The sequence below is a fragment of the Xenopus laevis genome, chromosome 8L (genome assembly GCF_017654675.1).
Source record: "Xenopus laevis strain J_2021 chromosome 8L, Xenopus_laevis_v10.1, whole genome shotgun sequence".
Taxonomy (NCBI): Eukaryota; Metazoa; Chordata; class Amphibia; order Anura; family Pipidae; genus Xenopus; species Xenopus laevis.
Window position 1 is genome coordinate 25,873,417 of NC_054385.1, and position 114,971 is coordinate 25,988,387.

The 114,971-nt window shown below is 41.3% G+C and overlaps 4 protein-coding genes across 13 annotated transcripts; 3 read left to right on the forward strand and 1 right to left on the reverse strand.

Annotated features, from left to right (window-relative positions):
- Positions 1-7,990: 7,990 nt before the first annotated feature.
- Positions 7,991-33,350, reverse strand: aifm1.L (apoptosis inducing factor, mitochondria associated 1 L homeolog). 5 transcript variants are annotated; one of them, XM_018229642.2, is made up of 18 exons: positions 33,190-33,350; positions 30,631-30,770; positions 29,907-29,985; positions 25,434-25,475; positions 24,853-24,897; positions 24,609-24,736; positions 23,748-23,878; positions 23,495-23,585; positions 22,657-22,741; positions 20,969-21,045; positions 20,774-20,882; positions 17,846-17,953; positions 17,566-17,654; positions 16,111-16,251; positions 15,878-16,020; positions 14,923-15,047; positions 13,946-14,145; positions 7,991-8,557 (listed from the first exon to the last, which is right to left on the reverse strand). In XM_018229642.2, the coding sequence occupies exons 1-18, from the start codon at positions 33,293-33,295 to the stop codon at positions 8,486-8,488; spliced, it is 1,911 nt and encodes a 636-aa protein (XP_018085131.1). In that variant the 5' UTR covers positions 33,296-33,350; the 3' UTR covers positions 7,991-8,485. The 5 variants fall into 5 exon arrangements, with proteins under 5 accessions (XP_018085131.1, XP_018085130.1, XP_018085132.1 ...); XM_018229641.2 differs by having other exon boundaries at positions 24,853-24,900; XM_018229643.2 differs by lacking the exon at positions 25,434-25,475 and having other exon boundaries at positions 24,853-24,900.
- mars2.L (methionyl-tRNA synthetase 2, mitochondrial L homeolog) lies at positions 33,344-38,354 on the forward strand. Of its 3 annotated transcripts, none has more exons than XM_018228606.2 (3): positions 33,344-33,420; positions 35,952-36,286; positions 36,990-38,354. In XM_018228606.2, exons 2-3 carry the CDS (start codon positions 35,969-35,971, stop codon positions 38,106-38,108), a joined length of 1,437 nt encoding a protein of 478 aa, XP_018084095.1. In that variant the 5' UTR covers positions 33,344-33,420; positions 35,952-35,968; the 3' UTR covers positions 38,109-38,354.
- A 6,833-nt stretch (positions 38,355-45,187) lies between these two features.
- rab33a.L (RAB33A, member RAS oncogene family L homeolog) lies at positions 45,188-60,097 on the forward strand. Of its 3 annotated transcripts, none has more exon segments than NM_001092926.1 (3): positions 45,188-45,256; positions 56,042-56,285; positions 58,217-60,006. In NM_001092926.1, coding segments are annotated over 2 exon segments (648 nt in total). In that variant the 5' UTR covers positions 45,188-45,256; positions 56,042-56,084; the 3' UTR covers positions 58,664-60,006.
- A 6,187-nt stretch (positions 60,098-66,284) lies between these two features.
- Positions 66,285-111,516, forward strand: drp2.L (dystrophin related protein 2 L homeolog). Of its 2 annotated transcripts, XM_041572551.1 has the most exons (24): positions 66,285-66,392; positions 74,394-74,602; positions 79,568-79,659; positions 80,430-80,586; positions 80,759-80,879; positions 81,565-81,833; positions 81,910-82,056; positions 82,935-83,013; positions 86,821-86,881; positions 87,049-87,110; positions 87,870-87,944; positions 88,864-89,065; positions 92,368-92,453; positions 99,424-99,581; positions 99,740-99,906; positions 101,397-101,508; positions 102,173-102,309; positions 102,504-102,569; positions 103,069-103,134; positions 103,266-103,412; positions 108,524-108,773; positions 110,478-110,583; positions 110,787-110,873; positions 111,143-111,516. In XM_041572551.1, the coding sequence occupies exons 2-24, from the start codon at positions 74,540-74,542 to the stop codon at positions 111,184-111,186; spliced, it is 2,754 nt and encodes a 917-aa protein (XP_041428485.1). In that variant the 5' UTR covers positions 66,285-66,392; positions 74,394-74,539; the 3' UTR covers positions 111,187-111,516. The 2 variants fall into 2 exon arrangements, with proteins under 2 accessions (XP_041428485.1, XP_018085129.1); XM_018229640.2 differs by lacking the exons at positions 66,285-66,392; positions 74,394-74,602 and adding an exon at positions 75,243-75,500.
- Positions 111,517-114,971: the final 3,455 nt, after the last annotated feature.

Sequence of the window (114,971 nt, forward strand, 5' to 3'; positions counted from 1 at the left end):
ACTCCCGGGGTGTATGCATACTTATACGAAAAAATCTCTTCGATTTCATTTGAAGGCCTCACATCGGATGGGTAGATATTTGATCCTTCAAGCTAAAATCTGGCGAACATCCTACCTTATAGTAAATATCTACCACCAACCCCAGCAGACATACAACTGCTAAATGAAATTGTACAAAAGATAGCTCTGTATGGTAACTTACCTACAATATGGGCAGGGGACTTTAATATTGTCATGAATCCAGTAACGTATAGGTTAAAAAGCTTAAAACACCAACGTCCACTATGGAGGCTACCTCCCAAATGGATACAACACCCCAAAATAGTAGATGAAATTCTCCATACCTTAAATCAACATTGGGAGGACAACGAGGGCTCAGCATCAGACTTTATCGTATGGGATGCTATCACTAACTGCCAAACCACGGTCACTACTGCACTCACAACTACCTTCAGAGCCAAAATTGAGGAGGTGAAAATTGGCATCTTTATGCTCCGCCAAGACCTGCAGAATATATGGGCCAGAGTTACTGAGGTGGAGAACAGGCTGAGCGCTGCAGAGGATGTATTGGGCCCATTACAAACAACGGTATGCCAACTTGAAACCAAACTCACAGCATTGCAAGCCGATGACCGGATGCGACCCAGCAATATTTGCGTGCAGAGGGAGACCATCCGGAGATGTTCCTGGAAAAATTTCTGATCAACAACTTTGGCAGAGAGGCCTTTTCCATGGCTTTCACAGTGGAATGCGCACACCGGATCACAGCCAAACCACCCATACCCGGGGGCCTTCCCAGAACCTTTATAGCCAAAATGCTCAACTACCGCGACTCTGTTCTCCGCCTGGCTAGGGAGAAGGGGCCCATCAAGTTTGAAAACGCCAGCATATCCTTCTTCCCGGATTTCTCCATAGAGCTGTAGAAAAAGAGAGCCAAATTCTTCCAAGCCAAGAAACGGCTTCAGGAGCTCAATGTGTCCTATGCTATGCAAGTTGTGGATCACTCACAATGGGAAAGCTGCATTCTTCACAGCACCGGAAGAAGTCCACAACTGGCTGGAGACCACCTATAACTCCGCAAAATCTCCAAGGGGCCCGTGAATATGCATTGCCATAATGGATAAATACCAACTTAGCCTGGACTCAGTACAGCTGCACTAGACGCTACTGAGAGATGTACCTACCTAGACTCTACCCAACATTTAATATCACCTATCACATCTTTTTGGTAATTAAAGGGAAGATACCCCCCAACTGATAATTTTATTGGTTGACAGTTACTTCTGTTCGGGTATAAGGCTGCACTAGTCTTGGATGCGCAGCAGGGTGGGAAACGGGAATGGAAACCACCAGTTGGAAACTGCTCGGCAGCCTGTTGCGCCAGCACCCCTACCCCCCACATATTGTTATCGTTAAACGGCTATGCTGAGATGGCAACACACAGATACCAACAATGAGACATACAAGTAAATAGACTTCCTTACTGGCACATGAAATAAAGAAGGTAACTCCGCAACAATTGTGTATTATCGGATGGAATGTCAGAGGTGTATGAATGACAGGATTAAAAGAGCTGCAGTATTTAAATTTATCAAACAACACTCTCCAGACATATTATGTCTTCAAGAGACGCATGTTACAGGTGATTAGAGTCTTGCCCTTAAACACCCCTGGGTGGGATGGGCGTACAGTGCTACCTTTTCGCAGTATTCAAGGAGAGTCACGATTCTAGTCTGAAGGATGGTACAATTTCATTTGTCCTCAATACAACAGGACCCACAAGGTAGAAATGTATTTCTTGATTGTGTAGTAATTAGTAGTTATTCAAAAAGGGGCGCATGTCTCAGGGTCCAAACATCCCTGCTATCTGGCTTGGGGACTTTAATAATACCTGGGACTAGACACTAGATAAGTTATCTCTCAATGTACTGGCACAAACTGGACAATCTCCATCAGGTAACACACCATTTGCCAGGTTGATGACCGAACTGGGCCTTATTGACCCGTGGTGACATAACCCCACAAAACGCGTATTTACCTGTCATTCTGCCACACACAGAACTTTATCCAGGCTGGACTATGTGTTTGTGAATAGACTGGCACACCCACTTATCCTCAATATTGAGCATTTGCCAAGAGGCATTTCTGATCACTCCCCTCTGTTGGCCTGGTTACAATGGTATGATATCAAACCCCAACCGGAAATATTGGAACAACATGTGAAATGTTTTTTTAAAGATAACAACTTCAATGTTAACTGTCGATTGATATGGGACACATTTAAAGTATACCTCAGGGGATCACAGATTGCACAGTTCATTGCCATTAAACGTGAGAGTAAAGCCATCGAACTTTGTGACAATGTCACACAGGCCGAGGCCGTGCACACTTTGACCCCCTCAGGTCCTAATTATGACCTAATTATGATCTGTAACTGTGTGAAAGAGAGCTAAGTAATTATTTACTTATTTATGTCAAGGCTAAGCGTAAGTTATTCTTTACAAAACAAAATTACTAAGAGCATGGAGAACGTACTAGTAAGCTCAAACCAGTGATAACTCAGATCAGAGATAAAACTGGGACTATCCTAACAGATCCCTTACAAATAAATGAATGCTTTTTTCGTTTTTATCGTTTTGTATTCCACCACTTCCCCCTTTTCCCAAACAGATGCTCCAATATACCTGAATGAGATATGCCTAAATTCTGAACATAGAGATATTCTGAACTCCACCATAACCCTGGAGGAAATTAAGATAGCAATCTCCACACTCCCCAACCATAAGGCCCCTGGTCTAGATGGACTCGCCTGAAATTTATAAACGACATACAGACTATTTGGCTCCTAAATTACTAATGCTATATAAAGATGCAAAGTCACAGGGCTCTTTGTCACCCACCATGGCGGAAGCGTCAATAGTGCTTATCCCCAAGCCTGGGAAGGACAGGTTTGACTGTAGCTCCTACCGCCCTATATCTCTGCTCACAACAGGCAAAATACTGGCAACCAGGCTCTCCTCTGTAATACTGCGTATCATACATCCGGACCAAACCGGGTTTATGCCAGGGAAATCAACTGCTCTAAATATACGCAGAGTCTACTAAGGTTATACAAGCCCAATACGAAGAGGCGGAGGACAGGGCCTTGGTTGCACTAGATGCGGCCAAGGCCTTTGACTCTGTTGAGTGGCCCTTTCTATGGGCAGTTATGGAGCGAATAGGTTGTGGAGCGGAATTTATAGCCTGCGTGCAACTGCAATATTCCCTTCCCCAGGCCAGAGTGATAAACGGCTGGACATCTAAACCCTTCTCACTTTGCAGAGGAACAAGGCAAGGGTGCCCACCGTCCCCCTTGCTATACGCCCTCGCTATTGAACCCCTAGCAGCTAAAATATAACAAGATATACTTATTGAAGGGCTCTCAATTGCTGACTGTAATGATAAAGTAGGTCTGTATTCTGACAATATGATACTATTTTTAAGAGATACCGACAAATCCCTAGACCAGCAATTATGATAATTGAGGAAATGGGCCAATACTCAGGGCTCCGTATAAATTGGGCAAAATTGAATGTTTTTTACATTAAAGAAAGTAGAGAAAATAGACTTCCCTTGAGAAACCCGCTAATCATAACTAACAACTTCAAATACCTAGGCATTTGTATTACTAGAGACCCACTAGGCTATCTACAAGAAAATTTATATCCTTTATTGAAATACACAAGAGAGAAAACAAGGGCATGGGGGAAGCTACCACTTACAATCGCTGGTAGAATTAACCTGGCAAAGATGGTACTCCTCCCTAAAATACTATATATGGTAATGCCTCCCCTGATATTCTTGGCACAGCGGTTCTTCAGAACCTTTACATCCCATGTACTTACGCTTTTGTGGAAAGGCTCAAGACCTAGACTTAGATTAACAAAACTCAACTGCTAATGGAGGCCTAGCGCTTCCCCCTTTTATCTATATTATATCTCTTCACAATTAATGCAACTTTCACACTGGTTCCACTTACAAAGCCAAGACAGCGCTAGGAGAATGGGACATACAAGCCCCATACCCACTAGAGATGAAGTGTACCAATTACTTAAAGGATATCGGGCATACCCCAACCCAAAACCCAACAACACACTTGGTACAAGCTCTACATGTTTGGGACAAAGCAGACAAATTAGTGCCCTTGCCAGCAGGGATAATCGAACACTATACACCATTATGGGAAAACAATGTACTGCCTGAATGTTGTAAGATGCAAGAGACCACGCTTTGGAAGGAGAAAAGTATATGGTGCTTAGGACAGGTTCTAGACAATGGCAATATCAAGTCCTTTGAACAACTTAAACTAGAATACAACCTCCCCAATCATTTCTTCTTTAGATACCTACAACTTCCTCACGCCCTAGCTACACAATACCCCCAAGGGCACCCCACCCTGGAAACTAACACATACATTCGCTGTATCCAAGCTGAATACTCTAAGGGCTTGATATCCAAACTATATGGTATTCTGTTAACCACCCACATCCAAAACGCACACCCAACCTTCTAGATCTGCATGGCAAGATAATGTAGGCCAGTTGGACCAAGAGGAGTGAGAAGAGGCCAGTGAGGCCCCCAAACACACCTCCCCATATGTACGTGAATGCATGATACAAACCTATATTTTACACATAGCATACCTTACCCCAGTGATCCCCAACCAGTAGCTCGTGAGCAACATGTTGCTCTCCAACCCCTTGGATGTTGCTCCCAGTGGCCTCAAAGCAGGAGCTTATTTTTGAATTTCAGGCTTGGAGGCAAGTTTTGTTTGCATAAAAACCAGATGTACTGCCAACCAGACCCTCCTAGAGGCTGCAAGTCCACATAGGGGCTACCAATAGTCAATCACTACCCTTTTTTGGCACCACCCAGGAACATTTTCCGTGCTTGTGTTGCTCCCCAACTCTTTTTAAATCTGAATGTTGCTCACAGGTGAAAAAGGTTGGGGACCCCTGCCTTACACCCTTAAGTCACTTTCGCAGAAGCACGAATCCAAACTGCCCCAAATGTGGCTCCAACCGGCCTAACTTTTTTCACTTGATATGGGCCTGCCCAGTGATTGCCAGATACTGGGTACAAATAACCAAGTTTATACATGACATCATGGGATCCCCAGTTCCCCTGGACCCTAAAATCTGCCTACTGGCAATTATAGAAGATCTATACCATAGCATCTACCCGAGAACAGCAATGGCAGAATTACTATACTGTGCAAGGAAGCACATAACCAGCAAGTGGCTATCACCTCAGTGCCCAACACTAAGTGGTTGGATCGCCCTAGTAAACCAGGCACTCCCATACAGAGCAGTAACCTACAAAAACAGAGGGTGTCCTGATAAATAAGAAAAGATATGGAACCCCTGGCTAGAAAGCCCCCAAACTATACTACGCCCAGGTTGAACGATCTCAGGATATAAAACAATCAACAAGTACATCTCTGTGCAAGTGTGGTGTCCTTCTTCTAGTTTTGGATATTATAATATATAAAATATAACTGTGTTAATTTAACCTAAATTGGAAAATGGTGTTTCGCAATCACTTAAAAATTGTATGAAAATATGTAAACAAAGAGGATGTCTTTGAATCAATGTATGTATATGCCATCTCAGTGTTAAACCTTGTAAATAATAAAAGCGTTTGAAACAAAAAAAAAAGTTCTATCTAACAGACTCAAAGAGGTTATAGAAGAACTGGTACACCTAGACCAGACAGGATTTATGCCATATAAATCCACACTTTGCTCTGGTAATTGAGCCGTTAGCAATACTGATTAGAGCAGACCCACAGGTTGAAGGGCTTGTATTGGGAACAATCACTGAAAAACTATGACTATATGCAGATGACATGTTAATATACTTGGCAAACCCCAACAGTGCATTATCAGCACTTCTGCAACTAGTAACCAGATTTGGGGAATTTTCAGGTTTTAGGGTTGTGACACACGGGCAGATTGTCGCCTGGCGACTAATCACCTCTTCTTCTGGGTCACAATCTCCCTGAACTGCCTTCGTCTTCCCGTCTGCTATAATGAAAAGTCACCTGCGGTAAAGCACACGCGGCACTTCGTTTTCCGAAGTTGCCTCACGAGAAAACGAAGCGCCACGTGTGCTTCTGCTACCCTCAATCTCTTCTATTCAGATAACAAAAATATTTTTTAACTATGTTAAGTTCAACTATGAAAAGTGTGATACCTCAATATAGTTAATAGTTAATAGTTAAATCGGGTTGAAAAAAGACCATCAAGTCCAACTCCTCCAAATGAAAACCCAGCATCCATACACACACCCCCCTCCCTACTTTCACACAAATTATATATACCTATACTAACTATAGAGTTTAGTATAACAATAGTCTTTGATATTATGTCCGCCTAAAAAATCATCAAAGCCATTCTTAAGGGCATTAACTGAATCAGCCATCACAACATCATCCGGCAGTGCATTCTACAACCTCACTGTCCTCACCTTGAAGAACCCCCTACGTTGCTTCAAATGAAAGTTCTTTTCTTCTAGTCTAAAGGGGTGGCCTCTGGTATGGTGATCCTCTTTATGGGTAAAAAGGTCCCCTGCTATTTGTCTATAATGTCATCTAATGTACTTGTAAAGTGTAATCATGTCCCCTCGCAAGCGCCTTTTTTCCAGAGAAAACAACCCCAACCGTGACAGTCTACCCTCATAATTTAAGTCTTCCACACCCCTAACCAGTTTAGTTGCACGTCTCTGCACTCTCTCTATCCCTCTAATGGGCTGGAGTCCAAAACTGCACTGCATACTCCAGATGAGGCCTTACCAGGGACCTATAAAGAGGCATCATTATGTTTTCATCCCTTGAGTTAATGCCCATTTTTTATGCAAGACAGAACTTTATTTGCTTTAGTAGCCACAGAATGACACTGCCCAGAATTGGACAACTTGTTATCTACAAAAACCCCTAGATCCTTCTCATTTAAGGAAACTCCCAACACACTGCCATTTAGTGTATAACTTGCATTTATATTATTTTTGCCAAAGTGCATAACCTTGCATTTATCAACATTGAACCTCATTTTCCAGTTTGCTGCCCAGTTTTCCAACTTAGACAAATCAATCTGCAAAGTGGCAGCATCCTGCATGGAACCTATAGTTCTGCACACTTTAGTCAAAATCATCTGCAAAAATCGAAACAGTACTTTCGATGCCCACCTCCAGGTTGAAAACAAGTTGAAAAGCAAGGGACCCAGTACAGAGCCCTGTGGTACTCCACTAACAACACTGGTCCAATTAGAAAATGTTCCATTTACCACCACTCTTTGTAGTCTATCTTTTAGCCAGTTCTCTATCCAGGTACAAATACTATGTTCCAGGCCACCATTCCTTAATTTAACCAGTAACCTTTTGTGTGGAACTATATCAAATGCTTTAGCAAAGTCTAAGTAAATCACATCCACTGCCATCCCAGAATCGAGGTCCCTGCTTACCTTCTCATAAAAAGAAATTAAGTTAGTCTGGCGAGATCTATTACTCATAAAACCATGCTGGCATACACTCATAGTATTATGATTTGCTATAAAGTCCAGTATCTTATCCTTTAATAATCCTTCAAAAAGCTTTCCTACTACTGACGTCAGACTAACTGGCCTATAATTTTGAGGCTGAGAACGGGATCCTTTTTTTGAATAGAGGCACCACATTAGCAATTCGCCAGTCTCTCAGTACTATGCCAGACTTAAATGAGCTAATCTCGCTAAGTACCCTGGGATGAATACCATCTGGCCCGGACCTTTGTTTATCTTAACATGTTCTAGTCTCTTTTGAATTTCCTCATGTGTGAACCATGCATCATTAGTTGTATTACTAGTACTATTACTGTTCTTTATGATGGCACTTTACATGAGTTAGTCCTTATTCAGTAGAAGGGAACCAGTAATCTTGGTTCCCTGAAAGAAAAAAAAAGACCAATAACATCTGTATTAGAGATTTGCATTTTAATTTAGACATTAAAATGTACATATGTAGGCCACAAACACACACAGCTCTTCATTGTGTGTATATCAATAGTAAATCAGATCAGAAAGATCAGTCATTCTCACTTCATTATAAAAAAGTGACTACAGTTTGGGAAACAGGATATTTTTTTGAATGATGCCAGTGCACCCCCCAATGAGGCAGCAGCAGCAAAGCGGTTGTGTTATTCACACAGCAGAGATTTATGGTGAATTCTTCCTCAGTAGCAATGCCAGCTTGGGGAGTTGGGGTGCCATTTCTAATTACATTTCAGTTTGAATTGTTTTTTAGTTAAACAATTTAAGCAGAGACCTACTTGAACAATTTAAGCAGAGATCTACTTGCAGGTCTTGTGGCATGAAAGGACTGAGGTACAGAATCAGGGAGAAAATGTACAGCTGGTAACTTCTATGAGGATGATCCTCTTTAGGCTAAAGGTCATAATCTCCTTTTTGGTGGATTTATTCCTCATGAATGTTGAAGAGCTTGGCCACCTCATTCAAGTCAGAGTGTTGTTCTCCATCTTTTATTATCTGAGAGAAAAAGAAAATATTTGGCTTGTCAGAAATGTTAGTGAGATTATTGCAGAAATGGGTTACTTTCCTTAAATCACCAACATCAGCTAAATTGCTGAAGGAATGATGGAATATGTGATCCTGCAATGTCTGTTTTACCAAAGGCTGCTTATCTTTGTAATGTTCACATGCAGATGTTATCTAGCATTATAGGTGCAGCTCAATGCCAAGATGCTTGTGAGTCACATTTATAGAGCAGAACACAGCAATTCCAACAGCTTCAAAGCTGAGCACACTGGACTCTGCTGGTGCTGCAATGGATTTGGATGTTGGGGGGGGGGGGCACTTGGATACATTTTTAAACAGAAAAAAAGTTGATACCCAAACTCCTCCCAATAATACTGACTTGTTCCTATTGATGTTATAAGAAGGTACTAAAACTTAAAGTAATACTGATATAAAAGACATGTAAAGGGTATCAACACAAACAGTAAAGCACATACCCCATGACAGATCATTCAAGTTGGTGGATTCCTGGCCTCCGTATAAAAGCAGGGAAAGAATCAGCCTATCTGCTGGCCTACATTTGCTTTGTGTCTGCACCCGACAGGAACTGCATGGGCTTGGGTGAAGACACAATGACCGAATTTTGTAGTGACAATGCATACTTATGCATTTCCATGCTGAAATTCACTCCATGTGCCTGCACCAAGGCCAATGCAGTGCCTCTCTGTGCACACAGGAGTGAATAGAGGACAGTGATGAATGGATTCTCAGGCTGATAACCAGATCCATCTGGCACAGGCCTAATAAGTGACAACACATTTATAGTAAATATTAAGGGATATAGATCTTTGTCGAGTGTGCTCGAACATTCTCTGGCGGCGACTTGCCCTTAGATAGGAAGGCCTGACGGATTGTCTCTTTGATCCATCATGCAATAGATGTCTTGGAGGCTGCCATGCCTCTTCGAGGCCCAGTTTGAACAACGAATAGGGCTAAAGAACTATGGAATGGTTTGGATCGTTCAAGATACCAGCGAAGTGCCCTAACCACGTCCAGACTGTGTAGTTGCCTTTACTTCTCGTTCTTGGGTTCCGGACAAAGGGATGATACCACAATCTCTTGGTTCATACGGAATGAAGACACAACCTTTGGAAGAAAGTATGGTACAGTATGTAGTAATGCTTTGTCCTTGAAGCCCAGGAGTGAAGGGTCACATGATAAGGCGCTGATCTCTGACACACCTTCCAGGTGAGCCACTTCTCAGAGACTACCCCAAGAGGTTCAAAGGGGGAATGTAATAGAGCCTCCAAAACTACGTTAAGATCCCACCCTGGAATTGTTGGTCGGAATGGTGGAACAACGCATTCTACTGGAGTTGTCAAACACCAGGCGTGATTGAAATAAGACTGGGAGAGCCGACACTTGGACTTTCAAGGAACTCCATTTCAGTCCCAACTGAAGTTCTCACTGAAGAAAGGACAAAATTCTTGGTATGTTGTAGTCCAGAAAGGCGACACCCACATCCCTGCACCAGTTACAATAGCTCTGCCAGACTCTGTGGTAAGTGCTGGATGATGTGGGTTTGCGTGACTTTAAGCATTGTGACAATGAATTCTTCCGCTGTGACTTGTCGTGTCCAAATGGCTGCTTCAACAACCATCCCATCAAGGCAAACAGCCCCAGGGTCGTGGTGAACTATGGGGCCCTGCTGCAGTAGATGGTTCCTGGGTGTGAGTCTAATTGGCTGTGTTATGGCCATCTCCTGAAGTTCCGAGAACCAGGTTCTCCTGGGCCAATAGGGGGCTATCACGATCACTGTGATTTGCGACTGATTTTCTTCAGGACCCGAGGTAGCATGGGAAGAGGTTGAAAAACATAGACTAGTCTGAACTGCCATCATTGCATCATGGCGTTCACTCCCATCGCCATCAGGTCCTGATTACGAGCAAAGAAGCCGGTCACTTTGCGGTTGTTTCTAGGGTTGTCCCCATAGTTTCACTAACGCCTTCTGGGTGAAGTTTCCATTCTCCTGGGCCCAGCTGGTTCTGGCTGAGAAAATCTGCTTTTGTGTTGGATACTTTTGTGGATGGTCTTACTGAGCTGAGCTCTCCCCAACTTAAAATCTGCTGTACCTCCACTAGAGCTGCCTTGCTGTGGGTTCCTCCTTGTCTGTTTATGTAAGCAACTGCGGTGGAGTTGTTGCTTTGTACTTGGACTGACCTTGTTTGGAGATGGCAAACCCAGGGATTTAGCGATAATCTTACTGCCCGAAATAACTTTGACTTGTTAGGAGACCATGGAGCTTGTATAGATAAGTTGTTCCAAGTTGCTCCCCAATCTAGTAGACTTGCGTCTGTCTTTATTACGTTCCAGTCCGGTATTACCCAGGATTGTCCCGCGGCTAGGTTTTCATGATGTTGCCACCATGAGAGTGATTATCTTGTTGCGTTTAGTAGGGTAAAGGTTTGAGAGAGGCCCTCCTTTCCACCCGGAAAGGATGCTGGCTTGTAGTGGTCGTAGGTGTATCTGTGCAAAGGGCACTGCCTCGATGGCTGAGACCATCAGTCCTAGCACCCTCATTGCCAGGTGGACAGTGGGTCATTGGCTGAAGAGTAGGAGACTGACTTGATCTCATATTTATTTTGCTTGTCCTGGGGTAAGCTTACCGTTGTCATCTGGTGACTGGGCTGCAGACTGTCCCAGTTGATAGTCCAGCTGAAGCTCTGAAGCAGCAATATCACCTGCTGGAGGTCTTGTCTCCTCTTCCGTCCTGGCCTTGAGGAGAAGGTGGTACATATAAGGTGTCACCAAAATTCCTTGGAGTCTCAACGTTGCTGCGGTTACTGCCATCAGTTTGGTGAAAACTCTGGGGGTTGAAGACAGTCCGAACCGGAGTGCTACAAATTGGTGGTGGTGAACTTTGAAGGCGAACCTCAGAAAACGATGATGGGTAGGCCATATCGGTATATGAAGATATGCATCCTTGATGTCTAGGGACATCATTAGAAGCCCGGTTCCATCCTCCGGGTAACTGATAGCAATGTCTACATTGGATCCTTGAAAGCCGTAGCGTCTGTGACCAGCAGGGCTGTGGATTTGGACAGTCTTGACAATGAAGCATCGACTGTAGGGGCAACGACAAATTGTCCACTAACTCTTTGGAAAAGGGATAGGATTTGGAAAATTTCCAAGTGGCCTGAAACTTTCGTTTAGGTGAATTGTACACTCCTCTTGTATGATGTTTAGCAATTGTTCATGTGAGGGGAAGCATACTGTGGATTTGTGTTGCCTCTTGAACAAGCACACGGTTGAGGACTGTTGTTCCGCAGTTTGCGTAATTTTCTAATACCTTCGTCACTCCCTTGATAAAATTATCAGACGTGATGAACATCTCTGCCTTTGGACTCATCCTTATTTTCCTCTTCTGCATCTGAGGAAAAGTCAGATGGGGGACGTCCACCTTCCGAGTGAGAATCTTCTCCTGCCATGCATCAGAGGGCATGTGACCAGCAGTGTCGCCTTTGGGGCTGGATGGTCTTTTTCTCGACCCAAATTGTCCGCAATAGAGGGAAGACTCTGTAGTGAAGCCAGTGACTGTGAAAGCTGGATTACCCATAGGGGAGCTGGTGGGTCCGTTGAGGTGCCAGCCACTCTGTCCTGATCCATGCTGTCCTGAGGTGGGTTCCCAGACGGAAGTGCTGTGGGAGGGTTAGCCCCTGGGGCGGGAGCAGGCCCTTGCTCCTTCAAGCAAGATCTGCAGATTGGCTCTCCCTGGCCTCCTTGCATTTTTGAGTCACAGTTTTGCAAGAGAAGTTACCTGCGCTACTGTGCGCCCTGGGTAAAAGTCCCCCTGACTTACCTTCTGCCGTGCTTACTCCCTGTGTTGCAGTGTCTGAGGCATTAATGGCCTAGAGGGAGGAACATGCTATTGAGTGCCTGCTCTCTCCGTTTGTGCCCGTGCCCATGTCCCTGGAGCTGCCGTTTGGGGAGAAGTCCAGTATGGTTATTCCCCCCCCCTCACGCTGCTATGCGTACGCAGGGAGAAGGCAGGTGAATGTTTTTGTCTCCGGAGTGCCTGCGTTCCACTGCTGCGTGAGGGAGAGAGAAAATGTCACCTGGAACGCAGGCACCTCCTCCTAGTCTCGCGCCCAGGAAAGTTGTACTACCAATGCGTTCCATTGGCCGATAGTGGGACACTGGAGCATCAAGGGAAGCACAGTGCAGGGGCTGTATTTGGGCATATTCAGGCTGTAAGCTGGGTAGAGCGACCCGGGGCCTTTGTAAATGGATAGGTTATACTCACATGGATGCGCACCAGTGGGACAATCTGCCACCCCTATGGCTGGGGTGTAGGAATTGTCCAATGCGGTCAGTATAGCCCACGGGCTAGAGGGTGATCCCGGTGGCTGTTCCCTCGAGGGAGGTATACCCTGAAGGAAGCAGGTAGTCCTGCACCTGGGTACCCCATCTTCTGTCCATATTCCTTTTGTCTCAGGGGGACAAGGGTTGTCCCTCCTCCTAGTAAGTAGGACACTTAAAAACTGAGGGATTATTGCAGTGTGGGGTTGAGACGGAGTCCCAGACACGCCCTCCTTTAATTTAGTCCTAAGTGTCCTTCTTCCTAGAGGGTGGAGCTTAACCCCAAGAGATGACAAGACGAGAGAAAAGGCTATTTATGGCTCCCTACAGCATAAAAATCTCTCATATACAACAAGAGGATATTTGATGCCAAGAAATGTTTTATTTGTAGTTGCTGGATGAACTGCTGAAAACGTTAAATGTAAAAATATGTATTTTTAATTGGTTATTGGGTTATTGGTCCTTTAAGATTGGCTACACTGCTTCTTGGAGATTAAACATTAGAAGATTAAAGGGCCAGTAACATCAAAAAATGAAATTGTTTTAAAGTAATAAAAATATAATGCAGTGTTGCCCTGCACTAGTAAAACTGCTGTGTTTGCTTCAGAAACACTACTATTGTTTATATAAATAAGCTGCTGCGTAGCCATGTGGGCAGCTGTTCAAAGGAGAAAAGGCTCAAGTTACAGAGCAGATAAGCTCTGTAGAACATAATGCTATCTGTTATCCATTATTTATCCTGTGCCATTTAGCTGTTTTTCAATTTCCGCCATTGCTACTCAGCAGCTTGTTTATATGAACTATAGTAGTGTTTCTGAAGCAAACACATCAGTTTTACCAGTGCAGGGCAACACTACATGATATTTTCATTACTTTAAAACACTTAGTTTTTGGTGTTACTGTTCCTTTAAACAGTATGGAAGGAATGTGATAGAACACTTTTTGAACATTATTAAAAGTTGAGAAAATGTTGCCGACATTATAATAATGTGATGCCAATATCCCTTTATATCTCTCCTCTGGATATTTATTCTGGCTTACCTTTCTTGCAATGGGCATACGATTGAAGATGTTCCATAAGACAATGCCAACAACCACGTTGTCACGCAGATAAAACACCACTCCCTTCCCATAGTTGTCACCCTGTTGTGAGGGAGCAAAATCTAAGGAAGAAGCTGGAGGCTTCACATCATCCACTTGCCCGGTTTCCGTGACTTCACTCTCAGAGCGAATGCCTGTTCCTGTAGTAAAAAAGCATCCAGATATATTCACTCACCATTAAATATTGATAGTACAGTAAATGCTGCATTTATGTATAATTTTCCACATCTCATTCACAAGATTATCCCCTGTGCCAGTGTGAGTGGGCTGCTTGGAAGAGAATTCACTTGTGTCTTCTGTACTGTACATGCAAGGAGCTTAAATCATGAAGGGTATGCCTGGGAGCAAGTAAGAAGATGGCAGTGTCCAACAAATGGTCACCCATAGTGATTCTGGGTTTTATTCTCCATTAAGAATCTGCCTATACAGCCCACTTACATGGCAGCTTAGTGTCATGTTGCTGCTAGTACTGTCTGGCTGTTTTAACCCTTTTCAAATGCTACATAATTTGCTCTTCAGTTGATTCTAAATCAGAAGAGTCAGATGGTACCACAGCAAAGTTATTCCAGACCTTTATATTGTTCTTCTCCCATTAAGGATTAGTAGGAGCTTTGTGTTTTAAGGGAAAATTGAGTGCGTTACTCATTATATTGGGTACGGAAGGAACATACAGTCTACTCGGATAGCACTCTGTGCCCAGCACGTCACTTAACGTTGTCACTTAAAGTATCTCGATACCAGTATTTTTCGGTCTATACCTTAAACATGCTATGGAGTGCCTGCTCTCTCAATTTATACAGTTTATATTTAACTGTATCAGTACCTGAACATTTTGTTTATACATTTCCATAGGCAAGTTTTGTGCAATATTTGTCCCCTATTTATTCTAACTTTTCTTTTTATTCCCTACTTCTCACCGCTTTCCTCGGCTGCTCTTTTGGGTGTGTCTTTCTCTGTAGCTTTGGCAAACACTCCCACTGTTGGAAGGGCACTGTCCACGATTCCAATGGCTTCATAACCAACTTCCGGACCAAGGTCACTCCTTGTGGGGGGACAGGGAAACAAAGCAGAGATTAAAATTAAAAACTGTCAACATCTTGTCTCTATCCATACATATCTTTAAAAGCTGTGTTTAGCATGCAATTCTAGATCTTTGTGGACAACAGTGAAACCGAAATCTGACTGTTTAGCAGATGGTATTTGAATCACAGGAAAAAAGATATAGCAGATCTAGCCAGTCAGCCATGTGAGATTAATGATATGTATTGTAACATAGTAAGTTAGGTTGAAAAAAAGACACACATCCATCAAGTTCAACCTTTTAACTTCATTTAACCTGTCTAACTGCTAGTTGATACAGAGAAAGGCAAAAAAACCCATCTGAAGCCTCTCCAATTTGCCTCAGAGGTGGAAAAAGTCCTTCCTTATTCCAAAATGGCAGACCCTAGATCAAGTTGTACCATTAGCTATCTTCCATAACCATGTATTCCCTCACTTGCTAAAAAGCCATGCAACCCCTTTTTAAAGCTATCTAATGTATCAGCCTGTACAACCGATTTTGGGAGAGAATTCCACATCTTTACAGCTCTCGCTGTAAAAACAACCTTCCGATTATTTAGGCAGAACCTCTTATTCTCTGGGCCATAGGTCCCAATTGGAGTTGAGAGGGGAATGAGTGAGTGTAAACATAAAACTTTCACCTCTTTTGGCTCATGCATAAAATCTGATTGGTATCTTTGGGAACTTTAACCACAGTGTACTGAGATTTGGAGATTTCCAGTCTGACTTGCGTATATACATTAGGTTCAGAACTTTTAATTTATGTCATTTTAGTGCCTACAATATTGAAGTGGAATGGTGTGTGATAGTTACCAGAACATGGATTGGTGCCAGTATGGTTTGGCAGCTCCTGTCATGTTCTCTCCAACAAGTCTTCCACTGACAACTGCATGATCATGGTGTTCAACCCGCCGACGGCCCAGTTTAATATCATAAAAACATGCTGCATCTCCAGCCTTTCAGAAAGACAGATTGCTTGTTATGGTTACCCACTACAACAAAGGTGTAACCTTTTCATAAAGTCAAAAGGGCAATAGCTTACTCACCACCCACACATTATTGCGAGCTTGCAGCTCTGCATTGACTCTGTACCCGCCAAAGTCTCCATCTAGCTCTAGCCCGGCTGATTTTGCCAGTTCTGTGTTTGGTTCCAGACCAACTGCAGCAACAATATGATCTGTCTGCACCTGTATTGAATCAGAATAAAAAATCATGGCAACATTACAGGTATAGGAGCAGATCTTTCCGTAATTTGGATCTTAAGTCTACTAGCAAATCATTTAAACGTTAAAACCAATAGGCTGGTTTTGCTTCCAGCAAGGATAAATTATATCTTAAGGTGGCCATACACAGGGAGATACGCTTGTTTGGAGTTGTCACCAAATGAGCGGATCTCTCCCAGATATGCCCACATTGAGGTGGGCGTTATTTGGCTGATCAGAATGGAGACCATACGGGCTGTTGGATCGCGGGACTGCATCCACAAACAGATGCGGTCCGCTGGGATTTTTTACCCTGCCCGATCAACATCTGGCTGACTTTTGGCCAGATATCAATCGGGGACGCCCATCGGATGGCCCCACACATGGGCCAATAAGCTGCTGACTCGGTCTGTTGGCAGCTTTTATCGGCCCGTGTAGTTCAAGTTCAAGGTACTGTTTTAGTATTACAGAAAAAAAAGATTTTTAAATTTTTTTTAGATTATTTAGATAAAATGAAGTCTATGGAAAACTACCTTTCTGTAATTTGGAGCTTTCTGGATAATGGGTTTCCGGATAACGGATCACATATCTATACTAGCACAATAATTACAATGAGCATAGATTTATTAAAAAGAAGTCATAGCAAAATTATCTTGGTAGCTAGTTTAATTGCAAAATATGGGCTAAATGAGAAACTCTGTGTATGTACACATTCAGGACAAGGAGTTATTAGTAGGATATTTTAATATTAGGTTAATTTGCTAGCCTTATATGAAACTACACCATTAAATCAATAAATACTTTTCTGATGGGGTTTTCTGCAGCGAGGGACATTTAAATGCATGCGTAAGTATTTTGCATTTAAAACACATTACACCACACAGCAAGAAGCTGGCATACAACTGGAAAAGTAGGTAGGAAAAAGAGGAAAAATTAAATATTATTAAGGTTTGGTTAAATAAAGAAGCGCTGTTGGCTTACAGCTAACCCTGGGGGGTGCTGTGGTGTTTATGCCAAACTTTAGTTTCTATCCAAATTGTTTGTTATTTTCCTCTTGTAAAATGAAATATTTTCCATTTATATTTCATCACAGTCCCTGGACCTCGGTATAAGAGGTTGCAACACAAATTTGAGGCAGCACCCCACACATCAGTACCTTATGGGGGTGGATCCCTGGGAAAGGTGAGCACAACTTTTTATAGTGTATTATTATTCAGATCACCTAAACAGTTGAGCAGGATGAGCTGTCGTGACAAGGTAGCACAAAAAAATCCCCTGCAATCCCGCATTCTACAGTACCTGCCGTCCATCTTTTAAATGAATGTGAAGTTTTCCATTCTGATAGTTGACTGATTTTACTACTGCATCCAACAGAACATTAACACCCTCTGATAACAGAAAGAAAGTTTAAATGGAGAAAAAAAACAAGAACATAGTGAAGGCAAGCATGTGACATGATCTTGTGTATATAAATGGCACAGATATGCCCTTCTTTAATATTTATATGCCTTTGCTGACAATGATACATGTTCTGGCTGCAGTTACCTGGTTTGCATTGATAATAGATGTGGATAATTACCTCTTCCTACTTTCTCGGTTGTCCAGTGGCTGAGATATTCCGGAAGAACTTTCCCCATGTTGCCACTCTCAGGAAACATCTGGATTACTTCTAGGCCTGTCTGCCTTCCTGTAAAAATACATAAAAAGCATACATTACATTTTTCTAGTGCTTTCTACCTGATCTATATTTTTTCAAACATCTCTCTCTAAAATTGGGGGTGAGAGTGCAACTGGGCACATGTATGAAAGCAGGAGTTGGATATAATACTTTTTTATTATACAAATGCCTATATAAATAGGAATTAATGTACACCCTGAGTAAAAAGGAGATTGTATATTTACCGTTAAATTTCTCTCTTCAGTTGCTTGGGGGACACAGGGACAGTGGGGTATAGCCGATACCAGTAGGAGGACGACACAAAAATATAAAAAATAGAACTAGCACCACCTACGCTGGCTTTACCCCCCCCCCCCCAAGCAGGCAGAGCCCAGATCAGTTTTTTTGTTTTACTAAGTACTCAAACTAAACTGTGAACATAACAGAAGTAGTTTCCAGACCACGTCTGACTGGCAGAGATAGTCCCTATCCAGGGAGGGAAGCCCTACACCCCCCCAAGTTACTGGAGAGAAAGAGATTAAACAGTGAGTACACAAAATCTCCTTTTCTCCATTGTTGTCTTTGGGGACACAGGGACAGTGGGGACGTTCACTTTTGTAAAATGTTGCAAAGGAGTGAATTGATGTCCGCGTAGCTGCCTTGCACAGTTGCTCAAACGAGGCTTGGTTTCAGAAAGTCCAGGAAGTGCTCATGCCTCTAGTGGAGTGTGCCTCGAGACCGTGTGGGGTGTATGCCCATTGAATGGCCTGTTTGATGCAGCAGGAGATAGCAGCTTTTGAGGCCTGTGTGTCTTGTTGTGGCCCAGAAGGAAGAACGAACAGGGCATCAGATTTGTGTATGTCCTAAAACCTGTGAACTTTAGTGCCCTAACGGGGTCCCGAAAAGTGCCACATCCTTGGGGTTGGATGGTGACGGCAGAGGGTTGGGATGGTAATTTCTTGATTGATGTGATAAGCCAACACGACCTTGGGGAGAAAGGACGGCACAGTGCGAAGTTCAGCCCTATCCAGGTGGAAAAGGAAAGGTGTTCTGCATAATAGGATGCTTAGTTCAGAGACTCTCCTTGCTGATGCAATGGCTATTAGAAAAACGGTCTTCCAGGTAAGCCACTGCAAAGAGACCACGGTGGCCCTTGCAAAGCCTGTAGAACCACGGTGAGGTCCCATGTGGGAACTGGCTTTCGGATTGGAGGAGCTATGTGAGCCACAAAAAACTCCTTAAGTCTGCTACAAGAGTCAGTCGTTTCTGGAACAAGATGGACAAGGCCGAAATCTTTGACTTAAGCGTTCTCTGGGAGAGATCCATGGATAACCCATCCTCCAGGAAATCAAGGATACTGGGAATGGAGAACGTTTTGAATTTCTTTGCAGAGACAGGCTTGCAGGCAGCCCGCATTATCTTCACCTTGTCAGAGAAACCCTTGCGCTTAAAAATCTGGGTCTCCCGAGCCACTCCATCAAGTTGAGGTTTAGGGGCCTTGGGTGGTGAATGGGTCTTTGTGAGAGAAGGTCCGGCATGGGAGGAAGGGTCCATGGATCCTCTATGGTTGAGGAGCTCTGACAACCATGTTCGCTGAGGCCATCTGGGAGCTATGAGTATGAGCATTGTATCTTCCTGGTCGTTCTTGGAATGAGAATGAGGATCACTCCCCTTACTGTTCTGAGCCCCAACCTGCAAGTTGGGGAATGGCAGACAGCAGGGGGCGGAGGAGCGGTGTCTCGGTATAACTGCTGTATAGAGGTTGTGGCAACACCTTAAGCCCCCATGAGCTTGTCCCTCTGAGATGCAGGTGCGCAGTGTGAAAGGCAGCCGGGGCGTCTGGATGAACTGGATGTGCGCTGAAGAGTTGGCTGAAGCACTTCCAGTAGTGAGCAACTCAGCGAGGCTTGTAAAACGTTTTGGCGCCAGCCTTTAAATGTAGCGGAGGTGAGTTAGCCTTGCCTTCCCCACTTGTCTCCTATCCTGGGGTGTGTCTGGGAGATCATTCCTTTCTCCTGTTTTCACATCTCATGCCTGCTGCTCGTAGAGGAGTGGTGAGGGGAAATGAGCCGCTCACACTTGCCATTAATGCTAGAGGATCCTTCCCCTCCAATATCCCTGACATAGTATCGGTCAGGTTGGAGGGAGACCTAGAGAGGGAGTGAATTAGTATACTCACATACTGTAGGACTCCCTCCCAGTCTTCTGGCCTGTCATTTCTCCTCCTGTGTAGGGAATTGTTAGATGGACTGGATCGATCGGTGCTAAAAGAGCACACATTCCCCAGAGATATTCCCCAGAGACACTCCCATGTTGGGAGAAGTCGGATATAACCACCCACTAAGTGTAGAGGTGCCGATTATCTCCAGGTGTCAGGTTAACTGACTGTAAGTTACAGCATGTCCTCCTTGAGGACACAACAAAGAACTGATCTGGGCTCCGCCTGCTGGTGGGTATAGCCAACGGAGGAGGAGAGTTCTATTTTTTATATTACTGTGTCCTCCTCCTGCTGGTATCAGCTATACCCCACGGTTCCTGTGTCCCCCAAGACTACAATGGAGAAAACCATATTGAAAAACAAACGGCAAGTCCTTTTATACAGGTCATTGAACTATAAAAATATATAAAAACTACCTTTATAATTAAAAATATGAGTGTATTATTCCTTTAACTACACATGTCAAGTGACAAAAGACAATGTTTTTATTAATTTATGACATCATTAAGGATATATATGTCTATTTATGGCTTTTGAATACAATTAAAATATAATAAAGTAAAGATCACGTACAGAATGAACCAGGAAGGCATGTGAAGCTGCCCATGGCTGATTTGCCCCTAAGAAATTACCTTTTCTTCCCAGTGCACATGCCAACTCACTGCCAAGGAATCCACCACCAATGATTGTGATAGAACCAACTGAAGAAGAAATCTCCTCCAGAGAGCGAAAATCAGAAATCTAAAGCAGAAAATGGAAAAGATACGGAGTTAAAAAAAAAACCACAAGATGACCCCCCCCCAATACATTATTTTTATGATGGTTACCCGTCTGAATAAAGTTGTTCTTTTAGTTACTTCTTCCCCGGCTCTTTCTATTGCTGGAAGGCTTCTTGGAATACCCCCTTAAAAATAAATAAAATATAGTACCAGTAGTGATGAACTGTAGCAATATTTATTAAGTTCAATTTAGTCATGCAGTGCTGTGCCACTCTGGGAAAGAAACCATCCTATGTCAAAAACCACAGCATCCGCCAGTAAAAATTAACAACATGCATAGTAACTATTACAGGGAAAGCACCAAAACCCACCTAAAGAGAGACTAAATTCCACTAAATGTCATCTAATTATCCTAATATCAAAACCACTTAACACAGAAAAAATATACATTTATTAAGTCTACCAAAATGTTAAAAACACCCCTAATCCTTAAAAACTTGAACAAATAAAGGAGATATAGTATCTGCTCTTAAGGGAACAGCGTAGTGATCACGCTATACTTACGTACTAATAAATTAAATATTGTAATATCAATATTAGCAAATATCATTTCAATAAAATTTTTTACCTCTAATGCGTCCAAATGATAATAATGTCTTGGGGTATGTCATATATCCCAAGACTTTAAAATCAACAAAATTTAGCAGCAAACTCAACTTAAAGGAACAGTAACATCAACAAATGAAATTGTTTTCAAGTAGGGATGCACAGAATCCAGGATTCGGTTAGGATATGGGCTTTTTCAGTAGGATTCTGATTCGGCCGAACCCTAATTTGCATATGCAAATTAGGGAAGGGGGGAATCCATGACTTTTTGTCACAAAACAAGGAAGCAAAAAAATGTTTTCGGTTTGGTATTCGGCCGAATCCAAAATAGTAGATTCAGTGCATCCCTATTTTAAAGTAATAACAATAAAACATAGTGTTGCCCTGAACTGGTAAAAAAGCTGTGTTTACATCAGAAACACTAATATTGTTTATATAAATAAGCTGCTGTGTAGAAATGGGGGCAGCCATTCAAAGGAGCAGGTTACACAGCAGATAAGCTCTGTAGAACATAATATTATCTGTTATTCACTATATAACCTGTGCCATATAGCCTTTTTTTCAATTTCAGTCATTGTTACACAGAAGCTTGTTTATATGAGTTATAGTTTTTTTTTGTTGAAGCAAACAGATCAGTTATACCAGTGCACGGCAATTTTACATGGTATTTTCATTACTTTAAAAAAACAAATTTTTTTGGTTTTACTATTCCTTTAGGCAGATTACAAAAAACTTAATGGAAATGCAGTAAATACATGAAGCATAATCCTTAAGGGATGCGGAAGGGCCATGTGGTCCCGAAACGTTTCATCTTGTGTATAGTTTCTTAGCACCATGGATTTAATTTGGGATCACCCTGTTTGCTGCATAACCAGGTATTGGCTTTTTTTGTGGATTCACCACTGGCGTGTGGCTAGGCCAGTGCTAATACCTGCATCCCTCACCTTGACTTTGTTTTAATCCTTAAGGGATATAGCAGAGAGCTATTTTGCAGAAGACTCCCATACATCAAGTGACAGGCGCCAATTTTTGTGTGAAATGGCATTTCCATAAAGATCATTTCTGACCAACAGCAGCAGCAACACAATGCATATTTTGTTGGCAGGATGGCTCATTCTATCATATAGCATTTGACAATAGCAATATACAACTTGTCTCAAGCAACCCGGTTCTTGCAGTGTGATTCATACCTGTTGCAATCAAACACTTTTCATATGATATTTGGGTTCCATCATCCAGTTTCACTTTATTCTCTCGCACATCCATATGGACAACCTGCAGAGGCAGCAAAGTATCAGGTTATCACTTCACAGCAAACAATTGGTTTCTTTCCTTCTATGTATATTAAGGATGGACAGCCACCACGTCATGTTGAAACCTTAGTAATAGTTTAAAGGAACAGTATTACCAAAAATGAAATTGTTTGCTTCAGAAACAATACTATAATTTATATAACAAGCTGCTGTGTAGAAATGGTGTGAATTGGAAAAAAAGGTTATATGGCACAGGTTAAATAGTGGATAACAGATAGCATCGTTATGTTCTACAGAGCTTATCTGCTATCTGCTGTGTAACCTGAGGCTTTTCTCCTTTCAATAACTGCCCCCATTGCTACACATATAAGCAATAGTAGTGTTTCTGAAGTAAACACAGCAGATATACCAGTGCAGGGCAACACTGCATTATACAAAAAGCAAAATAGATGATGGATTGCGAAACCAGTATATTAAAAAAGTGTACAATTTATTACTTATATATAATCTCTAAAACGCTGGCCGGCCAGGAAACACAATGAATAATTTAAGAATAAATCTACATAAAATCAATTATAAATTCAATCCAGGCGGATAATCACTCTTCCTGTAGAGAAAAATCTAGTTACTGTTCCTTGGTAACTAGATTATAACTGCATTATATTTTTATTAATTTAAATTTTTTGATGTTACTGTTCCTTTAAGATTTGTGGACAGCAAATAGCCCATCTGGATCTATTTTACAGCAATTCTTACAGAAAGCATAGTCTCCCACCTTCTTTCCAGTCAGGACAGACACTCCGCCATTCTCCACGGACATTAACTGCTCCGGAGGCACATAGAAAGATGGTGGCTGAAAGAAGATACTGTGGGAGAAAGTAGGACAGTTTAGGATAATAAAAAAAAAAAAAAAAAAAAAAAAAAGGTTCACAAATTTCTGCCTAATGGTGACCTATTTTACCTATCCTGATTTTTCTGTTTTTCCATCGCCCACTGAATTTAATTAGATTTTATTTCATTTTCCCTACCTCCTTTCCTTGCCATTCCATTGCTTGAAACGTAGTGTTTCGGTTACATGGGCATCTTCAGAGAACCAGAGCTCTTTGGAGAGGGGTGGCCTCATGTAAGGGAGTTCAGACTCATCCGACACAATTAGAACCTACAAGAAACAGGTTCACATCTGATAAGCTTTAAAGGAGAACTAAACTGTAACAATGAATATGGCTAAAAATGCCATATTTGACATACTGAACCTATTGCAACAGCCTGAAGTTTCAGCTCCTCAATAGCAGCAATGATCCAGGATTTCAAACTTGTCACAGGGGGTCACCATCTTGGAAAGGGTCTGCGACACTCACATGCTCAGTGGGCTCTGAGCAGCTGTTGAGAAGCTAAGCTTAGGAGTCGTCAAAAATTTACAAGGTTTGTCTGTAATATAAGCTGATGCTACAAGGCTGATTATTAAATTATGATGCTAGTTGCACTGGTTTCTGTGCTGCCATGTAGTAATTATCTGTATTAATTACGAATCAGCCTTATACTGTGACATTTCTATCCTATGTATACTGTATATTCTGAGTGGGTCCCTAAGCTCAGTAAGTGATAGCAGCACAGAGCATTTGCAGCGAATGAACAGAAAATAAGATGGGGAGCTACTGGGGCATCTTTGGAAACACAGATCTTTACTGCTAAAGGGCTGTGGTTGTCTTTGGCTGGTACAGAAGCTTAAAACATAATGTACAAAATTTCTAGCAACTTCTTTAGGCTTTAGTTCTCTTTTAATGTTCTGATGCCATGATACAGATTTTGCCTTTTTTCAAACAAAGTAATAATCCCTCTCACTTTCTTTACCACCATCCACCTGGCTTCCAACCATGACATTCCCTTACCCTGGCCCCAGGATCTCTGGCACGAATGGATCGAGCAGCAGCAAATGAGGCAGTTCCTCCACCAATCAAAAGGAAGGGAACATGGGAGGGGAGCTGTTCAGGGAGTGCAGACTCTACTGTTTGGGGAGCTAAAGAAAATTAGAATAGAAAGTTTATACATAACACAGATTATACTCAGCTGTACAAACAAGAATTAACTGTATAAAAAGTGTATTATATTTTTCAGACCCAATTTCTCACTTGCCTGTTTTATCATCTACAATTCCAGTTGTTTTTACTTCTTCTTTTACTGCTGAGCAAAGAAATAAAAAAACATCCATATTAACTGTATTATTTTGGGACCAGACAGGTGGACTCTCCTGTAGCATTAAAATCTAGTCACAAAGTAGCTGCCCAGTGGTTCCAGACAGGCCATTGAACACTATTCATTGAAGGTAGCGAGAATATCTTCTGAGCAATGTTCTGCTGTTTCCAGAGATGCCTCTCTTCCACCCCCAGATCACGTGAACGCTGAGCTGCTTTAGTTTTAAATTACCTGTTCCTCACATGACCAGATGTGTCCTTATTTTCAATTCAGAATAAGGAACATGAATGGTCTGTATTAACTGAGAATAATCTATTTGCTCACCAGAAGCTGGATGAGAGAACTCACTCAGCACTTGCTGTCTTGGGTTTCAGTGCTGGCCGTCATTAGGCAGCCAACAAGACACACAATCAGCACATGCTATTGCAGATACCTCTTAGGATGTCATGGGGAACCCACTGCATCCCCTTATAAAATCACAAACACACGTTTTCAGAAACAAGCATAACATTTGTATTTACCTTTTTTCTCATCTACAGTTTCAGTTACTTTTACTTCTTTTACTGTTAAAACAAGGAAGATACATTGTCAGTGGTATATTTTTTACGTAAAAACAGGATTTTTGTACTCACCGTTAAATCCATTTCTCTGTAGTTAGACGGGGGACGCAGGGACTTATGAGGTTAAGCTCCACCTTCTAGGAGGCAGGACATTTATAATAATAATTGAGGGGCGTGCCACACTGGGCTTACCCCTATATACTGTACTAAACCACTCCGTTTGTGCCAACTAAGAACAAGAAATAACATGTATTCAACCATTAACGAGAAAAAACAGCCAGGTCAGTAGTCCAGGTATTCTGGACGCAACCAACAGGTCAATGGCTTGTCCTAAGGGTGGGAAGCCTTATGTCTCCCTTTTGACTACAGAGAAACAGATTTAACAGGGAGTACGAAAAACTTGTTTTCTCTGTCATCTTAGGGGGAAACAGGGACCTATGGGGACTCAAAGCAGACCCCAAAACAGCAGGGTGGGTAGGAGCCTGATTGATCAGTTATAATTTACACCAGGGATTGTAAGACCTTGCCCCTGAAAGAAGCCTCGGCAGAAGCAAGTGTGTCAATCCTGTAAAATTTGGTGAATGCTGAGGACCAGGTTGCCGCCTTGCAGATCTGGTCCAGCGAAGCCCCAACTGCCCTCGTGGAGTGGGCTCGGACGCCGTCTGGTGGTGATCATCCCTTGGCCAGGTAGGCTTGTGAGATCGTTTGTCTGATCCACCTCATACTGGTAGACTTGGAGGCTGTTTGGCCCTTATGAGGTCCAGATGGTAGAATGAAGAGCAATTGTGTTCGACAGAATGACTTAGATCTCTCCAAATACCACAGTACCACGATCTCCTGATTAATGTCAGAGGCTGAAACTACCTTTGGTAGAAATGATGAAACAGTTTGTAGAAGAGCCTTGTCTTTATGGAATACCAGAAAGGATTGTTCACAGGATAGCGCACTCAGTCCCGAGACTCTTCTGGTTGAAGAAATCACCGCTAGGAATACTACCTTTTAGGTGAGCCAGGTGTCAGATATTGAGCTCAGCGGTTCGAATTGTGACTCCAGTAAGGTTTCCAGTACTAGATTGAGATCTCAGTCTGCTACAGGTGGCGGAAGGGGGTTTCACATGTGCCACTCCTTGTAGAAATGTGCGAATCATGTCTTCTTCTGTCAATCGATGCTGGAGGAGGATGGAGAAGGATGGACAATGCAGATACTTGTGCCTTTAACGAGCTAAGCTTAAGTCCCAACTGCAAGCCCGTTGAAGAAAGGAGAGTACTCTAGGAATGTTGAGTTCCAGTAACGGGAAATTCGACTCTTCACACCAATTGAAATATGAGTGCCATACTCTGTGGTATGATTTGGATGATGAAGGCTTACATGCCCTTAGCATGGTATTGATTATGTCTTCGGCTTTCCCCTGCCTTCACCATATGGATGCCTCACCATCCCGTGAACAAGCCTGGGTTGGGTGAACTACTGGTCCTTGACTAAGAAGGTCTGGTCTGTATTATAGTCACTGACATCTCCTGGAGGTCTGAGAACAATGTTCTGCGAGACCAATAAGGAGCTATTACTGTGACTACTGAGTGTCTAATCTTCTTGAGGACTCGAGGCAGCATTGGAAGTGGTGGAAAGATGTATGCTAGGTCAAACATCCAGCACTGAGTCATGGCATCCACCGCTGCTGCTATTGGATCTTGGTAGTGAGCGAAGAATTCTGGAACCTTTTGATTTATGCGGGATGCCATCAGGTCTATCTGTGGCTGCCCCCAAAGGTTCACCAGCTCTGTGAACGTCTCTGGATGAAGCTCCCATTCACCCGGATCTAGCGGATTTCGGCTGATTGTCAGTTTGGTCCTGGGAGGACCAGAGTCCCTGAGCAGACAGATTGTTCCACGCCTCTCCCCAGCCCTGTAGGTTGGCATCTGTTGATATCACGTTCCAAACTGACATAGCCCAAGATTGTCCTGTGGAAAGGTCGTTTGATCGTAACCAACACTGGAGAGCCTGCCTCAATGTTTCAGAGAGAGTGAAGGCTTCAGATGTTGGTCCCTCCTTCCATGCCGATAGGATGTTAGATTGTAGACGACGTATGTGGATCTGTGCAAACGGAACAGACTCGATGGCCGAAACCATAAATCCCAGTACCTTCATTGCCATGAGAAATGTTGGTGTTCATAGGTAGAGGAGAGTGTTAATCTGATCTCCGATTTGGGACTCCTTGTCATGGGTAAGCCTTGCCATCTGGTAGTGTTAAACTCAAGGCCCAGAAATATCATGTGGTCACTGGGCCACAGATTGAATTTCTTCCAGTTGATAGACCAGCGGAATTGTAGAAGTAGGCTGTGAAGTCGAGGTGATATAATTCTGATACCATCTACCCAAACATCTGAAGAGACAACTCCACACCTTCCGAAATCACAGTAACTTGCCCCCTATCTGTCCGAACGATTCCGTAGGGAGTGCCCAGTCAGGCTGAGGCAGACTTATCCACAGTGGATATGTTGTGGGCCTTGTTGTTTTTCCAAAGAAAGGTGCTTTTTCCCCGTTACTTGGGTAATAATCTTTTCCAATTCTTAGCCAAACAACTTGTTCTCTTTGAATGGGAGTGAAGTTAAAGGAATTGTTCAGTGTAAAAATAAAAACTGGGTAAATAGATAGGCTGTGCAAAATAAAAAATGTTTCTAATATAGTTAGTTAGCCAAAAATGCAATGTATAAAGGCTAGAGTGATTTTATGTATAACAAGTCAGTCAGAACACTACTTCCTGCTTTTCAGCTCTCTTGGTTTACACTGACTGGTTACCCTGGCTACCAGGCAGTGACCAATCAGAGACTTGAGGGGTGGCCACATGGGTCATTTCTGTTGCTTTTGAATCTGAGCTGAATGCTGAGGATCAATTACAAACTCACTGAACAGAAATGTACCATGTGGCCCCCCCTTCAAGTCGCTGACTAGCTCAGGGTTACAGAGCTGAAAAGCAGGAAGTTGGATTCTGGCTGTTTTATTAGACATCTATTCACTCCAGCCTTTATATATTACATTTTTGGCTAACTAACTATATTAGAAACATTTTTTATTTTGCACAGCAGATCTATTTACCCAGTTTTTATTTTTACACTGAACTATTCCTTTAAGGATTTCTTTGAGCTAAGGTCTACTGACCAGCTCTTGAGCCATAGGCTTCTACATGCCACTACAGAGAGTGTGGAGGTGCGTGCAGTAATTTGCGCTGCGTCTATGCTCCTGCGGTGGGAAGCAAGCCATGAACTTGTGTTGTCTTTTGAACAACCCTGAACTATCACTTTGCTGAGCTGTCTGTGAGATATTGAGAATTCGAAGTACCCCTTTGATGATTCCGTCCACATCATGTTGAGTATCTTGATCTCTCCTCCTGATCCTCTTCTTTATCCCCCGAGGACCCCTCTGATGGAGGGAGTTTGCCTTCACATTGGGAGGAGGTTTTGTCAAGAGATGACCTGTCCGACGGGGTATGGATTGCCGCATCCTCTTTAGCATCAGCTGAACGTTTTCGCTGACCGAGTTTAGCCAAGGCTTTACCCAAATTGTCTGCTATAGCTGGTAGCCCTTGAAGAGAAGCTAAATATTGAGATAGCTGAATGGCCCATAGAGGAGCTTGAGGCTCTGCATTCACAGCTGTTGAGGCAGAGTTGCCCCCTGGGGTAGAAATAGTCTGCTGCTCTGCTGAACAGGACCTGAACAGCGGTTCCCCCTGGCCCCCAGGAATTTTTGCTTGCCACTTTGAACAGGCAAAGTAAGTCATCTGTGCTGCAGGAGTTGCCTGATCCTGGTCTCACCCAGGGTGTCAGCAATCTGAAATATTGTAGCTGTGAAAAAAAGAAAAGCTTTCTTGAGCCTATCCTCCTAGGATGCAGGACACTTAAAAACTGAGTGGTTAAGTACAGTGTACAGGGGTAAGCCCAGTGGGGCACAACCCTTAGTTATTATTATAAGTGGCCTGCCTCCTAGAGAGTGGAGCTTAACCCCATAGGTCCCTGTGTTCCCCTAAGACGACAGAGAAAAGAAAATATGCAACATAAATTGGTTTATATTCCATTCACAAGTGGGGCCGCACAGGCTTTTTCATTAGTTAATGGAAATTTGGCCTCACATGCTCATTACTAAAATGAATGGCCAGCTCACTTGTGAGTGGCAACAGCTATACAGTATGCACATAACACTCATTCTCAGCACAGCAGCTGTATGTGAGTAAGCCATTGGGGCTACAGGTAGTACAACTTTAAGGTGCCCTATCGTGCCAGGGACTTGAAAAACATTTCTGTAATTTGAATCTCCATACCTTAAGCCTACTTATAATTAAAGGGATACTGTCATGGGAAATTTTTAAGTGACCCATTTTTGAATCCTGGCCCAATGGTTAAGAATCCCTATTCTAAACGCATAACGCACTCCGACACTTACAGTCTGTTTCTCTTCTGGAGGAAAGATAGGAGGTCCGTTCGCAAAATCGTGCTTTATCTCTTTGAACGGTCCTGTACACCTAAGATTTAAATAGAAAAAGCAATAAAATATGGTTTCAGAAGAAAAAAATAAGGTATTGGACCGGTTATCCAGACGGGACTGGGGTTTTCCGGAATAAGGGGTCTATCTGAATTTGGATGTCCATAAGTCTATTGAAAAAAACATTTCAAAATTAATTCAACCTTGTTTTGCCTCCAATAAGGTTTCATTATATCTTAGTTAAGATCAAGTACAAGATACTGTTTTATTATAGAGATAAAGGAAATCACTTTAAAAAAAACTTCCTGAAATTAAGATATTTCTGGATAAAGGGTTTTCCCATTTACTAAACGTGGTCATACACTGAATGATCCGCTCATTCTCTAAATGAGCGTATCTATCCACGGCATGCCGTGAGATTGGAGTTTACCACAGATAAACTCACCCACTTTCTATTCATTCCTATGGCATTTTTAGGAGTGTATTTATCAGTGGGTTTAAGTCAACACCTTTAGATAAATATATTTCTGAAAAATCCCAAAGGAATGCATAAAAAGTGGGTACATTTATTCTGTGGTGAGCTCAATTCTCACATTATGATAAATATGTCCCTTAATGTGCGGGCTGAGCGCTATAAAAATGCAAGATAACATCAGTCATTTCCTTGACTCTTGCGCATACTCACATAGATTCCGGCCCCCAGAGCACTCACTCCCACTATAGCAGCATACAATGAGTGGTTAGTTCCTGGTCCTGGGGCCCCTGCTGGTCCCCCAGCATTTCTGAATGTTTGATGGGAAAATAAGGACTGCTGGTGAAGGAAATCTGTTGAAAGGAAGAAGAGCAAACTGAGTGAGACAAAGTACAGTAGGAATTGCAGAACAATGACACATTAAAGTCCATTATATTACACTGCTCAAAATAGCTTTTGCCTGTGAATCTCCAGTTGTTGCTGAAATTCAACACCTAAGTGAGTCGGTCATAGTTACAAAAGGCATTTTGTTCTAACCATGAGAATACACTACAAAATGACTCTGAGAAGAATGTATATGGGGGATCCATGACACCCAATTGGTAAATTACAGGAGCCAATCCAGTTTTTGCCATGAACCATAATGCAGGTGGCAGATCAGAGCTAATTAGTTGTAATGGGTTACTATTCGTGAATAAAGTTCTGTGACACCCCTCCATGGCACAGTGAGTTTGCAAAGCATAAAAGAAATTGTGAATGTGATACTGTCCAGCAAAATAGAGCTTTAACATATTCTGGGCAAACGTGAATGTGAACAGTAACAATAAAGCAATCATCTGATTGGTTGCCATGGTGCACATTATCTTTTTTGGGGGTTATTTCTTGCACTAAATGAGAAACTGAAAGTTCACTTTTGAACTTCCTGTAAAACAGAGTACCAGATAACTCCTCTGTAATAATGAGCTGCTTTTAAGTCTAACAAAGGATGCAGATTAGGGTTTATTAATACAGCTTTAATTTTCTCCATATAACAAGGACAGTATACCCCCTTTTTGAAGGCGAGAGCAATGAAAAGGGTTTGTGCTAAACATATTGGATTAGGAAATATGCATGGGTTTTATTATTTCTTGCACTAAAGTAAGTAAAATCTGAAGCTGAAAGGACTTATTGTTCAAGTCCAAACAAATCAGCAGTGCACCGAGATGCCCTCTGTTTAAACAAACCACTACGTTCCACTAGCTACAGAATGTTAGGCTTTGAGAAAAAGAGAAGCTCAGAATACAGAGGCGTCTCAATGAACCTCAGATTTGTTTTGATTGAATTCGTACAAGCACGACATAACTAGCTTTACTTTTAGTTTTACATTTTGCTCTGTTTACTGCAAGAAATATCATAAATCGAACATATAGTTCATAATGAAAACAAAAGTATGGTCAACGCATGCCCTAGCCATTAAACTAATGTTGAAAAAAGGGGCTATATTGCCTCTTTAAAGGGGTGGTTCACCTTTAATTTAACTTTTAGTATGTTATGGAACGGACAATTCTAAGCAACTTTTTAATTGGTCTTCATTATTCCTTTTTTATAGTTTTTTTAATGATTTGCCATTTTCTTCTGATTCTTTCCAGCTTTCAAACGGGGGTCACGGCCCCATCAAAAAATAAAAATAATGCTCTGTAAGGTTACACTTTTATTGTTATTGCTACTTTTTATTACTCATCAAGAACACTCCTATTCATATTCCTGTCCCTTATCCAAATCAGTGCATAGTTGCTAGGGTTATTTAGACCCTAGTAACCAGATTGCTGAAATTGCAAACTGGAGATCTTGCTTGATAAAAAAAACGAAATATCTTGAAAACCACAAATAAAAAATTATAACCAAACGCAAATTGTCTCAGCTTCTCTCTCTCTCTCTACATCATAAAGAAAGTAAACTCAAAGGTGAACAATCTCTTTAACCAATGTTATGGGGGAGCTCAGTGAAAAACAAAACAAATTGAAATTATAATGGCAAAAAAATAACGAATACCAGATTTTATTTTAGAAGAAAAGGTAGAATACATTTTCAGCACAGGTCATATATATTGTGATAAGATGCAGGAAGCAGAATTAGATAGGACTTTTCACCGAAGAGACTTGGCAGCAACGAAAGGTCCACATTATCTGTGGATTTACTAGGAATTAGTAGAAATGTATGTATGGACTTTGAATAAGAAACCCCCCTATTAACATTGAGGGAGTTAATGTATCAAAATCTGAATTAAAAAAAAAACTGGAAACCTCAATCTACCCTTATTTATCATTAAATAAACCACGGCTTTTACGTACTGTCGCACGAAAAAACCACATTTTTCCTATTTGACGTCCGAAAAGTCTGAATTTTACGTGAGGTGGGCAGGAAAAGCCCAAAATGTTCAGAATATGGTACAAAACCCAGTGCAGACAATAATGTCTTCCAAATGCAAATAGGTCCCCTGCCATTTACTTCTACAGGACCTCGACAGGTTGAGGATGTGAGTATTTTTTATTCTCCACTAAAAATTCGAGCCTTCAAGTTAAAAAAAAAACTCGAGTTTTTGTATTCGGACTTTAATAAATGTTATAGCCGCAGAGAGAGAGAGTGTTTGGGAAAAACCAATAGAAAGTTTAGATGGTGGGCACAGTAGAATCATGAAGGACTTCTGTTAGGAAGCACAGAGGGCAAAGCATGACAATTGGAGGGGGGACACGCGTTACTCCACATAATGTAAGAGAGTCTATAGGCACAGACCTCCAGCTAATTTCTTCTCGGTGCTTCTCAGCCGCAACCTCTGCCTTATTTGACTCCCCCCGCGGGCAGCCCGCAAGCCCAGGACGGACACTCTGCACAGCGCCATGACACACAACTCAACCAGCTAGAGCTTAAACTTACTTCCGGGGGAAGTTGTAAACATTACAGAGCCATCTTTGTTAAGGGAGCGGCAGCTATTTCCGGTTTTGTTTCTAATATTTGTTTGAGAATGTTAGTATTGGGAAGCAATTCTTTTCTAATAATTCAGCTGTATGCCTTTCACCATTGTTATATTTATACATTCTATGTGTTTTCGTTACAAAGATACAGGGGGCGCCATGTTAGAAATGGGCAAAATGGCGGAAGTTTGAGCATTTACGTTTCACGCGGGTGACTGAATCTGACATTGCCGTGTACTGTCCGTCATTGTAAATGCATGTGGTTATGAAATCGCATTAGCAACATGCTGCGCTCGCTGGCTTTGCGCACGTTCGCGAATATACTTGGATTGAGTAGCCGCAGCGGAAGCACAGCGGCAATGAGCAGGAATGCAGTCGCATCCCGACCCCATTTATACACAACTCCAATATTCTACGTGAACGCAGCCCCCCACCTTGGACATGTATACTCGGCCCTGCTGGCTGATGTGCAACATCGCTACTCCGCCATGTGCGGGATAGAGAGCAAACTTAGCACAGGTAGGCGGCGTGACACTTGCTCACATCTCTCCTGTCAAACCCCTTTCCTCTCAAGGAACATTGGTCTGCTTACAAATGGATGTTTACGAACGTTTAGTCGCTAAAAGTTAGATGTCATTGTTTCCAATTGGCGGTACAAATCTGTCGTCCGTGTGACTTATCCTATAGAAAATAGTAATACTTATTTAGAGTGCCTAAAGTTTTTAACCATCTCTTATTTGACACTTGCGTTTTTCAATGCTGGGGTCATTCAAACCTGTGCTTTTTTTGTCTACAGGGGCAGGTTTGGCCACTTTGTTTTTTTCTTATTGCTCCTTAGGCTGCAGTCAATACTTGGTACACAGTTAGAGGAGAGTGTACTCAAGTAACTTCTATATCTGTAGGCCACCTAAATTACATGTTTCACCTGCTCATATTGTGGCTGTGTCCATATTGTGGCCCCTGTGAATTATTTACACTTAAACTGATTGCCCTTACTATCAATTTGATCATACCATGTAGGTCAGTCCATTTGCCTGTCATCCACTGGCTTCTGCTGAAGTTGGATGTAAGTTTGGAGTGTGCAATCTCTCACATTATTAACAGATAACTGTCCCTTATTTCCAGAGACAGTTCCTTTCCATTGCTCTTTAGCTCAATTGTCATTGTTCTTATGCCTTTATGAGTTCTAGTTATCCACCAGGAGCTTGGGATGTTCAGTGTAGTCAGATCTATTTGATAGTGATGGCCTGACTTGTATAGAAACGCTGCACTGAAGGTGACTATTACATGATATTATTATAACAATCCAGGGTGCATGGAAGTGTGGAAAGAAACTGTTTTAAAAGTAAAATATAACCGAACATTTATTTCTCTGTAGAGTATACTGCCTTTGTCTATGAGTAAAGAATTGATTGACCAAAGGGCAAGGGTACCATACCTCCCAACATTTTGGAAGTAAAAAGAGGGACAAAAATGTTTTTTCCGCACACAGCGCAGCAATTTTTTTGACCACACCCCTTTCTGTGGCCACACCCCCAATTACCATGTTTGTTTTACAAAATTTGGCAGGTTATGAAAGTTTGAAAATATTTCTCCTTATCTAAACTGTGTTTTTGTGTCTGAAAATTGTTACAAAGTATCTTATTTGGTGTTTTGGGCTTTCTGCTAAAAGCCAATTAAGTGAGAAACTTTGTTTCTTTTTCTGGCTGTTTAGTGCAGAGAAAAGAGGGACTTTCCAGTACAAATGAGGGACTGCAGATTGAGCTGTCAAAAGAGGGACTGTCCCTCCGAAAAAGGGACAGTTGGGAGGTATGGGGTACATGGGAAAATTACAGGCACTTTGACACCTGTGGTTTTAGTATCTTGGAGGGGCATAAAATCAGACATCTGTACTGCTATGGCAGTATTAATGCAAGCAACTGTAATTTAGGTGCAGTGACTTTACTACCTATAAGCAGACCAAAGTTCCCTCAAAGCTGTGTGAGCACACACAAATTTTGAGACCATAGTACTCAACAAATTGTGGTGCGCACAAATAATATAGTGTGAAAACATAACATTTTACATTTATTCTGACCTGAGCACACAGTGTTCAAAAACTGTGCGCACATGTTTAAAAAAAAATGTTGTGCACACAGCCATGATGGAATTAGAGGGAACACTGCAGGAGACCTATCACAACCAGCTGGCACCCTCCTATCTGCCTGCATCATGCCATCCCACCCATGTAATCGCAGGGGTCTGCAGAGAGGGCCCCAGGAAAAATATATGTTTTATTGCATGGGGCCCAGCAAAGCCAATAGGGGACAGGCACTTGATATCGCTCACAGTTCCATTTCTCTTAGGGAGTGTTATTAATTCTAGATATAGTCTAGAATGAGAACAATGGTCATGCATGTCTTTTGGGACTATCAATATGTGTTCCCATCTCATTACCAATTCTGTTATCATCATGTAAGTCTGCTAAATATTGTGTTAAAAAATTAGGTCTGCCATGTCTGGATGATGTTTATTTCAAACATAAGTTCTTTAGAAACAATGGTTTGTGTAAGACTTTATAATATATATTTAACTCTCTTACAGGTACAGATGAGCATGGCATGAAGGTACAACAGGCTGCCTCGGCTCTTGGTTTAGACCCACAGACATTTTGTTCTACTGTGTCTCTTCAGTTCCGGACTATATTCGATGCTCTTGATATTTCTTACACAGATTTTGTGCGCACAACTGAACCCCGACATATAGAAGCTGTGAGAAGGTTTTGGATGACCTTAGAAGAACAAGGATATATTTACAAAGGGACTTATGAAGGATGGTATTGCACATCCGATGAGGCCTTCCTAAGCGAGGGGCAGACAGCAGAGCACACTGACTTTGAGGGCAACAAGATCCGAGTGTCTCTGGAGAGTGGTCATCAGGTATAAGGAAATTACCCAGTGGATACTCTTAAAGGATCAGTAACATCAACATTTTTTTAAAAAAAACACCAACACATATTAAACTTTAAAATCGCAAAGTCTTTATTTAGAAATAACTTATGGAATCTCCGCTTGTGCTCCTCTTCAGAAATGGCCATTGGGTGATCCATCGTGCGAAAGCAGAGATTTGGAAAGTTATTTCTAAATAAAGACTTTGCCATTTTAAAGTTTAATATGTGTTGGTGTTTTGTTTTTTTTTCTTCGTAGTTTAAAAAAATTTTTTTTTGATGTTACTGGCCCTTTAAAGGATATCTAAAACTTGAAACCAACCTTAATGTAAAATAACTCAGAGAACTCAAATTTGCATGCATTACTACTGATTATGCTGATTGGCAGACACTGATGCTAGTTAAGCATCTGCTAAACGCTAGAGTACATGCATTGTGCTACAGACACCAGGGAAAGTGTGACCGGGTGTCTTTGCAGGCAACTGTCCTTCATCGCTGCATAGTATGTATGAACTGTATTGATACTCAATAGGGCTGCTGTACCATAGATAAGGAATAGTAACATCTGTACCATAGGTAAGAAAAAGTAATATCTGTACCATAGGTAAGGAATAGTAACATCCTGTAGCCTCCTTTATTATTTAGCTGATTTAAATATTGCCAAACCTGTAACCACCTTCCTTCTAACTTTGCAGGTACACTGGGTGAGTGAGGAGAACTATATGTTCCGTCTGTCATCTCTTCGCCCTGCTCTGCTAAACTGGTTACAGACAGAACCTGTGCATCCCGCTCCATTCCTTAAATTAGTACACCACTGGCTGGAGGAAGAACTCCCAGACCTTTCAGTGTCTAGACAGCGCAGTCGTCTATCCTGGGGAATCCCTGTGCCTTCTGACTCCTCTCATGTTATATATGTTTGGTTAGATGCTCTAGTAAATTATCTTACTGCTGCTGGATATCCTAATCCACAGTTGGCACCATGGGGCCCTTCCACCCACCTCCTTGGTAAGGATATTTTGCGATTCCATGCTATTTACTGGCCTGCTTTCCTTATCGCAGCTGGTCTTCCGCCTCCCCAGAAGCTGCTTGTTCATTCTCATTGGACGTCAGAAGGTACAAAAATGTCTAAAAGCCTAAAAAATGTGGTGGATCCATCAGATTGCATTAGACGTTACACAACAGATGGGCTGCGCTACTATTTGTTGCGCCACGGTGCCCCGGAGAGAGATTGTGATTTCACACACCGTACTGCCCGCATGCTGCTGAACTCCGAGTTAGCCGACGCCCTTGGGGGCCTGCTAAACCGTTGCACTGCTCCAGCTATTAACCCAATGCAGCACTTTCCAAAATTCCAATATGAGAATTTTCCTGTTGCCTCCCGTGACCAGGTACATGATTTGCTTGGTGCTTTGCAGGAACTCCCTGTAGAGGTGGACCAGTGGATAAAGAAGTTTCAAGTTCACAAGGCTTTGGAGTGTATTGATGCCTGTGTACGACGCTCCAATGCCTTTTTCCAAAGCCAGGCTCCATGGAAACTCCAAAGAGGAGTTGAAAAAGAGGCTGCTCTGAGGGACTCTGTTATATACCTGACATTGGAAGCTCTTCGGCTGTATGCCACACTTCTTCATCCTGCAGTGCCTGGACTAGCTACAGTGGTACTGGACAGGCTTGGTGTCCCCCACAAGATGAGGACACTTAAGAAGAATACATTTTTAGCAGCTACAAGAGGAGAAATCTGTTACTTTCAGGCTCAAACTCTGGGTCCAGACAAAGGCCTCCTCTTTCCCAGGCTGGAAAAGAGTGAAGCTTTTTAGTAGGAAGACCGCTGGAGTTGGCCGTAAAAGGTCACATAAAGATATATTGTTATATTTGTTTCTCTCCCAGTCTCTTATTGATATTTTCTTTTTAGGCACCTCCTCCACATCTAATTTTTTTTAAAGCTGTCCCTAATAATTTATTTTGATAACTATTTGAAAAAGCATATTAGCCACAGTATACCAATTGTATTGTTTTTCTACTTGCATGACAATGCTGTTGAAAGGATAAGTAAACCTTTAAAATAAGTGAGTGTAAAAATTGATGCGTGCTATTCTTCTAAGCACTTTTGCAATTTACATTTTTCAATTTTCATTATTTATTTTTTAATTGGAAGATATTAAGGGTAATAATGTAATGTTAATGAATCCATTTTGTTAAAACAGCAGCCCCCACATAGATGAACACAGAGAGTCAGAAAGATAATGTAAAAGCTTTGAGCAAATACTTTATTGTAAAATTATAAGTAGTAAACAAAGCCAATATTATGATAGATGTAAAAACTGTTTAATTTCCGGTGTCGGTATCTCTTAAAGGTCACCAAGCTAGCTGATCATTCCCTGATATGCCCACCTAAGGTGGACAGTATTGGGATTTAACCCTTTCACTACCAGCTGATTTAGTACTTTATTTAGTACTTTATTGCCAGACCATTTTAGATAATTTTGTACTCTTTCTCTTTTGGGACCTTTCCTGGGAGGGTTTTTTTTTAGTTTACCCAGGAAAACGATAGTTTCTTTTTGAGGACAACCTAAGCTTTCAAAATATGCTAGAATTTTGGAGTAACAAAATTTTGGCAATGGACTGCACCGTTTTCAAGACTAAAAGCCTTTATTGCTTCATGGCTACGACCAAAGATACAGAATTTTGGAGTAATTCCACTTCTGTAATAAGATATGCAGTTCTAAGTGTCTACAGAATAAAAAAAAATCCCATAATACAAACACATATATCAAAAACAATTTATTTTATGCACGAGAACACAGCAGATTTTGAATGTTCCATGACTGAACGCACCATTACTAAATATATATGGTTTTGTTTTTGTTTTTTAAATACGTTTTATTAATGCACACTCTTAGGGGCAGATTTATTGATATTTGAATTTCGAAGTAATGAATGAGTTTTTTTGAACTCCCATAACTTCGAAATTCAAATAATAAATCGAAATTTATCAAGTTTTTTTTTTGGGTATATAGGTCGGTTTTTATCAAATTGTAGGAATCAAAGAAATATCTCATTCGATCGAATTTGATTAAAAGTTTTTTCCAAAATACTCCAAATAGGTTCAAGAGGTCCCCTATATGCTAAAACAGCAATTGGCTGGTTTTAGGTGGCGAATATTCGAAGTTCATGATAATTTTTTTTTCGAAACGAATTTGGACTATTCCCTTGTCGAAATACACAAAAATTACCTTGAAATTCAAATTTCTTTGATTTGAATATTCACTTAGACCTTTGAAAAATCTGTTTGCCTTCATGTTAACTTTTAGTATGTTATAGAATGGCCGATTCTAAGCAACTTTTCTATTGGTCTTCATTATTTTTTTTTTTTATAGTTAGTTATAGTTTATGAATTATATGACTCTTTCTAGCTTTCAAAAGGGGGTCACTGACCCAGTGTAAAAACAAATGCTCTGTAAAGCTATACATTTATTGTTATTGCTACTTTTTATTACTCATCTTTCTGTTCTGACCCTCCCCTATTAATATTCCATATTCTCATTCAAATCAATGCATAGTTGCTAGGGTAATTTGGGCCCTAGCAACCAGATTGCTGACATTGCAAATTACAGAGCTGCTTAATAAAAAGCTAAATAACTCAAAAAACACAAATAATGAAAATTGTCTCAGAATATCACTCTCAACATCATACTAAAACTCAGAGGTGAACAGCCCCTTTAATGTAGTAGTACAAAAGTTTAAGATGACCATTTGAGTTACAACTTTAATATAGCAATGTAGAGGTGGAGGGCCAAATATATATAGTTTTATGGAGATTTCTCACTTGTATAGATCAAAATCTCCAAGCAGTACACTACTGAATTTCCAAAGCAGCGCTCCACAAAACAGCATACTTCTGGTTTCAAGGCCAAACATTCCACTAACAGAAGGTTTACCCTAGAAAACCACACAGCATTTTTTGAGGGGGCAAAGGTACAAAAAAGCATATTCACCCAGAAAACTATTTTTTGAAAAGTAGACATTCCCTCGAATTCCAAATTGGGTATGCATGTCTTTCTACTCCAAAGTACCAAGACGTAAAGCTTTCATAAATTTGACAATTTTGATATTTCCAAAAATTTTAAAGTATCTTATCTCCCACATATTATTAGGTTTCAAGATAAAACACCCTAAATAGGAATGCCTGGCATCCACTGAACAGTTTGATGCCCAATACATATAGGTTTACCTAAATATGTGGCATATAGGAGCCCCAAAATGAAGACACCCCATATGAGCTATCATTTCTGTAATTCCAGACTGCAAATCAACACATTTACAGCATTCTTTGAGGGGCAACGGTACAATAAAAGTGCATGCACCCCAGAAAACTGTATATTTTTGGAAAGTACAGATTCCTTGAATCCAAAATGGGAACACAACTGAGAAGAGACAGGTTGGCAAAACAGTCAGGTTTAGGAACTTCAAGTATGAATTACTTACAAAATCAGCGAAAAAAGGTCAACATGACCCATAGGCAACTTTTAATGTAGATGCCAGTATCACTTTAAATGGAGATTTGTATTATCGCTGTTAAGTAATAATCCCCACAGTAGATATAAAATGGGGAAAATGTCTCTACATATTAGAAAAGATGCAGAATTATCCAGTTTATATTGATTGTGCATTCAGTGAATCTCACGTGGTTCCTTAAAGCATGGAGGTTATATATCACATAAATTTATAGGAAGGCCGGCCATTTTTTTTCCAGAAAAGGTGGCAAGCCTATAGGAGACCCTGAGGACTTCCAGCACTTTCCACAGCAATAAACAGTTGGGTGGACCTGACAGGAGACTGCATGCCTTTCCCTGTGTGAAGGCATCAGAGCTATAATTGGCTTCCCATATCCAGAAGAGCCATGGTTGACATCACATCTTCACAGCTCTCACTGTAAAAAATCCCTTCTGAATATTTAGACGGAACCTACTTTCTTGTAATCAAAATGGGTGCCCTCTTGTCAGCTGGAAGGACCTACTGGTAAATAAAGCATTAGAGAGGTTATTGTAAGATCCCTTTATATATTCATACATAGTTATCATATCCCCCTTAAGCTCCTCTTCGCCAGCGTGAACAACCCCAACTTGGTTAGTATTTTCTCATAGCTGAAATTTTCTATACCTTATAAAACCATACATATACATAGAAAAACATATTTAATTATATAGGCACCCGAGGGTCCCCAATCCCAGAAGTCATGGAGTAGCTTAGTTTCCCTTCTCTGGACCCTCTCTAATTCAATAATGTCCTGTTTGAGTGCAGGAGACCAAACTGCACGGCATATTTAGATGGGGTCTTAGCGCTTTGTACAGTGGAAGAATAACCCCCTCCTCCTTCGAATCTATGCCCCTTTTAATACAGCTCAAGACCTTGTTTGCCCTTGATGCTGCTGACGGACATTACTTGCTACAGCAAAGTTTATTATCTACAAGAACTCCAAGGTCCTTTTGCATTATGGATTTGCCTAGTGCAGTCTCATTAAGTCCAATTGCATATTTTTACATTCCAGGTACAAGACTTTACATTTATCAACATTGCCGCTTAGTTGCCCAGATAAAAGTGGGCACTGTACCAAACGCCTAATCACAAAATCCAAATAGATCACATCCACTGCTGTCCAGCGTCTTACTTACCTCATCATAAAAATCAATCAAATTTATCTGACATGACCTGTCCTTTATAAAGCCATGCTGATTGCTGTTTATAATGCCATTCACTATGACAAAATTTCAAATGTGATCCCTTAACAAGCCTCCAATTAATTTGCCCACCACGGATGTCAAACTTACAGTCCTATAATTAACAGGCAGAGATCGTAATCCCTTTTTAAATATAGGAATTGCATCAGCTTTCCTCCGACCCATAGGTACCAGTCCATACTAGATGAAATGGAGTCTGAGAAAATCAGAAATAGAGGCCAGCCTAAAACTGATCTAAGCTCTCCTAGAACTTGGGGTGTATTCCATCTGGCTCTGTCAACTTGTTCACATTCATTTTTAGTAAAGCTTTATGAATTGTATACTGAGTCAGCCACTGACTAAATTGAGCTGAGCCAACAGTGCAGCTATGAGGTGGGTCTGGGAACTCTGCCTCTTCTATTGTATATAGTCTTAGCCTCTGTTGCAATATGCTCCTCATTTCCAATATTATCCTTCAGGATTGCTGTTTTACAACATTTATTATAGTATTTATATTTGTTAAATGCAGCTTCTGTCCCCACATACTCTTCATTTCTATTAACTTCTTTACTTCTATATTAAGCCACATAGGTTGATTATTAGTTCTTCTACATTTACTTCTTAAGGGAATAAAATGAGAACAGTAATGATTATTTTTAAATGACAACCAATGCCCCAATCTATGCTCTGAAGGGCAGCCTTCAAGGCACTAAAATTAGATTTTCTGAAATTCTGGATTTTTGTTGTCCCAGTGTATATTTGTTTTTTGTACCAGACATTAAATGAGATCACATTATAGTCACTATTACCCAGGGTTTCAATGACTTGCACATTTGCTACACATTCTGGGTCTTTAGAGATCACTAGATCCAGAATAGCATTTTTTCTGGTTGGCTCCTCAATAACTTGAGCCATAAAATTGTTATGCAGCAAGTTTATAAACTTGTTCCCATTAACTGACCTGGCAATACTGTTGCTCCAGTCAATATCTGGGTAATTAAAATCCCCCATTATCATTACTTTCCCCAAACTAGCAGCTCTTTCTGTTTGCATCAGGAGCTTAGGAGCAGATTTAGGTCGAGGTGAATTTTTAAAAATCTTTGAATTTCAAGCTATTTTTGTGTACCTCGACTAGAAAATAGTCCAAATTCGATTTGAATTTGAAAAAAATTTGAATATCGAAATTTATCGTGAACTGTCTCTAAAAAAATTCTTCTTCCAAACTTCGTCCAATCGCCAATTAAAAACTGATTGCTGTTTTAGCCTATGGAGGACCTCCTAGAACCTATTTGGAATCAATTGTTGGACTTTGAAAAATCAAAGGTTTTTTTGGGAAAAACTTTGATTCGAATTCGATCGAATGCTCTATTACTTCGATTTGTACGATTTGAATTCGGCCGAATACGGACCTATTCGATCGAAAACACCTATTTGGCAAAAAAAAAAATCTGCCTAATTCCGGTTGGTCTTTTTGAATTTGAATTTCGAAGTTTTTCAGATTCGAAATTCGACCCTTGATAAACATGCCCCTTAGACTCCTCCTCTACACTTATATTAGGGTGTCTATAGCATACGCCTACAATTAATTTGTGACAACCCTAATTCCACTGAAGGCTGGAGGAATTATTTGATACAAGGATATCACAGCAACCGGTTTGACGGCACCCACAAAAAAAAATGCATTGAGTACCAGCCTAGCTAAACATTAGCAGAACTTTGTATTACTAGGCAATTGCATTTTTCCCATAAGCGAAAACTGCTGCCATGCTGGTACATTTGTCTAAGCACCATAGATCATAAATAATAATGTTTTGGTATAAATGCAAAATATGGACTATCTTTCACTTAAATACACTGAAGTTACATGCTATGTTTTTGTAATGCTTGAAGTGGTCGACCCTCCCTGATGCCTTTATTATAAGTAGACACTGTTGTGATGCCTTTATTATAAGTAGACCCAACATTGGCAAATTCTGGGCACTGCCTACCTCTGGCCTATGGCACATAAAGCAAATTAAGAGTGTTCTGTTGCAGGGGCTCAAAATTGCTACTTTCACAATATTCGCCAGTGCGCCCATGGGTCGTGTGATTTTTGCTCAGAAATGTTCACTGCTTGAATTTTTCTTGTTTTCCATAGTTATTTTCTAAATGACTGCTTCATCTCTATTCATAGGCATCAGACTCAGAAAAAAGGTGGTTGGGGGGCAATGGCTTCCCCAGAATTTTTATCCTTGTTACCCTTCAGGAAAAGTTATTGGTGCAGCATGCTGCCCCAACCACCCCAGCCAACCCATCACTATAGTCTTCTTCCACAGCTGTCACTATCTGACTATCACTGTTTTGGTTCACAGCCCAAATTATATGGTTGTTTTTGGTTGATGTATCTCCAAGTCCTACATAATACATTAGCCCTGGGCTCTCCCACTGACACTGTGTGAATTATAAATGAGACACACTCACAAGGTCCTGAATTAACTCTTCCCTTTCTTTCTTTGCATGGTTATCTTTCATAATCTTCTCATCCCTACATTGTATCAAACGGTTCTTATTAAATAAAACAAAACTGTGAAATCCCATTAATGCAGATCTTAACTTCACTGTCTGGGAATTTCACGCATTTTTCAATGGAGAGAAGAAAAAAAAAGAAATAATGGTGGGAATCAATGAAAACACAAGCCAGAAACTGGGAAAGGGATCGAAGAGTTAACGCTACGGTGGGGGGAAGGGCCAATCCAGACTGTGGTCCACTGGGATTTTCCTTTCATGCCAATTCCTTTTAAGTACATTCGATTGTAGAAGTACCAGCTTGCTGGTTCCATAGATCTACACTTTTACAGGTTTGTTTTTCTCCTATGGGAAGAACGAATTTCCCAGGCACGTGGCGCCAATCGCAGCAGATTTGACCAGCACTGGATGGGTTAACAAAATGTAACTAATAATAACATATATTCCATGTGACAAGGTCAGACAGGTGATGCTCAACCTAAATTCTATCTGGCACATAATCGCTAGCTACAGTGTAGGATGCCATTTGTGATCCTGAGGAGACAGCGTAGGCTTGCCAGTAAAGCACACGTTCGTATACAAGATAAGAATCAAGTCTGGCTTCTCCCTAGAATCCGGAGCTAGAGAAACCCATCATAGACAGGGGAGGGTTCAGGTCTGTAGGAGGAGAGACTGGGATCTGGGAGGGTCAGTGGAGACTGGGTGTGTGTGAGGATCTGGGAGCAGCTTGAGCATCACAGCAGGTTGTATATTATAATAATAATAATAACAATTCTCTGTGTGTTTGTGTGTGTGGCTCTGGTGTTAATCACCTCCTGTATGAATGTCTTTCAGTGTGAGGTTCGGCTCTGTAATCTCTTGTCTGTATGATTAAGATCACCGTATTTAAGGCTTGGGTGGAATCCGGTGGCTGGTGCAGAGATGCTCTGTTTCCCAGAATATGATTGTGGTCCTGTGTGTAAGTACATCCCACTGTTCTGTGACAGATAAATGCACGAGAGCCCCTGATGCTTGTGTCAGCAACTCTGCAGCAGTGAGATTCCTGTGTAACCATGTGTGTGTATAACCATGCTCTTTATTATGTTGGGGCCACTGCAGGAGGAGACGGTGGTGGAGCCATTGCATGTGGGGGTGGTGTATGGTGCCACTGTATGAACTTGCCTTATCTCTGATTGTGTTTTTGTGGCTGCGATGTATTTTATTTGTTCCTGTGCAAGTGACATAGAGGGCATCTGTAAATAGGGCCAGTTTTAGGCTTTGTCAAAGATATCATTTGCAGAGAGCCCTAAGTACCCTGAGGCCCTTGGTGTAAAATATGTTAAATTGTGTAACAATGGTTAGATATTTACCATGCAAATCAGGGATACCCAGATAGATATATTGTTGAATGGCATCAGGGGATGCTGAGAGTTGCAGTACAACAACAGCTGGAGAGCAATTGACATCCCTGAGTCACATTCTTTTTTTTTCTCTTACTGTACTCGGGTCCTAGCCTTCATGTAGCACTAAGGGCCCATGTGTAGTTAGGCAAGATAATATATATATATATATATATATATATATATATATATATATATATATATATATATATATATATATATATATATATATATATAAAAAAATTGGTGCCTGCAGTGATGCCCATGACTCACAATTCTCTGCATTTGACTCCATATGCTTGTAAAAGTGATTGGTTCCTGAGTCACTGTATTATGTGATGCGAGTGCATTTTCTTTAAAACTCCATCTCTGTATCACTATAGGAATGAATATGTCATAAATACTCTAGCATTTGCATGTGTTAAAAGAATAAAACATAATTTTTCCATTTGGGGTTATTTTAGTGCCGCAACACGTTGATTATATAGAATATACTATGCTTGTACAGGTATAGGAAAGCTCCGAATTATGGAATAGCCATCTCCCATAGACTCTATTTTATCCAAATAATCCAAAATTTTCTCTAATAATAAAACAGTACCTGATCCAAGATAAGATATAATTAATCATTATTGGAAGCAAAACAAGCCTACTGGGTTTATTTAATGTTTCCATGATTTTCTAGTAGACAAGTTATCAAGATCCAAATTACAGAAAGATCTGTTATCCAGAAAGTCCCAGGTCCAGAGCATTATGGATATCAGGTCCCATACCTTTATATATATTTAAAGGTTGAAGTAATGCTTTCATCACCCCACAAAGGGCTCAGATCAAATTAGTAAACCCTTAAAAGATCACCTCTTGAAAACTTACAGCTCTACAGGAATCCAGAGTCTTTGAACCCTTGCTGAAGATAAGGAGAGCCTTTTTAGCCCGACCCCCAGGTCATAAGGCACATAGCGCAAAGGTCTTCAGACCATCCTTAAAGTCAAAGAATGGCGACGTCTGCCATAGCTTCTCTCAAGGAACTTAGAGCAAAGGTCAGGGAGCACCAGAGCCTAATGGTCACACATTCCTCTCCTAGGTCTTTGGGGCACAGCCAGTGGCCCAGGTGCAGGTTGCATATGTACTGCGCGCTGGCTTGCTGCCAGTTGCATACGGTAAAAATCTCCCCCTGTCCTGCCATTCACGATTTAATTATTGCAACTCTGGCCCGGGTGTCATAGCACCCCCGGTAGCTATGCCACTGACCAGAGCACTTATGGGATTTCTGCACTCCAAATTCCCAATGATAGGAGAAATAGAAAAGTGTGACAAAACTTTAATTTTCATTAAAAGTGAAGAATAAATATAAGTGCCATTGTAGGAGTTCCATTTTCACAAGGCTGAAACCCAAACAAGCAGTTGCGACCTGATCAAAAAACTAAGTAGCGACAAGTTTGAAGTCCTGGATCATTGCTGCTATTGAGAAGCTGAAACTTTTCAGATGGTACAATTACGGTAGTCCAGTATGTAAAATATGGCATTTTTAACCATATTCTTTTTTTCAGGTTTCGTTCTCCTTTAAGCAACTTCCCATTTTAATATATGATTAAATGTCTAATCTATTAAAAATTTTCCTAGTTACATTCCAAATGCCTCTGCAAGCAGTTTCTAAGCCTGTTTTCTCAACAGTTGCAAGCATATAATTGTTGCAACAGCATGAATTAAGATTAACCCTTTATAAGATAGTGTAGGCTACTTGCCTGAATTTTGAGGCATATCCAAAACATAGTGTGCTCCTCCCCTGATCACAGCCGCAAGTAGAGGTAAGAGAGATATGTGGCGCATGGGGGAAAGACGAGTTGGGGGACAAGTGTAGGCCTTCTATGTTTTAAAACTGGGGTGTGTGGGCCATGGAGCTGTGAGTTGACAGCCCTGGTGGGCCCCTACTCCCTAGTCCAATGCTGCTGGCAAATGCCAGAGGGGCTGCTATAAGATGCCATAGACAGTCAGTTATTGGGCCTGTGGAGGGCTGTTTGGACCACAGTGTACAAAAATTGTCAAGTACAAATGATATGTATGAAGAAAGAAGAAGAAAACCGAGCACCTCAGCCAGTGTACAACTGTAGTGATGAAGGGAGAGAGAAACCTTCCTAATGGATGGGTGATTCTTGCCTGGCAGCTTTTTGTTTCGGATAGAAAAGAAGTCTAGTGGCCTGAAATACAATCTGGGGTCAGAGTATACCAACCAGCACAATTTACTGTCCTGCAATGTACTGCTTTTTCCCAGAATTTTAATTGCATGACCCACAGTTGAATGAAAGTTGTGCATCTTGTGTAAATTAGAAATTTACAGGCATCAATGTGGGTGTCCTCTCCAGATATTGCTCAGCTACAGATCAGTCTGATATCAGGGACTAAGGGCTGCGATGGATAGCCCACGGCCGTTTTTTGTCGTTCTGTATATTCTTTGTTTTCTCCAGTGTCGGCTTGGGGGACACAGGGACAGTGGGGTATAGTTGGTACCAGAAGGAGGAGGACACAACAATATGAAAAATTTAACTAGCTCCATCTCCGCTCGCTATACCCACTTAGCAGGCGGAGCTGAGTCCGTTTTTTGTTGTGTCCTCAGGAGGAGGACCTTTCCTGTTAGTCAGCTAGCCTGACACCTGGAGAGACTCGGCACTGAATAGGTGGTATAGGGCCGACATCTTCCAACGTGGGATTGTCTACGGGGTACCCAGAGTGTGCTTGAACACCAACCATCCAGTCTTATCTAAACTCTCCTTCCATTCACAGGGGGAGAGCTGACTGGCCTGGAAGACTAGGAGGGACTTGAGAGCTGCAGCATGTGAGTATGCCTTTCTCCCTCAAAGACCAAAACCTCACCCCCCCCCCGGTTCACCCCCCTCCACGGCACCGGGGCTATGGGAGAGACACCAAATAGGGGAAGTGCAGAAGAGGGGCCGTGCAGAGGATAGGCAGAGAGAGCCGTCCCCATCCCTCATTCACATAGTGCAGATGCAAGGACATGGACCGCATACTCCTCGGGTACTCCGCTGACACAGTCAAGGGGAGTGGGCAGGGTGTCGTGCCTCCTGACATTATTTTTCAAAATTGGCTCCAAGGGGTTCTTTGTGCACGAGGAAGGATGACACACCGAACAAAGGAAGCCCGTCATCTAAGCCTACAGCGTACTTCCGGATCAGCCAGCCTACCTGGCTGGAAAAATTTTGCGTGCCACTCACAGGGACATGTCTTGGACAAGGGGAAGCTTGTCTACTGGCGAGTGGGGCACTACCCACTCCCTCTCTCCCTACTGTCTGCAACCCTTCCCCCCTGTAGAATGGGTGCAGAACAGTTCTTTGGCAAAGGTCTCAAGGGGGAGCTTCATATAGTTCCTACATACACTGACCAGTAAGGTTTTACTTTTACCATGTCTGAAGGGTCTAGCGATGCCCTGTTTTCCAGAGGCACCACATCAGCAGCTATAAAATATTTAGCATGTGCCGCAAACGTTTGCTCACTGGGCACAAAGATCCTCTATGCTCCAGCTGCAAACCCATGGCTCCTGCTTTGGAATTACCATGTCCTGCCCATTCCCAAATAGCACAAGACTCTCAAGTGGATACAGGGACTACTCCTGTGGTTCCCACTGCCGCAGACAGGCAACAACCAACCATGGGCATCACAATTAGCAACAGGGATACCCAAGCTTGCTCAATCATTAAAGAAGCTACTATCTCGCCTAGACAATCCTAGACCCAAAGGACAGAAGCGAAGGGCACCACCCTCCTCCTCAGAGGAGGATAGTGAGGACGACAACAGTAACCAATCACCTCCCCCTCCAGACCAAATTCTCTCAGAAGGCGAATTATTGCTGAGTGAGGAGGAGGAGGAGTAGGCTCCATCACACTCTTCCAAGGCAATAGACTGCTTGATCCTATCAGTTCTAAACACTAGGGATGTAGCGAACGTCGGAAAAAAAGTTCGCGAACATATTCGCGAACTTGCGCAAAAATGCGAGCGGTTCGCGAACGGTTCGCGAACCCCATAGACTTCAATGGGAAGGCGAACTTTAACATCTAGAAAAGACATTTCTGGCCAGAAAAATGATTTTAAAGTTGTTTAAAGGGTGCAACGACCTGGACAGTGGCATGCCAGAGGGGGATCAAGGGCAAAAATGTATCTGAAAAATCTGCCTGTGTGTGCTTGGAAGAGATAGTGTAGGGGGAGAGCTGTTAGTGATTTCAGGGACAGATGATAGTAAGTTTGCTGGCTAGTAATCTGCTTGATACTGCTCTGTATTGGAGGGACAGAAGTCTGCAGGGATTTGAGGGACATTTTAGCTTAGGTAGCTTTGCTGGCTAGTAATCTAGTGTTCTCTTTAAACAACTGCCATACGTTGACCTTGTAGGCATTGTTTGCCCAGTTTTTTTGGACGCAGCCACTGAAGCACAGTTGCCAGAAAAAATATGCCATATAAATGCTGAAAATAGTAATTTTTCGCCATACGTTGACCTTGTAGACATTGTTTGCCCAGTTTTTTTGGTTGCAGCCACTGAAGCACAGTTGCCAGAAAAAATATGCCATATAAATGCTGAAAATAGTCATTTTTTGCCATACGTTGACCTTGTAGGCATTGTTTGCCCAGCTTTTTTGGTCGCAGCCACTGAAGCACAGTTGCCAGAAAAAATATGCCATATAAATGCTGAAAATAGTAATTTTTTGCCATATACGTTGAGTCAACGTATGGCAAAAAATGAGTATTTTCAGCATTTATATGGCATATTTTTTCTGGCCTCTGTGCTTCAGTGGCTGCGGCCAAAAAAACTGGGCAAACAATGCCTACAAGGTCAACGTATACACTACTACAGCGGTGGATACGGATTACGTAAAATATATTATGGCTGCTTGAAAAAAGTGACTCCGGTGTTTTTTCTGGAGACGGTAATATTATGGATATTTAGACAGAATGGGAACAAGGTCACACAGCTCGATGGCGGGTTGAAGAAAACAGTGTGCAAATAATGCCTACAAGGCCAACGTATACACTACTACAGCGGTGGATACGGATTACGTAAAATATATTATGGCTGCTTGAAAAAAGTGACTCCGGTGTTTTTTCTGGAGACGGTAATATTATGGATATTTAGACAGAATGGGAACAAGGTCACACAGCTCGATGGCGGGTTGAAGAAAACAGTGTGCAAATAATGCCTACAAGGCCAACGTATACACTACTACAGCGGTGGATACGGATTACGTAAAATATATTATGGCTGCTTGAAAAAAGTGACTCCGGTGTTTTTTCTGGAGACGGTAATATTATGGATATTTAGACAGAATGGGAACAAGGTCACACAGCTCGATGGCGGGTTGAAGAAAACAGTGTGCAAATAATGCCTACAAGGCCAACGTATACACTACTACAGCGGTGGATACGGATTACGTAAAATATATTATGGCTGCTTGAAAAAAGTGACTCCGGTGTTTTTTCTGGAGACGGTAATATTATGGATATTTAGACAGAATGGGAACAAGGTCACACAGCTCGATGGCGGGTTGAAGAAAACAGTGTGCAAATAATGCCTACAAGGCCAACGTATACACTACTACAGCGGTGGATACGGATTACGTAAAATATATTATGGCTGCTTGAAAAAAGTGACTCCGGTGTTTTTTCTGGAGACGGTAATATTATGGATATTTAGACAGAATGGGAACAAGGTCACACAGCTCGATGGCGGGTTGAAGAAAACAGTGTGCAAATAATGCCTACAAGGCCAACGTATACACTACTACAGCGGTGGATACGGATTACGTAAAATATATTATGGCTGCTTGAAAAAAGTGACTCCGGTGTTTTTTCTGGAGACGGTAATATTATGGATATTTAGACAGAATGGGAACAAGGTCACACAGCTCGATGGCGGGTTGAAGAAAACAGTGTGCAAATAATGCCTACAGGGCAAATAATGCCTAAAAGGTCAACTTATACACTACTACAGCGGTAGTAAAATAAAAAAAAGTAAAATAAAAAAAAAAATGAATATTAAAAAAAAAAAATTAAAGTTGGTGCTGCTGAACTACTAGGAGCAGCAGATTAGCACACCAGTCCCACTCCCCAACACTGCTAGACTAATAGCACTGGGCTCTTATAGTAGTAGTAGTAGTAGTAGTAGTAAAACAACAAAAAAATAAATAAAAGCAGTCCTTACAAGGACTACTGTTATTGCAGCAGTCAGCAGATGAGATCAGAAGCAGGACAGCTGCCCACTGCAGCTACATACAGAGCACTGCAGTAGAAGGTAGATTACTAGCCAGCAAAGCTACCTAAGCTAAAATGTCCCTCAAACCCCTGCAGACTTCTGTCCCTCCAATAACAGAGCAGTATCAAAACGATTACTAGCCAGCAAACTTTCAACTGTCCCTGAAATCACTAACAGGCAGCAGCTCTCTCCCTACACTATCTCTTCAGCACACACAGGCAGAGTGAAAAAACGCTGCAGGGCTTCGGTTTTTATAGGGAAGGGGAGTGGTCCAGGGGAGAGCTTCCTGATTGGCTGCCATGTACCTGCTGGTCTGGGGTGAGAGGGCAAAAAAAAGCGCCAACAATGGCGAACCCAAAATGGCGAACGTCGCGCGACGTTCGCGAACTTCCGGCGAGCGCGAACACCCGATGTTCGCGCGAACAAGTTCGCCGGCGAACAGTTCGCGACATCTCTACTAAACACACTACACCTCCAGGAACCAGAAATCTCTTCTGAGTAGGCTAACCAACTCTTCAAGAGACATAGCAGGACTTCTTCGAATTTTCCCTCTCACTCACAGCTAGACCAGATAATTCAACAGGACTGGGACAAGCCAGAAAGGCACTTCCAAGCTAACCGTAGGTTCCTAAAGCTCTACCCATTTCTGGTAGATGCACCAGTGTCCAGGCTTTCCAGGAACACCGCACTACCAGTCCTGGATGCCTCATCCTTCAAGGATGCCATGGATAAGAAATTAGAGGGATTATTGCGCTCGACCTTCTCGGCCGCAGGCACCTCCTTGAGATGAGCACTGGCCACAGCCTGGGTTAGCAGAGCCATGCAATCCTGGTCAGAGTCTCAGAGGCCATCCAATCAGGGGCACCACACCATAAGCTGGCACGGTGGGCTTCACAAATCAAAGAAGCAACTGACTACCTGACTACTGACTATCGGTTAAGTATCTCTGGACTCGGTCCAGGTGATTAGCAGTGGCCGCGCACCGCTCACTGGCTGAAACTCTGGTCAGCAGACCTTTCTTCTAAAAAATCACTAACTTCTATACCTTTCAAGGGAAAACTACTCTTCGGGCCACATCTGGACAAGATCATAAGTCAACCACAGGTGGTAAAAGCACACTACTACCACAACTACATGCAAGGTTGTGCACTTTGCCATTTAGTGTATAACTTGCATTTACATTATTTTTGCCAATGTGTTGGGAGTTTCCTTAAATGAGAAGGATCTAGGGGATTTTTGTAGATAACAAGTTGTCTTATTCTGGGCAGTGTCATTCTGGGGCTACTAAAGGAAATAAAGTTCTGTCTTGCATAAAAAAAGGCATTAACTCAAGGGATTAAAACATTATTATGCCTCTTTATAGGTCCCTGGTGAGGCCTCATCTGCAGTATGCAGTGCAGTTTTGGACTCCAGTCCTTAAGAGGGATATAAATGAGCTGGAGAGAGTGCAGAGACGTGCAACTAAATTGGTTAGAGGGATGGAAGACTTAAATTATGATGGTAGACTGTCAAGGTTGGGGTTGTTTTCTCTGGAAAAAGGCGCTTGCGAGGGGACATGATTACACTTTACAAGTACATTAGAGGACATTATAGACAAATAGCAGGGGACCTTTTTACCCATAAAGTGGATCACTGACCCAGAGGCCACCTCTTAAGAAGAAAATGAATTTAATTTGAAGCAACGTAGGTGGTTCTTCACAGTCAGGACTGTGAGGTTGTGGGATGCACTGCCGGGTGATGTTGTGATGGCTGATTCAGTTAATGCCTTTAAGAATGGCTTGGATGTTTTTTTGGACAGACATAATATCAAAGGCTATTGTGATACTAAGCTCTATAGTTAGTATAGATATGCGTATATATAATTTATGTGAAAGTATGGAGGGGTGTGTGTATGGATGCTGGTTTTTCATTTGGAGGGGTTGAACTTGATGAACTTTGTCTTTTTTCAACCCGATTTAACTATGTAACTATTTAACCAAAGGCACGATCTTCCTTTGGCAGGGGGAAGCTTTTTCAGGGCTCATAAAACAAGAGCATCCTCCCACGTCATCAGGCTTTGGGGAGAGGCCACTGGGGGTGCAAGGCCAGATCTTCCTGGCAGGGAAGAAAAACCTTCACCGAAGGTGACAAGCCCACTTTGGCATGACAATCCACTGCCGCTACCAGACCATGGGGCCATAAGGGGGAGGCTACGCAACTTCAGCAAGTTCTGGCTCTCACTCACCGGGGACACTTGGGCTCACGAGATTGTAACCCTGGACTACCACCTAGAGTTCGCTGCTTCCCCCCCCCCTCGCCTCTTCTTTATGTCCAGACCTTTTCAGGAGCCAGCCAAACGTGGGGCATTCCAGGAAGTCATTCAGAAATCACTCCAGAAGGAAGTAACCATTCTAGTACCGTCCAAAGAACGTTTCCAGGGCGAATACTCAAATCTATTTATAGTACCCAAAAAGGACAATTTGTTTCGGCCAGTCTTCCTCAAGGAGCTGAACAAGTTCATTCACCCACGCAGGTTCAAAAGGGAGTCACTACGCTCTGTCATCGCAGCAATGTGCTCAGGCATCTCTCAATAAAAAGAATACTTATCTGCATATACCCATTTTCCCTCCCCATCAGAGATTTTTACGCTTTGCCTTTCAAAACCTTCACTTCCAATTCACGGTACTCTCTTTTGGTCTGACATTAGAACCTCAGTTATTTACAAAGATCATGGCAGCAGCTACAGAGGTAATATTTTGCAAGGGCGTCTCAATTACTCCTTACTTCAACGACCTGCTAATCAAGGCACCCTCGTCCCAGAAGCACAGCAGGCGCTCTGCCTCACCATGATAACACTTCAGGAACTGGGATGGTGTCTCAACCTGGACAAGTCTTCCCTTAACCCCTACAAGGCTGCAAAAGCTGCCATCTCACGCTATATAAAACTGACCATTCAACGAGCATACACCGCAAGGGGGCAAACACCCGCACAACGGATCAAGGCACACTCCACTAGGGGGGTGAGCACTTCCTGGGCCTTCCAGAACCAATCCTCGGCTGAGCAGCTGTGCAAAGCAGCTATGTGGACATCCATCCACTCCTTTGCAAAATTCCATTTCGATACCTTTGCGGCTTCTGACACACACTTCGGCAGGAAGGTACTTCAAGTCGCAGTGGTCTCTTCCACGTAGGCCTATCCTTCAAGGGGACAGCTTTGGTACGTCCCCATTGTCCCTGTGTCCCCCAAGCCGACACTGGAGAAAAGGAGATTTTGTGTACTCACCATTAAATCTCTTTCTTTTCAGTCGCTTGGGGGACACAGGGCTTTCCTCCCTGGATAGGAGGGATTCTGCCAATCAGACATGGTCTGGTAACTCCTGACTTGTTATGCCGTATTATGTTATATTCAAGTTATATGAGTACTTTGGTAAAAAAATTACTACCTCCTTCTGCTGGGGGGTATAGCCAGCAGAGGAGGAGCTAGTTAAATTTGTCATATTGTTGTGTCCTCCTCATACTGGTACCAGCTATACCCCACTGTCACTGTTTCCCCCAATCGACTGAAGAGAAAGAGATTTAACAGTGAGTTTACAAAATCTCCTTTTCATAACATTTTCTCTAGATGAGACCCCAATTCTTTCTTTATTCCCCAAATGGCTTTTTTCTTTTCTCAAAGTCCTGCTGACTGGATTATATGATATTACAAAATTTTAGGGAGCTCTGTGGAAGGCTCACTTCCCCTTTAAGAAATATTATGTATATTCTCTACTCTGTGTAAAGCTCATTTTTATAACATTTATCACTGTATTTTATTTTCAAACATTGTCTCTTCCTTCTTTATATCTTATTGTTCTCACTATTATTTATAAACTTCTTTCTAATGATATTGTATGTTTGAATTTTTCCCTTTGCTTAGTTATCTGTATTAATCCTGTGGATGTTGGACAAACTGAGCGTGCATGGCGCTGGCCACATCTTCCATATCAGAGGACTCAGTCCAGTTGAGAATATTTAAGATCATTGTAATTGGTGATTCCAACGTGGGCAAAACATGCTTAACTTTCCGCTTTTGTGGGGGTGGCTTCCCAGGAAGCAGCGAGGCCACCATTGGGGTGGATTTCCGTGAAAAGACGGTTGAGATTGATGGTGAAAAGATCAAGGTGAGTATTAATCAAAGGAGCATTTTACAGGGCAAATCTGACCATCCTGGGGGTACACAAACCATTAAAGGTGGTAAGGCTTGCCAGACTCAGGGTGATAGCTTAATTAAGGTCTTGGATAACCATGAAACAATAAGAGAATGACTATTATAATAGGCGATCTGAACCCAAAATATCTGAAAACCACTGGATTAGAGGGTCAGATATTATGTATATATGCATTTTAAAAATTCCCTGCATTGTTTGCTCTGAATCAGCCAGAGCTTATATCTCTACCACTCTCATAGCTCAACTAGATGAAGACCTCCTGCTTCTGATAAAGCAAGGCATGTTGTCAATTTCCCAGCTGCCCCAAATCATGTGCTCTGATAAACTTCAATCACTCTTTACTGCTGTACTGCAATTTAGAGTGATATCACCCCCTCCCTTTTTCCCCCCAGCAGCCAAACAAAAGAACAATGGGAAGGTAACCAGATAGCAGCTCCCTAACACAAGATAACAGCTGCCTGGTAGATCTAAGAACAACACTCAATAGTAAAAACCTATGTCCTACTGAGACACATTCAATTACATTGAGAAGGAAAAACAGCAGCCTGCCAGAAAGCATTTCTCTTCTAAAGTGCAGGCACAAGTCACATGACTGGGGGCAGCTGGGAAATTGACAAAATGTCTAGCCCCATGTCAGATTTCAAAATTGAATATAAAAAAATCTGTTTGCTCTTTTGAGAAATGGATTTCAGTGCAGAATTCTGCTGGAGTAGCAGTAACATGTTTTCCGATGACAGGATCCCTTTAATGAAGTTTTTTTCCAGCAAGACTGGGAGTAAAGACTAGGGGGCCCATTTACTAAAATACAGATTTCCTTTTTTTTCATGAATCTGATTTTTCCTCAAAAAATGTTTGTTTTTTTTAAATTTCTCTAAAAATCAAAAAATCTGAAATTTATTAAGTGTAAAAACCAGGAAAAACTGTAATACAAAAACTTATCAAAGTAAAAGCAGTCAAGGTCCCATAGAAGTCAATGAGAGCTGTGCTGGACCTTTTTTAGCTGTTCAGCAGGGCCGGAACTAGAGGTAGGCAGAAGAGGCACCTGCCTAGGCTGCAACAATGGGGGGGCCTAGGCAGGTACCTCTTAAATTGCCTTTTGCCTACCCCTATTCCTTCTGTGCAGCCCTCTTTGGTTTTCACCTCTGCCCCTCTCTCTCCTCCATCGCTTCCCCCCTCCCCTCCTTCGCTCTCCCCATCGTCACTTCCACCTCCCCTTTGTCACTCCCACCTCCCTTCCCCTTTGTCAATCCCATATCCCCTCAGTCGCTCCCCCACCTCTGTCCCCCGTCCTGCCGGCTGTGCACAAAGTCCCGGTCGGGTGCACACGTGTGTGCAGAGGGGGGAGTGCCCTGCCGGCTTGGCCTGGCCCTGCCGTTCAGACTTTTAAAAAGTTTAAATTGAATTAAATTGAATTTTTTTTCGCTAGTAGCTGTCTGAACAACTCTAATTTTTAGAGGTTTTTGAGATATTCGTATTTTGTTTTGGATCGTTCAACTTTTTTCCTTCATGCCTTTTATATTTGGATCTTTTAATAACAATAAATATTTAAAGAGAAATTTAGTTTAATTGTGGTTTCAAAAAACTCTAATACCTCTAAGATACATGGGCCCACAAGAGTGCCTTCATCACTAGGTATATGCTATCCAGGCCCCTTGCCATAGATCGAGAGTATGTGAACACTTTTTGCAGGCATAAAAATAACTATAACTTTTTCAGAAAGACATCGTAATACAGTATATATACGTATGTGGGAATTTGCACAATGGAATAATTCTCGGGCCTTTGTAATCTGCACTGACATGTGACATTGTTATTTGCATGTGGTTCTGGCACTGACAACAAACACAACAGCAGGTAAAACTATTATTTTTGTGTCCCCCCAGGTCCAGGTTTGGGATACAGCTGGTCAAGAAAGATTTCGCCATAGTTTGGTGGAACATTATTATCGGAATGTCCATGGAGTTGTCTTTGTCTATGATGTAACCAAGCTGAGTTCTTTTCACAATCTTCGTACGTGGTTACAGGAGTGTGAGGGTCATGCCGTGCCAGCCTTAGTGCCGCGAGTTCTTGTTGGTAATAAGTGTGATCTGCTGGAACAAGTGGAGGTCCCTTCAGGACTGGCCTTGAATTTTGCCAAAGCCCATAAAATGGTTCTCTTTGAGACTTCAGCCAAAGACCCATCACAGGCCAAGAATGTGGAAAAAATCTTCATGTCGCTTGCTTGCCAGCTGAAAGCCCAGAAATCCTTGCCATACAGAGGAAGTAACAGGCCACATAGTTCCAATGAAAGAGATGTAGCAGGGGTGACAAAAAACATATGTCCGTGTTAAGAAGATATGGGGAAGATGCATTCAGTTGAAGTCTCCTTGCACTCTATAGTCTCTAGGAAATAACTCCCAGATTATATTATGTTTTCGAAGATAGTCAGTGGTCCTAAAAGAACTAAAATCCAGTGTGCTGCAGATAGGAACTGGCTTCACTTTTCCCAGTTTGGTATTGCTAAACCATTTAGACATGAACAAGCAAAATAATGGGCATTAACTGTGTGACTGAAAGCTGCCAGCTGCATAATGAGCTTGGCTGGTTTTCCTTAATAAGAGGCTAAAGGTCAAGAATAATACCAATTTTCCTAAAACACAGTTACGCTTAATGAACTGCCAGTTTTATTATTATCCTTAGTCTACCTCCTATACCACATGAATTTTATTTATTCTTTTTCCTTTTTCAGTGCTCTCCTTCCACTCTATTCCCAGAATTAAATGTAGGAAGATAAGGTGAGTGGAGGAAAGCAGGAGATCAATTTGTTAGACTGCAAGATGTATAGTGTTAGAATTTTTCATAGAAGTTTTATGAGTGACACCCAGGGGCATAACTACAGACAAAGCAGACCATTTGGCTGCAGGGGGGCCCAGGAGGTATAGGGGGCCCACAAGGCCCCTAATTAGTAAGCAATTTCAACATATATTGGTTAAAAGGTCAACCTCTGGATATATTGGGGGGCCCTAAAATTAATTTCCTGTGGGGCCCAGTAACATGTAGTTACGTCACCGGTGATAATATTCAAAGATGCATATTATTCACAATGCAACCCAAATCAGTCATAAAGACGAAATGTATCTAAATTTAACCTAAATTACAAAAATAAATTTACATTTTTTATTGGTTCCTATAGACCCAATTCAATCTGAATTGGGAAGCAGTCTTTTTAGATAGCTAATTTAGTATCATCTGCAAAAATAGTAATTGGACTTTCAATACCCACCTTCAGATATTCTGTTTTTTTGTGTATTTTAAAATCCGAAAAATTTAATTTATACAGATTTAGAAATGCATTCGATATTACTAAATTGCTGTTGTAATGCACAGGCCTGACCAAACTCTGACATATTTCAATCCATTTAATTCTTATTAGTTCTACAAAAAATATTTTCTTACTTATGGGAATTTTCTTAGCGTTCAATGGCTCATTTTTATTCCTATTGTGTAAATGTCATGTAGTGCCAGACTGTAATTATCCAGTCCCTCTGCAAATATATACCCAATATCAATGGCTATAGAATTTCCAGTTTCAATAGACGTTTCACTTTTAGGGCTATAACTGACTGTATAATATTATTAGCACAAATGTAACATTCCGAAATAAAATCGAACATTAGTGCCATTTTCCAGAGAATTGTCGTCATGCATGTAATTATTAAATGAGGAATTGTTAAAGTTGTTTAATGACACATCGCTAAGCAGTGCAATAAATGATGCAAGAGTGAGATCGATTTTAAGCATTTGTACATACAGGTATGGAAACCATCATCCAGAATTATGAAAAGTATCCCATAGGTTCCATTTTATCAAATAATCCATATTTTTAAAACGTATTTCCTTTTTCTCTGTAATAATTAAACAGTACCTTGTACTTGATACAACTAAGATATAATTAATCCTTATTGGAAGCAAAACCAGCCTATTGGTTTTATTTATTACAGAAAGATCCGTTATCCGGGAAACCCCAGGTCCCAAGCATTCTATATAACAGGTCCCATACTTGTACTGTAGTATTATAGCACTTACAGTGAAACATAGAAAGGACTTGATAAGCTGTGGTCTCACAACGTGGGCTAAGACTCAGAATACATTGGTCGGAGGAAGCAACTCTGGTGAGTGGTGAAACGTTTTTAAGAAAACTCAGAAGTTGCTTTTGAATTAATTCTACTAGATACCATATGTGTTTGATGTATTCATCTTGCATTTTAATAGACACATATAAATACTGTACAGGGGTTTAACTATAGAGGAAGCAGACCCTGTGGCTGCAAGGGGGTCCAGGAGGTATAGGGGCTCCATGAGGCCCTAATTCATATACAGCTTCAACAAATATTGGTAAAACAAGGCAACCTCATTTTGGGTCAAAAATCCAAGATGCCTATGAATAAGTGCCTGTGGGTGCGAAACGCGTAAGGCGGAGCATCAATTGGTCTGTATGCCTACTTTTTAATATTTATGCTAAATAAAGAGTGACTTTTTAACTTTGAAAGTATTGACTGGGAATATATTTTTGGATTTTTGATTTGGGTGCCCTTTGGAGTTGGGGGCTATATTCCAGCATTTTTGGCCCTTTTTTTGACCGGCCTGTTTAGACTGCAGCAGCTGAGCAACAAGTGTTTTTTGAAACCTCATTTTGGGGGCCTGAAAAATAATTTGCTGTGGGGCCCAGTGATATCTAGTTACCCCGCTGTATAAATGCTGAGTTATGTGTAAGAGGCAGAGCCTTTACAGTCCAAAATCAGTAGGATTCTCAGGTACTGCGATATGATAAAGAATTCTATATGCTGCAATATGAAGCAACAAACGGGTAAGTCAGTCTAAAGCTGTATCCTCTTAAGCAGAGGTGACACCTGAATTACTAGAATGAGATATAATTGGTACAATAAAGAAAGAGTATTTACAGCAAATGAACACATTAGCACAACTGAATAGAAACAGTTTTGCGTTACCTGGAGTATCATAATGGGTGCTGGGACAGAAAAAGGGAGAGGAGAAGAAGGAAAGGAAAGCGACTTACTAAACGCCCAAGCATATTCATGCAGTCACCACATGACCTGTGCATGCAGGGCTCGATAATTTAAAACACACATAATAGAAGGTGTAGCTTGGAACAGACAGCAGGGTCACATTCATCTGCCACAACTGCAGGGTACGAGGGAATACTTGGCCTTGCAGGGGCAGCCAGAGTTGTGCTAAGGGGAGAAAGAAACCAAAAAATGAAGACAACTTTCATTAGTTAGACCTACTAGCCTGAAGTCAATTGTATAGGTTTAGGTTTCAGCCTGACTACTGGGAAAGAATAAGCTAACTGAGAAAAGTCTAATTCAATAGAAAGCAAGTACTTAAAGGGATCCTGTCATCAGAAAACATGTTTTTTTCAAAACACATCAGTTAATAGTGCTACTCCAGCAGAATTCTGCACTCAAATCCATTTCTCAAAAGAGCAAACAGTTTTTTTATATTCAATTTTGAAATCTGACATGGGGCTTGACATTCTGTCAATTTCCCAGCTGCCCCTGGTCATGTGACTTGTGCCTGCACTTTAGGAGAGAAATGCTTTCTGTTTTTACTTCTAAATGTAACTGAATGTGTCTCAGTGAGACATGGGTTTTTACTATTGAGTGTTGTTCTTAGATCTACTAGGGAGCTGTTATCTTGTGTTAGGGAGCTGCTATCTGGTTACCTTCTTTTGTTTGGCTGCTGGGGGGAGGGAAAGGGAGGTGGGTGATATTACTCCAACTTGCAGTACAGCAGTAAAGAGTGTTTGAAGTTTATCAGAGCACAAGTCACGTGACTTGGGGCAGCTGGGAAATTGACAATATGTCTAGCCCCATGTCAGATTTCAAAATTGAATATAAAAAAATCTGTTTGCTCTTTTGAGAAATGGATTTCAGTGCAGAATTCTGCTGGAGCAGCACTATTAACTGATTCATTTTGAAAAAAAAAATTTTCCCATGACAGTATCCCTTTAAGGCAATTACATAGAAACATAGTAAGTTAGTTTGAAAAAAGATACACGTCCATCTAGTTCAGCCTATAAATATAAATTGCCTAACTGCAATATTAAGAAAGTAAAACAAAAATGTTGGGTTCAAAAATGAAAGAAGCCAAAGAGAAATGAGATTTAATGAAAAAATAAAAAAATGAAAAAATCCAAAGTTTAAAAAATTATTTCCTTTTTCTTTGTAATAACAAAACAGTACCAAACCAAGATATTATAATCTCCTTATTACAAACCAACCTATTGGATTTATTTAATGTTTACATGATTTTCTAGTAGAGGTATGAAGGTATGAAGATCCAAATTACAGAAAGACCCATTATAAGCTTTAGGTCCTGAAATGTCTGGTACTTCAATGGCTTTCTTTCCCTATGTCTATAAACAATGAGAATAGCTTAAAGGGATACTGTCATGGGAAAAAAAAAATTCCAAAACGCACCAGTTAATAGTGCTACTCCAGCAGAATTCTGCACTGAAATCCATTTCTCAAAAGAGCAAACAGATTTTTTTATATTCAATTTTGAAATCTGACATGGGGCTAGACATATTGTCAGTTTCCCAGAAAAGGCTACATCAATTCTTGTCTTCATTGTATACAATAGAGGAGTCTGGCTCACTTCATAGCTGCACTGATGGCTCAGCTCAATCTATTCAGTGGCTGACTCAGGATATGAACCCCCGGGTTCTAAAAGAGCTTAGTTCAGTTTTAGACCGGCCCCTATTTCGGATTTTGTCAGATTCGCTTTCATCTGGTATGGTACCTATGGATTGGAGTAAAGATGATGTCATTACAATATTTCAAAAGGGCTTAATTACAAACACAAAACACCCCTTGGTTTTTATCCTTCTAATTCTGGTGGAGGTCTGACTGCAGTCAGTATTCAAAAATTTCACAATATCCAAAGAATAGAAAAGAACCCCCACTGGAACAGACTAAACTCAGGCAGTCACAAAATATTATTAACACACTTATTTGTAGTAGGTTAAAAAATTAAAATTAAACACCACTGGTCAGTGCATGAGGCTGAATATGCCACTTATTATTGTTGTAAAGTGCTGTGCAATAAATTATAAAGTGCAGTGCAAAGGATTATAAGTGAGGAGCATGGGAGGCCAAATTTATTGTTTCCCACAACAAATTCGGCGATTAATAAAGTGATACCAAAATTAATAACCAGTTTCTAAATTACTAGTAATACTAAGGAATAAATTGATAGTTATAATTGATTGACTAAAATGGAAATATATAATACAATAGATTATAAAGTGCTACAGTGCTAAATGGATTAGGTAATCCTTACTAAGATTCGATTAGTTAATTAACTAGGCTGCCATTAGATAGAATAAAAATAAATCAATGTTCAAATTCATGAGAAAAGGAGGAAAATGAAAAAGGAGATGGTGGAGTTGTCCCAAAACTGCTACCTAATTTGTTCTATCCCTGGGACACCACAAAGGTGGAGAAGGCAGAGTAACCGGGACTGTGGTCTCGTAATTAACTGAGCCCTAAGCTGATTTGAGAGACTACGATATCCTATAAAACCACAATTCCGCGGTCTCCTGGGAGTTTTAGTATTGCAGAGAAAGAGAAGGAGTTGAACCGAGCAAAGATTCTATCCACCACCCTCCGAAATTGTTTGACCCCAAGTTTAAATAATTGTTTAAAAGATAACCAGATCTGGAAATGAAACGCCGACGCGCGTTTCGCTATGTTAGCTTTGTCAAGGCGTAATAATAGTGTTCCCTTGGACGCGTGGTTTAAATTACTTCCGCGTCCTGCGTCACGTCAATCAGTTCTCGCGAGATCTCGCCCCGAGATCGCGCGTACTCACACGCTCCCACTACACTTATCGCGAGGAGTGCGTGTACCTCCCTCCTATTGGTGCCGCCGTTGCCATGACACCCATGCCGCAACTCGGAGCCAACTCGCAAGACATGACACCCCTTATGGCTCGCCCTTACTTATTCCAATTCTTTATTTAATGTTTACATGATTTTCTAGTAGAGGTATGAAGGTATGAAGATCCAAATTACAGAAAGACCCATTATAAGCTTTAGGTCCTGAAATGTCTGGTACTTCAATGGCTTTCTTTCCCTATGTCTATAAACAATGAGAATAGCTTAAAGGGATACTGTCATGGGAAAAAAAAAATTCCAAAACGCACCAGTTAATAGTGCTACTCCAGCAGAATTCTGCACTGAAATCCATTTCTCAAAAGAGCAAACAGATTTTTTTATATTCAATTTTGAAATCTGACATGGGGCTAGACATATTGTCAGTTTCCCAGAAAAGGCTACATCAATTCTTGTCTTCATTGTATACAATAGAGGAGTCTGGCTCACTTCATAGCTGCACTGATGGCTCAGCTCAATCTATTCAGTGGCTGACTCAGGATATGAACCCCCGGGTTCTAAAAGAGCTTAGTTCAGTTTTAGACCGGCCCCTATTTCGGATTTTGTCAGATTCGCTTTCATCTGGTATGGTACCTATGGATTGGAGTAAAGATGATGTCATTACAATATTTCAAAAGGGATTATGATCTCAGCCTGGCTATTATAGGCCAGTAAATTTGGCATCTGTGGTGGGCAAATTATTTGAAGGCTTGTTAAGGGATCGCATTCATAGTTAATGCCAGACAAATTGTATCGCTTTTTATGATGAGGTAAGTAAGATACTGGACAGTGGGGGGGGGGCAGTAGAAAGACTGGCCAATTTGGGGTTGTTCACGCTGTAGAAGAACTTCCGCCAATCCAGGAAACGTCACGTTGCAATCTCACGCATAGAGAGCATATGTACATTGTCGCTAATTGTGTGCCTGTGTGCTTTAAATTTTACATGGGGTGTGCGGTGTGTGTGGCTTCCTAGAGCAGGAAAAGCAGTTAACAAGTGAGCGTTCGGTTACTTACAAAGGCAGGTAAGCATTCTTCAGCGGCATCGCCCGCTATGCTAGGGATATTTGCAGGGCCTACATTTGTGAGCAACTTTTTTCAAGAATGAACACACTAAGAGTAAATTAGAACCAAATTATCTGATAAGCACCTTGAGAATTCACTGAGAATTACAACTACTTCCATTCAACCAGATATTGATACATTAGTTTCTCAAACACAATGTCAAAAATCCTACTAGGTTTATGATACCCTCTTTTCTTTTACAATGCATATGGAAGGCACTGTGTTTTGCCTGTCATGCATATGGGACAACATGTTTTGCCTGTGATCAGGGCTAGATTTAAATACTGGGCGCCCTATGCCCAATGCCTTTCGTTGCCCCTTTATTCATGCAAATTTTCATCGGGACTTGAGCAATGGAGATTGGCGCATGGGAAATTAAAAAAATTATTGTATCTCCTGCGCATCCCCAGTATTTTTTAACCAATGTGGGTGTGGTTGGGCAGCATGCCGCCCCTAAAATCCTGCCACCCTAGGCCCGGGCCTTGGTGGCCTTTCCACAAATTCGGGCCTGTATATTTATATATTTGAAAGCTAAAATTACATTTTAAACTAAAAGCTATGGCCATCTTATTACTGTATTTTTGGTGCACTGACACACCAAATGTCTAAGTGAGTCACTATATGATAGGGCTATTGTTTTCCTATGAGCATTCAACTCAGAGCTAATTACTGGAATATAAATTTCCAAGGGCAGCATAGGATTGGGTAGCTAGGCTGTGCCACTAAGCTATGCTATGAGATACTAGAAACCTGTATGAGAGTCATCATTTACTGTCACTAAGGAGCTGTGTTTTATAGGCAGGGATCTAAAAGGAATGACAGGCAATGAGTTACTGGGGAGAGCATCATACATGTGAGACGTTACTGGCTTGCTCCTATTCGTGCAGATAATATTCTTGTGATGGGTAACAGTGCGGGGGGGATGCTTCTCTTCTCAGGCCTGATGCTAGCAGCATATGGGAGGAGGAGAGGGAGGGATGAGTAGTGTGCAAAGAGGGGGATTCAGGCAGGCGCAGTGAAAACAGAATGTCCAGCATCTCTCATCTTTATCAGCTCAGCACAAGGTAGGCCCTTTGCCCAGTTTCTCCTCATCTCTCATTACTGGTTACCACACTTGTCTCAAACAGCATCCCTGCATCTTCCTCTCAACAGGCAACATTCTCTCTCCCCAGAACCCTGAGCTCCTCTTCCTCCTCAGATCACCTGTCACCCATACTCCCTGCTGTCAGCCTTCTCTATGCATCAGTCACTTCTAGTTTTAGTCCTCTCATTCTAATATGTGTGTAATATATATAGCTGTATATACACATACATTAGCAATTTGTGTGTTTCTATAAATGTGCCATCAGAGTAATTGATAATCTGTTCAAATATTTATTGCTGCTTATTGTTTTCAAGTACCAAGATAGTCTGCAGCTCTGAATATAAAGGTTTATGTGTACCTAAGCAGCTCTGTATATTTTGACAAGAGGATGCAAACCAAAAATGACATTTTTGCTTCAAAAAAGAAAATGTCATTCTAAGCAACTTTCCAATATTATACATTACCAAGGCATTCAAGTTATTTGCATATGTAAAATATATTGACAGAAGTATCTACCTGTTTTTTTCTATCCTTTCTCTGTTTCTCTCTGCTATATGCAACTCAATATTGAAACAATTTATTAGAAGCTAACAGGTCAAAATACCTGTAAAGTATTGACAAGTTCCTTAGAATTACTTCTACACTTCATCTTACATACAGAAAGCAAGTGGCTGACCAGTTGCTATGGGTAACTGCACAGGTGCAATATTTCCCAGTGTTTATAAACCCCCCCCCCATATGTAATACAAGGCAGAACGTTTGCCCACAGCAATCAACAAAAAATCTATTTGAAGTCTATTTATATTTTTATAGAAAGATTTGCAGGTTTATACAATTCATTAAAGCTTGCCTTAGAAATGGGGCCCCTTTGATTTTATAACTGCAGTGAAGATGCGATGCCAGTTAAATCGAATCACTCGTGACACAAATAAAATATTTATTGATTATTTTTTGAGATTATTTAAAGCTAACATCAAATGGATTTTCACAAAAAAATGTAGTTTTAATAAATAACCCTCTAAGTGTTACTTTTTATTACTTATCTTTCTATTTAGGCCCTTTACTGTTTATATTTCTGCCTCTGTTTCAACCCACTGCCTGTTTGCTAAGTTACCTTGGACCCTAGCAACCAGCTGCCAAAATTCCAAACTGGAGAACTGCTGCACAAAAAGTGAAATATTTAAAAAACTCAAATGAAAAATGAAGACCAATTGCAAATTGCCTCAGAATAGAAAGTTTTTTTGAATTACAGTCTGTGACTGGTGACTTTTACACTTTGGTAGTCACTTCATAAATCCTACATACCGCATGGCTAGACTTAAGTGAAATACCTGTAAACTGTGGAATATTATAAAATTAAGAGTTTAAGGGGACATGGCACCCAGACGTATAAAGCTGTAAAATAAGACTCCTTTTCATATTAAACATGAATTAAATTTTTTTTTTTATTTTGTTAACCCTGCAAAATTTTTCATTAAACACTGAAAAATAGGTTCCTAAACTGAAGGCATATAATTTATACCAACACCTCCAAGGTCACTACAGGGATATCTCAAGGGAGCTCTTTACTCTCAGTATGCAAGTGACATAAAGTATCTGCAAAAATCCTTGCCCAGGGAATAGTAAATGGCTGATTCAGAAGATAAACCATTATTAATGGCACTGGGATAAACTGACCTTGTGATAACATTGTAACCTTCTTCCCCTAGTATTCACCATACATGTGCATGCATTTGGTCATAGGTGGGTATGGGTAGGTGGCTAGGGGCTGTTGCGGCTGGAGGTGGAGGGAGTATATATTATACTCTGTTTTTTGTGTTTAGCAAGTTAAGACCCCTCCCTCAACTAGCTCAAGTAGATTCCACAGATTGTTTTGTGTGCTGGGAGAGGTCACTGCAGAGCCGGGCCAACTCGGCCAGGCGCCCTAGGCGCTCAGTGCGGCTTCGACTGCGCATGTGCGAAACTTCGCTCCAGCGCGCATGTGCAAAATGTATACGCGCATGCGCAGAAGCGCATTTATGCGAAAGCCTCCAGCAGCAGTAGGGGAGAGACGGGACCGGACACGAGGTAGGCGACAGAGCAGGTACGTGCCTGGTGCCCCCTCAGCTTTGCGCCCTAGGCACGTGCCTACTCTGCCTACCCCTAGTTCCGGCCCTGGGTCAGTGTGTGTAGAGAAAAGCAGGACCATATATTCTATATAGGCCCCCAAGCAATGTGACATATAATGAATCAGGCAATAATTAAAAAGAATGGCGAATTTATCAAGATCACGAAAAAATTTGTAAAAAATGTATGCTGTGCTGTGTTTCTGACACCACGTAATAAATATTCCCCTTATTGTAACATGGCAGATAAGACAGGCCTGCTCCATAGTTGCTCTCAGCTTAGACAGGAAGTGGGAAACAGGAATAGGAATATGAATCATACGAAAAATGGCAAAAAAGCAGGAACACCCTTAACCAAGATGGCCACACAAGCAGGTTACTTTAATATTTAGCAAGAGTTTCCATTTAGTGCAAATGCAAACATTCACCCCAAAAATGTTCTACAGCCTGAATTTGTCCCATAGATTGCACCACTCTGATTGCTCACAGCCCACCCCTAATTGCTCAATTGCTCTTCCTGCAGGGCAAAATTCATTGCACATAAAGGACTGCGTCTGTATTTGTCCGTGGCATCCTGCCCTGCAGGTAGGCAGTGACGGATCTACCCGGGGAGCAGGGGGTGCGATTGGGCCAGGGCCCCCTTGCAGCTCGCACACTGCTGATTTCGGGTGGAAAATCACATAAGGAGGGGGGGGCGGCTGCAAGTCCCTCAACAGGGCCGCCCCCCTCTAGATACGTTACTGCAGGTAGAGTTGCCACCTTTGCTGGGGCCCGGAAAAGGAGAAGGGGGGGGAGGATGACATCAGAGGCAGGGTGGCATGGACCATGATGTTGGGCAGACCCGGTGATGTCAGGGGCAGGACTGATGACATTGGGAGGCGGGGACTGATGACAGCGGAGCAGGACTGATAATGAGGCGATCAGTGATTGGCTGATCACCATATCATTATTTTTAATGTCCTGTCCGGATTTCCTAATATAAAATACTGGGCAGTCTGGGCGAAATCCGGAAATGACAAGAGTTGAGTAAAATAGGGCTCAATTTTTAGCTGGTGAAAATAAAAATAATAGACACCTCTATATAGAAATATTTTTATTACGTACCAGGGGCACTGCTAGTATTGCCACCTGTCCGGTTTTGACCCTGACAGCCCGGTATTTTGAAGGGCTGCCCTGGTCAAAACTTCCTGGCTGGTTTTCCAAATAAGGAAAACTGGGCAGGATTACCCATGATTAAAACGTCGATCGGCCAATCGCTGCGTCATAGCCCCACCCTTGACATCACGACCCGCCCCTGCCGTTTCGTTATAATTGTATCAAAAGGTTTAGATTCACAGGAGGAGGTGGTTATTTGGTAAGGCCCCATCTAGAATATGTTATGCATTTTTTATCTCCAGCGCTCAGACAGGATATTATTGAATTAAGGTCTCACTTATGAAGAAAACTGGCCAAGTTGGGGTTGTATATGCTCGAGGAGAGGCACTTGAGTGATGATATTATAACTATTTATAAATATACCTGTATAATGGGATCATATACTGTAATAATCTATCTAATGCTTTATTTACCAGAAGGTCATTCCAGCAGACACAATGGCATCTGTTCCAATTAGAAGAAAGGAGGTTTAATCTAAATATGAGGAAAGGGGTTTTTCATTGAGAGCTGTGAAGTTCTCTCCCTAAATGAGTCATGCTGGCTGATACTATTTTGTTGCACACCATATTTAAAGCAAATTCTTCTATTTGCTTTTAAAAAATCACATAGACAAATCAGTAAAAACATATTTATAGTCTAACAAATAGAACAAACAGGGAAAATGAGTTTTCTTCTCAAATGAATGGCTGAATTGTATTATGATCTATAAACCCCTAAGTAGATGACTCGTCATAGTGGAATTCCCCATTTTTGTGATGGTGGGGGATGTTGTACCCTGGCAGCTTCAGTAAGTGATGTAGGAGAACTAAGTGATATAGGAGAACTGTATTCCTTCCTTGCTGCATCCTTAAATAGTGTTGGTAACAATAGTGACTCAGTGACATTCAGGATACCAGGACTGTAATCAACAGAGAAAGGCAAGATTGAGGGACGCAAGGACTGCATTCTTTCCTTCTCGTAACACATTCCAAGACAAAATACAAAGCCTCCTACACTATCTACCCACACTGTAGTGTACACAGATCCATAGAGCCTTTTCCAGGAGCTCACAGTGCCTATCCTAGATAGGCTTACTATTATTTTGAGATGCAAAAAAAACCCTTTTGTTTACAAGGTGAAACAGGACTGATTGATGTAAAAATAATGATACTAAACTACCACAAAAGTTCTATGTACAGTTAAACTGTGACTTTTTTTCTTTGCTTCGGTACTTGATGATGATTATGATGATGACTTCCCTTCACTTGATGCTGACTCAGGCTGTTCACTCCTAATCATTTGGCCAAATGTGTGTATTTAAATCTTAGGGGTGTAGTAACTAAAACTTAAAATTTTCTAATTTTTTAATAGAATGAAATTCCTACCTCCCATTCCTAACTCCCATACATTGCCTTAAAGGAGAAGGAAAGTCTTCTTCCACTTGGGGGTGCCAAATGTTAGGCACCCCCAAGTGATTGTATTTACTTACCTGAAACCCGGGCCGGTGCTCCTATCAGAAGAAAACTGCACCGGCCCGGGGTTCTTCCAGCGAGCACCGCGGATCGATCCTCTTCCGGCTTCTTCTTTCTTCAAATTTCCTGGGCATGCATGCATGCACAGTAGAAAGAAATAGCCAACTTTTTAGTCAAAGTTCAGCTTTACTCTCTACTGCGCCTGGCAGCCACGAGAAGAAAGAAGAAGCAGGAAGAGGATCGATCCGTGGTGCTCGTTAGAAGAACCCCAGGCCAGTGCAGTTTACTGCTGATAGGAGCAACTGCCTGGGGTTTTAGGTAAGTATATACAATCACTTGGGGGTGCCTGACATTTGGCGACCCCAATTGGAAGAAGACTTTCCTTCTCCTTTTGTAATAAAAATACCTGTGCGGCGGGGTCGCCCGCCGCATGCTCCAGTGCCGGCGCCATCTTGCCTCACTAAGGGCGCGCGCCTCCATGTTCCTTAAAGGTGCAGGTGCAGTGGCGTGATGACACCAGCACGCAATGGCGCCAAATTTAAACTATAAATAGGCTGAAAGGGCTTCCAGAGGTTGCCCGTGATAGAATCTTGATTCTATCGGTTCCTGAAGCCTTGTGCTGTCTGTTCCTGTGAAACTTATATCTGTTATTCTGGTTTTGATCACTGCCTGTTCCTGACAATTCTGATATCCAAATCCTGACCTTTGCCTGCATCTCGACTACTCTCTCTGCCTGACCCCATCATTTTGATTACCCGGTTTTGACCCTTGCCTGCCTGACAATTCTTGATATCTGCCTGCCTCGACCCAGCCTGTTTGACGATTGCCTTGCCTGCTCCATTTGTACCGTGACCTTCAGCCCAAAAGACTCTGCTAACAGCAGTGCCCCTTTGCCAGCCAGAACATCTCACCTTGTTCCCCTCGTTAAGTCCAGGTGGCACCCAAGTAAGCTGAGGGCTCCTCCCGAAGCCCAACGGTGGTCACACTACTGGTGAAGCCGAGCCGAGACCAGGGTACTTGGCACCTGTTCTGGTATTGGGTGCCGGTCGTGACACCTTTAAGGCAATTCATGTATGGGAGTTTAGGAATGGAAGGTAGGAATTCTATTACAAAATTAGAAAAATTTGAGCACCCCCAAGTGGAAGAAGACTTTCCTTTAATTTATCAAAAATTCTAGTTGGTAAAAGTCTGTGCGAAGAAGTTTTGACAAAAAACTTTTTCGAATTGACGACGGATAACCTCAACTTTTTCAGATTATTGAACTAAAATCAGTGCAGATCACATTGGCATGAAACATCTTCAAATTATAAAAGGGAAATCTGCCATTGATGTCTACATGACTTTTACAAGTTTTAGCTGGAGTATTTTGGGATTTTTAGCAGCTTCTGAGTATAAATCTTTTTTCCTCTAAAAGTTTGTTTTTCCCCTTTAAAAACTCTACCAGATTTGAGGCTTAATAAATAAGCCCCTTAATGTCTATTGCCATAAGTATTCACCAGTTACAGTGAGTATATTTTATGAAGCATTACAACAATGACTCTTTATTTCCATATAGATCCAAAGATCCAATCATTTAGAGACCATGCCATGACTCTTAACATATATACTGTATGTATGTTTGTACAAATGTATAATTTTATTTATATAGTGCTACTTATGTAAGCAGCACTGTAAAACCAAATGAATAGAACAAACAGGGGTCATTGCAATAATAAGTACAAAGTACAGTTACAATTACACAATTACAATTAAGAACTTAGAGACAAGAGGATGGAGGTCCCTGTCCCATACAGCTTGCAATCTCAATAGAAGGACACAAAAAGGAGGATATTAAAGTGATACTGACACTAAAAAACTACATTTTAAAATATGAATGTACATCAAAAGTTACCTATAGGTCATATTGTTCGTTTTTTGCCGAGAGGTTTGTTTTTGTAAGCAATTGTTAGTTGAAGTTTCTAAACCTGACTGTTTTGCCAACCTGACTGTCCCATCTCAGCCTTTCAGTTAAAGTTTCTAATGCTAACGGACTCCTGCTGCATAAATATGGCAGCCCCCTCATACAGGAATATGGGGCACCAGACATGCAGGCTTCAGATGGGGTTTTTTGCCTTTCTCTGGATCAACTGGCAGTTAGTTAGTTAGTTCCCTTTTCCTAGGAACTAAAAACATCCTTCTAAAAAAGTTAAAAGGTTGAACTTGATGGACGTGTGTCTTTTTTCAACCTAACTTACTATGTTGCTATGCAATGTAAAAGCATTGTGTAAATATTTTATGGCAAAGTTAGAAGTAGCTTTCAAAGGCAATATTATGATAGATGTAAAAAAGAGTTTCATTTCTGGCGTCAGTATCTCAGTATCAGGTTATGCAGCACTGCAGTTTTGACTTTAGTATTTTTCTGTCTTGCTATTGGCTGACTATTCAGTGCAAGAAAAACAGTAACCCTCACCTTTTCCTAGGAACTAAAAACATCTTCTGATTTTACTCATATTTTTCTACAGCCCTTTATTGTACTGTAATTACCTCCTGTGGGTAAAGCTGTATGGATCTCTTTATAGGCCTCCTAGGGGCATAACAGGACTAGCATGTTTTTTGGGGGCCCCATGATCAAAGCAGTATCTGTGATCTTAGTAGTGTCCTTGCTGAGCTCTCATTACCCTTGAGTCACTCAGTTGTGCCCCTGTTCCAAATAAGCCCTTCTGATCTTTTGATTTTATCTTCTGATGGTTTTATGATTTTTTTTCTTGTAAAGCAGATAACTTCAAACCTACAGCACAAATCAGATGTTTTCAGGATCCATCATGTATCCATCCATTGGCTGTGGAAGGGATTAGGTGCCACAGTTTGTTTACAATTTTTTTACAATGTCCTGCCAGCACTCAACAAAGATCAGAATAGCGGGACATTTTTTGGGGGGGGGGGGCAACTGATACACCCAGTACTTTGTACTTTATTCAGAAATATAACTGCCAATTATTCAGTGTATGCCACTGGCAATTTTGCATAAAGCAGAAGTATGCAGCCATAATGCATCGGCATACCAATAAAGGGAGCGGATCATGTAACTGCTGGGTAGACAATGAATGTAGGGGGCCAATTGGGGCCACAAAAGATGATCAATATCAAAATATGTTTACCATATAGATCACTTTCCTAGGTTTATTGGGAAATTAAATACCACATTCTACAGCTCTTAGAAGAGAAATAAAGGAAAGTGATAATATTTATTTGATTTGCTTGACAATATTTGCATGTTTCTTCTTAACCCAGATGTCCCAGGTTCTTCCCACGTGACCTTCTGTTCAGATGCATCCAATGGTAACACAGGATTGGGCTCACTGCATATTGACTGACCAATGGCACCATAGTAGTAACACCAGATCCAACCAATCAGCTGTCAGAGGTACATTGGTGCTATGCAGAATCACGCTGACAGACAACAACAATGGGACAAAGAGACTAAGACAAACAGGGATATGGTATGCTATTTATCATGAATATTTTATTATTTCCATGTAAACTATTGTTGGCAAGGGTAAATCAGCCTCAACTCATTATATTTAGAGTAACACTAAAAGAGATCACCATCATGATCCCCCCTCACGACTTTGCCTGGAGCTGCTTTTTGTAGCCCTTGAATACCCTCCAATATCTGCAATCTACTGACATTGTGTTCAAGGCTAAAGCACACCCATTGGGCTTTAAAGCATAGCTAGAACAGTTGCTGATCAGTTTCACTGATAATGGGTGCAACTGGTTGGTAGTTGGAATCTGATCAGCAGCTGTCTTGCTACTCATCCACGAATGAGTCCAATAAGGGAAAAACTGGTCTGTAGTTAGAATCTGATCCATAACTGCCAGTGGATAAGCTTCAGCCTATAGGTTATTCCATGAAAATGGATTTCAGGATTAAAACTGTGTTTCCTTCCTATGCTAAAAGTTTGGGGAGGAGGTAAAGCACAGAGGGATGACAGAGGAATGCACCCAGACAAAGCTTGGTTTCTTTAGAAAAGGGCACATGAGTTATAGTCCGCCTGGTGACATTCCTTTGGGGGCTGAAGAAGGAGGGGGTAAGCTGAATGACCGTGCTCCCTTCAAACAACCCTACCCATGTCACACTGTCCAAGAGCTGTTGTTTCGCCTTTTCTCCATCACCTGCCAACAGGATTCTTTACTTTCTCTGGTTCACCTGCCCCTCCTCATCATGCCCAATATCTGCCTTTCTGTCCTTCCCCATTTCTAGCCTCCACACCCTTTTCTCCATTGCTGTCTTCATTTCCTGAGTCTCCTCTCTTTCTTTGGGGGCTTAATCTTCATTGCCCCTATGTCTACTTCCATGGCCTCCCCACTATAGCAAGCAGTGGTCTGGTTATACAGGTGAGATCTTGTGTTTATCTACTAACTACTGACTTGAAATTATATTGTGCTATTTGTCTGTATGGAACTAGGGGTAACTCCTTTTACATAATTGCTTATGTTATATCATTTTCACTCTCAGCTCAGTGCCTCCCTCCCTCATAGACTCATATCTCTACTCAATGGTTCCTTCCCTCTGATACCTCTGCTCAGTGTCTTCCTCCCTTATAATCTGATACCTCTGCTCAATGGCTCCTTCCCTCATAGTATGATACTTCTGCTCAGCAGCTCCTTCCCTTGCAGTTTAATACCTCTGCTCAGCACCACCCTCCATCATAGTCTGATACCTCAGCTCAATGGATCCTTCCCTAATAGTCTGATACTTCTGCTCAATGGCTTCTTCTCTTATACTCTAATACCGCTACTCAATGGCTCCTTCCTTCATAGTCTGATACCTCCGCTCAATGACTCCCAACCTCAGTCTGATACCTCTGCTCAATGGCTCCTTCACGCATAGTCTGGTACCTCCACTGAATGGCTCCTTGACTCATAGTCTGACATGTCTGCTCATTGGCTCCCTCTCTCATAGTCTGATGCCTCTATTTAATAACCCCTTATCTCATAGACTGATACCTCTGTTCAATGGCTTCCTCACTCAAAGTCTGATAACTCCATTCAGTTTTTCCCTCCCTCATAGACTGATACATTCCCTCAATGGCTCCCTCCCTCATAGTCTGATACCTCTGCTGAATTGCTTTCTCCCACATAGTCAGATACTTAAACTTAATGGCTCCTTTTCTTATAGTCTGATACCTTTCCTCAGTGACTCCTTCCCTCATAGACTGATACCTCTGCTAAATGGCTCCTTCCCTCTTAGGGCCAGATTTAATTCAGTGAGAAAAGTTAACTCATGGTTTAACATGTGAAAACTCATTCAATTTGAGGAGAAGAAACTTTTATTTTTATTCAGTTCCATTTTTTCCCATAGACTTTTCATGTGATAAACAGTGAGATAAGTTTTTCATCCATAACTTTCCACGTGATAAATCTTTTTCTCACTGAATTGAATCTGGCCCATAGTTTGATACCTCCACTGAATGCCTCCTTCCCTCATGATGTGATACATCCACTGAATGTCTCCTTCCCTCATAGTCTGATAGTCTGCCCAAAGGCTCCCTCCCTCATAGTTTGATACATCTACTCAATGGCTCCTTACCTCATAGACTGATACCTCTTATCAATGGCTCTTTCCATCATAGGGCCAGATTCAATTGAGAAAAGGGTTTATCACGTTCAATTCAGAACTTCTTATCTCACTGTTTATCACTTGAAAACTTGAAGTTTATGGGGAAAAGTTTTTTCTCCTTGAATTGAATCTTGTCCATGGGTTTTTGCCTGATAAAACATGAGATAACTTTTCCTCACTGAATTAAATTTGACCCATACTCTGCTCTGATGCCTTTGCATCTTAAATTATCTATTATCCTGATACTATTACATCCTGTGCCCTTATTGCCATCCCGCAACCCCCTGCCCTGATAACTTGACATGTTGTGCCTCCCCACGTAGTAGGGGCCTCTGTATCCAGCACTGCCTGTTACCCTGGTACCTCTGTGGCACCATACCCTGATATCCCTGTTAAAATCATCACTTTGATGTAACAAACTGTTATCCGCTCTCCCTAGTTGATAACCAGTGCTCTCTGTCTGCCATAACTATCATTCATCTTTACACCTCCCACTTAATCCCTTAAAACTGCACCTCATTACTTTCTATTTATTAGTTTTGCACCTCTCAATACTACTCATGACTTCCTGTTTATTGACTTGCACAAAGTACTTCCCAGTGTTATTACTGAGTTATCCCTGTCTCTTTGCTTTTTCATGTCCCTCAGTGAGGTGCACTTCTGCCTGGCACTGTTTGTGTCACCATTTTTTTTTGTAACACTGTAACATGCTATACCCCCCTTGCTGTGTCTTTGTCCCTCTTTCTTTGATCATACTGCATTCCGATCTTCCCTGCTGCTCATATGACAATGCTTCCTTCAATGACTAACTTTGGTAATATTGTACTGTGCTAGCTAAGGCTTTGTATGATCCAATAGTGATACATAGAGGACATCGGAGGAGCCTGTTTTTTGGGTTACTCATATGTATACATACATTCTCCTAATATGCAGGACAGTTGACCATATCCTATTATATCCCATATCCATAGCCCAATCCTATTCCCGGTCAGCTAACCAATGCATATATGAATAAATGGGTTCATGCATGTTTATTCTAAATACTGTTATTGTAATGTGTTATTTATTGATTGGTCAGCATATGTCAGCAACACCTAAGGTCAACCACAGACAGGAATCCCTCTATGAAGATTAATAAAAAAAAACCTGAATTTTAATTTAAGAAGGTGTCCATATAATATCTGACCCACATGGTCATTGTATGCGTGTCATTGTAATGCCCACTGCTCGCACGGGGTTAGGTAATGAAAGGCACTAAGTTTGCCCAGGAGCAGTAACCTTTAGCAACCAATCAGCAGATAGCATTTACTGGTCACCTATTTAAAGCAAACATCGTATTGGTTGCTATGGGTTACTGCTCCTGGGCAAACTTAGTGCCTTTTATTACATATGGGGGTTAGTCTTATAACATTGATTGCCCTGTAGGTTGGTCTGCCTGCAAGAACTGGGCATACATAGAAAGATATGCCAGATCATGGTCACCAGATGAGAGTATCTTTGTCTCATATGGCCATGTATGCTTGGCCAAATTGGAATGGCCTCTGACCAATAATCAAATCATATTGCTGACACTGCAGGGAAAAGACCACATAACAATGGGATTGTTATTTGATGACATTGTCTGATTTTTCTTGAGCCTTAATTTAACCCCACAATGTCACATGTGCTTATTTCATACCTGTACATTGCACCGTTAATATACCACTTATGCTAACAACCCACCCTGGGTTTTTACATTGGCTGGCAAAGTTGACCCCTGAAGCTATGCAGATTCTGATAATACTGTACTCAGTACCACCCCTTTAGTCTCTCAGTAAATTACAGTATGTTTGCCCATACATGTACCTTATTATTCTATGTATTCTACAAGCTCTGTGCTACCCTGCAGCTGTGCAGTCAGGACCCTGCTTACGTATACTGTTCCTGGTCTCCAACAGTACTGCTGCAATACTTGTGGATCTCTATAATGCTAATGTCACTGGGGGTCATTTATACAGTTCGCGCAGCGCATATTTTTCACAAATATATTGCACTGCTCTGCCCGCCTTTCTGTTTTTTTGCGAATTCACAGTGTGAATAAATTTTCGCAAATGGCGCGAAAATGAGACGGGAGTTTGCGTGAGTGCATACAATGTGCGAGGTTGTTGTGCGCGAAAATAGCGTTGACAGTAACCTAAATTCGCAGTTTGCAAAACTGTTGTGCGAATATTTTATCCGCCACCAAAGTTGTGGCGTAATTGAGTCGCAGAGTGTGCACATAAATATTCACAATTTGCGAATTGTGACATATTTAAAAAGCTGCTATAGACATTCGCATTGTGAAAAAAAAAATCGCAATTCTGTTTGCACCGTCTTATTCAGCTTTATAAATATAACCATGCACAGGGCGAAGATATTCACTTTGCGAACCAATCTGCCCTGCGCGAAGTTTATAAATGACCCCCACTGTTTTGACTGCTTTTGCCAACAGATAGTGATGACATGCTTGAGGCAATGTGTTTCCCACACAATGCCCCTCTCTGCACTTTTGACTGCTGCTCCCATCAGACCTTGCATCTTAACACTATATAGTAATTGTAAAATGCTTTATTATGTTTATTAGGTTCCTACATTGTGGGACTGATGCCCTAAAGAATGCCACGAAAAAAATCTGTAAAATAACATCTAAATCCTGACAGGATCTCTCTTACTGGAATAATTATTATATGCTTGTACTTTTCTTTGGAGTTTAGGGTGGATTTATAAGATTTCCACTACGAAAGGGTGACTTGTAACCCAAATACATCTATTCTAATCTGTCCTCTGGGATACTTATTTTGATTACACAGCATTTTTTTTTCAGGTTCCAGATTCAGAGGAGTCTTCAGTTTCCCAAACCCAGCCCGAGATGAACTTATGTTGGAATGAAATTAAGAAGAAATCCCAAAGCCTGCGGTAAATGGTCCTATTGTTATTAGGCCCCCTGTGTATTTCATGAACAGAAAGGCTGTGGTGTACACTTCAATTCAAAGGTCATTTACTTACTAGGTTCTATGTGCAAAGTGCAGTTTTAGAATTCAATATGCCATGCAGCATTTTTTTTCCACAGAATTTCCAAGTTGTGTCTGCCACAATTACATCCTATGCAACAATCCAAACATTAGCGTAACTGCAGAGGAAGCAGACCCTGCGGCTGCAGGGGGGGCACAGGAGGTATAGGGGGCAGCAGGAGGTCCTAATTAATGAGCACTTTCAATATTTAGGACAACCACTGCATATGTAGTGGGCCCTAAAATTACTTTGCGGTGGGCCTAGTAACATTTAGTTATGCCACTGAATCCAAACACAAATTGTGATCAGTATTCTCATAGTGGTAACTACATCACTTTTGACAAACAAAGCCTTTCAGGGGGGGATGTCAGACTGACTTTTTTTAATCTAAAGATCACAGGAAAAGGTAAAAAAAGCTAAAATAGCATCATTGCTTGTTTTTGGGGGGGATAATGTAATGGAAGTAGCAAAGTTTGCACCATTTCTATTGGCAACTAGTTCAAAGCAAACAATCAGTAAGTAGCATTTACTGGTTACCTGTTTGAAGGAAAATATCTGATTGGTCACAATGTGTTACAAGACCTGATAGCCTGTATTTACTAATTGTTTATTCTTTATAACGCATCTACTGTCCTTCCTCGTCTGCTCTTCTCATATACTACCTATACAACTAGGGCTCGTCTTGAATCATTTTCTGATCCGACTCTCAAGCTGCACCCACCCTTGCAGGAAATCATTGACTGGCTTGGGCAGAAGGATGAGGAGCTGTCAGCCCAGTTACCTCTTCGGGGGGATTTGGCTAGTGTTCAACAAGCCAAAGACAAACATGTGGTGAGTTAATTAGTTTTAGAAATTGTTGGACCTACACAGATGTAATTGTTATGGTTCCATTTGAATTTCCACATTTATTTCCTCTACCATTCATATAGTATTTCTCCATATTAAAACTGGTTCTGCGTTTTCTCTCTATATCCACCTTTTCAATATCTTCTCTCTCCAACAGAGTTTTATGGAGGAGGTGAAATCACGGGGTCCATACATATACTCAGTTTTGGAGTCTGCTCAGACCTTTCTCACCCAGCACCCTTTCAATGATGAAGATGAGGATGCGACACAGGGCAATGGTCAGCAAGACAGCATAGTTTCCTTATATACTGAATCACTCAAATAAAATCATATATTTATTACTATCCAATACAAGAATGTTAAATGCAGTCAGCATTACTGCCCAATCAATATCTAATACTCCAGTATTGTAAGTGGCTAAACTGTACCTCAGTTTTAAGAAGTTGCACACCTTTAAATGAACTTTGATGGACTATGATGTGAAGCTGGAACAGCCAGAAGTGTAGTTACCACTGCAGTTTAACTACCAGTGATTACTACTGAATATTAATGGCAATTTGCTGTTCTTGGGTAACAAACAATATTGTAGCATATCCCACTTTTATAAAAAACCTCAAGCATATAGTTTATTGGAACTCTGATGCTTGGTGCTGAACTCAGTAGGACAGCACTCTTTAGTGCTTTTAATTACGATTTGCTATTAGAAACATGGCATTATGGCAGTTATATCTAGAAATGCAGATATGCATAAAAAGGGTTATCTAATATACCCAATTTTTAAGCTTGGGTCCCCGAATTGTGGCAGACTAAAACTACCATCTTCCTACCATCATGCAAAATGTTGCATGTGGCGCTACAACACATTGAATCATACATAGAGAATTTATGTATACATTTGTGTTTTAATCATGTATATGTCTGATATTTGCATGTTTGTTAGCACCTGTGCCTGTTCCACTTTAGATAGTTCCCCCAGGAGCCGAGTAGAGACCCTCAGCCGATTGCTCTGGAAACAAGCCAGCATAGCTAGTGAGCTGTGGGACAGACTAACTGCTCGTAGCCTTGACCAGCACCGGCACTTGGAGAGAACATTGGAGCAAATTCAGGAGCTTGGAATCTCCATGAAGGAGGCGGGAGACTCTTTAGGACAAACAGAAAGTGTCCAGGCCTCGTGGGAACCTATAGGGGATCTGTTTATAGATTCCCTGCCAGATCATATTCAGACTACCAAGGTAAAAGGAAAGATGAGAGAAGACACGTTTGTCATTAAATTGTGACTATAAATGTGACACATTCTCTCTTGTTTAGCTGTTTAAGGAGGAGCTATCACCTATTAAAGACATGGTTAAGTTGTCAAATGACCTTGCACACCAGCTAGCCCTTTGTGATGTCCATTTGTCCATGGAGAATGCAAGAGAGCTTGAAAACATTAACAGCCGTTGGAAACAGCTGCAGGTATATCTGTTACGTGAATACCAAATTATTGTATTGGGCATATATATCATGCACATTTAGGATAACAGACAAAGGAGAGATAACCTGTGGTTATAATAAAAGTAATTAAAGAGCCTGAAAGGTTTGTCATTTTATAGTGGTTAATATTAAATACACATTTGTGCACTGACAGATGCTTACCCTCTCAAAACATTAGTGGATGGTTCTGTCTTTGACCATATGCTTATGTGACTCTCAATGAAATGCACACCATTTTGTGTTTTCACTCTTTAAAGACCCGAAAGGGTACTAGCCCTTTTTTAAACATCTTTGTTTATAATATTTCTAATTCCTGTTAGCCAATATATTGTTAAATGGACAGTTCACTTTAAATTCACTTTTAGCATGATGTAGACAGCCATATTATAAATCAAATTACAATTGGTCTTCATTTATATTTTATGTGGTTTTGGAATTACCTTCACTCAATTGTAGCCTCACAGAGCATCAATTTTGACTTCCTTGGTAAGTGACTCCCAATTATAAAGATGGAAAGAGGCAAATAATAAAAAACACTATTGAAAATGAAGATTAATTGAAAAACTTTAATGAACTGTACATTTAATGTGGGTGTAATTCAAACTTTTGGACAGTAGGTGGTAGCAACTCCTAAGGTTGGGCCATGGTTAGGGCTAAAGGAGTTTATGTAAAATATGGTCTTAAATTTTCTACTTGTTTAATAACCCATAGCACTCAATCAGCAAGTAGCATTTACCTGTTAGCAGTTTGAAAATAAATATTTTATTTGTTGCTATGGATTATTAGATGTGGGGGAAAGTAAGGCATTTTATTACATGGATATCACTTGCATAACATTTTTGATTTGGTAACTTCTCCAGGCTTCTGTAGGAGAGCGACTCCGACAACTTCAAGATGCACACCGTGATTTTGGACCTGAGTCCCAGCACTTCTTGTCCTGTGAGTAACTCCTGCTTGGCCAGGAGGTGTCTGCATTAAAATTAACACCAAGGTCATAAGGTCTCCATTCCAATAGGTTTAGGGTGGAATCATAACATAACATTGGTCACCTATAGGTCCTCTTATTCTGATTATGTACAGAGAGACTGGGGGACCATGTACATAGAAGAGGACTTTGCCAATAATATGAAAATAAAAAATGTCAGCAACATTATTAAACCCCAGTCCATAACACTTTAAAAAAGAGGCAGGGCTAGTACCCTAAACTCTCTTAAGTCTCCCAGGACTTTATGCCAGAGTTATACCAGAGCTTCATATACAAGTGTAACCCTTTTGGCCGCACTGTGGCGCTAACAGTATAGATCCCAAGCTTCCGCTAAGTGGGAGATATGCAGGGTTTGGATAAGTTAAGTGCCTCCACCCAGGGCTAAAACCAGATATTGGTGCGCATACAACTCCCTGGGAACTGCCATAGCAGTGATTTTGGTACCAAACAATAAACCACACCATAGGCAGTTAAGCAGGAATTTTTAATGTTAGAAATGTAATATATACAGTGCAATAACAACAGTTAAATAACAACAACGTTACACAATATAAGTATCACGCCTTGTATGAAAATGTCCACTGTCACTTGAAATTAATATAGCGTCTTCTTCCGACAGTGGAAGACCGTTTGCAAATTTTATAGTTTGCGCCAATGCGCAGAGTCCATGCTTTCTTCTTATTCTCTTCTTCCTGGTTAACCTCAGCCTCACTTTCATTTTGGCTCCAAACTTCCTTCAGAGAGGTCACAAGGTCAGAAGCAAATCCTTCTTGCTGATTGGCCAGGCTGTTGCTGAAAACTGTCGCACTGCAGTGGAAGCAGCAGCCATGTTTTTAAACCCCCCATTAATCAAAAATCCCCATCCCCATTCGTCCATTGGCACCCCTCACTGCTTTCTCCCTGCTTAGTAACTCAGTGGAAAAAGTGAGCTCTCCGGCGCCATCTTCTGTATCTTCTGGTTCCTCGCGGAAGTGAGCACCGGCAAAGAGATTTTTCGCACATGCGCAGTTGGGACCATTCTGGTATTCGTGCCTATTGCGCATGCGCGGAAAGCTCAGAAGATTGCTGAAGGAAAAGAAAAGTATCCGAAGATACAGATGATGACGCATAAGAGCTCCGCTACTCTGCATAATTATGCCAAGGTACATGACAGGGATACTTTTTCCACTAAGTTACTAAGGAGGGAGAAAGCATTAAGGAGGGCCACTGTATTTATGTTTAAGGAAAATAATTAATTTCTAGCATGTGGACACAAAGGTTAGCAAATGACGGTGCTACCGCAGCATCCATTGGTGCTGCCAGTAGTATTCTCCCTCAAACTTAAAGTAATTCTTTTTAAGGACAATGATGAGACCATGCAATAAAAGACCAAATCATTGGGCAAAGCTGTTTCCAAAAGGGCCTCCTCTATACATTTCAATCCTTCATCTGGTGTATCATCAGAGGTGTATAGACTTACAATGTCTATGCTACAGAGTGTACAATTGGTCTTCATTACTGGTGAAGTAGGTGGCAACCCTAGTAGCGGTTAAAGGAGAAACAAACCCCCCTACACTTTGTAGACCCCCCTCCCCCCCAGCCTAGGTGGTACCCAGGGCAAATGCCCCTAACTTTTTACTTACCCCTCGGTGCAGATTCTGTCCCCCGCAGTTTACGGTAGCCATCTTATTTTCTTCATTAAACTTCGGGAGCAGACCTTTCGGCGCATGCGCAGTTGGAGTAATTAACTGCTCATGCACCGAAAGTCACAATTTTTTTGAGAATCTGCACTGAGGGGTAAGTAAAAAGTTAGGGGCATTTGCCACGGGTACCACCTAAGCTCGGGGGGAGAAGGGTCTACAAAGGGAAGGGGGTAGGGTTTTTTTTATGTTACGGGTTTGTTTCTCCTTTAAGGTCACACTGTCAGGGTTAGGTCACATAGTCTGTACTCCTTAATGCCAGCTACATTTGTCAGTTTGTGTCAGTGTGTTAAGGCTTGGTAGGTTATGATATTTTGAGGAAACAGGAAGAAGAATTAATTGAGGACTCTGGGGATAGCCTCCCAAAGTGCAAATGCTCGTATTCCCATTAAATAAAAAAATCCATGCAGATTTTACTAGTGCGTATGCAAATTGTGGCGCAAGTTTTCTGATAGGCAATGGTATTGTTTTCAATGCATTGATATATGCAATGTCAATAAAAAAGCATTAAGCCGTGATGCACTGGGCATCAACACTCTAAAGTAGTGATCCACACCCAGTGATTCATGAGCTAATTGCCTCAAAGCAGGTGCTTATTTTTTAATTCTTGGCTTGGAAGAAAGCTTTTTTGTATAAAAACCAGTTACCAAATAGTCAATCACATCCCTTATTTGGCACCCCCAGAAAATTTTTCATGTTTTTGTTGCTCCCCAACTCTTTTTACATATGAATGTGACTCATTAGTAAGACTCCTGATCTTACTGAACCCTGGCTGTAAGACATTCTCAAGGCTATTAATGGTGATGTTCTCTTGTATTTGTGTGCTCTGTAATCTGCAGCTTGCCTGCTGTTGCTCAAAATTCACAGAGCAGGCTGGACATGTTCATTGGCACCCACTGCAAGATCCACATGATAAGGATGACTGGGCAGGAGGGATAAGTTAATTGGCTCTTCAATCTCAGTATACACCCCCACCTCAGGTGTACGAAAATTCACATTAATACGGAGTTACTGAGAGATTCAGCCGACAATGCAGTACTTGTTATACCGTACAAGTGAAGACACAAACATTTATATATTAGTGTGAAAAAGACCCCCTCCCTATGGGGGTTGTGCACAAGCCCATCATAGTCTGATTAGTCCAATAAGTCCAGTGTGATTGTGAAAAAAAGATCAAAGTGGGTGTTTCAATCAATTAATTAAAAACCCGGTACTGCCAATCTCTTGGCCTACCTTGGATATTCACACCTTTAAAAAAGCATTATTTACTTTAAATGGTTGCTTTTTAGTAGTACCCTTTTGCTTTTATACATCTAGCCAGATATATAAATATACGTATAATTATATGTAGTTGTTTTAGTTATACTGTAGTTAACAGTTTTGTAACTAAACATTGTTGCACTAATAACATTGTTGCAATAGACCTCCATGCATTACTTTGCCACCTTTCTGTTACAAATAGCACTTTACATTCCAACTATCGTTCATACCTAGTGGTTGTAAGGTGTCTAATTTTTTTTTTTTATCCAAAACCCTTATTTTTGTAGTAGGTATTGCCTCATGTTGCCTCCCCTTTGTGGGGGCTGAATCACCTCTGAAACCATCCATTTCAACTGTGTTTGGTTATGGTTTGCATTGCTGAAGTGTCTCAATACAGTAGTGTCTGTATTAGGGATGTGCCGAATCCACTATTTTGGATTTGGCCGAACCCCCGAATCCTTCATGAAAGATTCGGCCGAATACCAAACCGAATCCGAATCTAGGGGTGGGAAGGGAAAAACATCTTAGACTATGATGGACTTGTGCACAACACCCCTAGGGGGAGGTCTTTTTCTCACTAATGTATACATTTTTGTGTCTTCATTTGTACGGTAGAACACTTGATAAAGGTCATTGAGCCCGAAACATGTTGTGGCAATAAAAGCACATTTAGCAGCAAGTACTGCATTGTCGGCGGAATCACCCACTGCAAGATGATAGGTAGGGGGTATAGACACAAGTACCCTTGTTAATAGCATTTGAAGGTTAGTGCTTTGCATTCATAAATGAGCCTTATGGTTACCCTTTGGAATTCTGTTTCAGCATCAGTGCAGGTTCCCTGGGAGAGATCCATCTCACCAAACAAGGTTCCATATTATATCAAGTAAGTAACACACAAGGGTCTGTAGCTGTATCATTCTTTATCTTGCTTAATTTTTCTCTTTCTCCTCTCCCACTGTTCCTCCATTCTGTTTCTTATCCTGTCACTTTTTTCTCTTCTCTTCTTCCCTTTTCCTCTAACTCTTATTTTGTGTTTTCTTGTACACTCAGTCACCAGGCTCAGACCACATGCTGGGATCATCCCAAGATGACAGAGCTTTATCAGGCGCTGGGTGAGGAGCTGTCACCCCGCCATTGTCCTTGCGCCTTTTCTGTGTCTGTCCTCTCCTCTGTCCCTAAAATCTGTATTTGTATAAATATATAGATTTGTGTGCTTTAAAACCTTGTAACAAATCCATACATCCTATACATATATGACACAGTCAGATACTCTGTACACATGTGACCAGAGCAAATGTTCTGTACATACATGTTCATTTCATATGTTCTGTGCATGCTGAAGACACTGCCCATGCTTTATTGATTTATGCTTGTATAATCAACTCCCATGTTGTGAATGTATGGTAGCTCACATGCGCTTGTGACTGGCTGGCATTTCTGTATATATATATATATATATATATATATATATATATATATATATATATACTTCCCCAAACTCCCAGCACTCACGATAAAAGTCCTCTCATTGCCTGGGTGCATCCCTCAAAACACTTCATACGATCCTCTCCAGAAGAAGCCGCACAACTCAGGACTTATTGCAAAGTAATAAATTTATTTAGACACACTAACGTTTCGGCTGCCACACCAGCCTTTGACAAAGGCTGGTGTGGCAGCCGAAACGTTAGTGTGTCTAAATAAATTTATTACTTTGCAATAAGTCCTGAGTTGTGCGGCTTCTTCTGGAGAGTATTATATATATATATATATATATATATATATATATATATATATATATATATATATATATACATACTCATTAATGCTCAATTTTCCTCTCTCTCATACTTTTTCTCTCATATCTTTTTTAGGAGATTTAAACAACATAAAATTTTCAGCATATCGTACAGCAATGAAACTTCGAAGGGTACAGAAAGCTCTTAGACGTAAGCATGGGAAAGGGGAGCACATATACTTAGGATGCAGAGGGGTGCAATGTTAATTATAGGATCATATGATTCTTTGTTTTCCTTAAAAAATGAATGCTAGCAGCACATGATCCAGTATTGCAGTGGCATAACTAGATATTACTGGGTCCCACAAAAATTCAATTTGGGGCTCCAAAGCATTTGTAAATTGGCCTATAATACCAAGATATTTTGAAATTGCACCTTAATTATGGCTTTACTGCACCCCTGCAGTTACACCCCTGCAGTATTGTCAGCCTATTTTCATTAAACCTTTTGTGTAAGAAAATCTGTTCCAGGTCAATCACTTAATAGTCAAGGAAGTATATTTTTCAAAGTTGCTAATGAGGGTGTACAAATAAAGTCTAAATGTTACCGTGCAGGCCTGGGATTTTCTCCTGTTTGACTAATGGTTTCCTATAACAAATATAGGCTCTATTCAGTAGGAGATGGACAATTCGGATTGCAAAGCTGCATACATGCTGTTGCACATCTAAAAAGTTATTCTGAGAACTAAGAACATGTTTAGAAACCCAACACTACATATAGCTCCACCTCAACTGGGTTGCAGTTGCATTAAGGCTGCAGTGTATAGAAAACTACCTCTATTTTGTACTGTACAAAATAGATTTGGCAGAAACAGCAACAGGAAAGAAATCTTAACCAAAACCAGGAAGTGGAATCTGCTTTAATTTAAAATATACTGTACATATAAAATGTCCTACTTCCCACATTTTTAAAGTAACAGTTAAAACTGTGTCTGATCACTCTCTCTTTCACCTTCTTTGTTATTCCTTTCTCTGTTTATTTCCTCCTAATTTCTGTAATTGTTTCTGATTCCTCACTATTATGTTCATGGTTGCCATATCTCTCTCTCTCTCTCTGGCTTTCCTCTTAGTGGATCTCGTCACTCTCCCACTCCTGTCTCAGATATTTACCTGCGATACTCTGCAATCACCAGAGCGCTACCTGGATGTGCTGGATGTAATTCGCTGCCTTAGCTCTTTGTATGAACGGCTGGAAGAAGAGAGAGGACTTCTGGTCAATGTTCCCTTGTGTGTGGACCTGACGCTCAACTGGCTGCTAAATGTCTTTGATGGGTGAGGCCTTTGGTGCACTTTCTCAGCATCCAAGTATGTCCCAGAATCGGCATCACTAGCCTCACAGCCATGGCTGATATTCTAAAGAGAATTTACTAAACAGCATATGCATTGGCAACACCAACCTTTTTTTTCTTGCTATTATCCCACAGTCACATGTACTTTGAAAGTATGTAAATATTATAGTTAAAGGAGAAGAGAAGGCAACAATCACTCGGGGGGGGGGGGTACCAAAACTTAGGCACTCCCCAGTTATTGTATTCACTTACCTGATATAGTTGCTAACAGTCACTAACACATCAAATTTTGGAGAAAACATGGCTATAGGGTTGGATGAGATTTTAAACTAGGCATGGGGGGAGGGTGTAGTAAAGGATTCCATAGAAGACAGGTTAGATGAGGTAGTGGCATAGGAAGGGAAGGGAGGACCACATGGCCGATTGCCAGTCAGGAAGGATTTTTCCCCCTCTGAGACAAAGTGGAGAGGCTTCAAATGTTTTCTTTTTGCCTTCCTCTGGATCAATTAGCAGTTAGAGAGGTTTTATTTAGACTTAAAAGGTTGAACTTGATGGATGTGTGTCTTTTTTCAACATAAGTTACTATGTTACTACCTTCATTTCTTTACCAGGTGCAAGTCTGTGTTCAGGTCACAGGACCAACAATACTTAGAAACATAGTAACATAGTAAGTTAGGTTGAAAAAAGACACATGTCCATCAAGTTCAACCTTTTCTCTTTTTTTAACCTGCCTAACTGCCAGTTGATCCAGAGGAAGGCAAAAAACACCCCACCTGAAGCCTCTCCAATTTGCCTCAGAGGGGGAAAAATTCCTTCCTGACTCCAAAATGGCAATCTGACTAGTCCCTGGATCAACTTGTACTATGAGCTATCTTCCATAACCCTGTATTCCCTCACTTGCTAAAAAGCCATCCAACCCCTTCTTAAGGCTATCTAATGTATCAGCCTGTACAACTGATTCAGGGAGAGAATTCCACATCTTCACAGCTCTCACTTCTGAAAAAACCCCTTCTGAATATTTAAGTGGAACCACTTTTCTTCTAAACGGAATGGGTCACCTTGTGTCAGCTGGAAAGACCTGCTGGTAAATATAGCATTAGAGGGATAATTATATGATCCCCTTATATATTTATATATAGTTACCATATCACCCCTTAAACGCCTCTTCTCCAGTGTGAACAATTTGGCCAGTCTTTCTTCATAGCTAAGATTTTCCATACCTTTTACCAGCTTAATTGCCCTTCTCTGTACTCTCTCTAATACAATAATGTTCTGTTTGAGTGATGGAGACCAAAACTGTACGGCATATTCTAGATGGAGCCTTACCAGTGCTCTATAAAGTGGAAGGATGACTGCTTCCTGCCGTGAATATTGATATAACTCAAGACCTTATTTGCCCTTGATGCTACTGACTGGCATTGCTTGCTACAGCCAAGTTTATCATCTACAAGGACTCCAAGGTCCTTTTCCATGATGGATTCGCCTAGTGCAGTCCCATTAAGGGTATAAGTGGCTTGGATATTTTTACATCCCAGGTGCATGACTTTACATTTATCAACATTGAATCTCATTTGCCACTTAGCTGCCCAGATTGCCAGTTTGTCAAGATCCTGTTGCAAGGATGCCACATCTTGATGGAATTAATTGGGCTGGATAGTTTTGTGTCATCTGCAAACACTGATACATTACTTACAATACCCTCCCCATAGTCATTAATAAACAAGTTAAATAAAAGTGGACCCAATACTGAGCCCTGAGGGACCCCACTAAGAACCTTACTCTAAGTAGAGAATGTACTATTAACAACCACCCTCTGTACCCAATCCTGTAGCCAGTTTCCGATCCATGTGCAAACGACTTCATTAAGCCCAACAAACCTTAGTTTAGAAATCAGTCGTTTGTGGACACCGTATCAAATGCTTTGGCAAAATCCAAATAGATCACATCTACTGCCCCCCCCCACTGTCCAGCATCTTACTTACCTCATCATAAAAAGCAATCAAATATGTCTGACATGAATTATCCTTTATAAAGCCATGCTGATTGCTGCTCATAATGCCATTCACTAGGACAAAATTTTAAATGTGATCCCTTAACAAGACTTCAAATAATTTCCCCACCACAGATGTCAAACGTACTGGCCTATAATTGCCAGGCTGAGATCCTAATCCCTTTTTAAAAATTGGAATGACATCAGCTTTCCTCCAATCCATAGGTACCATACCAGATGAAAGCGAATTGGAGAAAATAAAACTAAGCTCTCTTAGAACCTGGGGGTGTATGCCATCAGGCCCTGGAGCCTTGTTTACATTAATTTTTATTAAAGCTTTATGGATCATATCCTGAGTCAGCCACTGACTCAGGACTGGGCTGAGCTATCAGTGCAGCTATGAAGTAAGCCTGGGAATCTTTAAAATCTGGACAGCACCCCACTCTGTAATCTTCATATAATTATAATGCCTTTATTCATGAATTGGCACAGACCAGCACAGCGAAGTTTCAGGTTTACCTTTTTCAAGTTTTTAGCTTGAAAAAGGGTCAAGGAGGTAGACCTGAAATGTTGCTGCGTTGGTCTGTGTCAATTTATGAATAAAGGCATTATAATCAATTACCTGATACCCCCAGCCAGTTGGTTGTCCTATAAGCAGAAAAGTTCCCTAGTCCGGGATGCTCCTAGTGAGCACCACTGAGAAAGCCTCTTCCTACTTCTTTGTTCTTTGTGTGGATGTCGATGCACAGTACAGTGAAATTTTCAGTACTGAATTTTTCACTCTACTGCACATGCATCAGACCCTCCACAGGCCACGGGTTTCAGGTAAGTGATTACAATCACTTGGGGGGTGGGCTAACTTTTGGCACTCCTAAGTGATTGTGACTTTCCTTTAAATTATTCATCTCTATTACATATCCTATACTTTCTTTTTTCCATTTCTCTATTAGCAATCCTTTGCCTTATATTACAGGCTGTCATATCAGTATTGTAGTGGATGTTTTTTTAGCAAGTGAAGGAATACAGGGTTATGAAAGATATCTCATAGTACAAGTTGATCCAGGGAATGATCCGATTGCTATTTTGGAGTCAGGAAGGAATTTATACCCCCTCTAAGGCAAATTGGAGATGTTTCAAATGTTTTTTTTCCTTCCTCTGGACCAACTAAAAGTTAGGCAGGTTAAAATAGCGTTAAAAGGTTTAACTTGATGGACGTTTGTCCTTTTTAAACTTAACTTACTATGTTGCTATGTTACATTGTTCCCATAGTCTTTCATTCTGTTTTGTTCTTTCAGAGCAAGAAATGGGCGGATCAGGGTCCTTTCGTTTAAGGCTGGGATTGTGTTCTTGTGTGACTGTGATGTGAAGGGAAAGTTGCAATGTGAGTATGACTTGCAAGGGAGCACTAAAGTGTTTGGAAAGGAGAAAATTGTTTCATACTTACCGTAATTTTCCTTTCCTGGTCATCCCCACGGCAGCATAGTAAAAACACACGGGTTATGTCTCCTCACTGTCAGTTACCAGAAGAAACGCCCACTCTCGTAATAAATACTCACCCTCCCCTCTCTCACGCGTCTTTGTTCAACGCTACAAAACAAACATACACATTAGGGTGGGTATGCTGCCGTGGGGATGACCAGGAAAGGAAAATTACGGTAAGTATGAAACAATTTTCTCCTTTCCTGGTCATCCCCAGGCAGCATAGTAAAAACACACGGGTAATACCAAAGCAATAACATCTTAGAGGTGGGAATAAAGAAAAAACAGGCTATAATGCTGAATCTCTTTTATTTTCATGATGCAGACAATACAGCCTGCCCAAATTTTTTGTCTGAAGCTGAAAACACATCCAATTTATAATGTTTTATAAATGTGTTGGATGATGCCCAAGTAGCTGCCTTGCAGATTGCCTCAGATGAGACTCCTGCTTCCGCCGCCCATGAGGCTGCCATACTTCTTGCTGAATGTGCCCTCACTTCTCCAGGTGATGCTCTACCCTGCACCTCATAAGCCTTTGAGATAGCTTTCACAATCCACCTGCTAAGGGTTGGTTTCGATGCTGCCTGACCTTTCCTTGATCCTCCAGGTATCACAAACAGCCTCTCTGATTTTCTCAGAGCTCTAGTCTTCTCAATATACATCTGTAGGCATCTCTTCACATCCAATGGATTAGCCTCCTCCTCACCCGGAAACGCAGGTAAAATGATTGGTTCATTAATGTGAAATTTTGTAACGATCTTTGGAAGAAAGCCTGAACTGGTCTTAGAACTACTTTGTCCTCATGGAAGACTGTATAAGGTTCTTCCGCTGACAGAGCTTGCAGCTCCCCCACTCTCCTGGCTGATGTCAGTGCCACCAACAGTGCTGTTTTCAATGACAGTAGCCACAACGATATTTCCTCAATAGGTTCAAATGGTATCACAGAAAGACCTTGTAAAACTAGGGGCAAATCCCAAGGCGGTGCCGACTTCTTTATCGGAGGTCTAATTCTAATTACTGCCTTGAAAAATTGTTCAATCAAAGGCTCTTCTGCCCATCTTTTACCCAACACTGCTGATAAAGCTGATACTTGCACTTTTAAGGAACTCAAACTTAATCCATGTTCCAGGCCTGATTGTAGAAATTCTAGTATAGAAACAGTAGAAGGAGAAAAGGGGTTGACCTGACAACCACCTGCCCATGAGGAAAATCTATCCCAGATCTTATGATAAACTACTGCAGTACCACTCTTTCTGGCTTTCATCAACGTATTTATCAATGACCTGGAGCATCCTTGTTTCTCCAGGACTGACCTCTCAACCTCCAAGCCGCCAATCTGAGGGAATGAGGATTCGGATGCAGGTATAGCCCCTGGATCAGCAGATCCTCCACTGCTGGCAGCAGCATTGGCTCCTGGACTGCCAGCCTCCTCAGTAGAGGGAACCAGGGCCTGCGCGGCCAATTGGGAATAATGGCTATGACCTCCATCTTCGACTGTAATATTTTCCTGAGGACCTTGAAGATTAGGGGAAAAGGGGGAAACACATAGGCCCAAAGACCCTCCCAAGTCTGGGAGAATGCATCCACTGCTATTGCTAATTTCGATTGGTATCTCGAAAAAAATGATTTGATTTTGTGATTCTTCTCTGAGGCCATGAGGTCTACTCTGGGAAGACCCCATCTGGAAGTTATCCAATCGAAGATCTGTGGGTTCAACTCCCATTCCCCTCTCTCCAACGGGTACCTGCTCAACATATCTGCTTGTTGATTTTGGATCCCTGGTACATGGACTGCTGTTATGTCCAACAGGTGACGTTGTGCCCATTCCATGATCGGTAGAGTCTCTTTCAGTAACTTGATACTGCCAGTTCCCCCCTGTTTCCTTATATATGCCACAGCTGAGGCGTTGTCCGATCTTATCTTCACTGCGCCCCCCAACAGGACTGGCTGTAAGGACTTCAGGGCCTCCTTGATTGCCCTCAACTCCAGGACATTCGAAGGTAAGTGAGACTTTCCGTTCTTCCAAAACCCTTGCACTGCCCATTCCTCCACATGTGCTCCCCAGCCTACTCCAGATGCATCCGTGTAGATCTCTAGCCAGTCTGGCTCCTCCAAGGGAAACCCCCTCCGAAGGTTGGCTGCATTCTGCCACCAGTGAAGGTGATCTTTTAGATGACTGGGTATCTGAATTTTCTGGGACCAATCTCCCCTGTTCCGGTCCCATGTCACAAGAAACCAATTTTGAATTGGCCTCATATTCCATCTCGCCCATCTCACCAACTCTAAGGTTGAGGTTAGTAGGCCTAGGAAACTCATGAACTGTCTTGCTGGAATGAATTGGTGACTCTCCAACATTTTGGCTTGTGTGACTATATGTTGGATCTTCTTTACTGGAAGTGATATCATCCCTAATCTGGTATCGAGAAGGGCTCCCAAATAGATTATCCTCTGTGTGGGATCTGGCTGACTCTTCTTCCGATTCAGAACCCAGCCAAAATGCTGGAGAACAAATTCCACCCTTGCTACCTGCTGCAAGAGAATCTCTTTCTCCCTTGCTACTATCAATAGATCGTCCAGGTAATGATAAATTTCGATCTTCTCCTGTCTTAGTTTCGCTATCAGAACTACTAGGACTTTGGAGAATGTTCTGGGTGAGGTTGACAGGCCAAAGGGAAGGCAACGGAACTGATAATGATTGCTCTCCCAAGCAAATCTGAGGAATTGCTGATGCTCCTCTGCCACAGGCACATGCAAATATGCATCCTTCAGATCCAGGGATGCTAACCAATCTCCCTCGTGAACTACTGACTTGATAGTTGCCAAAGATTCCATCTTGAACCTTTGCGTCCTCAAAAACTTGTTCAACCTTCTTAAATCTAAGATTGGTCGTAATTCTCCTGAAGCCTTTGTTACAAGAAAAAGTGGTGAGTAAAACCCCTGACCTTGCAGCCTGGCAGGGACTGGAACAATCGCCTCCTTGGCCAGCAACTCTTCTATGTATTGCTGAAAAAGCAGATGATCTGAAAATTTTAGAGCTCTTTTTGAAGAAATAAAGTGGCTTCCTGTAGGTCTTCTGTGGAACTCTAAGAGATACCCCCTTGAGACCACTAAATTGACCCATCTGTCGTCTGTTTCTCTGGCCCACACCTCCTGATATTTCAGAAGCCTTGCTCCTACTAAGGGGGGTGGGGCCGGCCTCATCTCATTGGGGCTTGGACTGCGGCTTTGGAGCATTCTTACCCTTGGGGAAACGAAAAAACCCAGTCTGCCCCGACCGCCAATTTGATCTGTACTCTCTCCCAGGCCTATAAGCCTTTGCTTCCTCCTTTCGTCTGGACGGATATCTGTCATACTGTCTTCTAGAGACCTCTTGAGGACGCTTGGTCTGTGGCAATAAGGTGCTCTTACCTCCTGAAGACTTAGAAATCAATTCATCAAGGGACTTGCCAAACAGACGACCTCCTTCAAAAGGTAGTCTGCAAAGAGTACTTTTAGATGCCGTATCTGCGTACCATGTACGCAGCCACAGTGCTCTACGAGCAGCCACATTATAGGCCATACTACGTGCCGACAATCTTGAAATATCCACTGCTGCTTCCAGACAAAACTCTGCTGCTTTCTTGATGTCTGCTAGGGCCTCACAGATATTCTCTTCCTGTGATTCCTCTCTAACTGCCTGTTCTAAATTATCCACCCACAAGGACATCGCTTTTGCCACCGATACTATTGCCACCGCTGGTTTACAGGTTGCTCCTGCTGTCATATATGCCCTCTTTAAATCAATCTCCATCCGCCTGTCCATAGGGTGCTTTAGTGCTGACACATCATCGATTGGCAGAGCTGTCTTCTTTGATAAACGGGCCACAGGAGCATCTACCGATGGGGGATTATCCCAGATCTGCATGTCTTCGGCTAGAAAAGGATACAGTACAGATAATTTTGTCTCTACTGGAGTCTTCTTATATGTCTTCCATTCCTGACTCATTAGATCTTTAATCTCTGGATGAACAGGAAAAGTTAGCTTTCTCTTTTTAACAAAAAGTGATTTTGAAGAATTCTCCTGTTGCTGATCTTCCAGACTTAAAGTCTGTCTTATGGCCTTTATAAGCGAAGGAACTAACTTGGTGTCAAATGTCCCTTCCTCATTTTTATCTTCCTCTGTTGAGGACAAATATTCTCCCTCAGAGGATGAATCCTGCAGCATAGCAGATGTAGAAGGTTTAGAAGCCGAACCTCTATGATGTTGTTTCATGGACTCACCCACTGCCTCCTTTATCCACTTCATAACAGCAGCTTGATCTACAACTGTAGCAGGGGCAGCAGGCTGGACTTTCTCCTTACTATAACCTTCCTCCCTTGAGGCATAGCCATCTAGGCAGTCACGGCACAGCTTCTTGCCTTTTAATACTGGGTTATCACACGCCCTGCAGGATCCTTCTTTCCCATGGCGTCTTTTACTAGGAGGATCTTCAGCCGGGGTAGAATCACTGCAATAGCAGGAAGATAATTAGCAGCAGCTTTTTTCGCAGAAAAATAAAAATTAAAATTAAAATCCTAGGTTAACCACTCACCCTGAAGGTTTAGCAGCAGCACGTTTTAGGGCAGCCGGTTCCATCTCCAATCGGCAGCTACTGAGAGCAGTGCGCTCTGTAACCGGCAACTTTTTAAAACTCCTGAACGCCGTGATGACGTCACTACTGGTGCGACACGCACCTTGCCCATAGCGCTAACGCTGAAGGTGCCTGAGCGGCATATATGTTATCCCCTGCTGCAACGGGATCCCCAGACACACAGCTAACGCTGATAACGCCAGGGCTTCGGGTGGAGAGAGCTGCCAGAAAAAACTGCACCCGGTAATTGGATCCCAGAGGATCGATGAGTGGCCACCCGGAACTGACAGAAGAAAACAAAGACGCGTGAGAGAGGGGAGGGTGAGTATTTATTACGAGAGTGGGCGTTTCTTCTGGTAACTGACAGTGAGGAGACATAACCCGTGTGTTTTTACTATGCTGCCTGGGGATGACCAGGAAATAGGGTTGCCACCTTTCCTGGAAAAAAATACCTTTCTATATATTTATCTTTTTTCCCTATTAATAACATTGGGATCAACAATCATTTTTACCGACCAGGCCTGTAAAATACCGGCCAGGTGGCAACCCTATTTAGAAAGGATCAATTCAGCATTAGAGAGAAAGAGAAAAGTGATAGAGACAGCAGACAAATATATATATATACATATATATATATATATATATATATATATATATATATATATATATATATATATATATATATATATATAAAACTTGTAACGGATGCGAGCACTCACGAAAAAAGGAAAAAGAATGCCTGGGTGCAGTCCTCAAAATATCAATATTATCTTAGTCCATAGAAGAAGCACTCTCAGGTCTTATAGAAGATCAAAAAGGTTTTTATTGTGGCCACATAAACTAACGTTTCGGATGGAACACCAGCCTTTTTCAAAGTGAAACAATAATACGCTCAACGGTTCGTATACAAAGTCTGGCGAGAAAGTGCATGATGTACAGGGAGTGTGTGATGTGTAGCCATTTTACTAGGCTACCACAGGAATCGTAATTTAAATCAACCATTTACAAAAAGGTTAGAAAAGTCCAGAAAAAACAAGAATGATGTAAACAAAGAAACAATCAATCGTGCTAGTGAACCTGCTACATAAAAATACTTAAAATTAAATACATATGTCACGGTGTGAAGACATAAAGAAACAAATTGTTACTAAGTCAAAAAGTGTTATCGGATCATATCCGAGTTAAGGACCCATAGACGCAAAGATTTTTCTTCCCGAATGACCGATTTTTACCGAAGTCCGACCAATCCTTCGAAATTATTATGCGGTTAGTGGGATTCGAAAGATCTGTCAGGAAATTGATCGGCCAGGTTAAAAAATCTTTGTTGGTCCCAGTGCAATCTATCTATGTTTGCAGGGCCAAGCAGGCCCTTTGTTTTCCTGGCAAATTGGTATTTTTAATTGATGGACAATTTGTATGATCGTTCTGAGATAATCGTGGTCTCATGATGAGGATCAAATCTTTTAAAAATCTCAACATCTATGGCCAGCTTTAGCGTCAAACCCCAAGAATCCGCTCCTTCCAACCGTTTCGTCATAAAAATTGCATAAGAAATATTACCAATAAACTGATCATACATTGATACATACAGTATGGTATTAGTTATAAGGCTGCTTCGTCTATTGCAGCAACTAGTAAGCATCTTTTCAAGTTACGTTATATTTTTAGGGCCTGCAGGAGTAAAAATCAGGTGGCATCATACGGATCATCGGGTGGATATATATTTCATATAAGGTCCCGCTGTGCAAATAAAAAAAAAATTACAATTAAAGATTATAATAAGTCCTTACAGGTTTTCAGTTGACCTCTAGTTGTGTAGTAGAGCGACCTGCTACTCTATGTCCACTCTATGTCCATATCTCTTTCAGTTGAAGGTAATCTTGCCAAGACGATCGGTCTGGGGTGTAGTGTGTTAAGGTGGCCATAGACGAAAAAATCCGCTCGTTTGGCAACATCGCCAAACAAGCCGATCTTTCCCCAATATGCCACTAACGGGCATGGCTATATAGGGGGTAATCTGAACCTATGGCTGAACGATCAGATTACGATGAGAGCGCAATGGGCTCCGGCGGGATCAGACGGGACAAAATCAAACCTGTCCGATCGACCAAACGACCGATCTCCGCAAAATTTTACCGTGTACAGTTGCAGGTACAACAGTAAAAGCAAACATCTGATTGGATTCCATGGGTTACTGCATTGAGCAAAATTGCCCAGTTTTTATAAATAACCCCCAGTTTGTAATACATTTTGCCTCTACAGACCTTTTCTCTCAGGTCACCAGCCCAGGGAGCACCTGTGACCAGAGGCAGCTTGGTCTTCTCCTTCATGAAGCCATCCAGATCCCCCGGCAGCTGGGAGAGGTTGCAGCCTTTGGGGGAAGTAATGTGGAGCCAAGTGTTCGGAGCTGCTTCCGATTTGTAAGTATTTTCCTGTAGTTACTTTGGTTGGGATCAGCCTTAGGTTGCAGAGCAGATTAGTGAAAATACAGAAAATCTCTGTTAAAAATGTTAGCATGTGTCTTTGTTTTGGTGTGGATCGATGAGTCCTGCTTTAACTTTGACTTTTCTATTGACAGGGTAATGGAACGGCACACTTAGAGCTCTCTCAGTTTTTGGAATGGGGTAGCTTAGAGCCTCAGTCTATGGTCTGGCTCCCAGTTCTACATCGTGTGACTTTAGCTGAGACTGTCAAACACCAAACAAAGTGTTCTCTCTGTAAACAGTGTCCAATAAAAGGCTTCAGGTGTGTACACAATCTGTCTGTAATACACAAAGGCTGTGAATGTCCTGGAAAATATAGAAGGTCACCAATTACATGCAGTGCTAATTGATGTCTGACCTTATATGATCCATTAAAACTCCTCTATATAATATCCTTATAGTTTAAAGCTGGGGGGCGTTATTCCCTGTATAAATTAGTGTTAATAATTTGGCAGATAAAGTTTTTCTTCTGAATAGTAGCAGACAAAAATATATATATGTATTGACTGTTCTAATATTATTATTAACCTGTTTTGCATAAATAGATGTACCTGAGCTTTCATATAAAACATGCCATTAAATTACAGACAAACAAACAATGAAGCCACCATAATTTTCAGCTATAATGCAGCTTGGCCTTAGCCATGATTATAGCTGTGGGTAGAAAGAGCTCTTGTGTCCTTACATGTTTTATTTTTGAGCCAACTGTTGAAAGGCTGTAAAACAATACAATTTCTGAAGCTTTTTACTCTACGGAGCTGGTGAATTTTTCATTTGACTTCACATAATCTTTGTTTAAAGGGTTTGTTCATTTTTAAATTCCCTTTTAGTATAATGCAAAGTGTGAGACAATTTGCAATTGGTCTTCCTTTTATATTATTTGTGGTTTTTGAGTTATGTAGCTTTTTATTCAGCAGCTTTTCAGTTTCAGCAATCTGGATGCTATTGTCCAGATTACCATAGCAACCATGCAATGAATAAAAGACTGGAATATGAATAGGAAAGGGCCTGAATAGAAAGTTAAGTAATAAAAAGTAGCAATAACAATACATTTGTAGCCTTACAGCGGATTTGTTTTTTTGAAAAGTTGTTTAGAATTAGCCATTCTATAACATACTAAAAGTTAACCACCCCTTTAATAACTTAAAAGTATTATATGAAATATACCTGTACATCTGTGTATACTACAAGTATTTTTATTTGCTGTGTATAAGGGGCAAGAATACTTGCAAGTAATTATAAACTGTTTGCACCTTTCCTATATATGCAAAGGTAGTTGTTATTTATAAGGTATAATAACGTGTAATAGAATAACTGAAAAAAAGAGCAGGGTTAAGGGCAGAGGGGTAGTAGATACTGTAGGCTCTAGCATGTTGTATAATTTCCATACAGGGGATTTTGTGTTATATTATATACTGTAGACTGCCAATAGACCATCACAGCTCATAATTGGCATCTTCAGGGACTTTTTTCATGCTTATGTTGCTCTCCAAAAACTTCTACATTTGAATGTAGCTCACTCGTAAAAAAGGGTCCCCAACCTTTTTTTACTTGTAAGCCACATTCAAATGTAGCCCACATTCAAATGTGTGCCCATAATCCATCTACGACTTTGCTATATTCTTAATTCCATCACAGTCCTTCTGTTCTTAGTCTCCTCTGTCCCCTCTGGCATTGCACCATCACCTGTAGTGGTTTGTCCATGTGCCTCTCATCCTAGAACTCAAGTTCAGACTTCTCCGTCTTTTCCAGGTACCGCAGCCTGAAACAGTTTGGAGTGGATATCTGTCAGTCCTGCTTTCTTACTGGCCAGGCTGGGAAAGTGAACAAACTCCACTATCCAATAATGGAATATTACACACCCGTGAGTACTGAACAAGCCTTCATCACAAGAAGTCCTAGCAATAAAGATGTTAAAAGCAGAAAAAAGTGTGGTAAATGGCATAGACCGCATAGCAGGATTTCCAATCAGGAAGCTACAAGAATTAATGAATGCACAGATCAAAGCCAGACTGCATACATGCATCGACAATATCAAAAGCAACACTAATTCTTGACTGGTCCAGTCCAACAAGAGATCCCTAGTCACTCATTTAAACCTTGAGTTGCTGACTGTCGGTTGTACAAAAAGCCTGGCATTAGCAATATGAAAAAGAAAATATCTCAGAAGCATCTAAAATAGAAAATGAATGTAAGCTGCAAACGTGCTCAAAGCAGCACACTGCGTAAGTTTATATCAATTACTTTTGGGGGTTTAGATCCCTTTGATATATGGCTGCCCCCAAATGATTAGGTTTAGCTTAGACACTTGAAATATATACTAACTAGGCTTGCTTGTTTTCTGGAATGTCACACTGTGCAATTTAACTGCTGGCAGAAAAAACACCAGTTCCACCCAATGGAGCAGTGAAGTTACTGCCAGGAACAGCACATAACTGATTTCAGCTAGAAGATGCACACAGGGGAGTTTTTGGCTGACATACAGCTTACATGCCTCTTACATTTCTTTCCTCATTTTCTGTTCTTAGACAACCTCTGGGGAGAAGATGAGGGATTTTGCTACCACTCTTAAAAATAAATTCAGGACCCGACAGTATTTCAGTCGACACCCTCAGCGTGGCTATCTACCCGTGCAGTCTGTGTTAGAAGCTGAAGTGGCCGATACGTGAGTCTGGTTTTCACATATTCCTCCACAAGCAAGAATGCCAACCATCTGTTCTATTTACATATCTAAAGTACCATCCAAATCATACGACTGCCCTATCTCTTTAATGTGAATAATAAGTGTTTAAGATAGACTATTTTACTATTAGCAGTTTGCATATGCTTTTGGAAATTTTAATGTCACATGTCTTGCAGGCCGGCCTCCTCTCCGATGCTCCCCCATGCAGATACTCACTCAAGGATAGAGCACTTTGCAAGCAGGTTAGTACATAGGAGAATGGACTCTGAAAAATGCATCTGAAATGTAGATACCATATCCAAAAGGCATTACATTCCTATATACATTACATATTTAAATGGTTAAATGGACCTCTGTCATTGACTTGTAAATAAATTCTGCAGGTTTTAGGTGGCAAATATTCAAATTCAAACTGTTTCCATGGTCCAATCTCACATTTAAATTTACATTGAGTTGGTGCTTTAAAATTTGAATTTGTGAGTTTTGAAAATTTGAGTTTTTCGAAAATTCAAATTCTAATTTACCATTAATAAATCTGCCCCTTTATGTCTCACATCACCATGTGTTAAGTGATCATGAAAGGAGCTGATGAAGCCATTAATGGTAAGGTTTATATTGCTTATTGTAAATATTTTAGTTTTTAATTGGTACCCCTGACAAAGACCCATATTGTGGGGTAAAAATGTGTTGGCTTTGTATCAGATGCTTGTTTATTGGAAATATTATTCTCCTCCTTTCCAGGCTCGCAGAGATGGAAAGTCAGAATTGTTCCTTCTTCACAGACAGCCTCTCTCCTGATGACAGCCTGTGAGTGTTATATGATACAGGGTCTTACTACCCATAGCGCATGTCAAAGAAAGACAGATATGTTCTAGTTCTGTACTGAAATTCTCAGAATAAATCTGTTTCTGACTTAAGTATTTTACTCTGTTCCATAGTGATGAGGACCAGTATCTGCTACGGCATTCCAGCCCAATAACAGACCGCGATCCCTGCAACACACCACAGATTTCTGGGAACCTAAACCCTGAGGAGGACGAGGGAGAGCTTGAGAAAATCCTTGCCCACCTTGAGCATGAAAACAGGTATTACAGGGCAATTATGTTAAAAAATTGGGTTATTGTTACTGTGGCTGATTTACTGACAGCATGCAAATTTGCCCCATGCATTAATCTGTCATAGATCCAGTCATAGGTTTAATCTATTATTGTACCAGCAGTTGAGAAATCAAAGCTAATCGCTGATTTCATGGGTGTGTAATGGATGATTATGGGTTATAGAGCAATAAATCCAGCAACACTCCGATATGTGAATCAATTATTTATTCATGCCATTAGCAGAGCGACGTTTCGGGCTATTCCAGCCCTTTATCAAGCTGATTATGGGTATTATGATGATTATGAGTTGCTACATGGGGCAGATATGGTCAATGCTAGCAAATCAGCCAAGGTATCAGCCTTCTAGTAAGTTAGACTAAAAAGAGACTCAAGTTCAAACCTTGCATTCTACAAGAGAAATGCACATTAAGTCAAAACTCCAAAATTCCTTCCTATCCCCAAAATGACCATTTATTGCTTTTCATAGATGCTCCAATAGCATCAGTCAGAAAAAAAACTTCTGTTTAAGCTTAAAGGAACAGTAACATCAAAAAGTGAAAGGATTTAAAGTAAAGAACAAAGAAAGCTGTAAGAAGCAGCTCTGTTTTTTCCAAATCCAGTTTTTCTTATAGCCAGCCAGGGAAAAAAAACAAAGTGTTGCTGCCATTTTACTTGCCTTTTCAGGCAATTTCATGAACAATGGAAAAAAAAATTTGTGTAGTGCTGGATGTGGCAGAGGCTGCAGGGTGAGTTTAAGGCCAGGTGACCACACACAGCCAGATCTGGGTCTGATTTGGCCACACATGTACTGGGCCAAATTGGGCTGATCCAATCAGGGCCAGCAATTGGATCATCCTGTGGGACATGTGGGCCATATGGGCCAATGCCTTCTCATCTGAACATGAAGCAATCCCCCAATTCTACACTCATTGTTTAAATACACTCTACAGACAGGGGAGGTCTGGGATGGATTCAGTTAAGCAAAAATGATTGTGATCCCTAAGAAAGATAGACAATTAGATCAGGTTGATATATATAGGCCAATATCTCTGCTTAATAATGATTACAAAATATTCACTAAACTACTGGCCAACTGCAGAATATTCTGCTAGAATTAATAGTACCTGAACAGCTAGGTTTTACACGTAATAGGCACTCTGTAAAAGTGATATGCTCCGTATTAGCAGCCATAACAGCCGACTCTCACAACAAGAATTCCCAAACTTAATTGGTTAATTTGGATGCCGAAAAGGCGTTTGACTAAGTCTTTCACTCTCATTTGATCAGATAAGTGAAATTTAGACAGTTCGGGCCCCTATTCATAAAGGTCCTATCAACATTATATCGCCCCTTCACAAGCCAAACTTTACATAAATGGGCACTTCTCCTCCCTGTTTTCTCTTGCACGAGGTACTAGACAGGGTTGTCCACTTTTCCTACTATTGTTTAACCTAGCACTGGACCCCTTTTTACGAGTATTACTAGCTTCTCCAGTTTTTCAGGGAATACATCTTGGCACCCAATATTTTAAATTAAATGCATTTGCTGACGATATTTTACTGTTCATGACCAATCCATCAGAGGCAATCCCTGCTCTTTTAACCAACATTGAAATGTTTAGCAAAGTGGCAGGATTTCAAGTTAATTTGACAAGAAGACAATAGCGATGCCTCTTAATTTACAATTATGAAACAAGTGGAGGGCTCCGTTTCCATTTAGGTGGGCTACTAGGGCTATTCAATTTCTGGGAATTCAACTTTCTCAACAATTATGTACACTATATAGTTTAAACATTACCCCCTATTGAACAAGCTAACTCAAGAATTTAAGGTGTGGTCAAACCTAGTAGTAAATTACCTGGGAAAGTGCCACTTAGTCAAAATTATATGGTTTCCTTGTTTCCTTTATTTTTTTTACAAATGTTGCCGTTGTTGTTGACTCGCAAGGTTTTGACAAAGTTGAATAAAACTCTTAGCCAATTTATCTGGGGAAGCAGCCACTCTCGAATTAGCAGGTTGAAACTCCAAAGTCACAAGGAGGAATAAACCTACCAGATATACAGACATATAACTTAGCTTGTAACCTCCACTATGCGGCAGATTGGATTAACAATAGAGAATTTTTTGCTAGAACAAGCTTTAATACCAAATATGTCATTAGCTTTTTTTCTACACTCCCATGAGAAACAGCTACCAACCACAGCAAAGGACAACCCACTGCTCTATACCACAATTAAAGCCTGGCGAGCAGCACGCCATCGATTTCTCCCTATGCATCATTTTTCCTACCCTTTATAGGCAACCCGCAATTTTTAAACAAATATAGCGGCCAGCTTTTTCTAAGGTGTGCAGAACATGGATTTATGCAAAGACGCCTAATGCGTATGCCCACAACTGTGTATTCTCTTACTGATCTCAAAGAAAGATATTGTCAGATAAGGTGGAACTCATTCTGCTACCTACAATTAAAACACTATGCACAGACAGTGATTTGAGCCGTGCCAACAAAAGATATTGACATCCCAATCGACTGTTTGTTTCGATCTTTTACAACACAACCCTCCATCTCACTTATCTATCGGACAAAGACTTTGTAGGAAAATGGTTACATCAAATTCCAGAACTTACACGAGAAAAGATATTCACCTTAAATTTAAAATCTACTTCATTTCTCACCTCAAGCCATTTTCAAGTTATGTTCTTGAATATTCTACATAGGGGATATTTTTCACCAGAATTACGAAAACTGGTGGGATGGTCTGACTCTCATACATGTCCTAAGTGCCAAACCCAAAATACAGACATTTAACATTGTCTATGGTCCTGCTCAGTAATCAAACAATTCTGGGAGACGGTAATTTCTTATTGTAAACATACATTACATATCCAGATCCCCCTTACACCTCTATGCAGGGCTGGTCCTATCACATGTGGGGCCCAATTGGGACCATGTTGGCGGGGCCCCTAGACAAAGTGTTGCTGGCTACTGACACACCAAGTATTTAGGAAAATAAGGGCATACAGGCACAAAATAGAAAGGAAAGGGGCAGACAAGGTAACATAATAGGGGCACACAGGGTAAGAGAGAGAGGGAGGAAATAGGAGAGTGGACTGGGCCAATTAGTTTGGGGCTGGGCCGATTCAGCTTGGGAGCAGGCTTGGTTGGATTGGGGGCAGGCAGGGCCTATCAAGGTTGGAGGAAAGCTGGGCCTATGAGAGTTGGGGGCAGGCTTGACCTATGGATTTGGGGATGGGCTGGACTCTCAAAGTTGGGGGCAGGCCAGGCAGCATCATGTGCTGAGGGAAATATTATCTGTGCTGCCCTGTGGTGCGGGGCCCCCCAGAGGTGCGGGGCCCAATTGGGCCCAATTGGTCCAATTGGCCCAAGGCCGGCCCTGCCTCTATGGGCAATTTTTGAAAACACAACAAATATCTCAAAGCCAGACAAGAAACTGGCAAATATAATTTCTGCAGTCAGCAGAAAAGCAACATTACTTTGTTGGATAACGAACCATCCTCCACCACTTGACATGATGATTACAAAGCTAGACCTTGTCTATCGCATGGACTGGCTGGAGGCTTCCCTAAACAGGGAACGCCAAGTCACAGCCTTCTTTGCCACCTGGTCAAGATATATACAAACACTACCTCCCACACGTCAGCAGGAAATTTCCTATATTTTTCATTTCACCACATGGTACATATCCGAGGAATTGGCAGGGAGAAACCCAATAATGATAAGAACTTAAAAGCAATGGAAATGGTAACAGTTCAAGTAGCATAACATTTAACAGGACTTTATACATAGGCAGAGGTAACCCCATAGGAAAGTAAAGATGATATCTATTACTATAGATAGGGTGTTAGCCTGTTATATGTATGAAGAAATGTGGGAATGGGCTGGGGGAAGCCCTCTGTAAAAACCCTATGTAAAAGTATAACATTATATTGCATTAAATTTTGTTTATTAATATGTTTTTGTTGGTGCTATATTCTTATTGGCAGGGTGCACCGCCCAGTGCCCCAGGCAGGTGATGGACTGAAAACTGGGACCCCCTGCTACATCGCCCCCTTACATGCCCTTGTGATCTGGTAGCCCTACACGACACTGGTCCCCAAAAAGATCCACTGTTTCCTCCTTTAGAAGAACAAACCCCATTCTACACAGTTTATATGTTATCTGCTGTGTAATCATGCTGTGTAAACAGTAGCTTCTTTATATAAACTGCAGCCGTGCTTCTGAACCAAACAAACAATACCAACACACTTCGACATTCCATTATGCAAAAATGCACAAATAATGTAGCGTCTTTGGAATATTTTAGAAAAGAAAAGATCCTTTCACAACTCAGTGGTTTGTGTAATGCGTAGTGGCCCTGTAACTTTGCTGAACAATTGCCCATTCTCGCTGCCCATGTTTGTGGAGGAGAAACAGACAGCTTGTTTATTCCCATTCAGGGGAGAGATATTGTGATATTGTCTGATCTGTTGGTCATGGAGGGAGAATAACATTTCTGTGATATTTATATATTCATCATATGGCCCTCAAGGGGGGGTTAATACAGATCTTGGCATTGTCTTCTGGGTAATGTGCTAAAAGGTGTGTCTATGTAACCTGCCTGCAAGCGAATGGTCTACATAGTGCAGTACACATGGTAATCAAGACAAAACCCTTGTTCAGTACAACAAGGATCTTGGCCCCTTGATTAAACAACCAAAAAGAATTGTACTATGGGCCAGCACTAGTAGCAGAGCTCAGCATTGGCTTAAAAATAATTTCTTGGATACTTGTTGAATCAATACTGTATCAACATTTATACATGTAAAGCATAAGGCCAAAATTCCACAGTATCAAGTTGTATGTAATGTTGGGTGGCCACAGGTGGAACAAAACTGTATGAATAAAGTAACACCTTTGTGCCCTTCCATTATATGGAGTCTATTATCATAAAATCAGCTGTTAGCTTTTACTGGTCTAGAGCAATAATTACAATAATATATTCGAACATCCCATTAGGTGTTATAGATGATGGGGGTAGGGTCAGTAATGCTTGTGCATAATGCCGCTCTCTTGATGGTCTCAAACTTTCCCCTATCCAGAATCCTTCAGGGTGAACTGAAAAGACTGAAATGGCAGCATGCAGAAGCTGGAGAGGTGTCAGCGCTGGGGGAAGTGTCTCCAGACGCAGGGGGCAACGGTGTAGGAGATGCACAGAGTGAGGAGCTACTAAGTGAGGCAAGAATCTTACGGCATCACAAGAACCGCCTGGAGACCCGCATGCAGATACTGGAGGACCACAACAAGCAACTCGAGTCTCAGCTTCATAGACTTAGGGAGCTTCTTCTTCAGGTAAGGGACTGCTGGTGATACAGTTAATATTTATTTATTTTTAAAAAAGGCTGCAACCAAACATAACATCAGTTAGGTATAAAGACACAGCTTGACTAAGGGTGCAAGCCTTTGTGGCACTGAGGCATTGTGCTCACCAGGATTTTTGAGATATGGAAATGGTGAGCTGTGCGGTACCTATTTCATTGGAATGCACTTATTTCATACTAAATCCCAATAATAATACCATAGGCTAAAATAATCAAATGTACCCATTTGCTGCCCAATACTCTATAATGCCACACCTTTTTAGGAAGCCTTGAACCTTTTTAATCAAAGTGTTTTCATACACAAGCAAGTCAGCTCATATGTATAAATCACAATGTACTTTAAGGGATACTTAACAAAAATGTACCTGTGCCATTTCCTGGATGAGATTTTGTGGGGGTGACACTTTTGCTGATAAATGCAGATGGTTTTTTGCATCCTATCCTAACTCACTTTTGAGGCAGCTTAGGAAGTCTGGTGACCCATGTTACCCTATACCAAAGCAGCTTTCCTAAGCCAACTTAATAGGATGGTCAGGTGGCTTTACTAACAAAAATCTGGAGGTTTTGTTTGTAAGATTATCTTTATTGATTTTATAGACATAAAACAAACAAGAAAGAGGAGAGTGAAGAAAAGAAAAAGAAAGAGATAGATAGAAGGGTGGGCAACCCCATACTATGATAAAGAGTAGCACAAGGTGAATAGCCAAGTTAAGATCTTTTCACTTCCACCGAGTCAAACGATTTGCGTTTCTGTAAGCCACCTATCCCAGATTTTGTTAAACTTATCTGGGCATCCACGCGTGATATACGTCAATTTATGACTGGGAAGAATGTCATTGATAATTTTTATCCAGAAAGCCAAGGTAGGAGGTTCCAGGGCCTTCCATGTAAGCAAAATAGCTTTCTTTGCGTAGTGTAAAAGTTGGCTGAGACACAGTCTGTCACTAGATGAAAGAGTTAGTTCCTCAAAATATCCCAAAAGGCAAAATGCAGGTGTCCGAATAGCTGGGAGACCCAAAGAGGCATTAATAAATAAAATCTGGAGTTTTTGAATGAAAACATGTCAGCTCTCAGAGAATTTTGTAAGATTGCATGCCTTTGAAAATAGTCAAAATTACGATATTACAAAAAGAAGATGCCTAGTAAATTGAATGCGTTGGGCCCTAGGGCCCAACGATCGGATCCTAGCGAACGGGTGGTCGGATCACGGGACAGCATCAACGAACAGATGCGGCCGCAATCCTACGGGATTTTTAGTCCCATCCGATCGAGATCTGGCCGACTTTCGGCCAGATCTCAATCGGGGAAGCCCGTCGGGGGCCCCCATACACGGCCAATAAGCTGCCGACTCGGTCTGTCGGCAGCTTTTATCGGCCCGTATATGGCCACCTTTACTGCTCCTTGGCAAACTTAGTGCCTTTTTTACATAACCCCCTTCGTGATTTATAGAACTTGGACACAGCTATCCTGAGCTACAACCACATTGCAAAAGGCTGGTGCTGGTGAACGACATGCTTAATCCCAACTGTCTAAGAATTACTGTCTAGCCCCGAATAAAATGTTTCCATACATAAGGACAGATTTAACAACATGGGAGATTATTCGGCAGTCCTTGTAAGAGATACTCAATAACTTTATTTAGACATTAAATATAACTGGAATCTTTTGGTTTCAGCCCAACACAGATGAGGGGAAGCCCTCCTCTTCATCATCCTCCCCAGATTCTCAAAGCAAGTGTCCAGCAGAAAGGAATGCTGGGACCCCAGACACTGAAGCAGCAGGTACGTGAGCATACCTGAAATATATAATATCTGGTGTATTATTGTATTCATTATTTTCCCTGATGCAGATATAGGAAGCCCCCTCCCAACTAGAATTAAGAAAAAGTTCATAAACCTAAGGAAAACATATCAGGTCTTACTGTTCCATTGTGCCACACATCTTATGGATTTGCTTTTGTGAAATATTTTCTCTCCTTTTGCAGATGACGTGGAAAGTCGGACCAGAGAAGTGGGCTTGTGCTTAGAGGACATCATGGAGAAGCTCAGAAATGCCTTCCCTGATACCAGAGGTATCCCTAACCTTCAGTTTTACTATTAGGGCCCTTAATATCAAGTCCTTTTGTGGACCCTTGGTGCCTTACTAACTGTAGTTGTAGAGTGTGTGGTCTAACCAAAGATGTATACAAATGCAGATCAACGTACCTCCCACATCCCACCCATTTTTTGGGAACATTTGGAATAAAAAAAGGAAACAGAGTAAAAAAATGCCATACAGTTACCTGATGTTATTTCATGCTGAAATCTTAACTTGATGTTCTTTTGTCTGCTTGCCCTACAGCTAGTGACATTGCCCATGTGAAGTCCCATACTCTGCCATTGTGACACTGGTCTCAAGAGTGGATCATAGGAAAGCAATGGTCGCCTTTGAAAGAGAAGGTTCAAAGCATCTCATTTTTACAGCCTACAAGGAGAGCCACCAACACGTGTCTACTACACAATAGGGTCTATATCAGCTTGGACTGATGCAGACACTTACTTTTCTATGATGTCTCCTATTATCCCCATAAACATATTTGCTCATCTGAACAAGAATGTCTATGGGCAACAGTCTGGGCTCAGATGATTAATAATAAGCTTATTAAAGTGATGCTGACACTAAAAAAAATATTTTCAAAATATTAATCTACATTAAAAGTTACATATAGGTCACCATTGTTTTTGCTGATAGTTCTGCTTTTGTAAGTAATTATTACTTACGTTCATAAACCTGACTTTTTCCAACCTGACTGTCCCATCTTAGTCTGTCAGTTAGAGTTTCTAATGCTAACTGACTACTGAAGCTCAAATATGGCAGCCCCCTCATAGAGGAACATGGGCGTAAGAAAGGTAATGTAAAAGCATCTGGCAAATACTTTTATGGCAAAATTATAAATAGCATTCTAAGATACTGCTATGATGGATATTAAAGAGTTTATTTTCTGGTGTCAGTATCTCTTTAAAGTTGGTACTGACGCAGCAGAAATATGATTTAGATACAACCTGATAGGCTACCAGTGACCTTAGCTGTGCACAGGAGATTGCGAGAAGAGTGAAGATACAGCATAAAAAGATGGGCCTCTATATATTAAATACAATGTATTTAACAGATTTCCAGTTGAAATCATTTTGATCTAGACAGTCAGCCCATCTCTTGACTGGTCTGGTAACACCTACTTCAAATAAAGCAAGGAATTGTGGGTTATCCTGAGCATACTGCCACCAATAACACTAGAATTAAGCTGGCCATACATGTACTGTGTACGGTGGACCAATAATACTAGCCAGTATCCTGTTTTTAAATCATATCTGCCAATGCAGCATATCTGTGTGGGCAGAGGAGGAGGAAGAGAAGAAGAGGAGTCACAATGAATAGGTGGCCATGTTGTTTATGTCCTTTACACAGTATCTATCTGTTTAGCATGGGGGCTGAATGGTAGGATAATGTAACAGGTTGGCCATGAATGACTGCCCTAACACAAACCTCCTTTTCTCAAAAGCAAAGGATTCTATGTAAAAGTGACTCTTACCAAATTTTGAGTGATAAAGATGGCAGCAGGTAGCATCTGATCTTACCCAACAACTCTAATTGGCCTTTTTTCTTTCACTTGTAAAACTTATGACTAATTTTGTTTTTTTCTGGAGGAAAATGAGAAGATTGTATGTTTAACAGTGTGTGTGCTTTGTTTCTTTCTGGCTAGACGGAGTATAATGAAGCAGTTTTATGGCTGTGCAAGTATTAAAGTGATTGCACTCCCCACAAGAAATCGGGCCTACTGAGCATGCATTAGTGTTAGAAATCTCAGGAACTGAAATATTCTTTGTCAAGTCAAAATCTTGTGATAAGAAAAAAGTAACCCTACTGAAAACTAGCATTCCACAAAGGGCTGTAACCCATCTCCTACTCTTTGCAGAGGTCCACCTAACACCTCCATATGCTCTATAGGCATCTGACACCTCTATACATGTTTTACACCTCTGTACATGTTTTTTTATCACTACTTTTGTCAGCCATAACCCTGAGACCATTGGCACACTGCATTTTTGCTTTACTAGTGGAAAACAGCAGCAGAAAAACACTCCACTCCAAACAGGCAGTCCTGACTGCCACGTACAGAGCAATTTGGCTAAGAGCACACTCCAAACTGGTCAAGTCCCCACCTGTCACCATTTGCTGCATCCATTAAAACATTACTCAGGCAATAGTGTTACAGTGACAGGCTCACAGTTTTGACTACTGCTGTTCTCCTCTAGAGGGCAGAGGTGCTCAGAACACTCTAAAAGGGGATCATCTTCCATGTGACTCAAAGTTATTTTTTAACAGCAAGCAAGGCTGCCATTATAGGCACACTCCGTAACCGGGACAAGGACAGGCGATTGTTTATAATTCTAAGATATTAAAGGATACATGTACTGTTAACATGAATGAATTTTGTTGCAACAGCACCACATGCTGATCATTTCCCAACCATTTTGACCACCGAGTAGTCAAGGAAGTTGTCAGGAGAAGGTGCAACAAAATTCATTCATGTTAGCAGTACATGTATCCTTTAATATTTTGGAATTAAAAACAATTAAATAATGAATGTACATTGCAAAAATTCTTAGACTAGCACTCTCACCAATTTTACATTCATTTATTTTATAGGTTTACTTATCTTTTAAAGTCAGTGAAACGAGCATTTAAGATTGCCCTGGCACACAGATATACAGACAATAAGGTGTGTCTCTGGTTAATTCAAAGATATTTTACAAGTGCACACAATAATAAACTAACCTGCCCCTATAGAGTTCATAGGGTGTAAATATAAGACTACACAGTAGTGATGTGCGGGCCGGGCCGATATCCACGAGTTGGGCGGGTTCTGGCCGACCTCGCACCCCCCTTTCTGGGTCGCAGGCGGGTCCGGGTTGAACTCTTCTGACTGCTCTTCCCTGCCCATGACCTTACAATGCCAGCTTCCTCGTTCAACTTTCATGGATGCCTGACCCGCATATCACTACTACACAGGGAGTATTTCAATGTAATGTAAAACTACATATATCTACACATGTAATAAGGCGCTGTAACATTCATTCTGCAGAATAGAGTGCCGACAAAAACATGTTTAAGGTGCTAATAAAATGAGTGCAGTAATATTTGTATAAGAAAGAATTATTTTGAGTATAGGAGTAAGATAAGAAGAGGTTTAGAAAGGGTTCATGGAATAGGTTTCCTGCAAGTGAATTTATAGGCATGGCTACAGTATGTCAGCAGGGGGTATAAAACATAGGAGTTGTGGGTTGGTGTGTACCACTGGCTGGGGAACATAAGACACTTGTTTTTAGGTGAGGCTGGGGGTTAAGTTGTGATGTTTTGACTCGCTGTGGAAGTACTCATTGTAAGCCTAACCAATAACAGACTCTCTTTGAAAGCCAATATAGTATTTTTCAAGATAAATAAACTGATTATCAAATTCCACTGTAGGTCTAATGTTTGAACACTGATCTCATGGCACAAGACATTGAACGCTTTCACTATCAGTGTAATAATACCGAGCAGGCCAGATATTTATCCAATTATCTACTACATATCTACTTTCTCTAATTCACAGAGAGCATTTCCACTGTCTGCAGCATGAGTGGCCTTTTAAAGAACTAAACCCTAAAAACGTATATGGATAAAAATGCCATATTTTATATACGGAAAGTATTGCACCAGCCTAAAGTTTCAGCTTGTCAATAGCAGCAATGATCCAGGAATTCAAACTTGTCACAGGGGTCACCACCTTGGAAAGTGTCTGTGACTCTTATATGCTCAGTGGACTCTGAGCAGCTGTTGAGAAGCTAAGCTTAAGTTGGCCACAGACGCAAAGATCCGATCGTACAAATCAATGTACGATCGGACTTCTCCATCTCCCAACCTGCCACTAACCATTCAGATCAAATAAAGTAGTAAAAGAACAGATCTGCGGATGTTCTGCCCCTGACAGTAATCGTACGAAAGTTATGTCCAACCAAAGCTAGTGACAGTCTCCCTATGAAAATCTTACAATCGGCGATACATGCAGAGATATTACCCGCAGCCGACAGAAATCTTTTAACCTGTCCGAACGACCAAACTCCGCCGGACGAAAAACGTCGGGACTCTC

Excerpts from the sequence above, each read along its gene's own strand:
- aifm1.L (XM_018229641.2), bottom strand. The coding sequence starts at position 33,295 with ATGGCGCTGTGCAGAGTGTCCGTCCTGGGCTTGCGGGCTGCCCGCGGG. Across the intron at positions 30,771-33,189 it reads CGAGAAGAAATTAGCTGGAG|ATTTCCTTCACCAGCAGTCC; the intron begins GTCTGTGCCTAT and ends TCCTTTCAACAG. Across the intron at positions 29,986-30,630 it reads CTCTGGGGGCCGGAATCTAT|GTGTACAGGACCGTTCAAAG; the intron begins GTGAGTATGCGC and ends TTTAAATCTTAG.
- mars2.L (XM_018228606.2), top strand. The coding sequence starts at position 35,969 with ATGAAGGTACAACAGGCTGCCTCGGCTCTTGGTTTAGACCCACAGACA. Across the intron at positions 36,287-36,989 it reads CTCTGGAGAGTGGTCATCAG|GTACACTGGGTGAGTGAGGA; the intron begins GTATAAGGAAAT and ends CTAACTTTGCAG.
- rab33a.L (XM_041572042.1), top strand. The coding sequence starts at position 56,085 with ATGGCGCTGGCCACATCTTCCATATCAGAGGACTCAGTCCAGTTGAGA. Across the intron at positions 56,286-58,216 it reads TTGATGGTGAAAAGATCAAG|GTCCAGGTTTGGGATACAGC; the intron begins GTGAGTATTAAT and ends GTGTCCCCCCAG.
- drp2.L (XM_041572551.1), top strand. The coding sequence starts at position 74,540 with ATGCAGAATCACGCTGACAGACAACAACAATGGGACAAAGAGACTAAG. Across the intron at positions 87,111-87,869 it reads AGAGCTTTATCAGGCGCTGG|GAGATTTAAACAACATAAAA; the intron begins GTGAGGAGCTGT and ends TATCTTTTTTAG. Across the intron at positions 103,413-108,523 it reads CACCTTGAGCATGAAAACAG|AATCCTTCAGGGTGAACTGA; the intron begins GTATTACAGGGC and ends TCCCCTATCCAG.